We start from the raw sequence: 144,179 nt of genomic DNA on the forward strand, positions 1-144,179 counted from the left end.
TTTAATGTGGCTGAAATGAATTAACTATCCAATCAAGTCGGCCCTGAAGTACCACTGAAGCCGGTCTGCTTTTCAAGGCACATGCAACCGGTCTGGGGGGGAATGGAAGAGAGACCCGGGGGGAGTATTCAGGGACCGGCTTGAGAAACATTGGTCTAACAAGATACAATGAGCGAGAAATTACACCCAGCTTTTCTCTTAATTTTGGGCAGTGCTCAAGCGTAGGTTTTGTAGGTATGAAAAGAATACTTCTGCTTGTAGTAATATAAAAGTAGTCCTGGGCAACTCCTGGTCACTGAAGGCCCCTGACCGCTCAGGTTTGCAGGATACCCCTGGTGAATATGGGGGCACGCAAGGGCGAGTAGGACGATCCCATGATCAAACAAGGACCACCACTGCGGGGGTTTTAAGCAAAGACTGAAGTCAGACGTTTTCACCCCATTAGGAGGGGATTTAGATCATAAACCCCAGAGGAAAGATAAGCAAAGGCCTCCCAACTCCTGCTTTGGCCGGTGCTGCTAAACAACGCAAAGGTCTGGTGGCAACACGCAGGACTAACCTCCGGCAGGTACAGGGCCCAGGGCAAATCAATAGAAGGGGGGCTTGGAACACTAAAATTAAGGAGCATTTTATAAGCTGCACATATGATATACGCGTGTTTTATACGCGTATCTCTACCCCGCAGTATACGCGAGCATGCAGGCTAACGCGCGAATACGTGCAATACATTGAAACCGTGTATATAAAATGCATCGAACACACGTGCTTTTCCTATTTAAAAAATATCTGCATGAAAGTACAGTAGGACTTATTTGGGTAAGTCTCGATTTACGCCACATGGGTCCTGGAGAGAACTGGAGTCTCCGTGGGCTGTGATTCCTTTCGTTGCACAGAATAAAGAGAATTGTCTCCTTGCTTGGGTCAGCCTTAGTAGTATAATGGGCAGGCTGATCCACTTCTGGCTTTTGCTCCAGTTGCATCTATGCATGGCCCTTGTAGCAGTGGCGTAGCCACGGGTGGGCCTGGGTGGGCAGGTGCCCACCCAACTTAGACCCAGGCCCACCCAACTGGCACCGGAACTGCAAGGCTGTCGCGGGATCCCATCCCCGCGACAGCGAACAAGAGAACCCACGCCTCGCGCGCCATCACGGCACACGTGGGGAAGCGCTGCTGCGGCCGTATGGCCAACCGGTCTTCCTGTTCGGGGGGGGGGGGGGGGGAGCAGAAGCGCCGCGCGCAGCTTCCGCTTCCTCCCCCCAATGCAAAAAGATCAGCTGCCTCTCCTGCTGCCACCCGTTCTCCTGCTATCTTCGGGCCAAACGGCCGCCGAACTTCCTGTCGGGGGGGGGGGGGGGGAGGGAGGAAGCGGACGTTCCCCCCCCCCCCCCCGACAGGAAGTTCGGCGGCCGTTTGGCCCGAAGATAGCAGGAGAACGGGTGGCAGCAGGAGAGGCAGCTGATCTTCCTGCTCTGGGGGAGAAAGCGGAAGCTGTGCACGTGCTTGAATGTGTATGTGTGGATGAGAATGGGAGTGTGTGTGGGTGAAAACTGGAGCCTGGGTGTGTATGTGGGTGAGAATGGAAGCTTGAATATGTGGGTGAATGGGAGCTCGAATATGTGTATGTGTGGTTGAGAATGGGAGCCTGGGTTTGTGGGTGGGTGAGAATGGGAGCTTGAATGTGTGTATATATGGGTGAGAATGAGAGCCTGGGTTTGTGTGGGTGGGTGAGAATGGAAGCTTGAATATGTGGATAAGAATGGGTGCTTGAATGTGTGTATGTGTGGGTGAGAATAGTACCTTAAATGTGTATATGTATGGATGAGAATGGGAGCTTGAATATGTGTGGGTGAGACTGGGAGCATGGGTTTGTGGGTGAGAATGGGAGTCTGGGTTTATGTGTGTGGGTGAGAATGGGTGCCTGGATGTGCGTCTGTGTGTGCATAAGAATATAAGCCTGGGGAGGGGTGAGAAAGTGAGAACTTGAATGTGAGCTTGGGGGGGGGGGGGGGAGAGCATATGAGAGTGACAGCTTGAGTGTGTGAGAGGGAGTCTGTGAGAGAAAGCGTGTATGTGTGTGTGTGTGTGTGTAAGGGAAGAAGACAGTAATAGAAGAAAGACACTGAAAAGGAATTAGGAAATGAGCTATAAGGGAAAAAAATGGGAAAAAGAGACCAGGACCAACTGATTAGAAAAATACAAAGATCAGACAACAAAGGTAAAAATATATATCTATATTTTGAGATGTTAGCAATTTAAATATAAGCAACACAACCGCTCTCTCAAAATTTATGGACAGGTAGGAGCCGTGTATAAAATCGTAATAATAAGAAGGCTAAAGTACCACAAATCACCGTGAATTATGTTTGTATCATTAAGTAAACCTCATACTTAGGCGTAGATGTGAATGCTATGCTGCATAATTTGGCATTATTTATCAGTAAAAAAACAACTAGTAGACCTGCATGCCTACAGCCCACCCATGTTAACCTTGTGCCCACCCAAAAAATCAATTCTGGCTACGCCACTGCCTTGTAGTTGCACGTTTTTTTTTTTCAAGTCAAGGCGCTGCTAGGAGGCAATGGGTGTGATGAGGCAAAAAAAAAAAAAAGGATGAATCTCACAGGGTTGACCTAAGTCAGATGGGCCGATACAGAAAAAAGTGCAGGAGAGCCGGCAGGCGCCCGCTCTCCCGACGCACGCACAGGCCACTCTCCCGTGCGTGCGATTTAGTATCGGCCCGCATGCAAATGAGGGCCCACGGTAAAAAGAGGCGCTAGGGGCACTAGCGCGTCCCTAGCACCTCCTTTTTGACAGGAGCGGTGGCTGTCAGTGGGTTTGACAGCCGATGCTCAATTTTGCCGGTGTCGGTTCTCGAGCCCACTGACAGCTACGGGTCCGGAAAACGGACGCTGGCATAACTGAGCATCCGTCTTCCAACCTGCGGGCTGCCGGCTGATTTAAATTTTTTTTTTAAATTTTTGATTTTTTTTTAAATTTTGGGACCTCCGACTTAATATCGCTATGATATTAAGTCGGAGGGTGTACAGAAAAGCAGTTTTTTTCTGCTTTTCTGTACACTTCCCCAGTGCTGGCCGAAATTAACACCAGCCTTTGGCAGGCGTTAATTTCTGAAAGTAAAATGTGCGGCTTGGCTGCGTATGTGCTGATTTGTGCAGACTATTAAAATGATCCTCCTTGTGCTGAAGGGAATTATTGCCTCAAGAAATGCATTGCTATTCCAATTTTTTAAAAAAAGCATTTCTTATATATTTTGTGTTCTTTATTTGTTAACCTTTGGTTCTGTCTGCTCACCCAAGTCAATCAGGACATGCTCACCTTTGTTGGTTTTGCATGAATGGAGAAGGTGGTCCAGATAAATTATGGCAGTCTTACGCATTAGGCAGGGGTAGGGAACGCTAGCCCTCGACTGCCACAAGCTGGTCAGGTTTTCGGGATATCCACCATCGAGGCAAATGCATCTCATGGATATTCAGTGTGGATATCTTGAACACCATCCTGGCTTGCGGCACTCAAGGATTGGCGTTACCTACCCCTGGCCCAGGATGCCAGGTTCTGGGATAGGGATAACCTCAAACTGGTCACAAACTGGTCCGGTTTTCAGGATATCCCTAATGAATATGCACGAGATAGATTTGCATACAGTTGAGGACATGAGCATGCAAATTTATCTCATGCATTTTCATTAGCATTGCCCAGAAAACCTGACTGGTATTTGGCCCTCCACAACTGGAGCTGGACCCCCTTGGAAGAAGCAAAGAACAACAGCAGGAACCACAGCAAAAGCATAGGCCTTGACAGCAATACAAACTCACAGAGTCATCAGCTCTTTTAATCGCTTTGTCTTCAAATCTTTTGGGTGCGCAAATAAACAACCACACCAAGTACGGTGTTGTTTATGTTTGCATTTTTAGGTTTAAAGATCTTTTTTTTTTTTTTTAAGTGGTTGTGTCTACACCTTTGACAGGACCTGAGCTTTCAGCTTTGTTCCCAGGGTTTAGCCTGTGGTGCAGGGAGCAGGTGGGGAGGAGGTGAGGCTGGAGCAGATGGCAAAGTGAAATGCCTCCCTGCTCTCTAATCCAGCCCTTCCACTTCTGTGGTTTCCCTCCTCTCCTGTCCTCCCCTGCCAGGCAGCTGCAGGGAAGAGGGGGAGGCTGGAATTGATTGGCAGAGCAAAGAAGAATCCAGTTTTTTGTTTGCAGGTTTCTACTGCTAATTTGTGGCCCGTTAGACTGTATTTGATGAGGATCTCTCTGTACTCTGCGTGTGCACCGAGGTGAGGGAATCCCGCTAACGTGTAGCTTTTGTGTAGGGATCTGTAGTAGTCCAGCTTGTTCTTTATTCCCAATAGGAGGTGCGCTACATATGCACCGAGTGTGTTTTTGCAGGGTTTTGCGTTACGTCACAGAGCGACCGTAATGAAATAAAATGGTACATGTCTTGTCTGTCTTGCCTTGACTAGACTGTAAGCCCCTTTGACCGGTACTGTCTCATGGGTGCATCTAGGCAACGTTGTGTACAGCCTGTAGAGCTATATAAATTTATAATAGCAGCAGTGTTCTAAGATTTTGGGGTAATATTTGCAGTGTTGCCTTCTCATGGTAGGGTTGTTGCTGTTTGAGTTCTGGGAGTTAGTGGTGTTTTGGTATGGCAGGTTTGCTTTGGCTGGCACGACTTGGGCTCCCTGCCAACCTGCTCCTCCCCTGGCCTCTTTTCTTGAAGTCCTGCTGTGATGATGACGTTCGTCCACTGAGCTCATACCTTAACTTGCTGCGGCCGGATGATGTCATCGGAGCTCCGCAAGGTAGGCCTATGTTGGGGGGGGGGAGGGGGAGTGTTCATTTAGAACCCAAAAAAGAAATTTCCCCATCGGGGGTGTTTTATTGGATTCTTTTTTCGGTTTTAACCAAGAATTAGAACCTCTGGTTATAAAACTGCCCACTCGATATGGAGGTAAAGTTTATTTGGACTGATCAGAGGCATTCCCCGGGGGGGGGGGGGGGGGGAGAGTTTTAGGGGTTTAGGGTGGGACAGGAATTTGCACTTGCATGTATTTTATGTCAGCTTTTTGGCGACGTCCTGACCCTAGAAAGACTTCCAAACATATGCACGTAAATCTCCTCAAAAACCTTCCATGCACACAATTAACAGGTAAATCTGGTGGGATCCTTTTCAAAGCAGGAAAAGTGTTGGCTTTGAAAACTTGGTGTGACTTTTGCATGGGTTTGCCAGCAAATGTATGCGGGCTGGAACAAAATGACCCCCTGAATAGAACGTTGATAATGTTTAACCTGGGTTTCGAGTTGGATCATTCTCAGGGGTAACGCTGGGCTGTGTTTATCAACTTACCTACACACTATGGCTCGGAAAATACTCAGGGAGAGGGAGGGAGGGGGGGTCATTTATTAAAGCTTTGCACCGTTGACCAATGAAAACATCCCTGTCACTTTTAAGGGCGAGAACACCCAGTGCAAATAACGTTTGATACAGGAGCCCCCTCCTCCCTGAGTTTTGCCCCAATGCAATCCGAGGGGAGCAATTCTTTGATTTATCCACTAGATGGCGCAATAATATCACGCAATACTTTGCTTTTCAGCTGTGGGGAGAGAGAAATGGCTTTAACTCTGATCGGACCGCTTTTTCTTTTTACGTTGCCACTAGGGTGTAGTATGATCCCTACAAACAGTGCTCACGTTTTTTACATGATGATCCATGCATCTATTAAAAAGCACACTGGGCTGAAAGATCGTAATTGTAGGGAATTTTAATTTTTTCCCTTTGGTCAAACAGCAAAAGACGAGACTTCGGACAATCTGCAGGCAATCAGGCTAATCTGCTTGTTCATGTGGTGCCACCAGTATGGAAGAGACTCCACCAGAGGGCCGTCCCAGCGACTCGGTGAAGGCAGAGGGCCTGTTGGTCAGGTCTGATCTTCCACTCCCCAGGTTGACTGGCGCTAGGGATGTTGCGGACGCAGTGACTTACAGCTGCCCCCCCCCCCCCCCCCCCACTGAGGACTCGCTGCAATCACTGGGCTAAGTGTGCGCTGTGTATGTGGGGGGAGATTATAAAATAGGCAGCACCTGCCCCCCCCCCCCCCGAGCTGTGAATGAAGGCTCATGGCACATTAGAAGCTGTTTCCAATTGAGCCGATAGACCAAGGAAGCAGGAAGAAATTGCTGGGCCAGAAAGAGACAGGAAGATAGTGCATTCATGCTGCCCTTCATCTGCGGAGCTTTCAGTCTGAGTCTGAGGGCAGGAGAGGTTAAGTGGCTTCAAGGTTGAGAGGAAGTGGCGGATAAAGCTACAGGTTGGCAGTCCTGTAATTGTTTGAATGCACTGCCGGATGGCAGAATCCCAAACCCATGAAATCCTCATCTTACTGGAGCAAGCAGTGGTATTGAATCATCACTCCCAAGGACAAGGTAGACGCTTTCGTGTGCAGTTAGCCCGCTCTTGTACTTCTGCAGCAAGTGGTCATTTTTTGGAAAATAAATCAAGGTACCAGGTTGGGGGGCCAGCGGCCACCCCCACGGGTCGCTTTTTCCCAACGGGGAAATGGAATCGAGTTCAAAGACGTTCCGGGCCGGTGACCGGTGCCAAAGCAAAATGTGTAGGCAACAGAGGGCAGAGCTGTCACAGCTCTCGGGGCCCAGTGTAATCAGACGTGAGTTAAAAAAATAAAATGTGTGCTGGATTTCAGCTCTCTGTCTTTCACTGAAAAGAGAGTTAAGTCCCGATGCAGTCAGCTAAGGGTATGCTAATGCAGCAGAGTTTTAAAAAGCACACTGTCCCGAAAATGTGGCACAGACAAATGCTTGGCACGCACAAAACATGGTTTGTGCGCAGTGTTGCGTAAGGAAACCACGGTTTGCACGCATAAAAGTTATGCACTTAAAAAGTTAGGGGCACAAAGGTGAGTGTGCCAATCCAGGACCTCTGAACAGCGCTGGGGCACAGAACCACAGACTAACACCAGTCCCAGAAAGGGAGTTAGCTTTACTGCACCTCTGTCCAGAAGTTAAATTTCCAGCATTAAAGAAAACCGTGCACTAAGCCTTCAGGGCTTTACTACACTTCCTGCATTAAGGAGTAATAACTACTAATGCCTTCATTAACATGTGAAAATGATCTTTCAGGCCTACGGACAGAAGAACTACACGGTGGGAATTCCCACCCCCACTACATCCTGTAGCTATAAATCCTTCCTTTAGGCTTGCAATCACATCTGAAGGAGAGATTCATGGGGTGCAACATATTTAACTTTGTTCCAGTGAAAGGTATCACAGCCCACAAAGACTCCAGTTTCAAGCTGAACTGGTTTTCCCATTCCCAATGGTGCCACCTTTATTAGCCTTTTCCTGAGGAAATGTTAAGGATGGCCTTGAATTGGGGGCCTGCTGAGTAGGAGAGCAGAGTCCTGTCTGTCCCCCCCCCCCCCCCCCCCAAGCCACTGACTGATGCTAATCTGCAGCTTGATACAAGTGAAGAGATCTGGTGTTGACCGTAAAGTAGAGTCAGCGAGCCCTACTGCAGGATCTGCCTGCTGCAATCCGTAGTACTTGATGCTGAAGCGAATTGCGTAAGAATCTGATCTGTGCGCTGAAGCGAATTGCATGAGAATCTGATCTGTGTGCAAGTACTTGAGTACTCCGTTCTGGACTGCTTAAACCATTTGTGAGTAATTGTCTGCTTAACCCCTGCACTATTTAATACTGGCACTGGGGCTGCCTCTGCATTAAAGAGATTGAGAATTACCCTGGCTCCATGTCCTGAGGGTACTTGCATTTCTATTTGGAATCCCTGTGATAAAAGAGCCCTGCATGTTGCAGCCCGCTGATGGACAGAAGTGTTCTAGATCTCCCCCAGTGGTAGGTCAACCTCGGGACCCCGCCAGTCAGTCTGATTTTCAGGATATCACTAATTAATATGCATGAGATTCATTTATACACATCAACCCTCTTTCTGGAGCCCAATGTATGCAAATATATCTCACGCATATTCATTGGCGCTATCCAGGATGGCCCTGAGGACTGGTTTGTGAATCACTGATCTAGCTCACTTTGAGTACAGTTCCCTGCCACTTCTAACTTCCATTTTTTGGTGGCAGCAGAGCAGTCACTGATGATACCATACCTTACCCCTCCTTCTTCCCCCCTTCCTTCTTTCCAAAGAGGGACAGATGTTAACATTGCAACTCAAAATGGCTGTGCCCAGCCACATCAGGCAGGAATGTTTTTCAATATGCCCTGAATCGCAGTCATCTTGTCTAGAAAGTTTATAGTAAGGAGCATTCACTTGGCTAGGCAGTAAGCACTTTGGAAGTTTGAGAATGAGACGTTCCCCTGGAGTCCTTGCTAAGAGGAACTTCACAGGTTCGGGAATGGGCAGAGTGGTGAAGGCCAAACTGTACCCATTTGGTGTTGAAACGGGAGATTGCAGTTCTCTCCCTGCCAATCTGGCACTCTTCATGAGCACCAAATCAGTAGGAGCTTCTGGCATCCTTTTTTTCATGCCTATCATTGCACTGGTGCCTTCAACCATGGAGACATATGACCCAATACAATGAAACATATAGAAACCTAGAAATGATGGCAGAAGAAGACTAAATGGCCCATCCAGTCTGCCCAGCAAGTTTCGCACTTTTTTTTTTCTCATACTTATCTGTTTCTCTTGGCTCTTAGTAACCTTTTGGTTCTATTTCCCTTCCACCCCCACCATTAATGAGAGAGCAGTGTTGGAACTGCATCTAAGTGAAATATCTAGCTTAATTAGTTAGGGGTAGTAACCGCCGCAATAAGCAAGCTACACCCATGCTTATTTGTTTACCCAGACTAAATAATTCAGTCCTTGTTGTCTGTATATAGATCCACTTTTCTTCATTCCCCCTGCCGTTGAAGCAGAGAGTTATGCTGAATATGCATTGAAAGTGAAGTTTCAGACTTTCTCCCCTGCCGTTGAAGCAGAGAGCTATGCTGGATATGCATGAAGTATCAGTCTTTCTCCCCTGCCATTGAAGCAGAGAGCTATGCTGGATATGCATGAAGTATCAGTCCTTCTCCCCTGCCGTTGAAGCAGAGAGCTATGCTGGGAAAAAGATAATGATCAGAAGTCCAAAATGGGTAGCCAAAAGGAATCTCTGTATCCGCAGTAGATTAATTCTTAAAAAAAAAAAAATAGAGCTTCCCTATGCTTTAGTCCAAAGCCGACATCAGTAGCTATGGGTTTGGCGGTTTTCTGAAGCTTGGCTATGAGAAAGCAAAAGATGGAGCTACTATGCAAAAGAATCATTTATCAGCAAGACCTGCACTCCAGTGGTTTTGTTCATTCAGCATCTCTAGCCTCCCCAATCAACAAAGAATGATTTCATGTCAGCAAAGCAGGCCTCAAGGACAGAGGTTAAGTCTTGCAAACAGAAACTGGCAAACTCACCGCATTAACTCGTGGGTATTTGTACTTGTGAGCCACAAAAAAAGAAGGTGGGGGGAGGGGGGAGGATTCCCTCCAGTGTATTGGACAATGCAAATAACTGCAGAACATCAATCACTTTCATTTCTGGCCCCTGCCTGGAAGAGAGCAAGATCTGTTGGGTGATGGATTACGTAAAGGTCTCAGTGAAGATGTAACACAGTGGCCATCGCACAACTGGAGGCTCTAGAAACAGAGCCGAACATTAGGGCTCAGGTTTAGTGTCTGGCAAGCAACGCTGAGGCCCTTGAGAAAACGCTTTCTGTCAGTATTCGGGAGTCATTTATTAAATATTGAGGGCAATCTTCAAAGCCCTTTACATGGATAAAAAGCGAAATTTGCCCTCGTTCAAAATCCAGTGGGGGGTGCATGCCATGACTATGGGAACCCGTGGTGACTCGCCATGTTTTGCTGCCGGAAAGTCAGGGTGTGGTCTATTTTGTAGGCCTGGGTTGGGGTGGCTGCCCCACCCCTTAAAGGGAAAGAACATTCTGTTCTCCGGTGCCCCCTGGTGGCACCGGAGGAAGGAAGGGAGGGAGGGGCCTAGAACGTTGCTTTAATGAATGCTATTTTACAAGAGAGTGCACTAAAATATTAACAGCAAAACCTTCAAATAAAAAAAGAAAGCCTCCCAGGATTTCTCCCAGCAACCTCACCCCGAGCCTCCACAGATCCTTCCCCCGCCCCCCAGCTTCTCCATGATGCTCGGGTTCGAAAGGAGCAGGAACGATCCCCAGTCACGCCTGCCCTGCCAGTACCATGTTCCTGCCATTTCTGTTGTTTTCTTTCATTTTCAAAACATAAAGACACAAAACAGAAAATTTCACTGAGGCTTTCCTATTTCACTTCAAACGAAAGCACAATCCCTGGTCTACTGAAGGGCAGGATGAGGTTTGACTTGATAACCATTTTCATATTCGTAAAATGGGGGTGGAGGGCGAGGATACGGTGAGGTTTGAGTTACTTGGGAAGGACTTTCTATCCGGAAGGGTCGCTAAGCACTGGAACAAGTTACCAAGCACTACTGGGGATCTTTTAATCATGGGGGGGGGGGAGGGGGACGGCTTTTCAGAACGGGTTACATAAACGCCTGGGTAGGACGGTGGAGCTACCTTGAGATGGGATGGACTAGGAATGCCAACTTGCTTCTCTCTACCCCCCCAACCACCCAAAAATTGAAAGAAACCAGCCAAATCCTCCCTCTCTGCTCCTGCAGGTCTCCAACCACTTGTCTCCGCCTCGCCTGGTTTTGGCTCCTTAAATAAAACCATCTAGGCCAGTCACATCCCGGCTGGTTGGCCCCCAGGATAGACTAGGGGACCTTTTGAGGTCCCTTCCAGCTACGATTGACAAATCTAGGACAAGAAGACTCTGCTTACAGTAAGCTATGATATTAAAAAAAAAATTAATCTTTCAGGCACGATATAAAAGAACAAGAACAGGATGGGTTAGCTGACGTAGTCATTACTCATCACTGATTCATTGACTGTGAAAACAAAATTCCCAATACACTTTTGCTTTCAGCTTTTTTTTTTTTTTTGGCTGCTAGTCACAATATATTTGCCATGAAATAATATTAAAACACGCCTCATTTGATTTCCAAAGCATGAATGTCTAACTTTCCCCCACATGCACTATTTCGTCGAGCCGTTGATAAGTATTAACATGTTCTCGGCTTTTCCTCCTGCATCTCAGGGCAAACAGTCTAATTACGAGAAAGATGATGTGGTTGAAACCGAAGCTTCGCCTACGAAAGCGACCGCGACAAATGAAGAGACGGACTCTTAATCTGATTCACGCCAAGCCAACGGACCCAGCACAGAACCCGAGGTTGAAATGCCGCAGCAGTGCTCAAGTCAAGGAGCAATATGTGTGGCTCGTTAGCAATGTCTGCAAAGGCAGCTCCAGCCGAGGGCCGTGATGAGGAGCCCTATAAGCTTGCAACGCTCTGTGGTTGCTGGAGCTATAGTGCCTGGAGACCCATAGTTTGCAGCCAGAAGAGAAAAGGCACGGTAGCCATCAAAGATTCTTCTCTGGCACCTTGGTCTTGAGTCACCCACTTAGGCCTGTGCTGCCAGGGTAAGGAAGCGAATGTCAAAGAGAACTGAGAGCAGACACCAGAGAACCCTCGAGGTGTCCTGATTACATAGCAGGGGCTGAAGACTGGAAGTGAACTGGACACTCCAGCACTATTTAAACTTTCCTTGAAGTATTTTAATGTGTAACAAACAGCCCTTGAATAAATAATCCCACTTTGCAATTCTCTTGTAATTTCTCACTAAAGAGAAGATAAAGATCACTAGCTGGGACTTTTATTCTTTTTCTTGGTCGGCACAATAGACTGAAGACAGGCTCTATATTAATTAAGTTCCTTTCCCTGGCATCTGGCAGCACTCAACGCCTTTCCTTATTTACAGCCCCAGTTCCGCTCAACAACAGATAAACCCTTTCATTTTCTGCCTTCATGTTTCTTTCTCAGAAACCTTTCTAAGCAGCTCAGTAATCCTTTCTTGGGGGAAAAGATTTGCTAGCACTCGGCGACACGGCCTGGGTAGTTCTCCTCCTTGCCTGGGGGATGAGGGGTGGGGGGAAGGGAAACGAGGCCTTTCACTTTATCCAAGACGCCTTCAGATGAGATGCAGAGAATCGGAGCCCCTCCATGTGCAGGCCCATCTGGCTAAGAGCCGGCTTCTCTCTTAAAACCTAATTAGACTTTGTCCCCAGAGCCTGTCCCTTGATGCCAGCCAAGTCAACGAAGAGAACAGGTCTGCCCTTTGCTGTCAGGCTGGACATCCATAAAGTTGCATGTATATTGGTCACATATGGTACCATAGTCGTAAAACCGGTGCCCCCCGCTGACAAGTTTCAAAGCTGTGCTGAGTTATAACCTTTACGTGACGCACAGTGACTCCGTGGCAGTGCCGTGCGCTCCCGTGGCGGGCCTGTGTTTGATTCCCAGCTCTGATCCGTCCACCTCTCCCTCCCTGCCCAGGGCAGCCGGGAATGGGGATGCTCTGGCGGCAGCACCCACAGCCCCCCCCCCCCCCCCGGGGGTGGGGGTGGGGAGGGGGAAGAGGCGTCCTGGTCCATCATGCAACAGCGGCACGTGGGAGGGGGGGGCCCCAGATTTAGGGCCCATGACTGCAGGGTTCTAGAGGGAGCCTTAGCGTGTGGCCCCTGGCCGAGTAAGCTAGGGAGAGAGAGAGAAGAGAGGAAATAACCACCGGGTAGTTGCACGTGAAGGCTCATGGCGTGAGATCTCTGCCCCGGTTCCGTGAGCTGAAAGCCCCAACAAGCAGGAGGACATTGCTGCTCCCCGCCCCCTTCGATAAAATAATGCACAATGTGCCTTGTTCAAAATTAACGTTTTCATACGTCATGCCAATGGAAATAACATTCATTGAATAAGACCCGCTATCTCTATTTGCTTTTGGTGATAAAGCTCCTTAAACCTCAGACCGCTTTTGTGACAGGGTGGGAGGTATTGCTGACAAACTTCATGAAATAATTCCTTTAAAATCCCCCTGTTACTAAAGGGATTTTTTTTTTCTTCCCACATGAAGCACAACTGAGCAGAGTACTATGTGAGTCGGAAAACTAATCTACACAGGTTTAGCCAGCAGAGTTATTCTTGAACCTCTGGTCTTCCCTGGGAAATCTGCCTAGTGGTGAATCCAAGCCAGCTTGTCCCCGTAATATTCCCTGGCTGGAGAGAGATGGTGTGCGTCCCACTGGAAAAGCACGGAATGACTCAGAGTCCCAGAAAGCCAGTCAAAAAGGATTTACAAGAACCGTCGGCCATGACTGCAAAACTCACGTCAGTCCGAAGTAAAGACTTTCACCAGAATGTATCATTGGAACAAAATGCTCTTGTTACATGGATCATGCTAATGGTCTCTACAGTAGAATGGTTTCCTTTACTCCATACCCGAAAGATGTCCAAATATGCATCACTGTTCTGCAAAGAAAGAGAATTGAGTAAATGCTCGAGACAAAAATCTCTAGGGGCTTATTCGACTTCGCTTAGTAAAAAGCTATTTAAAGTAGCAAGAAATGTCTCAGAAAGCAGTATGCGCCGTAACGATAGCAATGCCTGCTTTTATATGGCATCCTGCCCGGGCACGCTACAGTAAAATAGGCAATATAAAACAAACAGTCCATAAATCAATGGAAAATGAACCAGAAGTTAATTAAATTAAACAGAAAACCAACATAGCTAACCCCAAAACTACGAGGGTAAGGGCAAACAACAAGGAGACAAACCCACAAACAGAAGTAAAAGAGCCAAGCCAGCGAGGCTGAGGTGCACTAAGGACGGCGTCCCCGCGTCACCCTTTGCCCGCAGCCTGTGTACGTCACATAGCGCAGCTCAGGTTAACTCTCTCCTTATGGCTTTGCTAGATGGCTTGAGTCAGGATAATTCTTAACTTTGCTCTAAACTCGGGTTTGAAAGAAGACGTTTCCAACTGAACTCCATAACCAACTTGAGGGTTATTCGAGCCCTGCCCCAGCCTCTTGTTGGATGTGAGGGCTCCTGTGAGAGCGCTGGGCCCAAGCTGTGATTCATGTTCCTGGGTTATTTGGAAAGTTACAGTCTTTCAAGGCCCTTAGGCTGTAAGGAAGTCTTTTTATACCTTCCAGTAAAAATGACACACAGCACACAGGCCAGCTGTCGTCCAAAAAAATCAACATTTACTGGAGAAATTTGATGCAGACAAATTATCTTGCAGTGAAAATACTTAGATCTGGTGGCAGCCATACAGAAAAGACAGTTCAGAAATCCGGAAACAAAATCAGTCGTGCACTATGGGGGGTTTCTTCACCAAGTACTCCCTAGCATGTAGGCACTCTTTGGAGCTGAGACCCTTTCTGGGCTCTCCTTTCGGGTTACCTGTTTTTTTGGTGTGCAGCTCTTTATCATGCGAGGGATTGATTGTAGCAAAATGCTGTTAGATATGTTTGTTGGTTTGTTCTTGTTGTTGTATGTGCGATTATTGTGATCCACTCCCAGGTTTTGACAAAGGGTGGGAAATCCGATGTAACAAATAAACAAACAAGTGGAACACTTTCCTAAACAGATGAGCTTCTGTTGACTTCTTCCAAGCAGCAACCCTAAAAGTAGATCTCACAGTCTGGCAAGCTTCTTAATCTGACTCCAATCAGAAATCTACTCTGCACACATTAAGGCAAATCTTCAGTGAAATGCAAAGACCAACTTCCCTTTCACTATTCTTCACCTTTTTCGGTTCTCTACATCTGAGGATCCTCCTTGGACCCCAGAAAAATCTCCCTACTGTCTGAAAAGCTTGAGGTTGCATCCTTGAGCCTTGGCCACTATCCAAAGATGGAAGACTGGATGGAAGAATATGAGCCAAAGCTGGCTCACAAGTTGTGTTAAAGCTCGCTCCCTGCAAGACACCCCACAGTAAGGAGTGTCAGAGAACATTACACACTCCTACTCTCTCTCTGACATCACTCATTCAGCATCTGTGAGCACTCTGATGCATCTAGTAAGGGACATGTTGGTGACACCCTTATATGTTCTTTTGCATGGACAATTTCATGGTAAGTTTGTATTACTAATATGTATCAGCTCTATCTTGTTGATAGGTGTCAGAGTTTGCATTCCTCTTTGTTGGGATTGCCAAATAAGATGGCAAACTGTTGAGATGGAGGACTTAGAGATATGAATAAACTCATTTCTATCCCTGTGCCCACCCATTAAGCCCAGCACTCTTCTAATGACAAGATTACATAGCGGCACCGATTGATCGTGGACGTTTTTAGCTATTGCTGCTGAGATTCCCTAAACTCTGGAACTTCTGGCCCTGATTTTCTTACGCAAAAGCAGGACTATAAATCCATTGGGATTTGCATTGGGGTTTTCTGGCTCATGAGTCATAATCTATGAAAAATGGCTGTTGTGCAGTCATGGTTAGTCCATGGTATTAAGTTAAAATCAAACTTATTTAGTCAAAGTGTCTGGATATTGAGAGCCATTGGGGCAAAGATCTGGTCTGCAGAAAGTGTCCAATAAAACTTTGGTCATAGATCCAGCCACCAAATTAATGGACTTTCACCTGCAATATAAATATTGGGCCATACTGAAATGCACATGTATGGGACATGGATGATGTGCCTATTTAATTACTAATGAATGGGGCATGGAAAGGACTTGATGCATTGTAAACTCTTGCCTCAAACTTGTATCTCATGGAGGAAATGAAGCAATCCACAGTAGCCATCCACATATGTTGGCTATTGAACCTCAACATACAATCCACAGTAGCCATCCACATATGTTGGCTATTGAACCTCAACATACAATCCACGGAAGCCATCCACATATGTTGGCTATTGAACCTCAACATACAACTTTAATTAATTGGTACCTTTTCTGCCAACACTTATCGTAGCCATACAAAGAAAGACCTACTTCATTTACTTACCTTTTTAATAATTAATAGCCAAGGATGTAATATTCCATAAAACATGAATTGGAGATGGGTTCAGTTATATAGATTACAACTTGCCCAGAACTCAGCAGCTCGCTTGATTACCAAAACTAAACTCTAGGGGGCAGATATTAAAAAAAAGCTAAGCTCCTAAATTTAGGCCGCTAGATTAGGTGCCTAAGTTAGGTTCAGCCAAACTTAGGTGCCTAATTTTTCAGCTGAAAATTCACATAAATTTAGGAGCCTAAAAGGGTCTTAAATGTAGGCCTGCTATTTATTTGTCTAGATTTAGGATCCTAAATTAGGTGCTCAATTCTGAAAATCAGTGCTAAGCCCCTAACTTTGTTTCCCCACTCTAAGTCCACCCCCACCCCCATATCCACCCACATTTTTTTGCTTCTAAATTTAGGAGACTAATGCAACTAGGATCCTAAATTTAGGCACTCAGCCCTAGTAAAATTTCAATAGGGTCAATTTAGGAGCTTACCTCCAAACGTTAAGTGCCTAAACTCTTTGAAAATTGGCCCTGATGAGTATATGCAGCCACTGCTCAAGGCCTTCCATTGATTCTTGGTTGCCCAAAAATTGAATTCTCCATAACCATGCTCATTTATACTTATCCAATACTGTTAGCCTTTATCAACCAGTACAGACCCCATGGTCTTCACAGGTCTTTTTTTAAAGTTGGCATTTTATTAGTAACAATTAAGAAAAGAGACTTCTCTTGCATAGCCCCCTACCCTCTGGAATTTGTTAGCTCAAGCCTTTTGGTTTGGTTCATTATAGATTATTGCACCTTTTGAAAAACGTGTAAATCCTTGTTGCTTATTAAGGCCTTTTCACATAGAGCTTCTTGCTACTTGACAATTTGGTTTGTAATTAATATTGTTTATGTTCATTTACTATACATCATATTTATTAAGTGCCTTGTAGCCTCTTCCGAGAGGCAGTTAATAAATATGATGATAAATAAACACGAGCAGGAAGAAATGGTGAAGCTGAATGGGCGTTAAGAAGGGAGGGAAAATGTAGAGACTGATGCTGCACGTTAAACGAATGGTGGCACTGACTAATTGGAGTTACCTGTACCCAGGATGACCAGGATGACCCAGTTACTTTACAGGTCAATCAGGTCTGCCTATATGGCCTTGCCTGTCTTTCATTTCAACTCTCAGTATTAACGAGTTAAACCTTATCGCCCACTGCTGCTTTGCTTACAACATTTGGTCTTGAATAGCTCCTCGACTGATCCATGTTGTGCCAGAGAAAAGTCGTCCACAAAAGTAAGCGGCTCCCTCTTCATACTGTGCACGATTCCTGCCACGGAGCTGGCAGGAATCTCCAACCTGCATCAATCAACAGTTTTGTTGTCATTATGTTTTTTTAAACGTATTCTCTGCTGAACTTCTGGAAGTCTTTGGACTAGTACAACAAATGAACGGAAGGGGAAACAGGAACTATAGACAAATCAGAAAGCAACCCCCAAAAAAACCACAACTAAACCAAAAAACAAATGCAATTGTTAAGTGAAATTAAATTTAAATTCAGTTTGCAGGGAATCGATATTGTTCTACATTTAATGTCGAAACAGCTCTATTTTATATGGTGGAAAAGAGCTGCATTGACAGCTGGCTTAAATGCTTTAAACATTACTGGAAAAAACCATCCTTCCTCCACCCATGTGTTTAAAAAGTGTTCACAGCTCATTCAAGAAACGTGAAATTTCACTGGTCCTAATATAACTCTTTTTGGAAGATGATACAGCAATGTTAAGAGGCTGCAACACGTTACATGCCCTTTAATTTTAATGTAAAAGCCCTTTTCGATGTTTCTTTCACTTTAGCTACATCTCTTCTGCCTTTTTTATAGGTTAGGGAATAGGAACGGACGGCAGGATTCATGCAGCACGTGTGCTGTAGTTTGTAACATTAGAGTTAAAGCTTGCAGTAAAAAGGGTTTAGCATGTAACTCGGTAAAATTTGTAGAAGCGCGTTAAAATGGAGCTCAGCATACTATGCAATAAATTCTAATAAGGGCACACTAAAATTTACCTTCAATAGCGTATTCTTGGTATCAACATGGGCCTGCTAAAGCCTTATTTGCGTATAATGCTTTGCCATTTAAATTTTGGGCATCCCCTGACTTTAGCACATACGTACACATTAACTTGTTGGAAGACCGTCTTAGTATGCACATTAAAGCCATATTGCATAGCACGCTAAATTTTTTAACACATGAAAAACAACGTTAACATGTACATTGCATTGCACGGGCCTCGGCATGAACCGATTCAAGCACTTCTTGTCTCACACTTTTTTTTAACAGGCTCTTCGGCTCTTTTTTTTTTTTTTTTTTTACAGTCTCTTCAATGCCTCAAACTCTGCCCCAAGCCTCTAATCCCCCACCATCCTCCTCTTGGTGTCCCTTCGTTAGCTGCCAGTTCAATACCAACCTAATATTCAAGAGAGCGAGGCTCACCTTCAAGAGCATTCCGGCCAGGTACCCATCCACCGTTCTGCCCCTGTGACCTGCTATTATTCCCTTCAGCGTCCTCTATTCTGCCAGTCTCCTACCCGCCTTACCGCACCCCACGCCAAGCAAGCATGTTGTGTCATACTTCCCGCTGCCTGTTTTCTAACCTGGAGAATAAATTCCCCCCTTCACCGTCCACGTTCTGCAGCTGCCTAAAGACTCTTTTTTTTTTAACATACTGAGCTCCCTTATTCTCCTCAGCTGCCTTCCCACCTTTGCTCTTACCAATTCTATGTTGTCTTGCTCACACCCACTTACTGTGAATTTTTTTTTTTTAAGGTGTCATAAAAATAATATGAGCCTTAAGAGGTTTGCAACTCTTTTTTTTAATACGGCTGTCCTGAGAGATGCTGGTAAGGCCTCCCCAAAGAAATAAAAGAAAAACACCCCAGCAATGTTTTAAATGGGTTCAGTACCTTGCTATTTGTCATGCGTATTTAAAAAAAAAAAATAATTCTGGGCAGTACAATGAGGGTAGAGTACCTTTCTTTTTAAGGCATCATCTGGTTAAGATTAAACCAGGAGAAGCCAACGGTTTGATCTGCAGCCACCTGGTCCCAAACAGAAATCTGAAAAGGTCTGAAAGGAATCAGACATGTGACTGTGTGTGAATTAGTGAAGGGTCTCATGACTGAGGAGGTCACACCGTGTACTCCCCTCTCTCAAGGTCTCCCATCTCCCTTGTTCTCATAACGCTTTCCTAAGGATGGGAATTAAAAGCATCAAAAATCGGTTCCTTGTTAAATGCATTTTTACCACAGTCACTGTTTCTTTTCAACAAGTTGGGCTAATTGATTTTTTTTTTTTTTTTAAGATCAAATCTGTATTTTTTCCTATTACTATTTTTGTTAAAACATGCTCTTTGGATACATGTGGTTCATTAACCTCTAAAGAGCTGTTAATTATTACTGAGAGCATTCCACTTCTCCAGGGCAATAGGAAACCACATGAAAAAATAAAGCTTCTTTTCAAGGTCAAAGATGTTTATAAGAGCAAAGGTAGGTGTTGCAATAACTGGCGTTATACGTGCAGAACTGCAAACTTACAGGAGTGTGAGTAATTGTCACCCATGTTCCATTATCTGTTTAGTTATGATTTCTCTTTTTTTTTTTTTTTTTTCAGGCCAACAAGTTCAATATTTTCCAGACACCATTTTCCTTGTCCCGGAGGGCATCCAAAACCGCTGTATAATTTTGGCAGGATATGGTGCTGAAGTTGATCAGAGGGATAAGAAAAGGCCACTCTCTCTATACCTAAAACAGGCCACCGGTGCTAAATGCCACTTGATTAACAAAGGCAGGGTTGCCTACGCGAGGCGTGTTCCAGCTCTTCCAGTTGACTGCTCAGAGAGCATCTTTTCCCCCCAAGTTACATTCTTGCATAGTAAAAATCCCTTGGCTGCGAAGAGAATATTTTTTGCAGAAGCTGACATCATTAAACAGTCTACTGTCGTCATGACTTAATATATTTAATCGATATGTAATATTTTGACCAATGAATAAAAGTTTTAAAAAAAAAAGGAAACAAGGTCGTCGTGGCTGGTCAGCCTACAGCAGGCTCATTTAAAAGTACCTCCTGTCCTCAGCAAAATTTGATTGAACTGGACAGAGGGGATGCTCGTCAGCTCGTGTTTATCTGCCGTCATTCTCACCCCCTATTGTACAGTCACTGATGTCTGTCCATTTCCCCATCTCCTGCGATACGTTCTCAGTATTCCAGAGCCGCTCTCGTTTCCAAGGATTCCTTACAAATACCGCGACAACAATCCAGGAGCCCATCTGTCACCTTAGTTCTTTTTAATGCTCGGGGGGGGGTGATCTCCAGCTGCACCTTATGAATGTTTATCGCTTTCTCACCTAACCACAAAATAGCCCCCCTCCCCCCCGCCGTCCAGGGCGAAGCAGGCGGTAAACGAGCGCTATCACGGGCACAGCCGGTTTGTTCTAACTCTTGGGCAAAGTGAAAACAACTGCGGTCTCTTCAGAAGCACGGGGCCACGCCGGGCACATTAACTCACGAGTTTCCCATCCAGGGAGGCCTCTTGCTTTTTTTTTTTTTTTCCAAAAAATATCCTCGATCCCACCGCCTCCACCATCCTTCCGTCCTCTGAAAGGTAACAGGTTATAGGGCTGGGACTGGTTCGCCGCAGTCTTTTACCACAGAGCTGCAGAACCAGGGGGAAGGCCTCCGCCAGCCAGGCCCGGTGTGTGCGTGGCCAGCTGTGATGTGGGGAGGAGAGGACTTTGCGGGTGACACAGGGGGTCCCGCCGCACGGAACAATCGTACACGGAGCTGCGGGTTTCAGGCGATTTTAGGTTTTCGTGCCACTCCAGCTGTATTGCTCTTCCACACTCCTGACTTTTTTCTTCTTTCACCTCTTCATCGAAGGGTTTTGCTATGGAGGAACCAATGCATCTGCCCCCTGGAAACAAAAGGAAGATTCTTACTGCTTCATTTTACAGTGATTAGCAGAGATCTGTAAAACATTTGTGGTCCAATTAGTGCTCCCCAGTCTGTTCCCACCATTTTCTGCCTCCCCCCCCCCCCCCCCCCCCCAAACCCATCCCCTGCACTCTCGCCCCTTGTCCTCAGCACTCTGTCTGCTCTCCCCACCCCCATGACCCATTCCCACCAATCTCTCACATCTCTTCCCCAAAAGACCAGTCCCAATGACTTCCTCCCCAGCCCAGCGCTCTCTCTTCGTTCGGGTCCCGCTGCTCTACGACATCTCTTAACCCCGTCAACTCTGCAATTGACAAAAGGGCTACAGGAGGCCTAACACAGGCCAGGTCACCTTAATGAGATTTTAGATTTTTCCAGGCCATAACTAACGATCTTCTTTATGTGTAAGGCGAATTTCAGCCCTTAATCTCACCTAGCTGTGCCCCCAAAAAAGCATGATGGACAGAGAGATGGCTGAAAATCCATGAATTTTATAGATTTATAGATTCTTTTCTATTCTATGGAAAACCAGGAGCCTTCACTGTGCCCCGCAAAGCTTTAAACCAAAACTTTTCTGAAACCCCCCCCCCCCAAATAATTAGTTAAATGTTGTAAATGTCTCATTTGAATGCTTCCATTGTGTTGTAAAATGCAGGTTTTTGGATGTTGTTCAGTGGATCCTCCGTTCAAACCGTTCTGAACACTATTTGGGTGGGTTGGTCCGGTAGCTGAGGCTGGAGCAGTGTGGAGAATCTGGGTTTAGATATCCGGTCTGTGGTACCAGTCGAACCTGCCTGTAGCTCAGAGAGAGAGAGAGAGAGAGAGGGAGGGGGCAGCTACTGCTAATAGGGTGGAGCTGACTGTGCCCCTTGGAGGAGGAATCCCGCCCTCTCCCGGGGCTGGCGAAAGTACCCCTCAGCTGCCTGGACATGCCACCTGGAGGGGGGGAAGGTAAATGGCTAAAATAAATATTTGGGTACTGGGGCAAAGCCAAGTTGGCTTGGGGAAACCAGCATATGCAAATCTATCTCATGCATATTCACTGTGGATATCTTGAAAACTCAACTGGCTCCGGAGTCCTAAGTATGGGTTTGGAAACCTGTGAGCGGTGATGTCAACTAACACCGACCCGCCAATGAACTCTGACCTACCAACCCAGCTAGGATTGCCACTCTGTATCGGGTCATCCGAACAAACTAATCCAATCCTGGTTTTAGAAATCTGCCCCTTTGAAGGTGTGGATTTATAGTTTGCATTTTCTTCGGGGCAGCAACGGGAATAAAATCAAAGCCATAACTCCTTGCGTTCAAGGCAGAGGAGGAGGAGGTGGTTGGTGGTGGTGTGGGGGGACCCCGGACTGGATCAGCCTGTTCGGTTGACCTGGAATGAGGTGACCACCCTAGCTAGATCCAGACCTTGCTTTATTGCTTCCCTGTTTTGGGTTATTAGAGAAAGACTGAGGCGCGCAACGTGCTGGCAGGTAAGGACCACCGGGCCCATGCAGCCTACAGATTCTCCTTGGTTACCACAGTAAAAAAAAAAAAAGGACTACAAATCCCAGCATGCTCAGTGATAAAAGTAAAAAAAATAAATAAAAATGACAAGACAAGACAAAGGAAGAAAACTATGAAGGATTATTACAGGAAAATAACCCCAGAAAAACATATCAGACAAAGTAAGAATACGAATGACAGCCAGAGAGACAGGGAAGATTATACTGTTTCTTTACAGTAAACAAAAGACAGCAATTTTCCTATTGCCTCATGCTACCTTCATTTTCCATAATTACGTTCCATAGCTACCAAGCCCTAAAGCAGAAGTATCTTTTTTGACATGGGTGGCAAACCCTCAGGAGGTTTATAATCCTATTACAGAAGGATTCAGGTGCTTGCCTTCCTCCTGTGTCAGTGGGAGGGCACGGCAGGGCGGGGGCCGGGCCTGCAGCTCCCTCAGCTGCTCTGCTCCACCACGCCTGCCACGTCCCCGCAGAGTGTCCTGATTTCCCGTTAAAATATTACTTCATCGTTTGAGCAGCCTCTGTCCCGGGCCACTCTAGGTACTTCCAGCACAGGATGGGAACAAAAGAAGCAAGCCGGGTTTAGTAGCTTCGTTAGGCCTTTGTTGGGCGTGTGACCTGTTACCCAAGGAAATCCCATCTACAGTTCCCTCCGTGCACGGGGACTGAATCGGCCTGCTCTAAAAACTGGAGCCCGTTGGCCCCCTAAGTGGTACGGAAGTAAAGGCGGTGAGGACAGAGTCTCGCTCGGTAGGCACAGGCAGCCAAGCAAAGCAAGGAGAGAGTTGTAGGCCCGCTCTGCCAAGCATTACTGTACAGAAATTTAAAACAATAGTCATTTTTTGTGTTTAACACAGAATATCACAACAGAACAAATTTAAAACGACAAGGCCCGTCTCATCTACTTGTTCTTTCTTCCTCCCGCAGACCCAAGTGAATCTCCAGCTTTGTACTTGCTTCTCCGTAGCTAAGGATCATCCGGGCAGTTCTCAGGGCTTTACCCTTTACTCTTTACTCACTGGCACCCACTGCCCCCAGCTAAGTATCCTCTGTGCTTATCGCAGGCTTTACCCCTCACTCCCTCACAGCCAAGGATCCTCTGTGCAGTTCTCAGGCTTTACCCCTCACTCCCCCACAGCTAAGGGTCCTCTGTGCTTATTCCAGGCTTTACCCCTCACTCCCCCACAGCTAAGGATCCTCTGTGCTTATCCCAGGCTTTACCTCTCACTCCCCCACAGCTAAGGATCCTGTGTGCTTATCCCAGGCTTTACCCCTCACTCCCCCACAGCTTAGGATCCTCTGTGCTTATCCCAGGCTTTACCTCTCACTCCCCCACAGCTAAGGATCCTGTGTGCTTATCCCAGGCTTTACCCCTCACTCCCCCACAGCTAAGGGTCCTCTGTGCTTATTCCAGGCTTTACCCCTCACTCCCCCACAGCTAAGGATCCTCTGTGCTTATCCCAGGCTTTACCCCTCACCCTCCCACAGCTAAGGATCCTCTGTGCAATTCTCAGGCTTTATCCTCTCATTCCCCGCAGATTGTCCCAAGGTTTCTTGAATTCTGCTTCCACTTTTGCTCCACTACGTCCTCTGGGCAGGCATCCCATATCTCCCCTGCTCTTTCCGTGAAGAAATATTTCCTCCTATCTCCTTTCGGCCACACTTTGATCTAGAGCTTCTTTTCCACCAAGACTGTCATTCGTTTTGTGGCTGCTCTGTCCTATCCTTTAGGACCGCAGGGCTTCCCAAACGATGGTATGCAAATGCAACTCATGCATATTCATTGCGGATATCCTGAAAACCCTACTGGTTATGGGGTCCCCAGGACAGGTTTGGGAAGCCTTGCTTTAAGGAAATGTAAGCTCTTTGGGGCAGGGATGTGATAAGTAATAGCCTCTTGTTTTCTTAAGCAGTGGACTGAAATGTGAAAGTGCATCTCGGAAAAGGAATCCCAAACTAATCTCATAGCAAGATTTATATATCCCCAGGCAGGGAATTAAAGAGCAACGTGCTAGACAGACAGACTGCAGTCTGTTAAGGCTTTTTTTTTTTAAACTAAAGAATTTTTAGGTTCACAGCATTCGTAGTAGAGAAGTGCTCAGAGTTGCAATTTTCAGCTATTTTATTTTGTCATGGCTGGCGGTGTGGGTCCCAGGCAGAAAGAGTCTGTGATCCGCTGGGCTTGGCCTGTACGAATGTGCTGGTGGATAAACAGAGCAGTCGTGTTTTCATAATCGCAGAATTCATAGTGGAAATCTTTCCTGAATAGTTTTAGTTAACATCTTTGTTTTCAAGATCCATCCCCCCCCCCCCCCCCCCCCCCTTTCCCACTTCGTACCCCCCCCCCCCGTGAAATCTGGGAGACTTTCCAAGGAAAGCAGTCGGCATGCCGACGAATCCGGTCTGTGCGTGCCAGGCGGTGCTGGTATCTCAGCCTGCCTCTCCCCTGAACACGTCCCGGTCCTGGACTCTGTCAGCAAGAACACGGCCCTTTGTGATTCACTTCCCCAAATCCCAGAGAGGAACTGGACAGAGGATGAACTGCGCCAGCTCCTCAGCGCACTCAGGAGTTTTCTGTGTCGGAAGGCTAATGCTGCTGCTCTGTGGGAAACACAGGCTGAGCGGCCAAGCCCTATCCACATGCATAGCAAAAAAAAAAAAAATTATTACCAGAAACGAGAGGCGGAAAGGGGCAAAAATTGAGTAAACCTCCCCCTTTACTTTCAATGTCTTCAATTCCTCCTCCCCCTACCAGCCTTTGCTTCACCCTGATCCCTCTCCCTTCCCTTCTCCTCTCCTCCCTTCTTTCTCTCAGGCTTCCCTCCCTCAGCTCAACCGGCTTCTCCCTTCCCAGTCCCCCATGCCTCCACTGTGGGGGGGACCCGCTGGCACCCTGCAGCTCAAAAGCGATTTGGTCTGCGCCGTGGTGGTGGGGGAGGGGGGAGTGAGGGGAGGAAGCACCAAAACGGTGGTGGTGGTAGTGGTGGCAACAAGGAGTGGCCGTATGGGGAGTGCCGCTGCATGGCATTCTCCCTGAACCTCAAGGCTGCTCATTCAGAAATGTAACATCAAAGTACCCCACATGCATCCTTTACAGCTGCAAGCCAGCCACCATCTAACCAGAGGAGCTCTGACCCAAGCAATTCAAATTTAAGAACATTTTTTGTGACTGTTCTGTGGGTTAACTTTTGAAGCAGCAAAGTACAAAGCTGTCTGCGCAGTATTGTGGTAGAATATAAAGGCAAACGTCTGGTTCATGGTATGTTGACTTTTTTGAAGTATGCCTAGATGCTGACATTGTTTCGTGAGGGTATTGATGATATCTGCTTTGTCACCTACACGAGCAGTTATTGAAGACTATTGTAGAATCAGGGAACAGGTTTTCATTAGAAATGTGAGTTTAATAAGAAAGCAACAACAGGCAGACTGTACACTGCCAGGACCAGAAATCACATCTAATAAAGAGGTATCTGTTCCTTAATACATAAAATCTAGGTTTGATAAATTCCTCTAGAAGTGTATTGAAACACCTGTACAAAGAGCATTAACTTCCTGACTACTCCAGGAGGAACTATTTTTTATAACCAGTTATTTATTTATATACAGCCCTTATGTAGAAATCAGAGCTGCTTATTTAGGTAAGAAACTTACCTAAATATAAAGATGGCTACCTAACTGATCTTAATTACTTAATAAAGTAATGAAATCTACAGCCTCCGAATCCATCTTCCTCAGTAATGCCTCAAACCATAAACACGCATGTCACCCAACAGAGGCTCTGTTGATTTAATCTCCTCTTCCAGAGATGAGGAACCAGCAAGGGATAAACCTGGTGGGCACATCTCACTGAATGCGTCTTCTTCAGGGACAGAACTTCCCAAAGACTGGCATGACATATAAAACATCAGTTTATCTCTCAACTTTAAGTGTCTGTGCTTAAAGCTTGAAAAAGAGTCGTCTTCTCAACTGGTAACCAGTGTAAATCAGATAAAACCTGTGAGAAATGTTCTCTCCAACCAATACCTGCCAATAGCCTACATTCTGAATAAGCTGCAACTTTCTGATCACCCTTATCCGCACCTCTAAATATAACAAATTGAAAAATCCAAGTGAAAAGGCAGAACTGCAGAGAGCTTTTCTTATCAAATGCTGGTTGCAGCAGCCTTAACTATCTCAAAGGGAAAAAGCGATTTTAACTATCACACACTGTGGCTCTAAAATGAGCTTGCTATCCAACTTAACGCTGATGCTTGGTCGCTCAGAACCAGCTGATGGATCCCCATGAACAAGAAAGGCTCCGCGAATTGCATACCACGTTTGCAAATTCGCAAACCTCTGTCTTCACTAGTTTCCTCTTCAGTTTATGAGGAAACATGCATGATGAAATTGCCCAAAGACAACCATTCATCTTCTCAGTCCACTTAACCCAATGCTTCCACAGCCCACAGACACAATTATGAAATATCGTTGATATAAAAAGAAAAATGGACACCAACCTGCTGAATTATTCTCGTCATGGTCTGCAAATAAACACTAAACATTTCACGGAGAATGAAGGGAGCCCTGCGGCAACCCTACACAAGATCTCCTATATCGCTGACTCCTTCCCTCTTTCAAAATATATTGTGCTCTCCCAGATAAAAAAAGATATAAACAATTGTAAGATCTTCCACCTGTTTTTCCAACTCTCCTTAAGGATTCCAACAAGCACATGTGGTCACATGTGTCAAACATGGCATTAAAATCCAATAGAAGATCTTTAGAAGCACGTACATTTCCGTGTACACATATTTTAAGCTGCTATACACTTTAGTATTATTTATTTCCATCCAAGATTAACTAAAGTCATACCTGCAAGGACATATATAAATATGCAGTTGGCAAGCCATGGGAAGTGGGAACTGGAGAGCACGGGACACTAGAAGCACCGAGGCAACTGCATGGCAAACGTACAGCTTGTGCCCTCTTCTGAAAGGTTACGTGGAACATGATGGCAGATCAAGACCGCAGGGCTCATTAAAATCTGCCTGACTTGCTTCTTTTTTTTGAATGCCTTAGAGTTGCTTTATCCCTGGCCTTCTTCAGTCTCGATACTGTTTTTGCCTTCACCGTGCATCCCCCACTCTTTCTGTGAGGAAATGTTTTCGGCTCTTATGTCACAAGTATGAGCTTTTGGTCCGGAACTTCCTTTCCAGTGACAAATATTTGTTTCTTATGTATTATTTATACCTTTAATGCCTTGGAATGGCTCTCATACATTCTCTCTCTTCTCTCCTCAGTATTCTTTTTTAGTATTTAAACTTTATGTGAGTGAAAATGTGCAAGTCCTGGTGGCTGGAAAGTCTTTCTTCCCCAGAATGTTGTTAATGCATTTATTGTTGAAAACTTTTCCCCAAACTGTCACAAAATGAATGAAATAAAGAATATTGTGTCTGTATGTGTGCAGCTCAACTCCCACTCCTACAAATTATTAGCCTCTGGAAAAAAAAAAAAAAGCATTTTAAGGATTTGATGAATGCTTAAGAGGATACAAAAGATAATTTCAGAATCAACTTGAAGTGAGCCAAGTCTGTCAGTTTAATGATCAAGAACTGCCAAAGCTTTCTGTCAAGACGACTCTCCCAGGGCATTGCCGAGAGATGCGCTACAGCTGATGCATGCCCTGAAGTCATCTGAATTCCTGAATGTTATTTCTTTATGGCTCTCACGGTTAAAAAGGGCCTGTAATATTGAGATAACATTGAGTTTTTGGCAAAGGGAAAGCCAACTTCAGAAGCTCTTCAGCCAGGGGTTAGTGGAAGCTGACTGACTCCATAACATTGCCGAGTGGCTTCATTTCTCTCAGGACCAGGCTGATCCAGGACTGTTGCATGCTTGGGGAAATGAAGTGCCATATACGGATGGGCATGCATACAGTGACATCAGTACAGTGCCATGCAGGGAAGTGCATTCCTACAGTGACATCACAGTGCCATATGTAGTTCTACATTCCTACAGTGACATCACAGTGCCATATGTAGTTCTACATTCCTACGGTGACATCTGCAACCTTTCTCTTTTCTGCAGCACCATATTTTAAAAGTCCATAAGAAAGAAGGTCCTGTTTTTAAATGAGATATGGAGGACAATTTTTAAAGAAATTTGCCCAGGTAATTAAGCAGTTATCTGGGTAAATTCCCTGGACTGAAAATTGCCGCCTGTTCAACACATAAAAGTGCAATTTGTCCACAGGAAAATGGGACAGGGGAGGATGAAGGAGAAAAGTACACGCGGAGCTCATACTTTGAAATCCCTGTGTGTATTGGAGGGAGGGCACTAAAGAAATCTACTGTGACAGCATTTAACTTTCAAAAAGGTGATTATAATAAAAAGAGGAAAATGGTTAGGAAAAAACTGAAAGGAGCAACTGCAAAGATTAAGAGTTTAGCTCCATCTTAGAAGCCCAGACCAGATGTATTCCACACTCTAGAAAAGGTGGATGGAAGGCTAAACAGCTACCAGCATTGTTAAAAGGTGAGGCTATATCTTATTTATTTATTTATTTATTTAAACATTTTATAGACCGACATTCGTTGGGAACATCACATCGGTTTACACAGAACATGAATGTAGCATAAAAGACTTTACAGGGAACTAGATTTAAAACAGTAACTGTGGGAAAGAGTGACTAAATATTTTCAGTATATACAGAGTCCAAATATTTACAGTAAACAAAGTATAGCAATGGAGGGGAAGGCATTTCTGAGGTAGTAGTTAGGTTTGGAGGAGAAGTGTGCTGTAGTGGGTCAGGGGAGGTCGAAGTGTGATATGTGTTTATGTTAATGTTATTTCCCCCTTGTTCCATGTAAACCGATATGATATGATCTGTATTATGAATGTCGGTATAAAAAAAGCACTAAAATAAATAACTATGAAGAGGCATTTCTTCAAAACGATTAACATAGTGAAAGGCATGGGATGTTACGAAGGGTGGGGATAGGTGGAAGGAAGGAGGGGATAGTTTAGGATGTATTGCGAGAAGGAGGGTGAGAGAGAGAAATGCCGCTCCTCCTGCAGACTCCTTTAGGTGTGCGTGCATTTGGTGCGATGTCATTTAAAGGCCCTGCAGCGGGAAACTGTTCCATTGGCGCTCAGCAATGATGTCATGCAGCTGGGTATTTAAACCCTTGCCACGCTCCATACCTTGCCCCAGCAAATGGTCACACCCTTCAGGAGGAAGGAATTTGGGCACTGATTCACATCAGAGGGAGAAGAATTAATACGAGGAACACTCAGGATAGAGACTGCAGCTTTGAAAGTGATTATTTTACTATTCATGTTGATGACGTTTTTTTCATTTTAGCATGGGTTCTTTTCTTTAAGTTGAAGTAAACTATTTTTTGTTGAAACCCCTTTCTCATGTGAGAACCTTCTGGTGCTGAACTTTTGAGGAGTGATTGAGAGTGATTGAGGAGTGATTGAGAGTGACTTCCATTGAACCAAGGGTCCCAGAGGTCATACCTCCTTCCCGCTGGTAGAACTCCAACATCCCAGGAGCTGTGAATTGTGAGGAATGGCAGAAAAGTGAAGAGATCCAGGACATTAATGACATAACCCTGAGAACTGTTGTGGTCCCTTTATTCAGTCCACTTAACAAAGACGGGGTTTACATCAGAAAGTGCCTTAATCTTAATTAACCATATTAATTTGCTAGGTTACACGGAACAAAAAGAGATCAGCCTGGTGATTCACTGGGAATGAGACTTGGCTTTGATTTCTTAAATAGGACTCTGCTTCCAGGGCCATTCAAGGCTGTGTTTGCTGCAGAGGTAGTGGCCAGACTCAAAATACACCCATAGCGGGTTCTGGAAGGTGCTGCACATGGAGCTGTGATGGTTCGGCTAGTTGAGATGGGGGCTATAAACAGGGGGGGAAAAGTTTCAGGTAGTTGCAAATAAAGATTCATGGTGCTGTCATTCAGCTGACGCTGGTTCTGATTCCAGTGGATGCCCATGACGAGCAGGAGGAAAACCGCTGAGCCAAAAACACAAAACAAAACAAGAAAAACACATGCAAAATAAAAAAAAAAAAGATCCCTAAGCCACACATGGGGAAGAGATGCAAGCACACTGCTCCCAACATGTCATGCACAAAGAGTTTATTTGGAGCTTCTTTGGGATTTTATGGAGAGCTAGGCTTGCGCGCCTCCCTGAACCAGAGATTTTTTTGCAGTTGGCTGAGGCAGGCAAGGAGTAGAGGACCTGCAAAATCCTAGTTAACTACTCAGAGCCCTGCTAAGGAGGCCCACCATTGACATCCTTCGGATCTCTATCCCTCTGTGACTGTGCTACTGCGCTGAGGATTATCCCTGCTGTCGCTGTCTGGCACCATTGCAGATTTCATCAGCTCGTGCTCCTCAGCTGCGGTTCTTACAGAGACACCGGAACCAGACTGGCTGTTTCCTTTGTAATGCTTCCTTCTGACGTTCCCGATGCCAAGTTATGATGATGGAGAATAAACATGTGCAAAACTCTGGACGGGTGGGAGGATGGGCCTCTCATCATCAATGTAAACGAGGCCCTGCACCATTGGGAACCCTTTGTACTAACTTTAGTAAATCCAAATGCTCTGTTTGCACTGAATCATCTCAGCAAATTGATTGAACCATTTTTACAATTTCCATCACTTACAGTAAAACTAGAACCAACAGTGATGCAATGCATTTACTGTTCCATTTAATTAACTTTCACTCCCCATCAGCACATTTAACTTACTTTACGGCTGCGCCTGCCTCAATTCCAAACTCGCTCTAGCTTTTTAAGATATTTCTCAGCAAATTCCTCAGTTATGCCTTGCGTGGAATGGATAGGTCCAGTTCTGCCTCACCTTTCGAGACCAGATTAGTCAATAACCCTACCAAAAGCAAACATCAGTAACTCTCCCATTAGCTATTGCTCTTAGACAAAAATGATAACTTTATCAAACTATTTCGATGGATTCCTGAAAGAAGCTATCTTGAAACATTCATTGGCGCCTGTCCTAGAGTGTGTTTAGTTCTTGATTTATATGAGATCGTTCAATAAAAGAAATTCATAATTTATCTAACGGTTGTAGTGATAGGGAAAGCATCTGGTTCTTTAGGATGACTCCCACACTCTGTCGTGAACCCCTTTGGGGGAAGCAATCTGAAAAGTTAGTCAACCCAACAACAGCCAAAATAGTAAAGGAAGCTAGGTGTAAATCAAGGCGATGTGTGAACATTTCATGATGCCGAGTTTCTATTTTTGTAAAGAAACGTATCTATTTTAATTTATTTATTTAAGAGTTTTTATATACCGTCATTAAGTTATTCACCATCACAACCTAGTGCCACTACTAGCTTTATGGCTTTTCACGTGAAAAGCCATAAAGCTAGTAGTGGCACTATATGAAGGTCACTTGAAACTAGATAAGTTTCTTTACATAGCAAGTTTGATTTATACTGTGGTTTAAACTTTCTAGTACATGCTATTTATTGGATATTTTTATAGAGTTTCTATTTTTGGTATACAATTTTCCATATTGTTATGACGACATTAGATACATGATTTACTATTTACAGAAGTCTTACACTATCTAGATTAAAAATGATATTCATCTTACAGGCCAATGATAGCTTGAAGTCTCCCATGTTTATAATGACTACTAGTTGGGTTTCGAGTAGAAAAACCTCTGAATTGGGGAGTGCATCAAAAAACATTTGGTTTGAGCCATTTCGTTTTTGGCCCGTTTCCGGATGAATTTTGTTTCAAGAGGTGGAGTTTCAGATTTTGTGGATCATTTATTTCAGCAGATAGTACACATTATTTGCCAATAGGAATGATCAGAAAATTTGGGGAAATTACTTGGTCATAGAACAATTTAACTGGCTGGCCTGGAGATGGGTGCCATTTTTAAAGTGGAAGAGGTGAGGCAGGAGTGACTGAGGACCACTCCTTCCTCATTTACTCCTGGATGAGAGTCACAGAAGGGGTAAAAGTCAAAGGAGTAAGGGAAATCTGCAGAGGCACGTGGGGGAGGGTGGGTTCTTTTTGTTTTTGCAGGACTTTTTTTTTTATTTACTGGCAAACGAACTGAACTACATTAAACATTAAAGGAAACAAATCCTGAAACCTCTAAAACCAATAATAATAATAATAATAATAATAAAGTGAAACAAAAAAATTTGCCCCCGCACATCCTTATTTGCTGGTAGTTGGTCTCTTAAAAAAATGTTTACAAGCAGGTTTGACAAACTAGTCGTGGTTTTACCCCATTGCATGCGTGGAGATGCAGTGGGAAAATCATAACTACATTTCCCTGCATGCAATGGGGCAAAATCACAACTGGCTCCCCTTGACGCATGGTTATATAGTTACCCTACTTATAAGCCTTACTATGCATGAGCCAGGACTGTATCATGAGCATCTAACCAAGAACTTCAGCAAAAATTGTATTTTAACAGGTCCTGGCATTGCTCAGATCACTTGTTTGCACTGTCTCATACCAGCAAATTGGATTATTTCACCTCCTTTACGGGAAAACTCTAACCTACTTCCATGATGCAATATATTTACTTTTACTATTTAATTAACTTACTCCTAGTAAACATATTTACTATGCTGAAATACTGACTCACTGTCAGCTGAATATTGACTTTAGAGGATAGTGTGCAAAACAGCCTATACTAAACTCTAAATATAACAGCTATAGGCTAAAGAATGAGGTCTGCGTGGATCAGCGCTAAAGCAAGCCTTTCCCCTCCTAAGTCACCAGTTCAAATCCAACTCAGGGTGGTTGGAACCTTGATCTCTATGAAATGAGTTGATGATCTCAGCCCAGTTCCCAGAGGACAGAAAGCCACCAGCACCAATTTGGCAACCACTATTGGTTCTTTCAGCAGAGAAGTTGGAGGATTCATTACATTATCTCATTCCTAGGGGTGGTCCCTCTGGAGCAAGGTTGGCAGGGCCAGTGGGGGAGTCTGTACTGCTGCTGACGGTGTTGTACCTTTTCTGTGGCTGACTGATATCTGGTGCCTTTCTTGAGCAGTAGATTCACTAGAAAAATATTGAGCGATATAGCCACCTCTCCCCGAAAATGTGGAAATCTACAAAATAATTGTAACTGCATTGATTAGCAGTTGTATGCATTCACTATATAAATTGTATGCGAGATTATTATATTTTAATAATGTTGGTTTTAATTATTAATAGATTACATGCAGCTGACTGAAGATACAGTTCGAAATTAAATTTTCTAAAAACTGTAAACCATTGACGGTATAGACTTACAGGCCGATGCTCTATCGTGCGCTAAGCCTAGTGTACAGGCTAACGAGCTCTTGGATGCGAGTTTTGGACGCACTGGGCTAACACTTGATGCAATAAGGGGATTAGCACGTCCGAAACGCGCGTCCAAACCAGCATGTAGCTAACAGCGCTCATCACATGTAAATGCATGCAGATGAGGGCTGGAGTTCAGTCTTACACTCTCTGAGCCATCTAAAAAAGCACCCCCCCCCCACACCCACAAATCCACAAGAGAGCCCAAAATACTGCTTTTCAGGAAGCAACATGAAAAAGTAAATGTTGCCGGCGGTCGTGTTAGGGAAACGGACGCCCATTAATTGAGCCTCCGTTTCCCTGCCACGTCTCCTGGGCGCCCGATGCTAGGGACGCACAATTCATCCCTAGCTTGTCGATTTTCGCGCAACCCCCTCATTTAAATAATGCATCGCGTGCCCAGGAGAGGTGACTGGGCGCGCGTTAGGAGAGCGTTAGGGTGCCCATTGTACACGAACTGATATTGCATCGGCCTGTGTAGACTTTATCGTTGTTAATAAAAGACAACTCACCAGACGGACTTAATTGTCTATGGATAACATTGAGAGAGGCTGGGCAAACGAAGTGGGGGGGGGCTTGGGTGTTGGTTTAGATGTGCAAATGGGGTATATCTGCTTACGATAAAGGGCCAGAAAGGGAGAGATGGGGAAAAACGTGATCGGCTAAGGCACGATCTTCTGCAGGGGGGGGGGGGGGTGAAGACTGTGCAGTCTGGTTACAGCTGTGCAGGCGCAAGCAATGGGGCGGGATGAGGAAGGCCAACATCTCTTACATTACTCTGCTGGTTTTAAACCCGGGTTAGGTTAGTTACAGAAATTGTGATCGATCTGGCACCCCGGGTGCTCTCCACTGGCCTGCGTAACGTAAACCAATGTGCCTTGCATTGGAACTTAGTAAACAGAGTTCAATAAATTGAGAAGGGCACTTAGAGGGATTTCCCCTGTTTAGTAAAGCAGTCCTGACTCTTACATTATCATGCGCCTTTTATGATATGAAAAGAGCAGATTTCCTAAGCAAACACTCTTGGGTTTGATCAGAGCATCCAGTTTGATTTGTGGTGCTGGAGCCAGATTTATAAAAGAGAAGATCATATAAGCAATCCCCGGGGGAAGAAAGTTTATTTTCTTCCTTAGTTCATGCACCTTGACAATAATTTACATTCCAGTCGTGTATAAAGTAGAGATAATACCCAGGCACATGAACCAGGGAGTCAGACCGAATAGGAACTTGAAGCAAACACAAAACCAAACTGAACTTTTTATATACTTTTTTTTTCTGAATTGGAACAGAACCTAAACCATTACTTGAAAACCTCTGCCGGACCTGAACCAGAACGAACCTGCAAAAAAAAAAACGGTTCCGAATAAGGGTTCAACTAAAAAAAAAAAAGATACGGGACACTGACTGTCAAAGCCAAAATGTAAATCTGCCCAGGTATTGGCTTTATGTGCAATGGTTTCTGCTACTTTTTTAAAATTATTTTTGCTGAATTGGGCAGACAAAAGAGAGCGAGGAGAGTGGTGTTGGTAAGAAACTGGGACATCTCGTACAATGTCCACATTTTAACATTGATTTTTCCTGCAGAATGGCTCCCTCTCTTTCCTATTAGAGTAAATTAGGCTCTTTTGTGAGCACAAGCTTGTAGCTACAGCTTTGAAGATGAAAGATTTTCTCATCCGAAGAAGGGAGCCATGTGATTTCAAAAGCTCCTAACAGCATCTTTGGTTATTTCTGGAGGCTGATCCAATCAAAGGTATCAAAACCTACAAAACGAATCCAGTTTTCACTATACGGCCACCAGGAACTCTGCATTGCAATTTTTCAGCCTAAAGGAAGGAAATGTATGCCGACTCCATTTTTTAATCTAGGTTTCTTTCTCAGTCTGTTTGAGTGGGTGCAAGATAAAAGCCCGAGACTGCTTTATCTGCAAGACCATGGGACATTTTCAGAGTTGTAATGTACCTGGTGGAGTAACCTGAACTTTCTGTGCTGGCGGAATTTTGACAAGGATTGGGCTCAGCTGAGGGAAAATGCCTTTGCCTGCATACCTGTCTGTCAGCCACTCTAAAGACAACAACCCGGGCCTCGTGCAGACACCCACCTGGAGCCAGCAGCTTATTACAAAGCTGTAATTTTCAGGGCTTACCAATGCACACACAATAGGATTTAAACTTCTGCCCTTCACTCTCTGCCAGCAATGTGCTGCGTCTAATGAAATACGCAATATTTTTGTCCAGCCCAACCATGGATAAAGAAGCACAGAAGCAGAATGTACAATTACTTTCAATTTTCCAGTGGTCATTTTTTTGTGATTCATGTCTGGAGATGATGCTCACAGTTCGTAATGCAGTGGGGCAAAAAGGGTCAACTTTTTACATTTATTTGTAAAAAAAATGTTTATATTTATTGAGATTTTAAATTTACATTCAAGAAATCCTTGTTCAGAATAACAGCGAAAAGCCATAAAACAGAAGAACTAAAAAATATCAACAATAAATATCTCCTTTTTAGCAATCTGCAGTCTACCATTAAGAGGAGGGGCCAAGTCACAATGCAAAAGGAGGAAGCATATGCAAAATACATAACGCCAAAAAATTAAATAAATAATGTAAGTGGATATTCTTAATGCATGTATTCACTCTCCTGTTGATAATGAAAGTATCAGAGAAGAAGAGGTAGAAGGGGAACCCTGAACATTACTATCACTTAGGTACTTAGCAAGATGGGACGGCTCATAAAAAACAACAGATCCTTAATACCTCTAAATTTAACAACACATTTACATGGAAATTTTAACAAATTCTCCCAACTGTAAGACTCCTGGTCTCATCAATGGAAAATCTTTTTCCTCTTGCTCTGGGTTGCCTTGGTTGAGTCAGGGAAACATCTGCACCTTCAAACTGAAGAAAGTTCCTTCTGTATTATGAAAAGCGAGTCTCTATCAGCATCCAGGAGCAGGTTAACTGTAAGAGTGGATGGAAAAACCTCTTCATCCATTGCTGTTCCCAAGAAATCCATCAAAGGAGGCTTGGGATGGAGAATGCTGTAATCTAGCCTCTTCCCTTTTCCTTGGAAAGGAGGGTAAATATCGCACTCCTGATATGGGAGGCAAAGCATCTTCGGGCATCTTAAGCACTTCCAGAATGTGGTTTTTCAATGTGTTCGGGGCGGTACCATTTTGGGTCTAGGAAATCTTATAAGTCTAATGCTCCTCTTCTGAACCACATTCTCCAACATTTCTACCTTATTTTGAAGAAACAAATGTCCCTTTGTAAGGGAACCCACAGCCTCCTGCAAACACTCAAGTTTGATTCCACGTTGTCCAACCTCTGTTTAAAAAAGGAAGTTTCCATTTCATGCATCTGAGTAATTTGAAGGAAAATACTATTATTGCATCAGAAGTAATTACTTCAGGTTCAGGCAAAAAAAAAAGCAGGAAGAGTCCTGTTGGTACTGTTGATCCTGAAAGGGATATTTCACTTGATGCAATTTCACTCCTCAGGACTATCAGTAGCTTCTTGGGCCCTCTGACCGAACAAACTCCATCTTCAACTGCTCACTGACTGTCTGCATGGTGATGATGAGAGACAGGCCCGGCGTGACTGGGTGTGCATACTGTGCATTTGCACAGGGCGGCACACCCAGGGGAGGTGTTGAGTCAGCGGCAGCAGGAGAGGCTGTGGGGCCACCGGCAGCCGAAGAAGGAGAGAGGCTGCAAGCCACCGGTGCTCTAGTTATTATTAAGTTTATAATTTTAAAATTCATCACTCTCCCTACCGGTGGCCATCGGAGAGGCCTGCATTCCGTGTGCATGTGTGCACACTCCCGCACACACACAGTTTCCGCTCTCCCACCCCCAATCAGGAAGGACAGTGGGCCGACATGGAGCTCAGTGTGAGTGCCTGAGAGCATGTGTGTGTCTGAGAGCCTGTGTGTTTGTGCATGTGTCTGTGTGAGTGCCTGTGTGTATGTTTGTGTGCCTTTGAGAGCCCATGTGTCACATATAAGCTCTCACAGGCACACACATACACATGTGTTATTGTGTATGTGTGTGAGAGAGAAGATAAAATGTGGGCATCCCTACCTCTCTCAATCCATGACAATCTCAGGGTGACTGGAAATCCGAAAATCACAGTTATGAAGAGCAGTTTTAATTATTGGGTGTAATTTGTTAATTCTGCTCTTTTGAGATATTTAATTTGGGGGGGGGGGGAATAGAACATTTTTTAATTATTAGATTTTGTATTCATCAGATGTTTTGAATTATTTTACTGGTGTTTGGGAAATTTTGGATGCTCTTATTCATTAACTTGTTTGAAATATTTATTCCTTTTACGAATATGATTTTACTATTATGATTGTTTTATATTTGATGTTATTATTTATTACATGTTATTTATTACATATATTTGATGTTATTATTTATTACATGTTATTTACTATATAGATTCTCGTCATTTGATGAGTCACTGTTGTTTATTTAATATTTATTCTCATGTTCTGAAACTCCGTTTATTGTAACGCCTCACCGCAATTGTTTTGTTTTATGTAAACCGACCTGATTTGATATTTGTATCGAGAACGTCGGTATATAAAAATGCTAAATAAATAAATAAATAAATAAATAAATAAATAATTTAATGTTTTATGAAGGATAGTAATGTTTCTATTTTTCCATTGTTGCTCTGCATACAGAGGCTGGCTTGTTGTGGGTTCAGTTCAGTTCTTCTCAGCATAGAAACATAGAAATGACGGCAGAAGAAGACCAAACGGCCCATCCAGTCTGCCCAGCAAGCTTTCGCTCTTGATTTTTTTCTCATACTTATCTGTTACTCTTGGCCCTTGTTTCTGTTTATACTTTCTGATCTCTTTATTCTGTATTTGGACAGGGTCTGTCTGCGTTCTGCATGTGTGACTGAGGTGAGGTATTTTGCTGGCATGTAATTTCTGTGTAGGGATCTATAGCAGCCTGGTTTCCTAATAAGAGCTTTTATTGGTGTTCTAGGGCCTGGTGTAATATGTGCAGTGTTGCATTTTCATAGATAAGGTTGTTAGGGTTGTTTATGTATGGGAGGTTTACTATATTGTAATGATAATTCTGTTTATTCATGGCTTTCTGAGGGCCAAGCTCACACCCAATGCGCATTACAAAAAGTCTAATTCCATAGCAGCTCCAAGTGTCTTTTTGCAGAGTTTTCTGGTTGGCACCACAGGAGTGCATGTAAATATAATATGCATGTTGTAAGTGATATTATTGCCTCAGAAGACTGTGCTCTTGAATGTTCTTTTTCATGCTAAATTTATTATAAATGCATAATTTAATTGTGTGTCTGTAAAGGATGTGGGGGTGTGTGGAGCTGCGTGTGTGCAAGGTTGTAAGGTTTGCCTAGGGTACTTCATACCCTTCCTATCCATTGGTTCTGAGGGGTGTGTATGTCCGTTTTTAAAAATATAGATTGCAGGACAGAGCTGGGTTTTATTTGATGGGCCCGGGACAAGCACTGAATGAATCGGGGGGGGGGGGCAGCACAGTACTTTTTCACACAGGGAGCAGCAAAAAAAGCCAGTGCCGGCCCTGGTGAGGGGTGGGGAAGAAAACAGTTGTTAGTTTGCTTCTCTGTCTCCTTCTTTTAATATTTGTAGAGAAGAGAATCCATGTGCATATATTGGACATGTGGTAATGGAAAAGGGGGTCGCCTGAGTGCACAGGCCTGAAGCCTGTGACCAGTAGAGCTAGTTGTCAAGGCTACAACTATAGCATCGAAGCTTTGTCGCGTGGCGTGTTGGCGTTCACAAGTTTGCAACTTGTGCTCATTCAGCCCCCTTTTTTTGTGTTTCCTACCGATGCTGCAGGCCATTGATCGCTGGGGCCATTGATCTTATCTGGTATTAACATACGGTTTCACTTACTGCAATTTGAAGCCGAGCTTCTTAGTAATATACTGCAACAGAGCATCTGAACTTCAGCCTTGCTCAATTCAAAAACCAAAACTTCAAATTCAGATAAGATTTATCATAAATGAGTTTATAGTGAATTTAGTTGCTTAATTTTACATGACAACTATTTTAAGGCAACCTTTCTTGAAGCTGGAACTTTGAACCTGAATTATAGCACTGAGAAGGAGAAAATGACAGCAATAAATGCATTTATTATTTAAATTGGCACATGTTGTATCTTCTTGCCCATGAAAAGAGGTTGGGCCTTCCACCATCACAGGCTAGGGCAGAACTTCCCAAATCCACAGTCAGTCAGGTTTTCAGGCTATCCGTAATGAGAATGTAGGAGATAAATTAGCATGCAGGCAGGTTTATCTTTTGTGTACTCATTGTGGGTGTCCAGAAAAGCCTTCTGGCTGTAGGGGCCACAGGATAGGTTTGGGCATTGATGGTGACCCTCAGTCCTGACGTGCCATAAACAGGCCAGATTTAGAGCATAGTTAATATATGCAAATATATCTTAGGAATATCAGCTCTGGAAACACTGAACAACAGTCCTGCTTATGGTATTTGTTATTCTTTCTGTTTCCTGGTTCAGAAAGCAAGACAACATAGGCAAGAATGCGTTGCAAAATGAGTCAAAAAGGCCAAGTCTGGATCCCGAACTCTTTTGAGGAACTGATAGGTTGAAGGCTTGAAGACCCAGTCAGTAGATATCTGAATGCAAGGGCAGTTATCAAATTCTTGTCTTTAATAGAAGTTAACATCATTGAATTTGTGATTTGTCCTTAAAAGACCCTGGGAAAAGTTATAAAATAGATCTTGCTTGGGTGTTAAAAATCTTACACACACATATATACACACACAAGCCACACTCATGTGGATCAAGCAAACTGTGGAAGACTTTGATGAAAATTCAAAATTTATAAATAATTCGCTTTGAAAATTCATAAGAACATAAGACGTCCATGTTGGGTCAACCCAATCGTCCATTGAGCCTAGCATCTTGTTTCCAGGGGTGGCCAATTCATGTCACTTGGAAATACCTAGTAGAGCCCAACTAGGAAAGCCCATTCCATGCTGTTCACTCCCAGAGGTGGGAGGTGAAGACCGTAAGGCTATCCAGCTAAATAATAGTTAATGGACTGGACCTTCAGAACCCTATCCTAACCTTTTTTAAACTCAGTTAGATTATTAGCCTTGATCACATTGTCTGGCAGCAAATTCCATAGAATAATTATGCAATGACTGAAAAAATACTTTCTGGAATTTGTTTTAAATCTGCTACTAGGTAGTTCCAGGGAGTGTACCCTAGTCCTAAATCCATTGGAAAGAGTGCATAACCATTTCCTATCAACGTTTTCGAAACCACTCATAATTTTATAAAACTCTACCATGTCTCTTCTGTTCTCCAAGCTAAAGAGCTCTGAAGAACCTTAACCTTCAAACTATTCTTCATAAGTTCTATTAGGGTTGCCAACTGGCTCTGGATTTTCAGAATAGGTTATTCCAGTCCTGGTTTTATCCCATTGCATGCGGGATCTTGTTCTCATTTCTCTAGTGCATTCCCTAAGAAAAAGCAAGCCTACAAGACTGCATGCAGGGGAGTAAAACCAGGACTGGAACCAGTTGGCAAGTCTAAATTCTATCCCTTAATTTAATTTAATAATTTGATTTATATTCTATCTTTCATGACACTTCAAAGCAGATTACATTCAGGGTCTGTAGGTATTAACCAACAAAGTAAAGGCCTTGTTAATCAATATGCACTAGCAAGATGACATTTTTTCCAGATTCCAAAGCATGCTGAAAAGATGGTGGTCCATGCATTTTAGAATATTGGTTATGACTTTAGAATAGTAATATGCACTTAATCAAATGATTTAATCAGCTCTGATTGTATCTCAGATCACACCCAAAGAAGTTTTGTAGGAAAGAGGATCATGGAAGTTAGGCAAATGAGTACTTTGTAGCGATTCTCTGTTCTTTGAGCAGGCCAACCTACCCTTCAATAGTAAGGGGTGATCTGATTTTAAGTTTATTTTTGATGGGATATATAAAGGTGGCTTGTCACAGTTATTAGAGGAGAAAATACTGATGAGCCGAGTGATACTGTCCATTTGAAACAAGAAGCATATCTTTCTTGGGATTGACTGCAGAAGAAGAGATGAAACGTGAGCAATGGTTGATGTTCACCACAAGAAGGTAACATAGGTAGCAGGAAGAAATGCTATGCAGGGCCAAGAGACTTTAGTGTTCGTGGGTCTGAAGCCTTCCACTGCAGCTTTGTTCTGGTAAAGGCAGTACAATAATGGCAAAAGCCCTGACAGTACGTCCCTTCCCTGGTTCGCAGCCCACTGCTCTACCTACTAGGCTAGTCCGCCAGTCCTAGCTGGAGAGAGGGAAGCTGTGCATAATCCTGCAAGTAAGACAACGAACCAGAATGTGCCCAAACATTTTGAGGTGATTCTTGAGAAAAGCCAAGGGAGATGAAATCCACCATCAGGAGATGAAGAGAAAGCTACAATCTACATGTGTCGTCCTCGGGCACTTGCCTGTCCTACGTGACACGTTGTCCTGTCTGCCACACCCTTGTGGATGGATGGAAAGCTTTTCAGGCAATGTCAGTCATACTTTGGGGGACGAAGCTGGTCATGGTATAAGTAACAGCTGCTGGATAACTTGGTGGAATTAAAAGCAAACTCTCCTAGGGGTATTGCAGCCAGAAAATATTCGTTACACTTTTTGTTTTCATTTAAACGTTCCTCATTCATTTCCATTTAGTGCTCACACTTTTTCAGTTTAGTGGCACTATTTCAGTATAGTATACACTAACAAAATTTAGTGTACACACCAAAATCGAAAAATGAATCTAATAAAAGCATACCCATAAAATCTCCTCAGCAGAGGAAACATGCAATTTCATTTTAGACATTCACGCAATACATAAGCTTGGGTTTTTGTTGAGTCACCATGGACAAGTGATGTACTCATAAATCCTCATATTCTTTATTGCAACAAAGTCATGAAATTTACTACAAAATCTAAAAGAAGTGCACTCCTGTAGTCAACATGAAAAATGGCAGGTCCTCGAATCATAAAGAATATAGAACTCTAAAACTCAAATGAGCTATGAGCACGTTCGCCTCAGGCAACACTGTCTCTTATCTTCCTGATATTACAGCTTTGTGCATTAGCTATATACTTTACAAGAAACCTCTAAGGTTTTACATAGAAAATAATTGCTATTACAGGTTAATAGAATGCTCAGTTTGCAAGCTGTCTCATCGATCTAGATGGAAATTTTATGTCGTCATCATAAATCCCCCACATCACTAAAATATTTTGTACTGTTCAAAGCTTTGATTTTGCAAAGTGTCCCATGAACAAACAAGAAAGAAATATTTTTTTAACCAGGTACAGTTTTTCCAGCAGGAAGATGATGTCATGGGCATTGGTAATGAACTCACAAGAAGAGTCTGGAAGAGATTTAGCAAAACAGGTACTGCTAACACCAGTATTACAACTTCTGTCAACTTCTCCCATTCACCCTTCTCTTTACTTCCAGGTTGAGTCCCACAGTGCCACTTAGTGGTAACCTACTGTCTAGCACTACATCCACTTACATATTAATTCTATCATGACAGATGTAATTAAGGCACTTGACAATGCACTCAGAGGAAGCCACATTACATTTAAGACTACCTACAATCCTAACTGTGGATGAGTTTTTCTGCATCTTGGAGTTGCTAGTTATGACATTCGAGCAGTCTGTAGGGTTATTGGTTGAAAAATACATAGTTAGCAGCAGTTACCCTGCAGCACTAATAATTTACATATTTAGAACAAAGCAAAATAACATAAGTAACAACTGACTAATACTGCAAACAGATGGGATATTAAGAGTGTGTTTTGTACCGATGACACTATTTTTTTTTTACCATTACAATGTGTTTGCCATGTCAATTCACTAGCATATATACAAATAAGGCTCCAAAAATAAGTTGTAGGAGATACTCTGTAATTGGGCTAGCTTAGTATAAGAACATAAAAATACAAGAATTTGCCAAAATGGGTCAGACCTAGGATCCATCAAGCCTAGTAACTTGTTTCCAATAGTGGCCAATCCAGGTCACATGTATCTGGCAAGATCCTAAACAGTAAATAGATCCTGTGCTGTTATCATGCAGGGCTAAGTAGTGGTTATTTCTTATCTACTTGGTTAATAACCGTTTATTGGTTTCTCCTCCAGGAGCTTGTCCAACCCTTTTTTAAAACCAGCTATGCTAACTACCTTAACCACATCCTCCAGCAGTGAATTGCAGAGCTTAATTGCGCGTTGAATGGAAAAGAATTTTCTCCGATTTATTTTGAATGTGCTACTTACTACCTTCACTGAGAGTCCCCTAGTCTTTGTATTTTTTGAAAGAGTAAATAATCTATTTATATTTCCCCATACTATTCCACTCATGATTTTAAAGACCTCTACCATATCCCCCCTCAGCCGTCTCTTCTCCAAGCTGAAAAGTCCTAACCTCTTCAGCCTTTCCTCATAGGGGAGCTGTTCCATCCCCTTTATCATTTTGGTTGCCCTTCTCTGTACCTTTTCCAATGCAACTATATCTTCTTTGAGATGTGGCGACCAGAACTGCACACGGTGCTCTAGGTGCAGCTATGTTCATTGAATTGATGATGCGAGCATAGCTCTTGAAAGCCAGTTTAAAACACATTGGGGCCGACACAATAATTGTAATCAGAAAACGGGCGCTCAGTGTTGAGCGCCCCATTTTACCAACGCGCGCCCAGCCACCTCTCCTGGGCACGTGATCCAATATTTAAATGAGGGGGTCACGCTAAAAAGGAGGCGCTAGGGACAAATGTGCATCTCTAGGGCCTCCTCGCCTTCGGGTGCACAGGAGAGGTGGCTGTCAAGCAGGTTGGGAAAACGGACGCTCAATCTACAAGCATCCATTTTCTCCTGCTACCGGCATAGACACGCACAGGATACACGGCCTGGACTATGTATCTTGTATGTATGTTAGGTGTCCTTTTTTTTTTCAAAAACTTTTCTTTCTTTTTTTTTTTTAACTAAATACTGCTTTATTTGGTTCCTCCTACTTAGTATTGCAATGGATTTGTAGTTTTGCTTTTCCCCCGGGGAAATGGGAAGTAGAAACTCCTAGGCACAAGAGGACACAACCAGGACTGTCCTTTGGCTGGCCATCTGCTAGCACTAAGCTAAGACAACAAGCAAGGAGAGTCAGGGATCAGCGACTGTGATAGCTCCAACCCAGTTCGGCTGTTTTGTTGGCATGGTCAAATTTATAACAATAGTTTATGCTTATTTATTGATTGATTGATTAGTACCAGTTATCTGGTTAAATTAAAGGATTATCTGTCAATAGTTTTAGAAAAACAAAGTAAGTATTTGTTTCTTCTACAACCTAAAATGCTTTTAAAAGAAAGGATCTACCCAAGTGAATCTAAAAAAAAAAAAAAAGGATTATTTTATAAGCTATGTGGCTGTCTAAGATTTTATTTTTCAGTGCTGATGCGGAGTCGGAAGAACAGAGAAATCCCTAGAATTACATGCGATTTCTTCTTTCCTATTCAGAAGAACTGAGTGGACAGAACACCCTCGGGGAGAATGAAATGGAAGAGAAGTAAGCGTAAGTAGACCTAAGTGCGCAATAAAACGTAGGTGCGTTTAAGGAAAGCTCTTCAGTTCGAACCTTGTTCCAGCCATACAAAGAGAGAAAACCAAACACATAGGTCAAAGAATATTCAGAAGGTTCCTCAGGTCGGGAAGTCAGGGGTCCATGCGTTTCCTCTCGCTGAGAGGGTAGAACAAAGACTGCCTCGTTTGTTTAATGAAAAGCCACTCCAAATTCGTGGAATACGTGGGATGCCACAACGACTTGAAGAATGCTCCAAGTGTGAGCAATGACTGTTAACCCAGCCTATGTCTCGTTTTTGTGGATCTGCTTATAATTATTCAGCAATAAAGTTATCCAAAGAATGCCATTGTGTTTGATGCGTTGGGGGGGAGAGGGGATTAGTCAAACTATAACAAGGATACGCTTTAGTGACTGCGGCAACGTGATTTACTGTGCTGCCCACAACACATCACCTCAGGGACTACTGCATACATGCCAGAATTTGAAACTCTTAGGGAGATTTCATAACAGAAAGAGAGCTCTATCTTAATCTCCCATTGGAAGAAGGGAAATATTAGGAGAAACAGAAGGAAAAAAAAAATTAATTTTTGGAACCAGAAAACAGGATAATTCCGTTTAAGCATGGATAGTTGTGACTTTCAGACTTTGATAACTGTCCTCCTCATTATGCCAACTAAATGATTGAAAAGACGGCGCACAAATATTCAGCGAGAATTGCCTTGCTTTGCCCCCAGATAGGGCTCGGGTGGGAGCTATAGGAGTAGGCAGCGTGATTGACTCCGAACTCCGGTCTTTGTTAGTTTCTTATCTCCGTGTAAGGGCTCATCTCAAGTTTGAATTTCATGAGCTCTGCTATAGTTTGGGTTCATTCCAGGCAAGATAAAGTAACTGTGCTATCCAATATCCATCCCCTATTCATGGCAATAAGCTACTCAATACTGGAAACGCAAGAGGCGTCTTTGAAAGAAAACAATGACTCACATAGACAAAAACACTGTAGCTGTCACTCTCCTTGGTAGATTAAAATGTTTCATCCCCCCCCCTGGTTTGAAATATTTCCTGGAAAAATGCCCAGGTTCTATCACGAGTCTTCCCTGAATCTGTGAATCACTTTCTTATCCAAAACGGTGATATAATCAGTGGCATTAAAAATATTTGTGGTTACTTTTAAATGGATAAAGTGCCCACTATGTGCAATGGATTGCCTTTAAGGCACACATAGCAACAGATTTATCCTAGGTTTGTGTTCAGGAGAGCGTGTGATGAATACAAGGAAGATGCTGAAGAACCATTATCAGAGTTTCTCAAATTACCTTAATTTATTTAAATAAAAAACTAGCAAAAATATTCTTCACTAGTTAAACTCACATCTCAAGACTCAATATGAATGGCTTGTAGCAGCTAGGCTCAGCCAAGGTTGGTAACTCACCCCCGGTCAACCTAACAAGCTGCCCCAGTCCATTGAATCCCAGCTGCCAAATCTTCAACCACTCTTCAGGCTTTCTTAAATCACTTTTTATTCTCTCTACTTCTTCAGGGGTGTCCACTTTGTTGCAGATCTTAGTATCATCCACAACTAGACACACTTTACCTTCTATCCCTTCCGCAATGTTGCTCAACAACTGAGCCGCTCTCAATACCCATCCTTGAGGCACTCCATTTAACACCATTCTCTCTTCAGAGTAGGTTCCATTTACCATTACCTGCTGTCTCCTATCAGTCAACCAGTTTGTAATCCACTCCACCACATTGGCGCCAACTCCCAAGCTTCTCATTTTATTCATAAGCCTTCTATGCAGGACTGCATCAAAAGTTTTGCTATAATCCAAGTAGATCACATCGCTCTTTCTTGATCCGATTCTCTAGTCACCCAAACAAAAAAGTTAATTCTATTTGGCTTTCCCCTGGTGAATCCATGCTGCCATGGATCCAGCAACTTACTGGATTGTAGATAGTTCACTATTCTTTTTTTCAGCAGCGTCTCCATTAATTTTCCCACCACCGAGGTGAGGCTAACCGGTCTGTAGTTTCCAGCCTCCTCTCTGCTACCACTCTTGTGAAGCAGGATACACAACCGCTCTTCTCCAATCTTGCAGTACAACTCCTGTTTCCAGGGATCTATTGAACAGGTCTGTCAGCGGACCCACCAGGACATCTCTGAGTTTCTGTAGTATCCTGGCATGTACCTTATTTGACCCCATGGCCTTGTCCATTTTTAGTTTTCATAGATGTTCCCATACATTCTCTTCTGTAAACAGAGTTGTATCTACTCCATTCCCATCTACGGTCTTGTCATCCAGCAATACAATAGTCCTTCTCCAGGGTCTTCAGTAAACACAGAATTGAAGTGTTTGTTTAATATTTAAAGGACAGCTTACTGTACTTGAAACTACTTAGAATTCGGAGAAACTGTACCACTTTAAATTAATTTAAGAAACGTTCTCAACAAAAATTTACTGAACTTTTAGAACGTGATTATCCATATAAATTATTGAAGAGATGCTACAAGAGAGCACACTTTTCTAATAGAGATCAATTGTTGAACAGTTCTAAATCTCAGGTGCAGAATAATCCCAATCTTAATTTTGTTACAAGGTAAACCAATTTGACTCCTGGTTTGGCTAAAATTGTGAAATCATACTTCAATATTTTGCAACTACTTTCTTGTTTCAAAGATTGCAGGATACGCACTTCATATGAAAGATCCAAAAATATCAAGGAGATTGTTAGTCCTTCCTTCCTAACCGATAAGAGGGATGACTCACTGAATGTACTATGGGGCAACAAGCCTGGAGGACACCATCGTTGTGGACATTGCTCCTTTTGTCAAATAATGCTTCAGGGAGATACCTTTATTAACCCCCAAGATGCCAAGATTTTTTATTTTTTTTTAATGATTTCACTACTTGTAACTCTGATTATGTTATATATGTCTTGATTTGTCCGTGCAGTTTGGCATATGTGGGAAAAACTATTAGACCTTTATGTATGAGGCTAGCTGAACACAAAAGCTGTTTAAAAACTGCTAAAATTGAAGTACCATGAGTGGTTCATTGCACTGAATTCAGTCATTTTTGTGATCTAAGATGCAGTGTTTTGGAGAGAGTCAAATCGAATATGAGGGGAGGTGATAGAGGCAAGAGGCTTTTACAGCAAGAGTCAAGATGGATATACAACCTTCCTTCTCTTTTTTCTAATACCTACATAATTAAGTCACTCTTCAAGTGGTTTTTTTCAAAAAAATGTTTTTTGGAGTAACTTCATCAATAGTTATTTTTGACTAAAACTTTGTTTCCAGCAAGAGAGGTCAGACCCATAATTGGTGTGGGTCTGTGAGGTCAGTTTATACCTCTGGGCAAAACCTTTATAAGATAGGCTCCTATTAGAATCCATTCAGGTGGGTGCTTTCATTTGACTGAGCAGTAAAGCTCCACTGCCTGGGAGTTTCCTGACCTTGCACGTTGAGTCAGTGCCAGTGGTAAGATTGGAACTTGGGCTTTAGAAAGGTTAAGGTAATGGGATTCATTTCCCTGGATTCCTTTTTATGACCCGAGGGCAGATTTCTCCTGCTCTTTTAGGCTTCAAGTTTAATTGGAATCTGCCCAAACCAGGGCTATAGGGCCATGAGTCTTCCTTTGCAGCTACCTGGGGGATTTCCCTTATTCCTCCCTGTGTAATGAAATCACAATGATACTGCTTGGGGGGCAGGGGAGAGGGGAAAGGGGAGAAGGCCACAGATCATGGCTCCCTTCAGAATTGAGCATGCCTGCACCCTGGATCCCACATGTAGGTAGGTATTGCTGTTGTATGATGGCCATTCCTCCCCCTAGGGGTTTTAATGTTCACTGGTGTCCAATAAGCAGAAACCTTTTAAAACATGCCAGAAATATAATCAATGCCTTTTCAGTGTTTGTAAAAACCTAGAAACAAAGAATATAGCAGCAAACAAACCACCGCAAGGCTTATCAAGTCTACCACAGTCCCTACTTGATCTTTGACGTTACCCTCGCTCCCCCACCAGTAAGGATCCTCTGGGTTTTTCCCCTGCTCTGCACTTTGACACTAACTTATCGGCGTTGCTAATGCAGTGTCATGTCCAGGATAACCCATAACGATATGTAAATTAGAAGTGGCAAACCAGTAGAGACTGCAATAACAATAGATGGTTGATGGTGTCCAGTGCACTCCCAATTCGCTACTACCCATTGCCCCTTTTCACTGTTACAAATCATGCGTGCATGGTTTCACTCTGGTCAAGCAGGTTAAAAATGGCCCCTGAATTTCAAGGTGAGTAATAAAAGGTTTAAAAGCTTCTCCTCGATTCATCTCCCAAAGAAGGTATCATTTATCCAGAAACCAACTGCAGCTTTGCCAGGCTGCAAATGTTTTCTTCCTGAGCTGTTATGATGTATTTGTCATTAAACCACATCCTGTTACTATTCTGAAATACTGAAAGCAACAAGATAACTTACTGCATTTGGAATGGATAAAAGAATGGGGATGGTAGGTGTTCAGTAAAGCTTCTGTGGTAATCATGAGGTGAATGACTACAGAAGGTGATTGAATTATGAATGCTTATGAAAGGTGAACAAATGGGCAGCAGCTCAGGTTGTAGCTTTGATGATTGGCAGTATTGCTCCTAAGTTTCAAACCTGTGCTAATTCGACCCCTTTTTTTTTTTTCTTTCATATGAAATCGTGGCCTCTTGGAAGCATTGATGGGTGAGAGAGGTCAAAGAGTGTGAAAGCCTTTAATATCCCAGAGGTAGTAATCTGGCCTCGCCCTCAGGGTTGGGCAGTGGGCAGGGAGGAAGTGAATGAGAAGGCGATAGGCCATAAGATCCCCCCCACCACCAACTACAGCTGGATGCAGACAAATGGACAGGGCACTGCGATGTGTTTGGGTGAAGTGGACAAGCTAAGGATTGTTCATTAAGTGAAGCCTTTCAGAAGGTAACACATAAAGAATCCTTTGTTGTGCTGTTTTAGTGAATGGAATTTGTTGTTCAGGAAAACTCTTATTAATTAGAGAAAAAAAAAAAGGTACAGGAGTTAGATTAATGAAGGCGTTTGGAATATACCAAATGCCTCCCCTACCCTTCCGCTCTAACACTTGGCCATTGTTGAGGAAAGGGTTTCGAGCAACGCCAACTCTTGTTTCAGGGATTTGATGGCCTATTAGACTCTTGTGAACTTCAAAGATACATAACAGCAGACTTGCTATTCTCACCAAGTACTTAATATATTTATTTACTTAATAGGTTTATTCCATGCCCTATGCCAAGAAGCTTTGCCATGGGGCACATAACAACTGGGCAACAAAAAAAAACAAAACATTACATAACCTTGGACAACTTCAGGGGAGAAAGCTCAAGAAGAACATCCGGCCAGAAGAAAAAGAAAAAACGTGGCGCAAGATAACTAACAATTAATTATATTTCATCCCTGCCCTGGAGGATCGAGATATTACATACTTCAAAGCAACTTGAACGGCAAACAAGGGACCGTGTACAGGGAGATTTTGACCTGTCTAGATCAAGAGTCCCCAAACTTTTCAAGGGAAGAGCCACAGAGGGAATTTCAAATCAGGAGGTGGAGTGGGGGGAAGATTCCCCCCTGCACATTTCCTGAGCAGCAGGGGTAGGGGTTGTCTACTTCAGAGTTTGCTAAGGAGTCGGGGGGGGGAGGGGTAAGAGGGTATATTTAGAACTTAGGATGTTTGGAAATGCTGGAAAAGGGACAGAGCAGTACATTGGAAATGGCAGACCGGAAATGCTTTTAAATAAAATAAATAAATAAACAGGGTTCCCAGGGGTGTGGCAGATTATTTATTTATTTATTTATTTATTTATTTAATTTTTTTTAGTTCACTAGTAATAAAATTTCTCTAAAGTTGGCAACTGCCACAGCCCCAAGAACCCCGCTCACTGCCTACTCCTTTCCCTGCATGTGGCCCCCTGAGGTGTAGGTGTGTGCACATGTGTGCAGGTGGTGCAACCCTTCTCCTCCTTTCCCCATCTCTCCCCTCCTCTCCCCATCCCTCCCCTCCTCCTCACTCTTACCTTCTCCCTTCCCTTTCCTCGCCCTTTTCATTCACTCCTTTTCCTTCCCTCCCCTCTCTTACTGAATCCAGCTCAAAGTACGGTGTTTTGGGCTGAGTCAGAAAATAATGCATGTAGATCGCATTTTCAGATCTGCACAGGTTACTTTCCAGGTGCACAAAGCAGGTGGAAAAGTGCACGGACCTTTTATTCTCATGGCGATTTTCAGAGGAAATGAAAGCAGGAAAACCTCTTTCCAAGCTGCCCTGAGCTCTTGGTCTTATAAAACAGATGGACTTTGCTCCCGTTTCTTCTCCAGGCTTTGCACCCCCAAAATAATGCTTTCAGCCTCAATTGTGTAGTTTGCTGCATTTCTAGTGGGTTATCATCGGGTAATGTGATTGCCACGTTATCCCACTCCAACCCATGGAAATATGGTCAATAAACTTAAAAAATATCTATAAGTTAAATTTTTTTAATGAGACCATGGTCAAGACCTGTTCATTTAGGAACTAACACTCCCATGTCAGGGGCAGCAGGGATTGAACTGGGGCCTCTAGGGAGGCACAGTCAGTAGATCATGCAGCAGAGCCACAAGAGCTCTGAAGTATCAGGTCCCCTGCATGAAATACTAAGCCCAGCAAAGTTACAGAGCCCCGCCTCTGGAGGCTCCCTATTGGACCAGCATTAGGTGTGTCCCAAATAGAGGGCTGTATGTAAGGACTTCTAGCCAGACACCTTTGTTGGTCCAATAGCCTATGCAGAGTTTGCTCTATGGAGTCCTGTTGCATGCCTGGATTCCCCCTGTGCTTCCTGGTTTTTGCTCTGGTCCTGGTAATTGGCCACGTTTCTGTTTCCTTCTCTGGTTCTGGTCTTCAGGTCCGTCATGGCTCCTGCTTCAATCTGGTAAGTCCTGATGGCTGCCTGCATCCAAGGGACTTAACCTGCGGGGAATGGCAACAGCCTCAGGCGGAAGATAGCGGGTCCAGACAACCTGACCTCTCCAAGGTACACCCCGGCCTAGACTCTGTATCTCCTCTCTGTCCCCAGAGGAGTGCGCAGTGACATCACGTCAAAACAAGGAATCTATGGAGAGGGCAATACCTGCAGTTTTCCTCTCTACCAATCAAATCCTTTCAAAGTTGCCCTCTCCAGGTAAAAATAAACAATGACAACAAAATAAATTTTATTTGGAATCTCAGCCAGTGCTGCCAATTCTCCTCTCATAGCAGTGGACACCCATGAACGGCAAGGCAGACCACCCAAAGCTGTGGCGTTTGCGTGAGTGAGTGATGCTTTTTCTGATGTGGGGAAAAACGCGTGGGAACATCCACTTGTTTCAAATTGACTTATCAAGTCTGGTCAGACTCATCAGGAGGAGGAAGTCACGTTTCTTGCGAATACGCAGGTTGTTTCACCTCGCAGAAGGAGGGAAGTGTTGACAGTGCAACCTTCATCGGTTGGTGGTAAGTTTGATTTGCTAGGGAGAAGCACTTAAATCTTGAGATAAAATTTAAAAATATATATAATTCTTGGAGTGTTAAACTATTTCTGGCTGTTTATATTTTGTCTGCTAGCTTTAAGGTTAGTATTTCTTTGCCAGTGTTAGAATTGTGTAGTGGGAAAATAGATGTTGATTCTGTGAGCTAGTAAAAAATAGTATTTCTTTGGCAGTGGTTGAATTGTGAGTTTGCCAAGATCACTCACTTGATCTGCAAGGTAAGAGTACTGGTTCCTGGGCAACTCGTTACTAGTTTGATTCCCAGTCTCCCACCCATCCCTGTCTTATTTTTTGATATATACTCACCCCCATTTGGAGGAAAAATCTTCAGAATAAGTCAATTAGTCACTCAGATTTTCTTCACAAATATCTGCATTAAACCTTTCCTAGATGGGGTGACTTAAAGACTCTTGTGTACTGCCTTGTCCTAAATCAACTGGATTAATGCAATGTTATATTCCATGGTCTCCCCTCATCTTTGACTAATAGACTTCATTTAGTTTAAAATATTGCAAGCAGATTCACATATGGAAAAAACAAGTTTGACCACATTACCCCTCTCCTTATTCAACTTCATTCATTACCCATTACATATCACATGCAATTCGAAATTGGTTGCCATGCATTTAAGGCTCTCTGTGGAGGCTCTCCTCCAGATTTTGCAAACATATTCATTCCTGGATGTGCACTGAGATCTTCTCAGCAAGAACTATTAAACAATATCCTCACTGAAGGAAATTGGATTAGAGGGTACGAGGGGGATGACTTTTTTTCCTACCTGGCCCCCCAGCCTCTGGAAGTCCCTTCCCCTATCCCTGCATCTTGAAAACTGCTTTACCGCACACTAAGATGACACAAATGACAAATGCTGTTTTGCTAATTCTTTGTCTTACGTCAGGTGGGAAATGACACAAAATGATATAAACCCCAGGTCAGAAGGGGCTTAGCCGGGTCAGTGCCCTGCTGCTTAAGGGCGACCCCTAGTGACAGGATTGCCGGGTTCCGGAAGGATCCTTTCACATGGCTCCCTGACTGGGTAGGTTGTGGGTGTGGAGATATTAAAAGGGGGGGGAAAAAAAAAGATCCTGGATAGTGGCAAACGAAGGCCTCACGCTGTCAGGTCCCAGCCCTGGCTGGGAGTGCAAAGAAGCCACCAGGAAACTGCCAGGTGAAAACAAAAAACTCTTTTGAGTGAAGGCAGATAGAGAGCGGAAAAATGGTGAAATTCGGGGGACATCTTTACACCTCAACTATCTTCAGTCAGGGAGACCATTTCATGCACCAGGGGAGATGATTTGCTTCGTTCCCTGGCAGTCTGTTCTTTCTTCAAGCTGCTGCCAGACTTCACAGCAGGGGGGACACACCCTGTATCCCCAATCTCAGTTCCACCAGGGACATTTAAAGGCACTTCAGATGCCACTTTCATTTCTTAATAGCGGGTGTTTGAAAGACTCTGGTATTCTGCACTACTGGGCAATGTATGCAAAGCGCACACAGCAGGGAGCTGAACTGACTGACAGGCAGAATATATACATCAAATAAAGAAACACTGGCATCTGTCTCATCAGAGCCCAAATGGACCAAAAGGATCCGCTGGAACCTGTGGATTCATTAGTCAGTCTCTCTGCTAGCTCGGCAGCTCGGGTGGGTGGGTGGGATGGGGGAGGCACAAATCACCCACGTTATGGAAGCCCGTGCATACTGTTGGATGGTCAGAGGAAGGCATTTCTCAGCCACTTTTGTTTCACCTGGCTAAATTGCTATTTACTTGGATAAGTGGTTTTGAAGCTCATCCACTAACAGCTAGAAAATCTAGTCGCTGTACCCTGTGTCAGGCTGGTGAAATCAAAATGACCCCCATTTGAAGCTTCGGGCGGCATTCCGACTCCTTAAAATACATTGAGGGAAACACAAAATAGTATCAAAGCGTGACAGCATGCTTACTGTATTACAGGATAATCCACAGACATATTATTCTAATTACTCTTATTAACTTGAGCACACAACAATTTTCAGTAACTTCTCATTAGAAGTGAATTCCACCGCCAGCAAATGCCTATAAGCCAGATCACCACGTCTCCAGTTTGGGAAAGATCACCCACTTCACCCAGTTACATCACACGGTGAGTTTAAGAGGTAATCAGACCCATAAGAGAACAGGGCATGTGGCTGCAACGATCACGGTGAGCTCATGTTTCAAAAATGATCGCCCTCCAGGATACACACGGGCGGCTGCTTCCTGCCTGACGCTTTCCACAGAGATGTGGGTCAGGCCACGGAGACGGCCACCGAAGAAAGTGATATTTTATGGATGGCGTAAGCTCACTGTTGGCAAGAGAGAGAGAGACAGAGAACCATGCACTGCCGACTACGCGGGCTGGACCATGGGAAAACCTGATCCAAGCCACTGTTTTTGGCAAAAACGCACGCTAAGGGTCCTGATTTTAAAAAGTGGGCTTTTGAAAATTGCTGCAAATACGTGCCATTGAATTGTCCATAGGATTCACTCGCGGGAGTGCATCTTACTCGAGTGCATGGCTTTTGAAAATTGCTACGATAGTGTGTCGCATTTCCGCGCGTAACTCCTTTTGAAAATTACCTCCTTGGATTTCTTTTGTTGTGTGACTGCGCCGTGGGGGAACGCTGCCGCCTACGCCCGGTAGTTGCCCAACAGAAAATTAGCAGCCAGTAGCGCAGGACGGCAGGAGCAGCTGCTGGTATTGGCAGATGTGCGTAGCTATTCAGTGCAGCTGATTTCAACCAAGTTTATATATAGACCGGGAAGTGTTTTTATTAATGCACGATCTTTGGCGTTAATCTGAACGTGCATGGTTTTTCGGAAGAGGGCGTAGAAACAAAGGTGAACAAACGAGTGGTAAACGAGACATTTTTTATTGGAGCAACTTTAATACATTGACTATCTTTTCAGAGCAGCTCCTCCATTGGGTCAGTGCAGAATGAGTTTGGGATGATATTACCTGAACCTGCAACTAATTTGCAGGATGCATTACAGTGCTGGTGTGGTGATGTCTGTTTTCAAAGCTATAAAGAGCTGAAAGGGTAAGAGGATGGTTGGGGTGGGAGTGGAGAGTAAGGGGGAGTGGCTGAGGAAGTTGACAGAGATAAAAAGCAGAGTTTGCAGGTACGGGGGGGGGGGGGGGGGAGGATTATGTCCAGTATCCTTATTAATCCCCTTTGTATTTGCTTCCAAGTGTTTGATCATGTCGATTTCAGACATCTTAGATAGTTAGATACTTCCCTTTTAGGTCATTGACGCAGTGGTCGGGCCCGGGAAACGTTTTTGCCTCCGGGAGTGTCGCCTTGCTTTTCTCTGTGTTGCGTTATCTTGCTCCTGTGAAGGTTTATTCTTATCTTTTTCTCCTGTTCTGCTTAACCATTGTAACAGACCTCTTATATTTTCTGCATTGGATGGTGCTGCATCAACAGGGGAGTATGAAGGTAATTCGCATAGGTTGAATTTCTTTTCCATCGGGCCAATACAGTAAAAATTGCGGGAGAGCACGTGCATATTATAAAATTGGGCGTACATGTGCGCGTGCCGGGTAGCACGCTCACATGTACGCCCGCGCGCAACCTTTTAAAATCTACCCCTATGCATTTAGGATGCAAAAATCCAAGGGCCAAGTTCCATATTAACTTAGTAACTGAGTAAACAATGGCAGATAAAGACCAAAATGACCTTTCCAGCCTGCCCAGTTGAGATTCAGTTTCTTGGTAGATGGAAATATAAAATTCTCAGGTAGCAACTCGACACCAATTTCCATTTTGGGTCTTCCATCCAATCTCTCAGCCTCCTTTTCTGTGCGTCTAAAGCATGGCCAAAATCCATCACAGTATTGCCCACTGCTGTTTTGGGTTGTAACGACCAAATTAGCACTTAAACCCTTTGAAATTCACCGCTAATGTTTTCTCTCATTTTGCGTCTTTGGGGAAAATAGTTAATAAACAGGGCCCTTAGAGCGCTATCTAACTCAGTAACATATTGTTATATAAACAATTTGGAGTCTCTTTAGTAACCATGTACTGGGCTGGTGAGGTACTATAGATGAATCTGGAAAGCAATTAATAAAGACAACTAGAGATAGTGTTGACACATATTCAGATAGACAATGTACAGTAAATGGGCAGATAGAAGCAGTGATGGCTGGGTAAGCAAATTAAATTGTTAGAATTCAGCCCCCTTCCCAGACTCCTCGGCCCTGGATTTTCACCGTGTGGCAGGGAGCTCCCATTGGACGTTTTGATGTGTGTGATACTAGGACCCGGCGAACAGATGCTTAGGGTGTACGTGTGCATCAGTGTGCACGATTCGGCGCACGCTGGCGGGAGAGTCTGGTACCCACCCGATGACGATGTCACACACTCAAGACTATTTAGACTGCCTGGACTTGGATTTTTTTGCCTTAGCAAGCAGGGTCTCCTGGTTCCTGCTTCTAGGCTTCAGTCTTGCTCAAGCCCTCCGGCCTGGTTCCTGCCTTCAGCTTCTGCCTGGTTCTGTCTTCTCTGCCTTCAGCTTTGCTTCAGTCTTTGCCGGTGACTCCGCTGCAGTGCTAAGCTCCGCTTCAGTCCTCAGCCTTGTTGCAAGCCATAAGCCTTGCCTCACGCTATCAGCCTGGCTTCAGCTGTAGCCTGGTCTTTGTATAACCTTTTGGACTCGGTCATAGTCTGGCCCGTGCCAAGACTCACTCACCCGCTGCAGGCGTGGGTCTCAGGACTCTACTTATGTGGCTGCATCACGGCAAGAGGGACTCACACATACACAGTTCCTTACAAAACTAATGGTATACATTACTTTTGTAATCTTCTTTCTTCAGCAGGAATCAGCATCCCCATCCATCACTGGTAGTCTCGCATTGTGGAGGCAGAAAGGTGAATTCTGATAGGCTCCTGAGGAGGCATTACCAGGACACATGTAGCGGTCGTGAGGCAGGCTAGAGCCTACCGCCCAGCCGTTTAAATAACTGAATTACTCTAACATAATTCTGTGACTGGAAGCAAAGCTCAGACTCCCTTGAAGAACAATTTTCAAAGTACAAGGCTTTTAGATGGTCCATTTTGAGTAGTCCGGCTTATATGCAGTGCACATTTGGCATTTTTAGCCAGTGTGCTCTCAAGGTCAATATTCAAAGGAAAACAACACTCGTTGCTTTTCTTTGAAAATTAGGAGCTGCACTTCTTCTTTGTGCAGGTGGCAAAGCATGGTAAAAAAAATATGGTGTGATATTTTCAAAAAAACACTTACTATTTTAGTCCCCTGACCTAAGCACGCCCACAGGAATGACTCTTTCTAACGTGCTCAAAATTGCATGTACTATGAAAGCCAGCACATACTTTTAGCTGGGCAAAGAGAGTCAAGTTTCATGCAAGCCATTTTACCCTAGCGTTTGACTTTGAAAACCATCCTCCGTAAAGATTCATGGCTTCAGAAGTGAATAGGTTAAAACGGTACATCATATGGTAGGGGTAGCCAAATCATGTCCTCGAGAGCCACAAATGAATATGCATGAGAGAGGTCTACATGCACTGCCTCCATTGTATGCAAATCTATCTCATGCATATTCATTCTGGCTATCCTGAAAACCTGGCCTATTTGTGGGTCTTGAGGTCCACAGTGGGCCACCTCTGCCATATGGGAACTAGATAGGGCGTTGACTCTGCCTATCCTGACCAGCCACCAGTGTTTAGGTGACAGAGCTGGCAGATGTATGGAGGATTTCTGCTTTCAGAAAATTAGTGGTTTTTTTTAGCATATTTATAAAGTGCCAAGCCTGAAGAACATGTAGACTTTCACCAGCTGACTGCGAAGCAATCTAAGTGATGTCACGGTTGTCATGAACTGTCATGATTTCATGATATGCCTACTTAGGATTAATTGTACTGTAAGTTGTTATAAAATATACTTTAGTTAATTGTAACCTATTTTGGATTTTGAGTGATGGAGCAGGTAATCAAGTCTTAAATAAATAAATAAATATAGACAAAGTACGTCTGCATTTGTTGTGTAAGATCTTCTGCACATTTTTTTGCTCAACGTGTTAATTTGCTCTATGTGTTTTTCAGTTTGCTTGAGATTTATATATATATATATATTTTTTTTTTTTAATGGTATGGTATAAAGCATCTCTCCTATATAATTAAGTTGCGTGCTAATTACGCTAAGCAAATAAGAATGGGGAGAATAAAATAACAGATTAAGCAAAAGATTAATATGACTTGACAGGCATGCAAAGCTGATTGTATTGTAATGTGCGTGGCTTGTTTAGCTGCATGCAGTTTCATTCTTGGAAATAAGACCAGGTTATTCTGATTTTAGCACACATCTTGGGAAAGAATCTGAATTTGACATCAGAGGAATAATAAGCAATATATTTTCATTTATGTTCATCTTATTTGGTTAGCTCTCGCAAAACCTTTAAGGACAGAGCATCAAATCAATCTTGGAACATAGCAACTTAGTAAATGACAGCAGATAAAGGCCAAAAATGACCCATCTAGTCTGTCCAGTAGCAATTTGTTCATACAAATTCTCATAGGGAATCCAACACCCTCTTCCCCTTCCCCTATGTCTCTCACCCACTGTCTTTTAGGGTCATAACTGCTGATCCATGCAGGTTACCCCAATGCTTTCTCGTAGATCTGTGGTAATCATACTGCTGCTGTTTAGGGTTGTAATAACCATCATTCTGTGCAGGTTACCCTGTGCCTTCTTGGAGAAAGTATGTTTTCATTCAGCACAAAATTAAGCTGTGGAATTTGTGGCTGGAGGTTGTGGTCAAGGCATCTAGCATAGCTGAGTTTAAAACCAGGTTTGGAGAAGTTTCTAATTCCATAAACAATTATTAGCCAGGTGGACTTGTGGAATGCCCCTGCTTATTCCTGAGAGTGAGCTACAAGGAATTGGATCTTCTTGTTGGGGCCAGCCTAACGATTCAGCTTGACCGCTGTCAGAGACAGGACGCTGGGCTCAGTGTACCTTAGGTCTGGTCCAGCATCAGGCCCAGATTTAATCGAGGGCAACATATTAATTTTGAAGGCTCCAAGGAGGAGCCTACTCCAGCAATCCACTTCAAAGGGGCAGGGAATGGAGTTACGGGGACTTCGCCCACTATCTGATCTCCCCCCCCCCCCCCCCCCCCCCCCCCCCCCCCCACACACACACACTCTCTAATCCTGCCTATGGGGGCCTAAATCCAGCCCTGCCCGGCATGGCATATCGTATGTTCTTATGATGTAGTGGTCTCACCTGGAAAAGGGTTGTCTCATAGGAGTGTTATCTTGCTCTTCTCTGTGACGCATTGTCTTGTCACAAACTACCCAGGAAGGCAAGACATTTGAGATTAAAATGAACAAATACAAGAGGGGCTTAATAGGAGCATTGGTTTCCTCATCAAGAGCCAGCAGGCTAGTCCTTGGGTAGCCATAAATTCTACTGTGTGACTCCCTCAGCTTTCTCAGATCTCCCCAAACATATCCCCCGCCATCCTTTTACTTTTGAGCGCTTTACAGCTTTGAAAGCAAATTACCACAACACCACCATTGTAATGCAGCCGTTTATTTGCTTCTATATTGGGTGACATTGCCTAGTTCGTTTTGCTTTGACCTGGCGAAGGGAGCGTAGCTCTTGAACACCAGTCACAAATGTATTATGTTAGTCCAATAAAAGGGCATCGCCTACAGCTTGCTTGCTGACCTTTATTTCTACTTATCCAAGTGGGCTAACGTGGCAACCAAACTTCTTTATTCAAGAAAATGAAACAAAACATGGTTTTGGTGAAAGCAAACATCTGAAACAAATGTTTTTAGCATGGTAATATGATGACAGGGATGACACAAAACGGATATATTTAATATAAAGTATCACTGATGAAAAATTGGATATACAAAAGTGAGACCTTGGATTATCTTATGACTTCCAGGTTGCATCTACTTATTGCAGATTGTATATAGATGCATAAAATCAAAGGGCCTGATTTTAAGAGGCATTCACACACTTAAAACTGGGTTTTACATGTGTAAATTCACTGTACTGGAGTAAGTGGGCTTTTGCAAATTGCTACAATACATGCCTTTGAATTTTCTGTAGGACTCACTCACGTAAGTGCACTTTACTCAAGTAAATGGCTTTTGAAAATTGCATGTAACTCCTTTGAAAATTACCTCCATATTGAAATGGATTTCCTGATTCAATTTATTTTAAGTGTAAGTGCTCAGGTCTGGATTTGGAATTGTCCCTATCCAGCAAAGAGGCTTTATTTTATTTTCTGCATAGTGCTCCTGTAGCCAAGCAATAGAGACATGCTAAAGGCCTAGATGAGCACGCCGTTCTTGGCAGGTGTTGAACATGGAGTACATGAAAGATTTAGGACTTTAAGCCTTTGACGTCCTCATTTTTATGACTCAATAGAAGTCTTGCCCACCGGCTGCACGCAAACACAAAGGAGATGGGGAAGGCATTGAGACAAGGTGAAAAGATATGCGCCATATAATACAGCGAAAGCCACAGGCCTCATCTGAGATTATATAAATAATTTATCTTGGCTCACCTCAAGCCAAAACTTGGAATGATAAAGATCTACGGCACGCCTCATTTCAAGTTATACAAAGTACGGTAGAGATCAATCAACCATCATTCGCTAAGGTCCTCAAGAGTACTGTGTAGTGTAAATGAAGAGGGAGATTAATTGGATCTGACGTCAACCTGCATCATCTGTCTTTCAAAGACCAAGGAAATTAGAAAAAAAAAAAAAAAAGAAATCCTTTAAGACAAACACAAAGAAACTGATGTAGAACATTGTTTCTGACAGATGAAACCAGAGGTTGTGCCGGAACCCAGTCTGTGACAGTACGCTAATGAAGGGATGTGAAACTTGAGATCTATCAGGCTCAAAGGATTAAAAACTGTTTCCATCACCAAATTCTGGCATGACCTGGAGCAAACTCAGTCTTAATAGTACAGATGATTCAGTACCCATATTATTTTACTGTCGTCGACTATATCAGTTAAAAACATTTGAAAAATCCTTAAGAATTCTTTTTCAGTTTGAAGCGCAATATTCATGAAGGGGAAAAAAAAAAACCTAAAGCCGGCTAAAAGGATGGTTATAGGAGCTATTTCCTGTTTATACGTAGGTACATCCACCTTTGCTCTTTGGTTATCCAGCTGTCGTCATTCCGCCTTCCTCTGGGGTGCAGGGGCCGTTGGCACGAGCGGCGAGGCTGCCCTGGCCCCTGTGGCTGCAGGGTTGCACCGGCACGGACTTCTATGGACAGGCCGGGGAAGCTGGAGGAGAAGGCATTAGAACCAGTTGGCATGGGGGGGTTGGGGGATCTGCTTGGGGAGTTCATGTAACACTGCTCCCCCCACCTCCCCCCAAGCTGAGCTGCCTTTCTCTGATTCCTCCTCTGTAAGAGTGATTGCTACTGAAAAGGTTTGCTGTAGACTATTCTACACTTTTTTTTTTTTATCTTCAGCGCTAAAAAGTGTAAATGTCTGCATTTGGGATGCAAAATCCATTAGCCATGTATGGCTTAGAAGGTCAAGAACTGGAAATTGTTAAACAGGAAAGAGAGGCAGGTATTATCCTCTCAGATGACCTCCAAGTAGCCAGAGAAACCAAGCAACTGGGAAAGAAAGCTAAGGGTATGTGGAATCATTTATTTATTTGATTTATATTCTGATTTTCAGTCACTTCAAAGCGGATTACATTCAGGTACTATAGGTATTTCCCTGTCCCCAGAAAGCTCACAATCTAACCCCTAGATTTATCAAAATGCTATAAATGTAGCGGAAATAGTGCCCGTGATAAAAAAGAAATAAGGGGGCGTGGTTAGATGCAGACGCATAACCTGGAAAAGGTTTTTATCACACATGAGAGAGAGAGCACCTTTACAGAGTCATCACTATGTCACTCTATTTATACCACTGTAAAAGGGGGCACTTATCACTTGGGATGGGGTAGTTTTGGGGATGTTTTACATACACAGTAGGAGGTACGAACAGGAAAGTACACATCACTGAAGATTTTTTGCCATTTCAATTGGTGCAAGAGGAGGTGATTTGTACAATGCACTCTCTACCTAGTTTCAAACAAGCTAGGTAGAGAGTGCAACAATTCCCCCCCCCCCCCAAAACGAGTGACATATTGATGCCTGTGTAAAGGTCCTCTCTCTCTCTCTCTCACCCTCCCCCCTCATATCCATGAACTCTGCCCAAATTCCTCCCACTTGCATTCTAACACATGTTGTGCTATTTACTGCACACCTTCTGGCATTATCTCTAGCATTAATGATAAATGACCCTGTAAGTTTGTACCTGGGGATTTGCTAGTCTGGAACACTATTCCCTAAAAACCCTGAAAATGGAAAAAGAACGTGTGTAGTGTACCCCAATGTAGAATCCTGTGTCTCAGTAACAAGAGTTGTTTCCTTCAGTTTTTGCATTGCTTGGGCTACATCTGGAGAGGAATGAATTTTGGAGTTTAGGGACTCATTCTTCCTGTGCCTAAAAGAGAAGTAGAGGGCCCAGTTTCAGATTAACTATTCGAGTAGCAGCCGGCTTCACAGCCTCATTGTCATCCTTTTCCAGAACTTGTATTACCTTTAGAAAATCAAGGGATAATTTGGCCTCCAGAGACTGGGTCAAACCCTCCTTTGTTATTTTTTCCAAATGGCAAATAACAAGCCCTTTATATAGGGGGCGAGGACTGTTCTGGAATCTCTAAGATTTCCAACATATAGCACGCCTCTGAAAAACAGTAATATACTTTATGTAGTAGTGGGTTAGGGTGTTGAAAACTGAGTTGCCTGACACCGCAGCGTTCACATTGCCAAGCTGTCTCTTTTTAAAGTTTTTCTTTGTTTTGCTTTTAAAAGAAATCAGAACAAACAGAAATTAAACAAAAGAAAAAAAGTCCTTCTCTCCCATACGTCAGGGTCTTGTTGGCAACGTACAAATTCAACATCAGTCGAGTTTTGCCATTCGTATTTGCCGACGCACCAGTATCGACAGCGTTACACATCAAGCTTTAAGTATTTCGACTAACTAATCCATATTTTCTTTTGTATTTGCCCCACACATCCTTTTGAAATTCAAATTTGTTTTCCCACAAGAAATCTATGCCTGTAATATATCTGCCGCCTTTGCTAGGGGGGACGAAGCTTTTCTCATTTAAGGGCTATTCCTTTGGCCGGAGTTAATGCAGCCCAGTCCCTGCTGCACCTTAATCCAGTGAAGGGCTGGCAGACATTGTTGTCCTTGCTCCATGTTAAATTGTTTCAGTCACATCTTCCCAAAAAGAGTCTGCCACCTCACCTTGCCTGTTGGTTGCCTATGCTCCCAACCATTCCTGACAACAGGTGAGATTAGTATCATTGTGTTCCCAGCCCTTCGGTTTGTCACTAGACGGTCCCAGGACCCTTACCATCTGCACTAGTAACAGCAATGGGATTTTCTATTCTCTTTCGGGCTCTCCACTGAGCTGACTGTGATTGGCTCTCCCAGGGGCATAAGGCAGAGTTAGAGAAGTGTAGAGCGTGGGGTCATTTTGAGTTAGAGGTTGAGGAGTAAGGAGCTGTTTTGTTTTTCTCCCTGCTGAGTTGGGCCCATTAACCCAGCTTGGTATTTTTCTTGCGTTTAGAGGAGATCCTTTCTCAGTACACTCCCTGTCTGAGAGGCCCTGCCTCCCTTTTATAGAGAGTAAGGTTTTTGAAGCTTTTGATAAGTTTTCTTATTCTGGGGAACATCCTGTGCCTTGGGAAAGGAACAACACCCTCCAATCCTGAGAGCAGGGGTTGGAGACCTGTGAATAACTCCCTCTACTCCCATAGAGGAAGTAAGACCGGTGATAGCACTACCCAGTGGGAGATATTTTGGATAGAAACTTTTGGATTTTTCCCCTTTTTGTTCATGTGGAAGTTTTGGTCCCACTCCTCTGCACAACCTGGTGAAGGAGATGGAGAGCTGTGAGCTGAACTGAAACATCTGGCCGAGAAGTCCTTCAGGGTTGTACCATCAAACCTTGGGAGACTCCCAATCGGATCTCTACCCCAAAGGGATCAGGACACAGGCTGGGGCTTCAGACTGAACTTTGGACTTAGGTTTTGTTCAAAGTTACATCTGCACGACACCTCACATGACCACGATGCCTTCAAGGCGGCCACAGTAGCATCATTGCGTTCTGCATCTCATTACGTTTAAACATTGGGCATTAAAACCGGCATGGTGACTCACATTACCATGCTGGTTTTAATGCAGCTTAGTACACAGATCCCTTTATCTCCATCCACGAGGACCGGATTAGTCTTTTGGGGAAAGAAATAGAGCCAGCTGACAGCTTTGGACTGAAGTTCTGCCCTCATTAATTCACCATCTCTGGGTAACGTCTCAGATTTTTCAAAGTCACTGAACGCTGCACCGTGTGCATTGGATTTACAGAACAATATAACAGAGGCAGGAAATTGGCATGCATGATGAATCAGAGTATTATTACAGAACCACTGTAGATTCATCCAGGGATCCTGGACACTGTAATAGATCTCTTAGGTTCATTGTCACCTGCCACATAATTGTTTCATAAAATTAAAAAACCTCTGCTTTGACTTCAAATGTGAATAGACAAGCTCCAGAGTATCTCTTCCTGCTTGTTACCTCTTCTACTCCCACCAGAAATCTCCGATCTTCCCAAAAAGACGATCTATCCACTCCCCCTCAGTCATCCGAAAACTGAACTGCACGAGATTGTGGCCTTTCAGCTGCTATTCACCCAAAAATCTGGAATGAGGAACCACAACCACGCTACCTCCACTTAAGAGCTTGGCTGCTCAACCAAGCCTTTTCCCAGTGTGATTACATTTTTTTTATCAGTTCTTACATTTTGCTACTTCCAAATAGTTTGGCACAGATCATATGGATAAACATTCATAATGGTAGGCATACATATAACAAATATAAAACAGGGCTACAAGAGAAACCACAAATAACCAATTATTAATATCCACCAGGCCAGGACATTATGCACATGACACTGTAATATATGTTACTGCTAATGTGTCTATTAGTCTAATATAAACTCATTATAATCCACTATGAGACTTTTCGTGGAAAAAATTGGAATATGAAATGTTTGCAAATAAATAAGGCATGAGTAACAGGAATCGGATCTACTTTATGAGATCTGCTTGCAACCTGGATTGACCACTGTCAGAGACAGGATGCTGGGCTCGATGGACCCTGGTCTGACCCAGCATGGCAATTCTTATGTTCTTATGAAATAAAGATCAGTGAGCAGGAGGCAGGTCAGACTAACCTAATGCATCAGTGGCTACTAGTGCGCTCCACGATTATCAAAATCAATGTATAGGTTTGTGCACTAGGAAGGTATCACTTGCCACTTGTTTGCTGACCAATATTTTGACATCATTAAGAGGACTCACTGCAGCAATACGTTGAAATCTTCTGCTCAGTGTGCAGCAGCAGCCAAGAAAACAAATAGAATGCGAGGAATTATTAGGAAAGGAATGGAAAATAAAACAGAGAATATCATAATGCCTGTATCACTCCTTGGTGCAATCTCATCTTGAGAATTGTTTGCAGTTCTGATCGCCGCATCTCAAAAAAGATAGAGCAGAATTAGAAAAGGTATAGAGAAGGGCAACCAAAATTGATAAAGGGGATAGAACAATTCCCCTATAAAGAAAACTAAAGAGGTTACGGCTCTTCAGCTTGGAGAAGAAACTGCTAAGGGGAAATATGATAGAGATCTATAAAGTAATGAGTGGCGTGGAACAGGTAAATGCAAATCGGTTGTTTACTCCTTCAAAAAGTACAAAGACTAGGGGACATGCAATGAAGTTACTAGGTAATAATAACTAAGACAAATGAGCAAAAAAATATTTTCCCCAACGCATAATTAAACTCTGGAATTCTTTGCCGGATGATGTGGTGAAAGCTGCTAGTGTAGCTGCATTTAAAAAGGGTTTGGACAAGTTCCTGGAGGAAAAGTTCATTAACAATTATTAAGGTGGAGTTGCAGAAATCCATTGCTTACTCATGGGATAAGGAGCTTGGGATCTACCTCTTGAGTTTCTGCCAGGTACTGTTGGAACCAGAATACTGGGCTTGATGGACCTTTGGTCTGACCCAGTATTGGAAGTTTTATGTTCTTATGTAAGATTCAATCAGAGACCAAGGAAATGTGGCAGAAAGATACAGAAATTGTCCTAATTGTATTGGGTGCCACCGGCCTGATTAACAAGAACTTCCAAGCACACCTTGATGTGTTGCCTGCACATATTCCGTCCCGTGAACTCCAAAAAGAAGTTCTCTTTGGCACAATGAAGGATAAAGAAGGGCTTTAGCTGTAAATTTGAGAGACTGAGATCATATCTAACTTGCCCTGTCATGGTATGTTAAAAAAGCAAATAAACTCATTTGGAGACATTGACCCCCATGAGAAATGGACATGTGGGAAGAGGACGAGGCAGCATGGCAGTATGGGCAATCTTTTAAGGGGTACAGATTTAGGGTTCGCATTGGGACCCACAGATTTAGCATCACTTTTCAAAGTCGAAGTACGTGGGTGCTTTCTCTTTGCTGTGTGCCACAGGGGTACAAAGCATCCACGGATATGTTCACCTGCTTTGTCTGCGGGTGCTTTTTTTTTTTTAATTATTATTATTAAAAAAGCATGCAGGAACTTCGAGAGAAACTGGGTTTCCCATCCTGCTTTTTACCAGAAGCATCTCGGATGCTTTTCCTTAAATACTAATGTGATCAAACTCTTAGGAAGACCTCTGAGGTTTTTTAAGTGATCGAGGACTCACTCCTGCTAATTAAAGTTTGTGCACCTGCTGTCAGTGACACAAGCGAGGCGTGGTTGCGATATTCTGAAATATGTGGACACTCTTCAACCCCTACTCGAAATGCCGCTGGTTTACCGGGGGCTGTCTTCAGCCTAGACATGGAATTCGGGGAAAATCTGTGGCGTTCTCACCATCTGAGAATGCAAATGTTGATAAATGTCACCTCTTACAGGGCTTCAGTGAAATGTCCCAATATTGTGGCCCATGTCAGATGGCTACAGAAATGGTCCTGAAATGAACAGGAAAAGGAGAGAATGTATAGAATACAGCAATTTCTGAAGAATTCATGGATGGAATGGAACTCAGGAAATGCAGATGCATTAGCCAAGGTCCACCTAAGCTTATGAGGTTATCCCAGCCCATTTCAGTGACATCTCTGGTCCAGTTGGTGCTGAGGGCAGCTATCTACATGATTGGTAGCCCAATCATGTAGATAGCTTCCTCTTTCCGAGGAATGATCAACACTATTTAACTTGCCACTTTTACCCCACGGAATAAGCCATTAAGGCGTATCTCAAAACTAGCATGTCAACAACAACATCTTTACCCTGCAAAAGGTCAGTGCTATTAGATTTCCCTTCTGCAGCAAACTCACACAAGCCTTCTGTTTCCAGTTAGCCAGACGAAGAAAACAAAGCGGACCATTGTCCAATGCGTGCATCCGTAGCGCCTGAGTGAGGCATTGCGAAAACAACTGGGCATGTTCAGACAATTAAGACCACTTGGTTAATTTTCCAGAGCTGCACTAGCTGTATTTGTTATCGGAGACATATGGTACTTGTCTAGACCATGAAATCAATTCCAAGGCTAAAAGAATGCAGTCTGAAGGACTGGAAGGAATGGAAGGCGATGGCTAATCCTCTGCACAGGTACGGCATAGACAGGGGGAGGATGGATTTTTGTCCGTTCACCCACCGTCCATCTCAACCTTGGTCCAGGGAAAGGACTGTTTTAAAATTTGAAAGAAAACCTATTCTAACTGGATCAATTTATTTTGGCTGCTGTTAGGAGTAGTAGAGTGGTTTTGGTGACATTTTAAAGATTAAAGGGATTGCGCAGGAAACCCCCCCCCAAAATAATGCCATTGTCGTCTAAACTGGTTCCTTAATTTAGAGTCACCGAATTCTCGCCATAGATTGTACCCAATGCACCACACTGCATCACAGCTTATCAGGCTGAAATAATAAAAGTCTTGCTAGTTTTCCTGAGAAACAGGATTACTGCGCCATCGTTGTCACAGGAGCGAAAGTGATAATCTGGTATTTTTATTTTAGCCATGCAGCACAGAGGTCCGGATTCAGTAAGCCGGCAAGCAATCTGCCGCTGAATACCCGGGATAAAGTGAGCCAGCTAATTTTAGGAGAGGCGGTCAGCGCTGACTGGATAAAGTTTTTTTCCCGAACCTCCAGGAAAGACTCCAGATCCGCCTCTTTTATTTTACGCAGGTGCATTTTGTGCAGGCAACAATTTGCCTTGATAAAATGTACTCATTAAGTGGGGTGAAACATTTTAACCCCAAAGATTCGTCTGGCTAAATCCCAAAGTTGGCTAGATACATCTTTTCAATATAGACCTCTCAGTAGATGTTGGCAGATAAAAGGTCTGTTTGGGCCACTCAGTCTGTAAGGTTGTACCCACCTGCACTGATCTAAATAAGGGGTTCTCCCGGCTGTCTGCCCTACAAGCTTGACCACCTTCTGCATATTGCTTCTTTTCCAAGGCAGTTTTGTTGTCCCCATTCCCTGGTCCTCTACCATTCTGCGTCGATGGACGTACAGGCTTCCATATATAAACCAACACCCAGCCACCATCACGCTTAAACTCTTCTCTTACGGGTAAGAGTCCTTATCTGTTTCTGTACCAAGCATTTTAAATGATATCCTTTAAGGAAAAATATTGGCAATGCAATGCATAATTCAAGTATCCACACAAGGCCTGATTTTCCAAAGCATTTGCATGCACAATAATGGCGGTTGTGTGCATGGACGTATATTCTGCCACCCCCCCGGCATGTTGCTTGCTAATGTGGGAAATCAAGTTACCTAGGTACCTTTTACAGGCACTGGCCCCGGCTGATATTCAGAAGGTGATTTGCAGGCATAAACTGGGGTTTGCGAAGGTAAATCCTTTTGAAAATTATTCCCATAGGGCCGGATTTTAAGAGGTACGCACGGGTGTACGTTTGTGCGCGCTACCCGGCGTGCACAAACGTACGCCCGATTTTATAACATGCGCGCGCAGCCATGCGAATGTTATAAAATCCGGGGTCGACACGCACAAGGGGGGTGCCCGTGCCCCGCCCCTTTTTTCAAGCCCCGGGACATTTGCGCGTCCTGGGGCTTGTGCGCGTCGCCGGGCCTATGCAAAATAGGCTTGGCGCGCGTAAATCCAGCTGGATTTACGCGCGTAGGTCTCTAAAAAATCTGCCCCACAGTGTTCATCGTGGCGGGAGCCCAATTTCCAATAGACTGCGTAAATCACCAGATGTGCGCATTCGGCGGGCCCGCGGAGATTCATACCAGTGTGGCACAAACCGTGCGTTGGGAGCCGCGAGTATGTTTCAATACGTGTGGATATTTGTAATACAGAAAAACGCATACTTTCTCTACGTGCATGCGTTTTCCATGCGTAATAATTGCAACGTGCGTGCAATTAACAGCGTGAAATGCGGAGGCAGCTTTGTTATAAAATATGTGCATGCTCTGCTTGTGAAACTGCTTGTGCACATCCTTAGAGCCACCAGGTCACCCTGACCCACACCCACCCCCCCCCCCCCCCGCCACCACTTAGCTGAAACCTCCCATCCAAAACCTGCAGACAAAAGACGAGTCCAATTTCACTTCCGTGACTTAATTAGCAGAGGTTTAAAGTGAATGGACAGGTCTGGTAACGTATGCGTGAATATACTGCGTGCAAAATAGTAACTTACGCCAGGAATGCCCCCTTTTATTTCCCTCTTAACACTTACGTGTGACACCGCTAGTGCGCACAGAGAGGTGATGTTTAAAAGCCCGGCACGCGCATTAATTAGGGGATGCGCTAAGAAGTCAGGCTCACGTGCGCCGAGCGGATCTTGAAAGCCGCCGAGAAATGCGCGTGACTCCCACAGCGCGCATGTCTCGAACGTTTTTCAAAAAGGGGCGTGGGCGATTTGGGGCGCGAACCTGAGTTTGGTACTTAAATACCGACGCGACCTGGCGCGCGCCGAGGGCCCTTTTCTTCTGCTGTGGATGGCCGGGTAAGTTAAAATCTAAAGGAAACTGGGCGGATCTGCGGGGTTTTAAAGGTCGGGGTTAACTGGGGGGAATGAAGGCTACCAAACCGGGGAGGGGCTGGATGACCTCTCTCTTTAACTGGGTAAACTGGGGACAAGCTGGTAAAACTGGGAGTGCCGTCGGCGCGCACCCCATTCAAAGTCCCCCGATTTTACACGGTAGAAGTCGGATTTGCGCGCACATGTGCACGCCCACACGGCCAGGCAGGTGCGCATGTCTGTTATAAAATGACCGCGTGCCTGGACGCAGGCGGATATGTGCGCACACATTCTTCAGGTTTATAAAACAGTACAGCATGGAGAGTCACACGTGTACATGCCCTGCGGAAATCTTTTGAAAACTTGACCTTTATATATATTAAGGCTCAGTTAAAGACCTGGGGAAAAAAAAAGAGCAAATGAGAATTGGGGGAAGGGAGGGTGGATAAAAAGCGAGATGGATTTTCTTGCGAGTCTCTTTCCCGTTAATCAGGCGAATTTTGTGCTTCTCTTTCAAGTTCTTGGGATTTTGCCAGTCCTTGGCTGCTGGTGAATTGGTAAACCTCTTCTTTAAAATAAACGAAAAGCTTAGGACAGTCACATACATAATGTAGCTCATTTCAGGGAGTTTATTCAAGGATACTCTTTGGCTTGTTCATTAAACAGACGTGTATGCATCTAACCATCAAAATGCATTTATCTCCGTGTGTGTGGGAGGGGATGTAAGCAGTAAGCACTTGGTTAGAACTGCCTGAAGGGGACCCATGTGCCCTTAATATGTGAGTGTTTGCTAAAATACAAGAGGGCCTAATATAGTAACAAGCTCCAGACTTAGTTTCTTCAAACAGCTGTTGGAGCTCGCCTCCTCCATTTTTTGCCAGATACATTAAACTGGGTGCCCAGCTCCAGCTGACCTTAGACCTGAACTCAGTGCGAAGCAATGCCACTGGGACACCAGGCTGGCCAGAGTGGCTCATCTCCAACATAATGCTTTAGATTAAATGTCTGTATGATGACTCTTGGTAACGTCGCCTTTAAAATACAATCTGTGCTCTTCTACAGCAAGCCACGTTCTCCTGATGGAGGTTCACGCATTCCCTTCTCACCAGCTTCTGTGGGCATTAGCAGAGGTGCGACTGCATACTAATTCTATTCATGATCGCCTCGGTGATGATCGTCTCCTGGACTTCACGTGTAGTTGTGTAAAGATTTTCTGCTATGTGAGACAGAGATCGGTGACCTCCTGGCCTAGCTCTACACATCAGCTGAGAGGCAGTCCTTCTCCGGGCCTGCCTATATTTACTCTCATCAAGGGAGATCAGGCTGGAAAGTCCTAGAAAAACTTCTCTCTCATACTTAGCTCCTAGCCTGTGGAACTCCTTCCCATTGACTTTATGCTTGGAAAGAGATTATTTTAAATTTAGGAAAGCTTTAAAGACCTATTTGTTCAAACAAAATTTCCCACCAAATTAGGGCAATGATTTTTTTACCTTCCTGCTCTGTCGTGAGTTTCCTCTTTATTGTTATGTTTATTTTTAATATACTATTTTATTACTGTTTTAAGTTATTTATATTTTATATACTGTTTTATTTGCTGGTTTTTATTGTTTATCATTTAGTGTTTATTATTGTTTTGTTTTACACTATTTAGTTTATTATGTTAGCCTCATTTACCTTTATTGTATATTGCATTGGTTTGCCTTGGTAAAGATTTGCGATTAATCAAGTTGAGCTAACCTAAGCTGGTTTTCTGCCCTCCTTTCCGGAGAGGAGGCTCCTTATACATTCATCCCTCCCTATCAAGAGTGCAGCTCCGAGCACACACAGATGGTCATGATACCGTTTTCCCTTCCTCAGACATTTTTAGCACATGCTAGATATGTGTGCTGCTGAGGCTATGGGGATTACTCCCGGGCTCCCCACACTAAGCTCTGATGGTTAACTATTCTACCAATCTGCCCAAAGAGGTCTTTTTGATGGCCACATGCCAGTGGTTATCTATCTTCGGTTACACTGGGGCTTATTATAGGTTGTTTTTCCTTAGATTCATTAATTCAATTAATACAGTAAAGAGAAAATGAAATCCAGCATACAAGGAATCCAAAATATCAGAGAAAGAAGGGGTAGGCACCATTAGTTCTTTATGGAGATTTCCATTTGGTTTTGCGTACAGGCAGAATTTTAAAAATCTGTAGGACTAAAGCCCAGCCTGATGTATGAGTGACAAAGCGCTGGGTGAGTGCTTGACTGTTTAGATTCGGTGCAAAAAAAGGTGCAAAATATAGCATCTGTAATACAGAAATCCAAGGAAACATGGAAATGACGGCAGAAAAGGACCAAATGGTCCATCCAGACTGTAAAAGTCAGGGCCTTCATTGTTTGCTGTCTGAATCCAATTCTCCTTTTTCCCCTGCCGTTGAAGCAGAGAGCAATGATGGAGTTGCATCAACAGTATGAAGACTCGTTGGTTAAGGGTAGTAACTGCCACACCAGCAAGTTACCCCCATGCACTCTTTTTTTTTCTTTTTCATCCTCTAGGGCCTACACATTGCTCCTTGTCACATTTCAGTTTCACTACACCACTTCTGTCCTCCCTTCTTTCACGGATATATCTGAAAAATGTTTTGTCTCCTCGCTTTATCTCTTTGGCCATCCTTTCTTCCGCTTATCCTTTTGCTTTCCTTATTTCTTTCTTAGTCTCCCTCCGTTTTAACAGATATTCTTCCTTTGTGTTCCTTTTTTTGGGATCCTTTATTCTTCTTGAGCGTTATTCTTTTTGCCTTTATTTTTGCAGCCGACTTCTTAGAGAACTAAATTGGTTTCTTTTGTTTAATTTTCTAACAAATAGATGTGCACTAACTGGGAGAGAGACCCCAAGGTGATAATGTCTGATGATTTCAAGGTGGCGAAACAGTGTGAAAAGGCGGTGGCCAGAGCCAGGGAATATTAGGGTACACAGGGAGCACTATAATCAGCAGAGAAAGAGGAAGTGATAATGCTTCTGTATCGGGTGTTGATGAGACCTTGCCTAAAATATTGCAACTGCACCTCCAAATGGAAATAGGAAGGTAGAATAGGTTCAGAAAAAAGCTATTAAACTGATGCAGGGTCCCAATTATGCATAAATTAGAGGAGAGGAGAAATTCAAATACCTCAAAGATATCAATTAAACTTAGAGAGAGCAGGGGAGCAGACAGGCAGGGTAGGACATTGCCAGGGAGGTAGAGAACTGCTAGAGAAGCAGAGGAAGTCTGGGCCAGGCTTTAGGGTCAAGAGATGGTAAGTGGGGATATCGTTTAGGGGCAGCAGTGGAACAGAAGGGTGTTTGGTTGCTGCAGAGGGTTTATGCCATCCTCTGTTTTAATGCCTGTGGCACACATCTCGAGTGACCCCTGGTACCCCAGAGGCATGGAACTGAAGGAAAATAAAGCCTGTGGTTTCCTGCAAGCACTTAGCCAGATTGTTTTGGGATGATCCAGCAGGTATTCATTCAGAGCAAGTCACAAGCAGCGACTTATCCCACTAGCCCAATAAACACTAGCGAGCATATCCTGGAAACATGATGACTGTTAAGGACCGTAACACCCATCTCCTCTCCCCAATGTTGTTCCTGGTGCAGTGCCCTCCTCCCCAGGTGGTCTCTGGCTTTCCCTTGAGTCCTAGTTTGATGACTTCTAATTAATTTATCTTGAAAATGGGACCTGAGGATAAGAGACGTAACCCACTCACCTTAAGGATTTTGTCCTGTGCCTGTTGCCATCATCGTGACCCAGAGTTACATCATCATGCTCGCTAATGAATTCTTACAGTAAGGGCAGAGACAGCCTTCCAAGTTAAACTCAGGTGAACTGCTCTGTTTGCTCACCGTATGTTAATCTCAGACTGGTATATTCTATTCTGTTGTCTGTAACCACATCCCCTATGGGCTGATTCCACAAAAGAAAAACCTATTAACCTACAGCTGTACCTCAGGGAAGAAAAAACATTCAGCCTGTTTAATTTTCCCTATCTAACTTGTCAAAACAATCCTGTTTGATTACACACACCCCGAGAGTGTGTTTCACAGAACTGCTTAATCTTCTCCCCCCACCCCCGAGCCCGTATGTGGTCCAGAGAGGTGAGAAAAACAAAAGTTTTTGTAGCAGTTTGAGGGATTCCCCCCCCCCCCCCCCCCCCCCCCCCCCCATGGAGCAAAAAACCAAAACTAGAACAGCACTGGCACAAATGTTTTGTCATAAGTGGGAGAACTGCCTCTTTTACCCTCTGACCTGTTTCACTGCAGAATCACCGATAACACCCAATACTTTGGTGGCAAAAAGAAGGCAACGCAGCTTTATCATGGACAACAAATAGCCTTTACCTGCCACAATCAAGCTGTGGAATTTGTTGCCAGAGGATGTGGTTAAGGCTGGAAGAATAGCTGGGTTTAAAAAGTGTTTGGACAAATTGCTGGAGAAAAGGTCGATAGGCATTATTTAGCCAGATAGACTTCTGAGAGTGAGCAAGACGGAAGGGATCTCCCCATTAGGCTCTGCCAGGTACTTCCAAATGTCCCAGATTGTCCACTGTCAGAGACAGGATGCTGGGCTCGATTGACCATTGGTCTGAGCCTACAAGGTACTCAATGTTCTTATGTATAAATGTAGATGTGTCTGTAACCCCACCTTATGGCACTTAAAACCATGGGAGGTTTTTTTTCCTATTAAGGGGAGCATCCATCTCCCAAATTTATTCAGTGGGTTCCAGTTTATGGGCTATGCAGATGGTAATGTGGACCCGGATGGAGACAGGAGGGGTAGCTTACAAATCTCTAGACTGGTCAGAGAGAAGCACCATTATCCTCCCCCTTCCCCTCCCCTCCATGAAACATGGCCCCTAAAGCTACCCCACAATAAAGCATTAAGTGGAATCATACCACTTTTAGAAAAACATAGCTCTTTCTGGTTTTAATCCAGCCACTCTATATAGGAATAGAACGGGATACACTTATAGTATTTGTATTGCCAAAGTAATACAATATAGTCACTGTCTTTGAGTAATAATTGATAATACAAAGCCGAAAAAAAGTTATTTCTGTAAGATGAAGAATTTTAAAATGTTTTGCCACAGAATTCCCCCTACCCCCTAGGGTACTGTTATAGTCATCCCCACCATTCTCCCCCCTAGCCTCTCATCCCCCCAGTTCATTCCCTATCTCCCTCCATCATCTTATCTCTCCCTCTCTCTCCCCCTAGCTGGTCTCTCCCATGCCACCACCACCACCAAGCTCTCCTCCTCTCTTTCATTTCCTACCAGCCTCTTCCACTCTTTCCCTACCCCAGTTCTAGCTCTTTAGCCTACTTGCCAACTTCTCTCACCCTCTAGACTCTTTCTCTCCCTCCCCAGGCTCCATCTTTCTATTCTCCCCCCACCTTCTCTCTCTGAATTCCCAACCTGCCTCTAGTTTCTGTCTCTCTCTTCCCCCCTCCCACCACTGAAGGACAAGGCGAACCTCCTCGGGTACAAAGAACTTGCAGACTTTGGACACCAATTTTTTTTTTGGGAGGGGTGGCTGGGATAAAATTTCTATGGAAAATAATATACATAGCTTTGCCAATACAAGAGATTAAAAAACTGTGAATTAAAAGAAAAAAGGAAGAAAATATGATTATACACACGTTATTTTCCAATTCCGCCTAAAAACCTGTCCCTGGGACTGCCTTTCTTCAAACTGGCTCGAAGCACGCAAGTTGAGAAAGCCCACGCGTACTTTTATTTAGCCAGCGAGCAATGTTCAGCCAGGCCAATTTACTCCGGGGATAAATCACGAATTAAGCAGCATCGGAAAAAATTGCCCTTGCTCATCTCTAGAAATACCACGGATTACAGAAATATCTTCAGAAGGCAAACGCGTTATTGGAATTTGGAGGAGCCTTGGTGAGGAGGAAATGGGGATGAAGCAGGAGCTGGGGGGGAGGATCTGCGGTAGTGCAGGTTAGACAGGTCTTGGGGTCTATATCTGCCGTCAAATTCTCTGGTTCTAAATCTAAAAAATGGAAAAAACTCATATGTTTACTTGTTTATTCTTACAACTGGATTTAAGATGTAGCAAATATTACAACGCAAAGCAGAAGGTCTGGGGGGTAACCTGCACAGAGCGGCAGTTACTATCCTAAATGCCTTGCTGGGCAGACAGATGGACGATGTGGGCCTTTATCTACCATCATGTTACTATATTTCTATCTTTTCAAAGTGAGTCATGGTGATGTGCAATCAATAGTCAAAATACAATTATGAATATCATAAACATAATAGACAAAAAACCCCAAACGCTACTACTAACAGCACCCGTAACAAGCAATAAGACATGCAATAATACATGCATAATAAAATCACAATAATACAATTAAGACCGGCCTTCTCCCAATAAATATTTAAACCATAAAAAGCTTAAAATGGCAAAGACATATGCCTCAATCTGGATAATCACTTGACTCCTAAACCCGCATCCTAAGAAATTCATTAAACAGCAATAAAAAATAAATAAAAGCTTAGAACGGAACCAAGAAGAGATCATTTCAAAATAGTGGCAAACAAGTGAGCTTTTCAATAATGATCTGAACCTAAGATAAACCTTTTTGCTGCTGTTGCCAGTAGGAACAGCCGTCCCCTTTGGTCAGGATAGTAAACTGTTTGTGAGTTGAAGGTTTTGCCTTAGGCCTTCTTCGCCTCCATGGGAGTAACCCTACTCATCGGTGCCCTGTCCGGTCTTAAATGAACGAGGGGGGGGGGGGGGGAAGGAGTTTCCACAGGGCTTAATTAATGAAACAATGAGAGATTTATAGCAAACTGGAGAGGGAGCCTGGAAAATGAGAAGCCTGTTGCACAACGTCCTCGCAGAGCCGCATAATTTTCTTTAAGCAGGTGTGTCGAATTTAAAGTGTGATGCATGCTTGCAAAAAAAAACAAAACCCCAAAAGCCCAGTGCTAGCCAAATGGTTTTCTTCACTGCTGGGTTCGGAAGGTCGAATGTTCTTCTCAAATTAAGGAGAGGAGAAGTAAATGGAGTTTTGAAAGTAATGCCATTACTTGAGCTCTGTTTCACCGCAATGAAACTGAAAACAAGAAAGACTTTGTGATGACCAGAAATACAGACACGAGATCACTTGGTTCAGCTGGACTGGAATCTGTTTCTTCCTTGAACCTTTTCAAGGCTTGGTAAAAGTGTTTGCTGAAAGCTAAAATGTCAATCTACACCCTTAATGCTTGCAGCTATAGGTGGTTACACTTACTATTGATTCAGTAGAGATAAGGTTTGCTCAGTTGTAACTTGAATATGCTTATTAGCCTGCAGAGGCTGGCGATGAAATCATTCAGAGAATGCAAAGGCAGCAGGATGGGATTACGACAAGAGAATAAATAATATGCATGCTTCCTTTGCCACTGCCCACAGGGATGATTTTCAGCTTGCAAGGGCCTTGAGTTAGAGAGCGAGGCTTCAGGCAGCAATCGTGTTTTGCCGACGGACTCCTTCTGCTGGTCAGGATGATGTAGTCTAGGTTTTACCCCCATTGCAGGCATGGAATTAAGGAAATCACAACTGGGGCAAAACCAGGATCTGAGCAGCCTGACCAGAAGTAATGGACCCAGTTGGCAAACTTGTAGTTGTTGGATGAAGACTCCTGTCTAAAAGCCAGGGAAGCCCCCAGATTCCTGTCTAATCTAGGACAATCCCCAGCTTCTCGACTGTTCATGTGAAAAGCATGAACCTAATTAACATCTATGGGGGGTGTCAGTGTGGTTAAACTTTGATCCCCCCCCCCCCCCCACACACACACAGCTTAGTAAATTCAAGAAATGGCTATTATTTTTCATCTTATTCTGATATGGTCTGGTTGGTTGAGTTGTCTGTTATTGGGAGAGACTTGATGTGGCATATGAACTGGTCAACGTTAAGGCAGCCTATGGCTTAAATAACCAAGAGGAAATTAAAGATCAGTCACTTAGCACAGGAAGGGCCTATGCTGAGCCCACTTCCTCGCTCCCGCAGACACACCATTTTATACTGCATCTTGGAAATTTAACATCTGTGTTTTGATTAGGCCTGACCTTGTATTACTTCTGAGTTCTGAGATTGCTCAAGACGAGAGATGATAATGATGAATACTATGAATTACAGGCAGATCAGGAAGACTATACATAGCCATTGCAAGCTTAATTCTTTTTTTTTTTTGCTTGTTTTAAAATATCCTACTTGTGGTGCAGGCTCAAAAGTCATCAAGTGCAAATTGCTAGGTAAGGGTAACTTCTGAGATCGGCAATCTGTGGCACAGAAGGTTTTGTATTTAGTCAGGGTGAACATCTGGGTGGTGAAAGTGTGCGTGTGTGTTCGGGGTGGGGAACGGAGTGAGCAGCTGCAACCATCCCATGATGGAATGGAAAAGGGAAACTGTGAATGGAACTTGGGACAAGCATCTGCAGAGTCTGATAGCAAGAGAAGTAGAGCGTGGGTGAACTTTACAACCGTTTGCCGCCAACACTAATGCCTCAAGCTTTTGCTGGGTATTGGTTTCCACGGGCAGGGAATTCTAACGGCTGGGTCAATGGCTGGGCTGCAGAACGCGGACCACTAAGCACGTCTTAAGCACAGCAGAAGAGCTATTTCCTGACCTGGGAAACCCTTCCAAGAGAAGGGATTAAGGTTTCCATAACATCTGAATTATTCCCCATCATGAGGTACCTTTTGGGCTCAGAGCAGACAGAGAGAGCAATCGGATTGGCCAGTGGCCATGCCAAAAGTGCCTGGTAAAATGTATCCAATTAAAATCTGCCCCGCTCCATTCGAGTCCTTAGTAACGACAGCAAGACAGTAAATTAATGAGGATTTATTATGTGACCTTTAGCCTTGTGTCTTACAGTTCCACCCAAGATAGGCAGTAATCCTCAAATATATGATTCCTGGAGTATCTTACAGTACTGGCTGGTCATAAATCCTATGGAATGTTTAAATGAGAATTGCATAATCTGTTAAATGCATTTGCAAGCTGTAGTTCTACTGCATGAAAGGGTTTTTGTTTTTTTTTTAATTTTAGCATACATTGAGCGGTATTTTTGTAAGATAGATGGGAAATGATACAAAAGAAGTAACAAAAATTGCTGATTTTTCAAGATCATTTTTAAACAGCACATCCCTACCAGATTTTGCTATGTTATAAGAAAAAAATATATAGTTAATTTTCCAAATATTTCCACTTCTTCTAAACTTGAGCGCTGGTTTGCTGTCTAAGGTTTTGAATGTTAACCAGGCTTTATTTGTCGCAAAGATACTTGTGGTTTTGATGTAGGTTTCCATGGGCTTGCCAGGGAAGGAGGATGAAGAGGAAGACATCTGAAAAAGAAACCCGTGCACGCCTAAGAATGCACATTCTACAACTTCTTTCTGCTGGTCTTTTAAAAAGTATGAGCACTTTGGCAGAATAGAGATCAATAGAGATGTGGTACAAAAACGTTTCAGTTTGGTTCATTCATTCATTTTGACTTTTTTTTCCTGGTGTGTTTTTTGGTTTGTTTTAATTTGTTTTGGTAGTTTAGGCATGTAAATACGGTTTTAAGCGCATAACATTGAATTTTATGTGCTCAAAAAATGTACATGCATAAACTACTGAGCTGAATGAAAACAAAAGCACAGCCCTAGCGATCAATAAAGGTAGCAGGCATAAGCCTCTGCCAATTTGATTAAAAGTGACATAGATGAACTATTTACTAACATCCGTACTCAATCGCCCCTGGAGAGTTTTGACCAGTCTTTGAAGGATCTTCAAACCCCGATGGTCAAATTTACCTAAGATGTTAAAGATCAAACACGACAAGTTTTTGAGAGATGAAATAGATTATAGATGAGGTACTGTCTATCCTTGAATGTCCTTAAGTGGGCAGCAGAAATGATTGTCTAAGATTACTTTTGATTCTTCTTCATCGTCATCCATCATCATCATCTGACACCTCCAGTGATGAGCGTGATACCTTGCCTGGCCAACAAACTTTTTTAGGCCCATGATGGGTCCAGAGGGTCCACTTTCAAACCAAAGACAGTTCCCGTGGTGGATTTCAGAAGAACAAGGTGGGGGAGAAGTCATATCGTCATTATAACCAGCTATACAATCGTTCTCAACAACACGTGAATCGGCGATGATTAATTTATCAATGAAAATACTACCTGCCCTTCATACCCAGCTTTTGGAAAGGGATTTATCTTTTGTACCCACAAATAAACTTGATTGGTTTGAGGTTGAGTTATATGTATATAGGTTTGTAAACAATTTAGGACTTCAGGTATACGTTTCCACATCACTTTCTAAGTCTGTTGATATTTAACTTGATTGTTAATCCTCCCTTGAGATGGGTACTTTCGGGAACAAAAGACTCTGTCATACACACCTTCCACAAATTAATGTGCCAAGATATTAAAAATGTATCTGGTAAGCAGTTACATACTTCTAGGAATTTATCAAGAGAAGAACATCAAGCCCTTTTGGATATACAACATAATACCATAGTTATTAAATCTGCAGACAAAGGTGGCGTGATAGTTGTTTTGCATAGCCTCACAAATGAACAAGAAGTACATCAGCAGTTAGCGGATACCCAGTTTTATTGTCTTCTTTCTGAAGATCTGACTGTTCCACTGAAGTCATGCTTTGATTCGGTTTTGGACATGGCTTACTGCATGAGAGTTATGTTTTCTTAAAATACAGTTTCCTAAGATACCAGTTAGGTACGTCTTACCCAAGATCCATGAGATGCTTGTTAATCTACCTGGAAGATCTATCATTTCTGCTCATGGTTCATTATTGGAACCTCTGTCTATTTTTGTTGATAGATTTTTCCACTCATTTGTTCCTGCTTTGTCCTCCTACATCAGAGATTCTGCTGATTTCATCAATGTATTGCAATAGTATTTGGATTCCTTTCAAAATTTGTACATGGCAATGATTGAAGTTTCTTTATATACCAACGCTGCTACAGGAGGCAGCGTTAGATATCATTCATAATACCTTATGAGATCGAGAATTCTGTCAATGGGTGTCCACAGCAATTATTTGTGAGTTGACTGCTTTTGCCCTTCAAGAAAACTTGTTTTCATTTGACTGCTCCTTCTACAAACAAATTAAAGGGTTGGCCATAGGGGCCACTATGGACCCCATTGTTGCCAACCTGTATGTTGGCCATTTTGAAGACAAGTGGCTTAGTAAATGTCCTTATTGTATTTTGAAAAAACTTTGGTGTTGATTCCTCAATGACATTTTTGTGTTATGGACTGGGGATGAAGAACATTCATGGGTTGCTTAAAAATATGTGACCCAAATTAACAATTCACCCACTCTTTCAGTTACACAGGATTATCAATTTTGGACATTTTTGTGTCGGTAAGGTCAAAGTCTTTTGAATTCTCAATCTATAAAAAGCCCACTGACCACAACACATTGTTAGAATACTATAGTTGTCACCCACAGAGGTTGTGGGTAATCTGCCATTAATCAGGTCTAGCAGTTGAGACGTCTCTGTTCAACAGTGCATGAATTTAAGATGAGAGCAATGGAATTGCACTTTAATTTTGCTGTACATTGGTATCCAAGGTCAGTAATATGTAAGGCATATAAATGTGCTCGTTGGGCCAACCAAGATTTGCTTTTGTCACCAAGTCAGCATAAGATTACGTCAACACTGGTATATGTTCTACCCTATACACCACATACACATAAGATTCAATAAAATATTCACAAACATTGGAGGGTGCTGCAATTGCATTCAGCTTTTACTACTAACTACTACTACCTACTTCTATAGCACTACACGACATACACAGCACTGTACAAACATATATAAAGATAGTCCCTGCTCGATAGAGCTTACAATCTAATAAGACAAACATACAGGACAAGAGACTTGGGGTATTTCATAAAGCAAGACAATAGTTAAAAAGAAAAGCAAGACAATGGTTAAAAAGAAAAATAAAGTTAGTTAACAAAACTAAAAGCAATTGGGCATAAGATTTAAAAGCGGTTTCAAAAAGGTGGGTCTTTAGATGGGATTTAAACATGGCAAGAGAGGGAGCATGACGCACCAGTTCAGGAAAACTATTCCAAGCACATGGCACAGACAGGTGGAAAGCAAGGAGTAGGAAATTGGCAGTAGAGGAGAAGGGCACAGACCGAGTGAATTATCCGACGAGTAGAGTGCATGAGGAGGGGTGTCAAGAGAGATAAGAAAGGAGAGGTACTGAAGTGCTGCAGAGTGAAGGAATTTGTAGGTGAGAGAGGAGCTTGAACTGTATGCGGGAGCAGATAGGGAGCCAATGCAGTGACTTCAGAAGAGGGGTTATGTGAGCGTAGCGACTTTAGTGAAAGATAAGTCACTCAGCTGAATTTAGGACAAATTGCAGTGGAGAGAGATGGCTTGCCAGGAGACTGTGAGAAGCGGGAGGAGATGAGAGAGTGGATGAGGGTTCTGGTAGTGTATTCAGAAAGGGAGGGACAGATTTTGGCAATGTTATAAAGAAAGAAATGACACGTTTTAGCAGTGTTTTGGGTATGTGTAGAGAAGGAGAGAAAGGAGTCGAAGAGGACTCCAAGGTTACGGGATGATGGGTTTGGGATGATGGCCGTGTTATCCACAGATAAGCTTTTAGGGAACAGCCTATGTTTGCTGTAATGCTTAGCCATAATTTAAAAGACATGATTGTGCATTCAGGAGGTGGTGGAGGAGGGTAGGCCCTCTTCCTTGGCCTACCCTCCTCCACCACCAAGCCCTTACAAATGCTCCAGAATGCCATCGCCAGGGTCATCACCAACTCAAGGAAAGCTGATCACATTACCCCAATACTCAAAGAACTCCACTGGCTCCCCATCGCATCCCGAATTCTCTTCAAAATTCTAACCATAGTGCACAAGTCCATCCACTCGCACAATTCCAATTGGTTGGATGAACCCTTTCGTCCTATACGCACTGAACGACCCACTCGCACTGTCAACAAAGGCACCCTCTCCATTCCCCCTTTGAAAAAAGCCCACCTCTCCTCTACTAGGGACCGTGCACTATCCATTGCAGGCCCTAAACAATGGAACGCCCTCCCTACCACTCTCAGGCTAGAGCCATGTTACGCCAAGTTCAGAAAAAAACTTAAAACATGGCTCTTCCGACAAGCCTACCCTGATTAAGTACACCGACTTCTGCAAGTATCTTGCCTACGCCTTGTATATTCCTGTAAATAGTCCGTTGCAGTTTTTATTTATTGCTTTAATTCCTCCACCTCCTGCTCTTTGTATACTCCTCCTTGTTCGCCCTCCCTGTTCATTGTAATTTCTACCTTTAAAGTTACATTGTAAACCGGTATGATGTATGCATACTAATACCGGTATATAAAAGTTTTTAAATAAAATAAATAAGAAAAAATGAGGTTGCTATTGTACCACAATCTAATTGTGGTCATCACCCTTGAGTTAACTGTTCGGTGTGTGAAAGATTGTTTGACAGAAATATTTTATCATTACCAATTTTGGGCTCTTTTACTTTATGATCACATATGACTTGTGCTTCTAAGAGAGTACATTATGTGTTGTACTTGCAATTTTATGTTGGAAAAACCATGCAACCATTTCGAGTGCACATGGTTGAGCACCATAGCTCTATAGAATGCCTTTGGTAAAGCATTCACTTGCTGCTCAGCATTAATTTAATCATTTTACATATCACTAGTGGTCTCATGGAACAGTTTTTCACAGCAGGAACAGTCACTGTTTTATTTATATTGTGCATCACTGATTAAGATAAGTATTGCCCAATTTTTAACACTTTTATATATATTAGATATCTCATATGGGTTTGATGTAAGGAAAATGTTTTTTTCTCATTAGCATAGAGAATTTTCATTAGAGTTATGGACTCAGTAGATGAATGAACTTCAGTGTGTTGGCTGATACTGCTTGCGGCTAATTGCGAAGCAAGAAGCACATTATCTGATGCTGTGTCCACTAGTGCAATAAGGATTTCTATCTGTTTGTCCATTAATGCGTATGTGAATGAGTATTTTAAAATAATTGATGATAATTGTTTACAAGTATATTTGATAGTAATCAACTTTAGTTACCTCTTTTTTGTGTCTTTTTGTGTCCTAAAATGAAGTATCACAGCCTGCAGTGACTCTAATTTTCTCCAAGATGCACTCGGCTACTAGAGCTCTACGCTAGAGATAGCACAGCTTATTCATAGTATTTTGGAAATTTCAGGGCTCATTTTCAATAACCCATGTATTCTGTATGTAAAGTACACATGCACTTTTAATGCATGTACCTTGGAACTAATTTTCAAGGTGAGACTATCCAAGTAGTTTCACCTTGAAAATTGATTAGCACAAAGTATGCATGCCAATAGTGCTCACCTACTTTGCACCTGCCATTTATGTGGTCAGCCAATGTACGCATGCCAATAGTGCTCACCTACTTTGCACCTGCCATTTATGTGGTCAGCCAATGTATGCATGCCAATAGTGCTCACCTACTTTGCACCTGCCATTTATGTGGTCAGCCAATCGGGGGGGGGGGGGTGTATAATAGCATGTGTGCAGTTGAAAATGGAATGTACGCATTCTGGTCTCCTCCCCTAACCTAAACACTCTCCCCACCCCATCCCCCTTTTTAACCCAACTAAAAGTAAGTGTGCTATGGAAGTCTGGATGTATAATTAGTTGGATGGCAATTTTTCAATAAGGTCAACTTACTTGGGTATATTTCATGTAAATGACTTTGAAAATGGTTTTCTAGATGTCTGGTCCAAAGCTGTGAAAAAGAATGGGACAGTTCTGTGCTATACAGTCTTGTGTCATACTGTTAAGTGCACTTATTTGCGTTACTTTAGTGCCGAATACAATAGAATGCGGCATAAAATGGTTCAGAAGCCCTAGGTGTGCTATAAGAGCAACAAATGGCTTGGGAGCTGCAGATATACTCATTGTTGCTTGCAATGTATGTTACAGGCCCCATGGATTGCTGTACAGGTTTGTAGCCTGAAACAGTCAGATTGGTCTACACAGGTCTTCTGCACACAAAAGCAGCCCAACATTTCTGTACAGATCAGGTCCAAAGAAAGCCAAACAATACTTTATTAGAATTTTTTTAATCACCTAAGAATAAATACTAGGCAATATACATAATATGAAACATTCATAATTAAATGCAGACCAACATAAAACAACATAAATTCATCAAAATTAAACTATATAAAACAAATTAAATATTGAACAATTCAAAACCAACCTGCTTGACAGAATTAAAAGCCTCAAAATATATTGCAACCATACTTGTTATACAGCATTTCAAAGATTTAAAATTGAGACATTAACAGCTAGATGACTGCTTGAAGAAAAAAGTTTTGAGCACAGCTTTAAATGTTTTTAAACAGTCCACTTGCCTGACCTCTTCAGGTAAAGAATTGCACAAGGTCGGAGGAGAGACAGACAGAGCCCAATCTCTGCTGCCGAACGAGCCTGATGTGCTGAAGGAAGGTATATCCAATCGTCCTCTTTGTCGTGATACAGCAAGATTATAATAATACTTTGTGTGGCTTCCTAGACTACACGGAAGTATATGCATAAAAACTTAGGTGCTGTCAGCAGAAAAGGACCACTGGGCTCACGAGTATTGTTCTGTTTGTAGTATTACCCAGCTCTCTTCCCCACCACCAAAGTCCCTTCCCGTCTGCCCACAGCAGGTTGGAATTCCGCCACTGTTTTTGGCAGTCCCCACCTCTGCTTGAAGAGTATTCCAGGTGTTCGCCACCCGCTCAGGATGGTCCGGGGAAATCCCATGCCATCTCCGGGTCAAGCGGTCAAACTGCGGTGACCGGTCGGCAACGGTGTAATCAGGAGCTGCGGATTAGTCAGGCCTGATTTTGCCCCGTTGCTTCTAGAGCTTTGTAGTCCTGCGTCCATTAGTGTAATGCCCATCTGGAAATCTTAGCCAATGACTCGGCTGTTAGAGAGGTCTTACAAACCTGGCCGTAAAGAACACAAAACAAAACAGAACTTCTCCTAGCTCAACCTAAGCAGCCAATATATTTTTTACTGCAAAATTATTGTGCAATTTTCCAAACGTACGCCTAGCAAGCGGCGATTCCCGCCAATGGTTAAATATTCCACGTAGTCATTCGTTTTTTTAAAAATTCATTCGGCTGTTTCCCCATCTGGCGCCAGCGTTTGGAGCAGAGTCACAGCCGGCCTCACGGGAACGGGCTCCAGTGGGCCATTTGTGACATCATCGTGAGCTTAGGCCAATGGGATTCAGGGTTTGTGGGTGGTAAATCCTCCACAACTCTCCTGCAGGCTCAAGGGAGCTGTGGAGGGCGGGAGAAGGGGGGGAACAATCTGACAGAATTCCAAAATCATTTGGCAGTACAGTTCTTAATAGATAAAGGGGGAGGGGATAATTGCTACTTGTCATTCACATAGTACAAAGAGAGAAAGCTGCCTTGTCAGGCAAATTGGCATTGCTTTGCCTGAGCTGAAGTTAGCAAGAGAGACTGTTTAACCTGTGCCCCCTCCCCCCCCCCCACAAACAGGGGTGGGGGGTCGGCTCATCACAAGTCCATTACTCAGTCCTGGGGCTCTGTTTCCATAACCTGCCCCTTGGCATTTCATCAGCACTCCAGAAGGATCCTAATCTGCAAGGATCTCACTTTTCACGATGCTGCAAGACGTTTCTAATATCATCGCTGGCTATGAATTGTGCAACTTGAGCAACTTAATTACATGCACACACACACACACACACACACACACAAAGCATGCACTAAATTTGCTCCCTCTCCCTCCCCTCCACCAACAGGAGGAAGCATCCATATTGAAAGACTGACAAATGACCTTTTGTGGCATTGTTCTGGTAAAGAATGCACTCAGTCACAGAGCAGCTTTTCTGACAAACTTATTTTTATCAAAGAAGCCTCAGGCCACAAGCGTGGGATATTATATTACCTGTTTGCTTAGTGCTTTGGGCAGGGAATGGATGACACCCACACAGTGTAATCACCATAAGACTATATGGGCACGGACAGCCAAACGAGCTCTCATTAAACTGCTCCGGCAGCAGCAGCAGCAGGCTCACAGGCAGCGTTATTGTGGGGTGAAATCCGTGGCCTCGGTGACACAGCTCTCTCCATCAGGAGGCTTAACCTCGGGGGCCACCCGGTGCCCCTTTCTCAAGCACCAGGACCACAAACCCAGGAGGTGGATTAGGGAACGCACAAAGGGCCTTATCCCAAAAAGAGCTTCTCCCAATTCTGCACCTAAGGCAAAACCTTGAGAGCCATGGATCACCAGGAGGCAGCCAGACTGGTAGCTGACATGTGCCAATATCTGCACAGCGAATAATGTCAAAGTTAATCGTATTTGTCTTAGCAGTACACACAACGTGCATGATGTGATGCAAAATAAATAATCTACTCTGTCATTCCAATGTACTCAGACCCCCTAAATGTTCACCCAAAATCTGATAAGATGTAGTCAGTGGACTATCAGAACTAAGGAAGCTCTTGTATTTAGAAACCTCCCAACATGGTTCACCTGGGAGTCTGCAGAAAGGGCTGACTCAGCAGTTTCCTTCTGCTTCTGTGGCCTTCCAGCTCAATTGGAAGCAGGACTAGGATCCGGCACCAAGGACCTTCATTTGCTCTGACCCAGAGGATTTCCCCCTTATTATATACCCCCTCCCAACTCACTCAGTCCAGTCACTGCAGCCACCGTCCTTAGCCTGGGGCCATGCACCAGGGCTCCTTCCAGAACACTAAAATCATGCGTCCTAAGTCCGACCCCCTAGGTGTGGCCATGGGACGATGACTGTGATTCCCTCCCCAGCCAGGGTCCGTGGCATCCCATCACCAAGCCGACACAGGGACTGGGAATTTAACTTGGGTCCGTCCGCATGCCAGTGTGCAGCCTTTGCCACTCGTCCGCCAGGCAGGCTGAGTCTGCTTATGGTAAATGCTACTTGACCCTTAATCGTCCAAGCAAAGCAGGCATGACATAGAGAAAAGCGGCAAAATAATTAGAGAAGGTCTTCCAGAGACGGACCCAGTGGATCCGCAGGTGGTGCAGTGCTTTATCTACAAAGCAAGATTGAGCTCTTGGGTTGGTGGGGTCTAGGAAACTCCAGGCCACTAGAGGGTGCTAGTCACAGTGGTGCATAGGACTGCCTCAGAGGTGGTGAGCTTTTTCTTTTTTTTTGACTTGGCAGTCTCCTCCTTCTCCTTTTTTTAGGCTCTCAGCTGAATTGGAAGTGGCCTCCTGTGTCACCATGAGCCTTCATTTGCAACTACACCAGATGTTCCCCCTCACTCCTCCTATTTCTTTCCCTGCCCAGCCGTCGTAAGGATAGCCCTTGGCCAGGGGGCCAGGAGCCATGTTCACCGTGGAGCGATGGCCTAGACTCTTCCCCCCACCCGCAACCTAGGGGCTGTGAGCACCGCCTCTGCTGCATCCCTAGCCCCAGCTGGCCCGGAAAGTAGGAATCAAACCCAGGGTCCTCTTTTTGGCAATGCGCGGCACTTTTTGAGCCACAGGACTGCCAGTGAACTTATTATTTCTTTAATCTTCTGGCCTGATTCAAGTTTGGAAGTATTTCTACTACTACTGCTGCTATTACTTAAATATTTAAGGCCGGATTTTAAAAGGCCTGCGTGCGCCTATACCGGGAGATGTGTGCGCGACTGGGCTGCGTGCCGCGTGTGTTTTTTTAAAGGCCACAGCCACGTGGGTATGTCCCGGTATGCACAGAAGTAAGACCTGCCGAAAAGGGGGCGGGCCTGGCCAGCGCCAATAAGGCACCGTCCTGCTGCCGCGCATACACGCGCGCGTCGGGAATGCTGCTCCGGGGAGCTGGTAAGTTGCACAACAACAACAACAAGGTAGTTAGCAGGGTTTTAGGGGTCAGGGCGGATAGGGGAAAAGGGAGGCAGGTTAGCTAGGGGGTTTAGGAAGCTAATGAAGGAGCTGACTGGGAGGGAACGGGGGAAAGGGCTTATCGCCTCACTGCACTCGTGTTGTAAAATTCCCCCACCCCCTCCCCCTTACGCACATGATGCGCCAACGAGCGCATGTTATAAAATCGCAGGGTCCGTGTGCGTGCGCCGGGAACCGCGTGCACATGGACTCCCGCGTGCAAGTACACCGTTTACGTAGCCAGCACTGCACAGACACCTGGAAGAGAGGGTCCCTGCCCAGCAGAGCTTACAGCCTAGTGGAAAGACACTGAGATGGACATAAAGGAGCAGGCACGGCTCCTGACGTGTAGTCGGAACATTAGGCCAGCCTTCCCCCATTAACAGATGACTGTGGCGCAATGGAATCTGTAGTAAACTCAGTAACTGAAATACTAGAAATCCTAACATTTTAGTCTGTGCTTGTCACAGGATTGGGAAACTTTCTTTCCAGCAGCTGTTCCCAGCATGTTGACACTTTTTTTTTTCCCAGTCCGTGGCATCGCTGGTTGTACGGCTACCTCTCTTATTCAGCAGACCACCGGTGTGCGATGAGTTCTCGCTCACAACTTCCAGCGGTTGTTGAGGGCTTAGGGTCAGATTAAAGTTTCTGGCAAACGTAAGGCAAAAATAAGAAAGAAGCGGGCAGCCAGCTTGCTCGCAGTTCTGAAACAGCTGCCTCTCTTGCCCGAGGATTTCATTTCTGGCAACTTCTGGAAGGGAAAAGATTCCACGGGGGGGGGGGATATAACCAATGTAAGCAAAATCTGCTGCGAAAAGCTTTTGCCTGAAGGTGCTAAATTTAGAAAAACTGATAAAAGTCCCGCAGTGCTTTCTGCAGAAGTGTCCGCTGCAGATTTATTACAATGGAGACGGGCCTTCCTGCCAAAGTGAAGCAATTTTACAGGGTAAAACTTAATAACTCAGTGTGGGAGCACACAGGCAGCGGTGGTGCAGTCATCTTGGCCGATGATTTTAAAAGACAGGAAAAACACCATGACACTTATTGGTTAGTTTTGTGACTCTTCCCATCCCAAAATGGCATTAAAAAAAAAAACAAACCTCTCAAAATATTGGTTTGTTTTGTTTCTGCGTTTTAACATGTGCTAAAACGCAGAAACGAAATGGAAAAATTGTAAACGAAATTAACTTTACTCCATGCATGCCTCCAATGACTTGTCATAGGGTTGTTCAGTTTATGCATATTACTTAGACTATAACTCTGGGACATTTTGGATGGCATTCTAGATGGTGGACTATTGCTACCTTCTATTGCGAAGATGATGTTGTCTTCAGGGAAGAAATACTATATGTTTATAGGGCTTAATGATGATCTCCCGCGTGCAGGGATTTTCACTTGTTCTGTTCTATTCATGCGGCCATCAGCGCTCACAGTATTACTCCGTGGTTAATAGTAACATAGGAAAGGACAGCAGGAAAAGACCAAATCGAGCCATCCAGCCTGCCCAGTTGGGATTCTTCCAGTTTGGTTACATAAACATACAGCACCCATCTGCAACCCAACACCAGGTCCTTCCCACTTCCCCCACACCCCATGTCTTCTACCTGATCCTTCAACCAGAAGATTGCATAGGGTGCATGGGAAGAGGCATCACTAGAAGGAAAAAGAAGGGGGTAATGCATCTGCACAGATCATCGCTGAGACCCCCATCCTGGAGTACTGTGCCCAGTTTTTTGAGGGTCAGATTTCCGAAAAGAAAGAAGCAGTCCAAAGAAGTGATAGCAAACTGTAGCAGAAGTCCAGTGAAATGACCTTAAGAACCTAGAGGCGAAGGGGGAGAGAGGCTGTGACCGAGGCATTCAAATACCTCCGAGGTATTAATAATAATGCAGAGGGAGCACATTTCTTTCAGTGGAAAGGAAGTTTGAGATAAGAGATCACGATATACAGCTCAGAGGAGGAAGACCAAGGAATAGCATCATCAGGAGATTATTCTGTTTGAAAGGGATAGTAGATGGATGGAACAGCCTCCTAGTGGAGGTGGCAGAGATTAAAAAAAACCCCAGTAACAGAATTCAAGAAAACCTGGGTTACGCGCAGACCATTGCCAGACGTGAGGGGTAAAGCGTGAGATTGGATAGGAGCTGCAGTATTGCATTAGTAGTGAGCGGACCAGCTAGGCCTGTCAGGTTTTTCTTTCTGTTTCTATCCTGCATGGAAGTGACTATTCCTTTAATATTTCCAAACTCTGATTTCTGTAGCATTTAGCAAAAAAAAAAAAAAAAAAAAATCCTGTTCTGGCATTCTTTTTGCACAATCAGCTCTTTGCCTTGAGGGGCTGTAAAAATGAGGTTAAATGTAATAGCACGCTCGTAAGGCGGCACCACAGTTGGAGCTGGCGTAATGCTCAGGGCAGCACGGCATTTGAACCGGGAATGAAAAAGCGAGGCAGCCTAATGGCTATAGCATAAGACCTCAGTTGGGAGCAGAGCCCAGCAGGCATTTAACAGTGAAAAATTAAGCATCCGCGATCAAGCGCCGAAGCCCAGGAAAATAAATACTTCCACAGACGCCCTGCCTCCTATCTCACTCCTTGGTTTCCTTCACTTCCTTACTTCAAATGACACTTTGTCATCCAGCAACCTATTATTGCAGGTCATTGCCAGGTCTTCTTTAAAAGACGTGAGGGAACTGTAACGATTTCTTTGCCCTTGGGAGTTCCTGCCCGCTGTTTTGCAACCATTCCGCTATGAAATTCACACTGAAACATAGAAACATGGATATGATGGCAGAAAAGGACCAAACGGTCCATCCAGTCTGCCCAGCAAGCTTATAGTAGTATCTGCTGCGCTGTACAGGTCACCCCCATACTTATCAGCCTCCCAGGGCCTTGTTGGTTGCTGTTTGAGTCCAATTCCCCGTCACCTCTTGCTGTTGAAGCAGAGAGAATGATGGAGTTGCATCAACAGTATGAAGGCTTATTACTTAAGGGTAGTAACCGCCGCCCCAGCAAGTTACTCCCATGCACCCTTTTCTTCATTTCCATCCTCTAGCCTTTAGGGATCCACAGTGTTTATCCAATGCCCCTGTTTTCGTCTTCACTACCTTTTCCGGAAGGGCATTCCAAGCATCCACCACCCTCTCCATGAAGAAATATTTCCTGACATTGGTTCTGAGTCATCCTCCCTGGAGTTTCATTTCGTGACCCTTAGTGCCACGGATTTCTTTCCAGTGGAAAAGGTTTGTCGTTGATTGTACATCATTAAAACCTTTCAGGCCTGTATCCTATCTCCCCTACACCTCCTCTCCTCCAGGGTATACATATTTAGGTCCCTCATCCTCTCCTCATTAGTCATTTGCTGGAGACCCCCTTCTCTGGACCGCCTCCATCCTGTCTCTGTCCCTTTTGAGATACGGTCTCCAGAACTGAACACTGGACATTCCGCCTATCAGCAAAGAGGAATCAGAGTAGCAGAAGGGTGGCCTGCCTAGTCGCTGGTATATTGTAGCTTCTGGAATCTTCTGCAGGCCTCTCCCCCACCCCTTGCAGCTTTCTATGTTTACAAAGCCTGAATCTATCTGAAGTAGCTGAGCCTCCTGCAAAATCAGTCTATCTCCGGTGAAAATTTCTGAAAGATCTTGGAAGACATGAAGATGGCGTTGCCTGTGAATATAATCGTTGTTTATTACCTGATCTACCAAGGATTGAGTGCGCGTATGTATATATATATATATATAAGCAATAACTTACAATTATAATATTTTATTTTTCACAGACCTTTTTGGTGGTGTGAAGGACAAAGCCAAATGATAATGGATATGTCTACTTGATAGCCTTCCGACACAATCCCAACACAGAAACCACCTTAAGAGCTCTTACAAGAGGAGCCAGTTTATTTTAGATGTATTCTATGCGTCCTATCTTTCCAGCTGTATGTATAGTGTATTCTCTAATAATGGGGCAAATTTCTCACACGTAACTGTGCCACCTCCAGTTTAAGGTATCAGTCATACCCTTTCGGGTAGGGGGTCCTCCTAATTTAAAAGCTTCCTCCCATTCTGTGGTTTTACTGTAGAACTGCCAAATCCACTTTGGTGTCAGTCTCAAAAAGCACTGCACCAAAATCCAGCAATGGCAGTTCATGGGATTTTTACCTGCATCAGCTGATCTCCTAATGGCTCAGTTAGCTACACTCGACTGACTTGACTTTGAAGGAAAAACGTTCTCAGGTAATGCCCAATTAGAAAACACGCCGGACAGGTGAAAAATGGGAAGACACAGTTCCCTGGCTGCGTTGTTTTTAATTAACACCATTTCCTCCTTTGTTGAAGAGTTTTTCTTTCTCCATCCGGTTTTCTCAGAAGAGGTTAAGCAGTTGTTGAAGTGGGGGGGATATGACCTTGCAAATTTCACCGCCCTCCTTTCCAGCCTCAGGTGGCAAAGATCTGCCGGTCTGCGTGACCTCCGGGTGGGCGGCTGGAATGCACTGAGCCGGTCGCTTGGCACTGCCGTTTTATCCGGCCTGGCTCATGAGTCAACAGCTACAGTTACGTAAGAGCCTGAAGCCTGGCGTAGGAGAGAAGGGGCCGAATCGAGTAGTGTGACCAGAGTCTGTGTTACAGTGAACTCCAGCCTGCTTCAACTTAGATCCGTACCTCTCAAATCAAAGGGAAGAGGTGAAAAATTCATAATTTCATAATAATAGCGTAAGATCTAACATCATAAACAAGGCCTGATTTCTACTTTTCTTAACATATAGCAAGATCCTGGTGCTTCCATACTTTTGATGTATCTGACGGGTTGACATTGAGAGCAGCAATGTTCTCTGACCCTGGAGCTTCTATCTGTTTCTAAATGATATAAATCCTTCTTTTATCTTTGCTGCCTAGCCATATATATAATTTTACGTAGCTCATGGCCAATCATCGGTAGCTCAAGGCGAGTTTAATTTAGGTACAGAAGATAGTTCCTTGAGTCCAGAGGGATTGCAATGGGAGGGGAGAATTTTCAGAGGGGTTCTATATGTAAAAATAGCACCCACGTATATGCAATTTTATGAACATTGAGAGTGTGCTCGTAATCTTGGTTTCAAGAGTACATTTCACCAGGCGGATTAGGGGCGTCCTGGGGCAGGGTTCAGAAGTACACACGATAATTGCTGTTTTTACAAGAGAGAGACGCGTATACATCACCAAACTCATTCGAACACTTTTGACACCTGCTAATTCGCTCAAGCAAGTGAAGTCAGACTTGTCTGTTGTCTGCAATTTTGGGGTCAAAGGCCTGGATAAACTGGTGGGGTTCCAGGGTGACGTGCCAGAGGGAAAAAGACTGGGTAAACTGGTGAGTCCCAGTATGCGCACAAGTTAGCATTTACAAAACGGTATTCACACATGCTTTATAAGATATACCTGCCTCCGTGTTTAATTCATGTCACAAGTATTTCATGTGGATGTTTATAAAATGGGTAGAGAAAGTATGCAGTTTTTTGCCTTAGAAATATATGCACATACTGAAATAAATATGTACTTTTGGAGCAGAAAAGCACACTATTTTATAAACTGTGCAACTCTGCATACCTACCACGGATTCCTATTTAATATTATTGTTGATTTATTTATAATCTGTAAAATAAGCTTACCTGTCAGCTTTGAGCCCGCAGCACCCCGCGCAGCACAGATATCTCTGGCCACGCGCCTACTGTGCCTAATGGGAAACCTGGCTCCTGTGGAAGTGCTGCTGCTGTCATTAGAAACCACAGCACTTGTGATTTATTCTGATTTTAAAGTAGACGCTGACCTCTAAATATCCTTCATTACAGTCATTGTCCATGAACCAGTACAGTGGTTCTCATCCCAGTCCAATGAATATGTATGAGATAGATTTGCATGCACTGCTTCCATTGTATGCAAATCTGTCTTGTTAAAAAAAAAAAAAAGTCTTCTCTTTTATCCTATGCTAAAGCTGGTTGTGTAGGCAGCTCTTTTGGACTGGGTGCCTTGAGCTTTACTGGATTGCATGATGGACGTTCTCAATCTTGTTCTGATCCAGAAAGTTCAGCCTCATCTAACAAATTTGGATGATTCCCTCTATGCCATGAAAGGTTCATGTATTTTGGTGACATGAGAGTGAATTGCACTGTTCATTTGGAGGTGCCTAGATTTCTGAAATCACTCTTCATCGTCATGGCCTCAACGTGTGTGAGCCAAAAGATCCCCCCCCCCCGAGAGAGTTCTTACCTTGATCCTCGGTCCACTCCTGGGGCAGGCTAATGGCACTGCCACCCGCTTGGGTTTCGAAACACGGCACGAAACAGCTACACCTCAGCTGTCATCCGAACCTGGCACAGTTGGTACAAATACACTTTTGTTGGCTATTACATCTTTTTTTCTTTAAGGAGGAAAATTCCAAAAAAAAGAACAAACAAGTGCCAAGAATTAATTTATGTGCATTTTAACCCACCCACATATTCCATCCATGATGATATCTTTTTCATCTCTCTTCTCTTGTGTAGATTTTTGGGTGCAGTCTAAGAATGCAGAGAAGAAACACGGACATGAGAACCGTCTCCATGGAACAAAAGTGCAGGGTATTTATGCTTAATGTACTGCGCATGTTCTTAAGAGTTACTGTTGAGCACAAGCGACATCCTTTACACTGCTTTATGATCTCTGGGTGTACGGTGACGATTTTATCAGTGCTAGTGCAGAGGGTCAGCACTCTGGGTGTGCGTGTGGGTGGGGAGCGGAATATCCAGGTCGTTTTGAGTGCAAGTTGATGGTGAGGTAGCTCGAGCAGAGGTCAGTTATGATTGAGTTGGAAGCCCAACTTTGCAGGAGGGAAGGTGCTGATGAAGGGTTAGGGTGAGGCAAGGGGCATGGGTATGGGTGACGGTCACACACCACAGTAAATAATTGTCATCCTAGAAAATACACTTACTGAAATAAGTAATCTGGATCTTTCCCGGCCTGTTTGCCTAGGATTGATTTTCCTCTTATCTTTTGACATTGAAATATTCACCTTTAGTCATGACAGGAAATATTTTGCTGCAATTCCTAGTTAGTTCATAGCAGAGTACGGAACATAATATTCTACCCGTGGACTATGAGGCAAGAGCTGCCGTCATCTGCTTTTACAAAAAAATATTAAAAAAAAAAATACTTAGCAAGTTAATCAAACAACAGTAAGTGCATTTTCTATGTTTAATGGCATTCAGGTGAATCGTCCAATGTTTTAAAAAAAAAAGAATCACAGAACATTAGGGATGTGCAGTTACAATTTTCTCCTTTTGGCAATGGTAATTTCTATTTAATAAATTGATTTTTTATAAAAATCAGTACAGTACATTAAACCGATAAATAATATCTCCAAAATACAACTAAAAGAAAGCAGTATAATATATAAAAGAAATAAAATAATAAAAACAATGCTAAAACCCAATAAATGCAATAAAAGAGTTTGCAATCAGATTTAGGTTCCAATAGGGCATATTAATCATCAAACACTTGACCAGATAACCAGGCCTTAGTGAGTTTCCTAAATTTAAGATAATTCTTTTCCATCAGCAAATTTAATGGAGGCGCATTTCAAAGTAAAGGAGCCTGGTATTGAAAGGCCGTCATCCTGGTGTGCTCTAACCGAATTTCCCGTGCAAAGGGCAGCTTTATTAGCTCTAATTCAGAGATCCGATAGGAACCGGTAAGCAGGAGTCCCCTCTAAACACTGCCCTATACGTTAAACACAGAAACTCGAAAGCTTTTCTGGATCTTACTGGGAGCCATTGCGGCAAGATGTGCTCAAACTTTGAGACCTCAAAAGATGAATCTGGCGGCAGTATTTTGTAAAGATTGTAGCCGCCTCAGGGCCACCGTCGTGATTCCCATATGCAGGAATTTACAGTAATCAAGATGTGAGAGTTAGGGTCCTTAACTCCAACTTTCCCAAGAAAGGTTAAAGTTATGAATGAAACAGAGGACAAAATAGCCCGGTTTTGTTAAATGGGAAATCTGGAATTGGTCAGCCACTAAGTGCCTGGAGAAGTAAATGGCCTCAGACTCCTGGGGACTGACTTTTAATTTGTGTTTAAATAACCAAATAGCTATCGCATCACGACAATCATGAAATCTAAAGATTTCCATTCATAGAGCTAAAAAAGAGGCAATGAACTGAAAGTCATCTGTGTTTTGTGTTTGATTTTGTTTGTGGTTTACTTGTTTATTTGAAACGAAATCACAAAAATACGAACAAAAAAACAAAATGAAATGGGAGTACCCTTCCCCCACTGACAAAAAAAAGAGTCTTAAAAATGTAAAAATTCAAGGCCCATGGGCCTGCCCCTATCCCCAAGACGCCGCCTACCCATCATAGGTCTTTAAAGTCCAACTGGGACAGTAACAATCCTTGGGTTGCCTTTGCCCTGCTGGGTCGGTATTTCAAAATGGTGCCCGCTTGCCCTAAGGCCAGTATCGGGGATGGTAACTTTGATACTGGTGCGCCAAAGGACGCAGCCATATATATAATATATATATCATGTTTTGTGCACGCACCAGGAGATATGTGCATGTATGGGCGTCTTTTAAAATCTGCGCATTGCGCACCGGCCAAATTTCTGCACATATCTCCCGGCTTTGGCGTGTGCTGGACTCTTAAAATTCACCCCATATTGTGTAAAACATTTTGTTGTACATCTGTACAATAAAATAGTGTGAGCCTCAGGGCCGGCCAGTGCCATTTCAAAATACCAACCCAGCAGGACAGGAAAAACCGAGGAGCTCTCCCGCCCCATTTGGACTTATTCAAGTCATCTAAGGGGAGGAGAGTGGGAGCTACAGGGCAGGCTCGGTGGTGAGGCAAAGAGTGACAGGGGTCCTGCTCAGTAAGGAGAACAAAACAAAATGGTATTCAGTTTTCTTTTGTTGTATTTTCCAAACAAAATGAAACAAAACAGGAAATTTCATTACAATTTCCTGTTTCGTTTCAATGGCATATTCTTACAAAACATATTTAATAATTAATATAGAACAATGCAAAGATGTAAGCTAACCAGATGCTTTCATCAATATATGGAAGTCAATCTTATTTGTATAAGAGATCTCACGTGCGAGTATATGATGTCACAAAGGATTACAGGAGCAGGAAGATTAAATCCAGCAATTGTTGAACTATATTTGACCATTGCTATGTCCATGCATAAAATATAAAACCATGTGAAATAAGACATTGTTATGCAAATATGTTCTCGTTTTTCAGTACTATTTAGGTAGGGACCCCTTCAATTCCCCACTAAATAAGCATGTCCCTTTGAAGTGGATGTGATATTGTGTTAGTAGAGGGATGTGGCATGCTTAATTTGTCAGAGCATCCCGTTTGGGAGGTTGCCAGAATGGATTGTTACTGTCGTGCTTCTCAGAGACCTTTCTAGAGCTGGAGGGATGCTCTCTCCTGAGAGCGGCACAGGAGCCCGTCGTTTGTAACGGGAGTGGCTGCAGGCCCAAAGGAAGGAGCTTGTAGGCTCTCTCCCTATTTTTTGGAGAACTAAGAAGGGGAAAAGCAAGTGTGAAGGTTTCCATTTCTAGTTTTCTTCCCTTAAGGTCCTGAGATTGTGGACAGGAGAATTCAAGAGACTTTCCTAGTACAGCAGAAGATAGGGTAGCTCTCACTCATAGGAGACAAAACATTCTTCCACCCTCATGGTGAGATCCAAAAGGGGATGGGCAAACACGCATCCATCCTCCCCTGCCATTGAATGCATCCTCCTCCCCCCACTATTAGTCCAATCACTTCTGGACCTCAGTCCACCTCACTGCGCTAGTTTTCAGGTTTAACTAAAATGTGGCAATTAATCTGACTCACAGATTGAACACATGCAAATATATCTCTCTCAAAACAGCACACCTCTCGTCCACAAGGGAGCGGGCCCTCACCATCGCAGGCCCCTCACGTTGGAACTCCCTGCCCTCTAACCTCCCTCTCGAACCTTGTTACCTTAAATTTAGAAAGAAACTAAAAACATGGTTGTTTAAACAGGCCTTTCCCGATTTAACAGTTTCTCCCCCTCTGTAACCAACCATTTGACTCTCTTACCTATTTATTCTGTTGTACTTATGTATGTATATGATTCCAAGCAATTATGATATTACCCATATCGATATTATTGATGATAGTTACTTAGGTTAAGAAGTTTCTCTTCAGTTGCTCTATCTTTCCATGCTGACTTCTGCGTGCTCCCTGCCCTCACCGTTTTTTTCCCTTGTTGCATGTACTTTCAAACATTTCGTTATAATGTAAACCGGTGTGATGTACCCACTAATACCGGTATAAAAAAAAAAAAAAGGTTTCAATAAATAAATAAAATAAATATCTCAGGAATAATCAATCATTGGCGATCAGTGCCTAACCTTGGGAGTTAGGTTTCTAAATTGGCACTTTTGAAAACTCACCGTGGCTGACTTGCTAAATTTAGGTGCTCACACCCCTAAATTGGTGACTATAAAGCGGGTAGGGCCAGGGTCTGGGGAGGTAAGTTAGGTCCCTAAATGTAGGTGAAGGCTCCCAAATTTAGGGGAAAAATATTCAACCTAAAACTTAGGCTCCCAAGTTTGACTAAAAATTTGCCACCTTGCTCAGGTGCGTGGCTTTCTTCAAATACTTGCCTCGCTGTAAATCTGGTGAGGTGTGGTGGGAGGTGGAGGACATCCTCATCGCCCTGAAACCTCAGTCAGGTTGGGGGCACAGGGGGTGGAGGTTATTGCAGGGCAGATTTGAGAATCATCGCTGACATACTGCATACAATAGCTGGGTTTTGGTTTTTTTTAATCTCTTATAAGGATGCCCATTTACATCTTTAGAGACTCCACTGGTTTTACCAATCGATTGTATTTGTAAGGATGGCATTTAAATATATTGGCCTCAATATTCAAAACTGAACGGCTATGTAAGTTAGCCGGATTAAGAGTTATCCGGCTAAGTTTAGACTTGCTATTGAGGCAGATCAATCTTATCCGGCTATCAGCGGTTGCCACTTGGCCTTGATAAGTTGCTTCTTATCCAGCTAAGTAGTGCTGAATATGGGCCTCATCATTTCTGGTCCCTTTAAATGGAATTGAAATACTTAATATGCACTGCCCTGGCACAGTTCTTCTCGTTAAGGCGAGAAAAGGTGGAGGTTGGAAATAAACCCCCTCCGTTACCAGAGACAATACAACCCCGATCCTTCCTCCCCCCACTATAAAGCTACTGAGCTTTGCATTCTGAGGGCTGCCTTTTGCTGACTCTGCCCTACACAGGAAGCCAAACCTTCGGGAGCCCGGGTTAAAAATAAACAAAAGGATCTGCTTAATCTTTGCCAGCCCACTCCCTCTGAAGCGCCAGGCAGCCAGGAGGGAAGCACTCCAGCAAGACAAGTGCTCACTTGAGGAGGGAGGGGAAGAAAATCCTAAATGCAGAAAAGAAAAAAACCAAACAAAACCCCAGACTTGATAAGGGCAGCGCGGAACTCCGGTCAGCGGAAAGGAATGAAAATAGCAGTCTCGGGAACAGGCAGTGCCACGGCCCCCTCAGCGTCTGCTCTGGGGGAGGACGTTTCCAGTGACTCATGCCCTGGCTACCCGCTTCCGGCCGCCCTCTCCCTCCCCATGCCTGCCACCTGCTTCTCCGTGCCACGTCCTCCACCTTCCTGCAGCGGAGTCCTGAAAGGGACATGACCTGCCTCGGACACACTGGATTTCAGATTCAGGAGGGCTTATTGGCAGGACCCTTTCTGTTCCTGCGTGGCCGACCAGGAAACGGATAATAATAGAACTCATTTTGCACGGGCAATGCCGGGATTCTGGCGTCGTTTAGAAGCGGCTCCAGATGTGTTTCCGGTTGCATGGCAGGAGACAGCTGATAGTGCTGCGTCCCCCCAGGATGAAACAGATATCCGCCTGCTCATTCCTGCCTGCTGTTTATCGCTTCATGCACTTTAACACCTTGCACGTTTTCAGCATCATCATGCATATTTAGGGAAACCTTTACCTTTTTTTTTTTCGCTTGTTAATAATTTTAATTAGAAATGTTCTTTGTATTAGACTATGGAAATGTATTTCCTGCTATTCTGTTTAATGTAAACCGGTATGATTTACATCGGATGTAAGAACGTCGGTATATAAAAATTAAAAATAAATAAATAAATAAACCATAAACACTATTAAGCTACATACATGTACAAGGGGGGGCGGGGCATTTCTCCCCCAGATTTTTACAAGCATTCTTTCCCTTTGGAAAGAATGCTTGTAAAAATCTTGTAAGTGATTTCTCTGAGAATACTCCCCCCCCCCCCCCCCCCCCCCCCCCCCCCCCCCGGACAAGCAATGCGCGTAGTTATGAACAATGCAAAACCTTTGCACACTTTCGTCGTCGCTGGCCTAACCCCGCCCTCCAGGAAGGCCTCCACAAACTTGCAGGTAGAAGGACCCACATGGTGGCGCAACACTCGAGCTTTTACCTGCACGCCTCCAGGGTGGGTGATTTTCAAATCGCCCTGTGTGAGTAGCCATTCACCGCACGGGGGTAAATGACATTTCAAAGTTGTCCTCTGAGTGTTATCATAAGCCCTGTGGTAGGTGAGGTCCCTGGCTCGAGCATCAGAGTTCCCAAACTGACCAGGGCTGGAAAATGCTGCAGCAACGGCACTCGTACCTGCAAGAGACAAAACGAAGCTTTCCACAATGGCTCCAGTGTTTTACTGTGCGTGCTGGGTGATTTTAGCTGGAGCAGAGGGGTAGCCGAGAGCTTAGAGCAGCAGACAGTGAGCCAGGGCAACTGACACTCCATGTCACCTTGGGCAAGTCACTTCAGCCTCCCTCACCACCAGTACAAATTTCTAGGGAGATTTATCAAGCCGAGCTGGGGCCATAACACGTGAGAAACGCTGTATGTCGCGCGAAATAGCCCTATCGTGGCAATGTTCGGGCCAGAAACCAGCTCCCTTTGCAGTGAGCTGCTTTGCGTGGCATTTGCATGCATGCGTTTTGCAAATCCATGCAAAGCAGCTCATGCATACCTAATCCTATGTAAATATTGAGCTACAACCATGAATGTCACTTTGTGTAAACCGTTGTGATCTATACATGGAACGACGGTACATAAAAATGTCTAAATACATAAATAAAATAGCGCGGCTGACTTTGAAAATTTTCAGCCAGGTTATTTTAGCTACACCTTTTCCATAAATGTTATTCCGCCGCACGGGTCCCCATGTTCCCACGGTAGAATAGAAGGGCCCTGCTGCCCAACACGCCTACCCGCCCCCAGGAAGTAAAAAGAAAGTCACCGGGGTTCTCACTAGGTCCCCACCCCGGGGCTACCAATCGAGGCAGCCCTGCATAAAAAAAGTTAAAAATTAGATTAAAGTTGCTGCGCCATCCTATAAATAATAGGGTGGTAGAGGTCCCCCATCCTCTCTCCACTCCCCAGCTCTTCAAAGATAATGTTGGTGGCCCCTCCCCCCCCCCCCCCCCCCCCCCCCCGCGGACCCTCTCACACCCCCCCATCCCTTTAAAATCCTCATTGGTGTTCAGTGGGAGGGCTAAGTAATCCACTTTGAAAAGTGGAATATAAAAACGACATACACAGAGAAATGTAAATGCTAGAAATGTCATAAATCAAAGTTACTTTTGCATTCACGCCTCTAGTGTGTGTGTTTGAGAGTACGCAGAAAGGGGCCAGGGCTGGCGGGAGCATTAGGCAGACTAGGCAGCCGCCTAGAGCGCCAGAAGTGGGCAGGGCGGCGTATCTGACGCGAGGGCGCCATTTTTTGAAAGCAGCGAACGAGAGTGGAGAGGCCATCGAGCTGGGAAAGGTCGTGGTGTGTGAGCGGAGCTTTGGAGGTTCGTAGTGAGCGATCTGCGGGGTTCGGGTTAGTGTGGGAATGTGGGAGGAGAGAGGGAGATTGAGAGATCACGTGGTGCTGTTACATCATCGCCGCCTTTGCACTGGGGAGGTACTGGGGAGGGTTAGGAGCGTGTTGTAAGAATTCTGCTCAGTCCTTCAACCTGGATTCCGAAATGATTATTGAATGATAAACATTTCAACATAGGATGGTCAAAATCATAGAGCACAATGTCTCAAAATATATGAACCACATAAATATGTGGTGGGTGTTTGCAGCAGACGTAAAAAATATGAGGCTGACTTTCAGTGAATTAAACAGCAGATAAATTTACAGTGCACCCCTCCCAGTATGCTATGGTATTTCAAAAATTCAGCTGATGCCCTGTTAGCCTTTGCATGGATTAAAAATGGCATTTTTTTTTTTCACTTTTTAAATTTTTTTTATTACCTCCAAAAAAAAAATCATACAGGAAACCATTGAGTAACAGTATTACAAAAAATGTGGTTAACAGATATAAGCATTGAACTGTATGCCATGCTGAACATGACTGCCTAATGTAAGAAAGCGTATTAAAAAGAATCCATTATTACGTCATCTAGTCTTAATTTTATTTAAGTGGTATAACTTGATCTGACTAAATAACAGCGTCTTCAAAGACTTTGAGCATAGGATGATATAAAAACCACTATAAAGACTAGAGGACACTCCCACACACTTCCCATTACAATACAACCATAATCATTGATGGATATCTGAGAGGTGGGGACATGGAAACCAGAAAAAAAACAACCCACGTTTAAGTTACTGTTATTCAAATTCATTTTGGTTAATGCAAATGCTCTGGATCTGATTGGCTCACACCTGCAGTGATGTCAGAAAGAGATCAGAGACCCTGCAAGGGCAGCACGTGTGATGTAATCTGTGACAATCCACCCACTATGATTGTGGCCCCTCCCTCCCTCGGCTGGGGAGGGTACTTACAGTGTTTCGAAACAAAATCATTTACAATTCAAATCCTGAAGTTTCATGCTGGAGAATCTGAGTCGCACAAATTTTCCACGGTTCCAAAGTGAGCTTTTTTTTTTGTTGTTGTCATCGTTTTTCACAAAAAAAGAACAAATCTCACTTTCAACCAAAAATTTCGCATTTTGTCCCCTTTGGGACACCTTAGCTTAACTTTGTCATCCTTATTGCCAGCTTGAAACAGTTCACAAGGCACACACTAATGTAATTATAAGGAAGTTCAGGGACCCTTATTAACATAAAGGCAATGTCTGCATAAAGCAATGTGTTATAACTGTTAAAATCAATCCTATATATACATTATATATATTCAATATCTTAAACAGAATATGTCATTGAACAGAATACCATCAAGTACCATCTCACCCTAGCAAGCAAAATTATCTGCTATTCCCTTAAATAATGTTGAACTGTGAATTCAGTTTGATTGCGCAATATTATTATACCTGCTGAGTAATGCATTCATGAGCTGCTTGTAAATGATTCCCTTCCTGATTATAATCAACTGTTTATGTGGTCACTGTTGAAAATGACTTCTTCTTCACAGCCTACCAAACAGGTTTGGATGTAGTTGACCTGCTTGACTGACCGAGTAGATTCTGACCAGTAGCCTATGGTGCCACTAGGTCATGCTTGCTCACAGCCTTCACCAGACGCTCATTGCTGCCACCAGCGGTGCTGCTTCAGAGAAAGAGGGTATTTGGTTCACTGACCCAGACCTTCACTTACTTGTTCGTATCTTCATCACTTTGTGTCCTACATCGGTTTCTTCCCTGCATCTATTATATCACCATCCCTTCACCCTTTCTACTCTTTCACTTCTGGATGCCATCCCTCCTTTTCCCTCACTTCTCTTCAGTCCTTTACCATCTCTCTGTCCAAACACTTCTCTCTTATCCCCCCTTATAGGGTTATTCCCCAACCCAACATGCTATCTTGCTTCCTTCTTCCCCAACAGCCACCCCATCCCCATCATCCCCACACTGAGTCCCTCTCCCTCAACCACCCCTATTACTTTTACTCCATCCTGATCTCTCATTTCACTTATTCCCTTTCACAGTGCTCCTACTCCACTGATTCTCCAACTCCAATCATCTCCTCTTGAGATCACCCACCACCCTCTGACTCTTTCTCACCTCCAGTCAATCCCTCACATACTGTCCCCTTCCTCACCAGTACTCTCTCTGGCGCTCTCTCTCTCCCCTTCTCCCTCTCAAACCTTCTTCCCCATCACCACCTCTGGCACTCTCTCATCCCCACTATCCTCCATCATCACCTCCCAAGGAACAGGAGTAGACGTCAGTAAAGCGACTGTTTGCAAGCCTCTTGTGTGGGTGGTTTCCAGCTAGTAGAGGATTGTTTGACGAGGTCTGTGGGCAGCGGCCCTGTCACACTGTGAAGAAAGAATGAAAACTGTTGTTCATGTGTGCTCCGTTGTGTCCAGGCAACTAAGTCACCATTGTGGGAAATTATTGTTTAATCAAACCCCAAAGACAAATTAATCCAGCGCTGTCATAGGGAAACCATCGAGAGCATGTGCATAGCTTTTGTATTTAAGGCACATTTTATGAAAGACAATAAAGCAACAGAAGTAGCAGCACTTAACAGATGCCTCTGTTCTGATAAACTGATGATTTGATGATAGCGATGGCAGGTTGAATGCATGCTACCGTAAAGTCAATCTTGTGCTCGTTCGTCATGCTCCTCCACCATGAATCTTGACTCACCTTTAGAGGAAGCCAATCACCCTTCGATGGATTGTTATTCATCTTCACAAGCTTCAGTGGCCTCAATCGCCCTCTCGAAAATGTTTTCCCTTGTTGCACACCTCTGTTTCCTTCAGTGGTTTGACCCTTTGAAATATCAAACGTCACAAATATGACTCATTTGCAGCTCTGTGGTGGAGATGTGCGGAGAATTGGAGATTGAACTTGATCCAGGTTCACTGGGAAGATATTTGTTTCAATTATTCCCATTGAATCTGGGATGCTGAAGGGGGGAAGGGAGGAAGTCAAGAGATTCTACACCGATTCTTGGAAATTCGCATTGAATCTGACAGCTGCGGACCCTGCGAATAGGGTGAATCTGCTCAAACGTTGATGTGGACTCACTAATTCAAGTAATCCGCATTGGATATTTTGGAAAACTAGTTTGAACAAACCCCGAATTTTCTTTTGGGTTTTTGTCTAGCTAATGTGGCTAATATTTCTTTAAGATCATTCTGCTATTTCAGTACTTCATTTTGACATGGAGACTATGTTTAGGCTTTAGGCGTTATTCTATCTACCTCAGATGGAACATTTCTGCTTTGATCATTGTATTTATTTTATGTTTGATTTTTATTATGAATGTTTTTAATGTAACCTGCTGTGAACAGTAAAGCATGTAGACAATACATTATCAATAATAATAATAGTTCACAAGGTTTATTGGAAAAAGATGAGGAGCCGGGGCCTTTCTGCAAGTACTTATATCTTGTTCTGCTTTCATGGGGACAAATTCATTCATCCTAAATGCCTTCACTCAGTGGCACACCTTTACCTTCCTCTTTTACTTGTCTTATCTCCCCAACAGGGAAACATTCTCTATTCAGAACATATTTTACGATGTTTTATTTTACATTTAGTGATCAAATCTTGGACTGGGCTTGCAAAAACAAATTCTATTTACATTTCTAAAACAAGGCGAGAAATGAAAAATCCAATAGTAAATATTTGTGCGGAATTGGTTGGCGCTTCAGCATTCCGACTACCGTGGAAAACAGCTGCCCACACATCTGGGTAAAATAAGAACAAGGCCTGACTGTTGAAGAGTTATGTAAATAAATACATTTAAATTCTCGGACTCCAACCTACTGAGCCGCCCTTGTATACTTTTTGAAAGGGAGAGCCGGGCTGTTTCAGCTGGGGGCTTATGCCGTATATCTGGCGATATGTAGGTGTTTGAAAAACAGGAACTGGTGGAAAGAGTTTGCTATGGAAACAAGGGGTCTACTTATTTTATGTGCAGCCTGACAAACAGAGCCAAACTGTTAGAGCAGTGAAGGACGTGCTCTACATGGGGGCTGTATGAGACTTCTCCCATACAGAACATGCGTAATGATGCAAAGTTTGGTGCATCTAGCAGGCGGAGCATGCTAGAAATGTGCAGCAGTGTTTGCCTGAGGACCAAAAAGTGTGAGATAAGAAAGCATTTGCTTCTTGTGAATGCGTACAAGAAATATGCACATCTATTGGACAGATAATTGTGTACACGTGAAGAGGTTGAACCGACACAGGGCTGGAACACTTCATGTTCGTAGATGCCTACAATATTGGCAATAAGGGTGTGCATTTTCATTTTGTATTTATTACGGGGTTTTCGTGATTTTGTGTCTGACATTTCAGTCAGTTTAGTACAGGCTAAAATGACTGAAGCAAAAGGAAATGACATTTACTTGTTTTTATGGTGTCATTTAGGATGAGAAACCACAAATAATAACATTATTTTCCTGTTGTCTTTCAAACGACAGCACATCCCTAATCAGTTTTGCCTAAAAAATAAGTTTGTCAATCATTGTCATCATCATCTTTTATTGATGTCACACTTTTGCAGCTGAGAGTTGAAAGTGTGTTACAAGAAATATTTGGGCATTCCAGTTCAATCAGAATGTATTACCGTTACGGAAGCTAAAGTCAGGAATTGGAAAAGGATAGACTCTGCTAGAAATATTTAGATACAAAGTGCAAAGCGTGTTTAGTATAGTTTCAGTGGACTATTAAGTTAGGAAGTTGGAGTCCTTGAGAGCCGGGGAGACTGAGATTAGGGCTCTGCTTCGGGATTCAGAGCCTGGCTTGTGAAAGTGAGGATGATGTTCATAATATTGCAGTGTGTTTCACTCCCTATATATAACTTTAGGGCAGTTTTTCCCAACCCTCTCCTGGAGGCACACTTAACCAATTGGGTTTTCAGCATATCCATAATGAATATGCATGAGATAGATTTGCATATATTCGAGACCCAAGATAAGTGTGCTTTCAGGCGAGCATAGGGTCAGCCCTCCTTTTCACTCATAACGAGATGAAAGCATAAAGCCATAATCATGTTTATGAATAACTAATCACTGCTTCATTATTCGTCCAATCCTAATTACATAGGGCAGGGCGTCCCAAGCCAGTCAGGTTTCCAGGGTATCCACAATGAATATGCGTGAGATCAATATGCATACAGTGCTTCTCCAATATATGCAAACTTATCTCATGCGTACTTATTGTGAATACCTTGAAACCCAACTAGCTGTGAGGTCACCAGGACAGGTGTGGAAAGTCCTGACATAGGAAGGGGCTAAGGGCTTCCTGTACAGACTGAGATACAGCAAGAGCAGCATGAGAGCCTGATTAAGCTGGACGTGGACGAGGAACCTGACTCTGCTGATTTACTGGGCCCATCGGCAGAAGGAAGTCAGCACTTCTGGTTCTCAGCATTGCCCTAAAACAGTAATCCCTGATTTTCCTAACCCCTGTTGTCACGTAGGTTTTGCCTTAGAACGGTTTAAATAAAATAAATATAAATCTTCGGGTCAGCTTTGGTTGATCGGGGGCAGCTTATCATTATCTCGTCAGTAATTGCGCATTCGTTCATGGCAGCTTGTTGGCTGATTAGTCAGAAACTTTGAGGGCCAGCCTGGCGGTAGGGATGGGCATTTGTTTGAAACAAACGCTGCTTTCATAACTAAAAAGCTAACCGAAAATGAACAATAATTAAAGGGATCGCTCAGAAATGTATATGGAGAGGTCCACAGCTCCCCAGTCAAATGGACCGAAAATAGACATACCCGAAAAAAAGTCTGAAAAATGTTGGATATTTTCGGTTAGTTACCAAAACACACAAAAGGGGCTTCCACGGACCTCCCTGCCCCCAGTTACTGCTTCCACGGGGCCTTCCTCCATGTAGAACGGGGAAGTCGCAGTCCCCAGTAGCTCCTGCCCTACTGGCTCCCAGTGCAGAATGGCGTCAGCAGGCCCTCAGACTGGCATTGCCCCGTTTGACGGCCCGTTTGCTCTATGGCTGTAAAACATTGGCGCTGGCCTCTGGACTGGCTGGCACCGCTCTTTATGGCGAGCCAGCAGGGGCGGGAGTGACTTGAGATTGCTCGGGCAGCTTTCAGCGTGAAGGGCAGGGGCCTGCCTCTCTTGTGAGTGGTGGGGGGCAGAGGGGAGCGGAGAGGCACAGGTTCATTCAGACGGTGACATCAGCAGTTGGGGGGGGGAGGGTGGAGGGGCCAGGAAAGCCCCAATTTGATTCTTACATGCAAACCGAACTGAAATAAACATGGAGAAGTGAATCTTAAAAGGAGTTACAGATGTAAATGTAACAATGTTCAAAAGTCATTTCTGCGCGTAAAATGCACTTCCCCGTGAATATCTTACGGACAATTCAGTGGCAAATATTGGAGCAGTTTTCTAAAGCTGCTTTCAAGGGTAAAGTGCATTTACACGTGTAAAATCCAATTTCAAAAGTATGTAAATGCTTTTCAAATTCAGGCCCTTAATGAACCAAAACACAAAATCAAAAAGTGAACCAAAATTCACTTTTAGGTCCTTGAACCCAAGCCGCTGAGCCATTGGGCCAGCCTCAGAGCGATCAATATTTTAATATATGAATTTAACACTAAATGTAATCGATAACAGCTGTAAAGATCAAGCGTTACATCAGTTTTTATCAGAGAATCTTCCTTGATTTTAATCAACCAAAATACCATTGACAGCTTGATTTTATAAGGGTTTTTTCCACCACTGTGTGTTTAGAAGGATAGAAAGTATAGAGAACAATATTAGATAATATAGGCCAGATGCAATAGAAACAAACAGGTTTTGGTTTAGATTACGTACATTAACCCGGATTTACGTGCGCAAAAGCGGCTTTTGAGAATTGCTCCGCCATGCTGCAGGCTACAGTAGCATAGAAACATAGAAACATAGAAACATAGAAATGACGGCAGAAGAAGACCAAATGGCCCATCCAGTCTGCCCAGCAAGCTTCCCTCATTTCTTCTCCCATACTTATCTGTTTCTCTTAGCTCTTGGTTCTAATTCCCTTCCACCCCCGCCATTAATGTAGAGAGCGGTGGAGGAGCTGCATCCAAGTGAAATATCTAGCTTGATTAGTTAGAGGTAGTAGGAGTAGTAACCGCCGCAATAAGCAAGCTACACCCATGCTTATTTGTTTTTACCCAGATTATGTTATACAGCCCTTATTGGTTGTTTATCTTCTCCCCTGCTGTTGAAGCAGAGAGCTATGCTGGATATGCATCGAAAGTGAAGTATCAGGCACATTTGGTTTGGGGTAGTAACCGCCGTGACAAGCCAGCTACTCCCCGCTTTGTGAGTGTGAAGCCTTTTTTCTTCTCCCCTGCCGTTGAAGTTATGCTGGATATGCGTGAAGTATCAGTTTTTCTTTTCCCCTGCCGTTGAAGCAGAGAGCTATGCTGGAAATTCGTGATGTATCAGTCTTTCTCCGATGCCGTTGAAGTAGAGAGCCATGCTGGATATGCGTCGAGAGTGAAGTATCAGGTACATTTGGTTTGGGGTAGTAACCGCCGTAACAAGCCAGCTACTCCCCGCTTTGTGAGTGCGAACCCTTTTTTCTTCTCCCCTGCCGTTTAAGCAGAGAGCTCTGCTGGATGTGTGAAGTAACAGTTTTTCTTTTCCCCTGCTGTTGAAGCAGAGAACTATGCTGGATATGCATTGAAAGTGAAGTATAAGAATGGAGTGATCAAGCTAGTTGAAAGGCATCAGGAATAGAGGAAGGTGGAGGTAGTAATCTGGATATTTGGTTTGGGGTAGTAACCGCCGTAACAAGCCAGCTACTCCCGTCATTGTGAGTGCAAATTCTTTTTTCCACATTTCCTCATGCTGTTGAATCTTAGAGTGATGTTGGAGTCACAGTAACCATGTGTATGTTTATTGACTAAGGGTATTGTCTCCAGGCAGTAGCCATCATTCTGGCGAGTCACCCACTCTTCATTGGCGGCCTCTTGACTTTATGGATCCACAGTGTTTATCCCACGCCCCTTTGAAGTCCTTCACAGTTCTGGTCTTCACCACTTCCTCCGGAAGGGCATTCCAGGCATCCACCACCCTCTCCGTGAAGAAATACTTCCTGACATTGGTTCTGAATCTTCCTCCCTGGAGCTTCAAATCGTGACCCCTGGTTCTGCTGATTTTTTTCTTATGGTAAAGGTTTGTCGTTGCCTTTGGATCATTAAAACCTTTCAAGTATCTGAAAGTCTGTATCATATCACCTCTGCTCCTCCTTTCCTCCAGGGTGTACATATTTAGATTCTTCAATCTCTCCTCGTACGTCATGCGATGAAGATCCTCCACCTTCCTGGTCGCCCTTCTCTGTACCGCTTCCATCTTGTCTTTGTCTTTTTGTAGATACGGTCTCCAGAACTGAACACAGTACTCCAGGTGAGGCCTCACCAAGGACCTGTACAAGGGAATAATCACTTCCCTTTTCTTACTCGATATTCCTCTCTCTATGCAGCCCAGCATTCTTCTGGCTTTTGCTATCGCCTTGTCGCATTGTTTCGCAGACTTCATATCATTAGACACTATCACCCCAAGGTCCCTCTCCTGCTCCTTTACCCCCTGGGGACAAGGAGCGTTCCTGGGGGCAGGAGGGATGTCGAGGACGTATCCGCGGGGATGTCTGATTTTCAGATTTCAGCGGGTGCTGTTCCCTGTCGCCCCCGACCCTCGCAATTAGCAGGTGCAACGTCAAAAGTACCCCCTGCACGTTGCAAATGCAATCTTCAAAGGGAAATTCCGTGGTGAGCTTCCCTTTGAAAATGAGCTTGCAGGCTGCAAGTTCTGTGGGAATTTTGAAAATTGCTCTCCGAAATGGGGGGGTGGGAGGGGAAATTCCTTTAGTACATCTGGCCTGTCTCACAAAAAAAGAAACTTGAGAAAAGAGGAACCTAAAAACCCCTCACATCGGTCTCAACGCGTGAGTATGATCCTCCCTTTTCAAGAAAAGAACTTATTAGGCAGCCGGGAGATAGCAGTGGATCGGGACAATTTCACACCCTGGGTTTTCGCCACCTTTGTCTGGGAGCTGGGATTTCCCCTCATCCAGGTGTTTGGAGGGATAAACGTACGCCGGCCCCCTCCCCCATGCCTTTAATCGACCTTTTCCAGTCACCTGCCCTGCATCGATATCTGCTCTACGAGCGCCTGAACTGCTCCCACCTCTGGTCGATTTTTCCAGGCAGGAAAGAAGGAACTCCTCGGATTTCCCCCGAGCCTCTCTTTCTCCCTCCAGCTTCATATCTTTATCTTTTTTTTTTTTCCTTTAAAAATGCTGCCTCCTTGTCCTTTACTAGACCATTTTATTTTAAATTTACACGCTGCACATCTCAAACAGACTGTGAGCAGCTTACAAAAATCTGAATAACGCCGTAACAAAATAACAAAGAGCAATAACATACTATCGGCATGCAATAAAATTACAAAATATCAACCTCTGAAAATACATTACAATGGCTGTTTGACAGTTTCTACCATATCCCCCCCTTCTCCTTTCCTTCCTCCAGCCAGCAATGCCTTCGGATCCAGATCAGAGCAGTAAAATATTCGGTGCATGCCGCAAGCAAGCAGTAAAATGCATGGAAGATGAAGCACGAGCCGTTAATATTCTGTGTCAACATAATTTACAGTTCTAATGAAGTCTGAGGTACGATGCACTTCCTGGCTGCAAAATTAGCACCATGAATCTTCCCCTAACGTCAGCAGTCAAAAAAAAAACAACCCCAACAAACTGTTCAGGAATCCGTTGCTCAATGGACTAATTCAGTTCCAAAGACTCAACTTAATTGCATCCTAAGATATTCAAAATGTGGGTGAACAGGAAGATGGGGCCTCGCAAAATGAGTGATAATGCCCAGATTTCTTTGTGTTTATTCATCATTTCCTGGCACAGTACTTATGAAAGTTAAGTGCTTTAAATTATGAGCAATTGCTGAGCAATAACTAAGATGACCCATACCTGAGGTGACTTCACAGCAGCAACCATCTTATCTCTGGCTTGTGGTTATTGGTGTTTAAGCAGGCATACTCAGTTAGCCATTATCCGTAATGGGGGGGGGGACGACCATGGTATACCTGTTATATTAGGAATTAGCTGAAGCTGCCTGGGTCCTCATTGAGTGCATTTTGATGGTCAAGGCTGAGTTGGTCAAGGAAAACAACTGAAGAAAAATGTGATGAGCCTTGTCCATCTGAAGAGCAGGTTTCAAAGCTATTTTCGAGGGTAAAAAAGTGTTTGCTCACAGATATTGGCAGCTGGAAATCGCCCACCCTGAACAGGGCTAAAAATACACGAGCGGTCCCATGCCCGTGCATGCTTACCTGCCTGCCGCTGTGCCGGAGCACTTGACCCCGCCCCCAGTCTGCTGCCATGCCCCCCAGCCATGTCCCCGGACTGCCCCTACGCCCCCGAACTGCCTCTTTTTCGAAGCCCCGGGACGCACGTATGTTACACGTGTAACCTTTGAAAATCTGCCCCTTAGTGTGCATGAAATATGATTTATATGCAGAAAACACAAAGGACATGCAGGAACAGTTTCAAAAATAGCATCGCCGTGCGAAAGCAGCCTCTACTCACATATTTTATAAAAGTAAAAATACGTGTGCACGTTCACGTTCGCGTGTAAAACAGAGGCATTCTGGGGCGGGGTTAACAGTTACGCACGCAAGTTACGTTTTTAAAAGACACGTAGATTTTCCAGCTTATTCGCATATTTGTACATCTGCCAATTATCTGGCGTAAGTGATATTAAACGTGTTTATTGTGTAGCACTGACTGGGTGGGAGCTCAGGCTGAAGAGCCAAGAGGGTCTCAATGACCTGGAGAAGGGCCGGGCGAACTGGTGGACTTAATTGGTAAACTGGTTCATTTCCTCGACTTGCACATGTTTTAGAATCGGCCGACGCAGGCAAATAACTCCCCAGTTTACTTTCACGTGGTGATATATATGTGCTCATCTGTATGTAAAATAGGTGGGTAAAGTGCACCCCTTCAATCCATTGATCTGCGTGGTTTCAAGGCATTGCATAGATGCGTGAATAAGCCTACGTTGTGAGCTAGAATTCCGTGTACTTCATAAACCATGCACATAGCATATGCACGTCGCATAAAATACTATAGCAAATATGCCCACAGTCACATGCAAATATGCTGCCACGTGCAGTTTTTGGAACCCGTTTTATATGCAGAAATCACGGCTTGTGCACAAATCGTGTTTTGTGGTGCAGAAACCCCATCCCGCGTACAGGAGTCCCACGCCATGAACTCTCCATAGACTAACCATAGGCCCAGAAACTTTGCTCCATTTCTGACCATGAGCAAAGCTTTCTCTCCTCTCTGCTTCCGGGGGGGGGGGGGGGGGGGGGGGGGGGGGGGGGGGTAATGACTAATGGCCTGATTAACATGGGATTTGCATGAAGGAACATTTATGTGTGTGCACAGGCAGGCGCTGGGTTGTGTGCACGTTTTCCTTCTTAAATCGAGAGTAAAGTCACCTCTAACGTGTGCACGCATCAGCCCTCCTTAGTACATCGGGGCTCAGGTTTGGCTCTGTTTAATAATGGGGAAAGGCCACTGGCCCGGCACTAACCCCCAGCTTTCGCCCAAGCTCCCCGGAAAGCTGCAGGGATTGCTGCCACATTGTGGTCTTCACCAGCTGGGTGGCGCCGTGGTTGCATCAGGCTCTATTTTGTAGAGAGCGCGCCAGGCTGCTCGGTTTGATTCCCGTCTGTATAATTCTCCGGCTCACCTCCTTGTCAAACAACGACAGAAAATCAGGCAACAGAAAAATGGTGCTGAATAGAAAAAGGAAAGCTTTTGAAAGAGCCTGAGACCGTTGAAAGACATTGAAGGCTGAATACAGTACATACTGTATATTTCATGCCGGCAGTGGCAGGTGAGGAATGCACAGGGAGGGCTGTTAGTGATTCACACCCACACACACCTTTTAACTTCAGACAATGCTATTGAACAGGAAGATGCTAATGGCTCTTACCTTACATACACATAATGACAGAAATATTCTCTCTCATATTCCAGATAACAATAGGACTCTGTGAAAAGCACTGACACAGGAAATGCCTCGCTGGAGAGTAGATGCAAGAAGCTTGAATTTTAGAGCTATTTTCGAGCCTTCTTGTGATTTTGAAATGATTTTTTTTAAAGAATATGAGCCTTGAGGGGGGGGAGGGGGAAATTCCCCAGGGTCAGAAGAGGACTTAGCTGGCTTCACCATGACCCAGGGACAATCCATGGTGGGGAGGCGACTGCCCCGGTCCCTGGGTTCCGGGGGGCCCCCCCCCCCCCCCCCACGCTTCCTTGGTAGCTCCGTCCCCCGCCGCTGTAAGTTCCTGTCAGCCGAGGAGTGGGGCCGTGCGCACATCAGATCGGGAGGCTCCACTGTGGCTGATCTGGCCCGGGCCCTGCACCGTGCGCGCTTTTACGCACCCGTAGGGCGGGCAGCTCGGGTAAAGCTTTTGAAAATGGCGCTCCCTCTGTGCTCAGAGGGTGCTTAGGGCGGCTCTAGGGAGCCGTGGGTTTCTGCTGGAGGGGCATAGGTGGGGCCATTCACCTTTTATATCACCACATGAAGAGCTGTACACAGAGGGAGAAAATGATCCCTTGCTTACTTATCCATGACCCAGATTCAGAAGAGTGACCTGAGGCACAAGGAAGTAAAGTCTTGACTACCCTACCAAGACCACATACAAACCAGGAGTCGTGATTATTAGTCCCAGGTTCCACTGGTTTTAGGGACTCCGGGCCAAGCCTCGGAATAAAGTGTTTAGAATTAAAGTAACATGTTTCTAAAAACAGGACAGGGTGACACGCTGTACAGTGCCTTGTCCTTGATACCGTGAGCAAGATTTCTAGCCAGGATTAAACAAGGCATCCTGTTCAACACTGCTGGGGTCAAAACCCCATGTTGGTTATGTAATAAAACAAACAATCCTTGTGTGCATTCTGCAGTATTTCAAAAGGTCTCAATGCAAACAGGAACGTTCATGCTTTATCAATTGAAAACTTTGCAGGCGCACTGCAATGCATGTTAGCAGCAGCCTCCTGGTTGTCATCCATGCTGGCTGAAGCAATCAGATAATGACCATGTGGATGAGGCGGTCTGGGCCTCTCTGCCAAAGATGGCTGCTCCCGCTCAGGCCTACAGGGGAATGCCTAAGAATTAGATGAAAGAAATAGAGAGCTAACGGCATATGTTTACTTGATTACAGGGTAAGTTACTGCCTTTCAGGTGTACATTTGAAACGCTGCACAATAAGGAACGAGGAGGTTCAGTGTAACCCTGTGCATTTTGGATAGTCCGGTGCAGAGGCACTGTCCCCAGCTCTTCTGTAAGATGCTTTAGGAGATGATATTTTCATGGTGAAGGCTCAGGTTTCACAAAACTTCTCAATCTGCCTGTGACTTCAGCTCCAGTATTGACCAAAACATGGGAAGTTATATGAAGAAAGTAATTAGCTAGTAAGCAATTAGTTGCCCCTGAAAATGCTGTCTTCATAAACGTCATTGCCTGTAGACTTTCTCAAGGGATTAGTCTTCTAGATGAGGTGAACATTGGTTAAGCAGCTCCTAGGAAGGATTTTCTGACCATGATTTTTTAAATCATTTTGGAATATTCAGTCTTGCTTTATGATGGTTTTATGGTTTATATAACTCTTGTCAGACACCAGAGCTTCACTTTCCTTTGTTGAGGAGGCACGTTTTTTCTTCCCTAACTTGCAAAAAGACTTCTCAACATCACATTTTTTCTTTAAAATTGGGTTTTCTTGTGGTTTTGACTTCTGAAATAAAACTAGAAAAAAGGTTTTAACTCTGTTAACTACTGCGGTAGGTGGTCCATGTTGAATGAGCCGGCAAGCGGGCAAGTTATCCGGATAAAGTTATATCTTTATCTGGATATTTAACGGAACCCACCCGGATAAGTTTCCCTGAATATCCTGGTAAAGCTATTTGTCCACTCAATTTTTTTGCAAAGTTACCTGGGCAAAGGGCAGTATATTTTTAAGGATTTTTAAAGTCAACTTTTATCTACATAAAACTTTTGAATAGAGACCTCACCATGAATTTGGACAAGATGAAAATTATAGATTTGCTAACGATGTCCTGCTTTCACCACAGCAACAAGGACCTTTTGATGTGGGGTGCGCATTCTGAAATGGGTGGCAAACTGGGCCACTTTAAGCATAGGAATGGGTGTGTGACGTATGAAACCAAATAAATTATGAGCAATTGAAAAGGCGTTTTGTGCCCAGCTCTCTAAATCAGCTCACTAGAAGCATGCAAAAATATTTACAGCAAAAGAGAAAGCAAGCTTTTTATGCCTTTGCATAAAATCACAGCAAATCTCTACTGCTGGAAATGTTTTCAACATGGAAGTTAGTGGAATTTGTCTTATGAAACATTCAAAAAAAGAAAAACACTGCTATGTACCCATTTTGCTAAATTTGAAAATCCTTCCTCACATTATATTTATTTATTTCTTCGATTTATTTCCTGCCTTCTTGAATACGGAATTCACTCAAAGTGGATTACAACATATTAGATATTTTAAATCCTGGCACATCACACTGGAATCAACAAACTTCATCAGTGTAACCCTTGTCCCTTGGAATATTCCGGTAAACCCTCTGCAGGGACCATTCCAAAGATGCTGTGGTTATGCTTGGATTTGAATCTGGAAAAAAAAAAAGAGGTGATGATCCAGGAGTCAGCATGGAGCTACCTACCTGCTTAATTGAGCAGAGTCGCACTCCTATAGAGATTATTATCAAAGGTAGTGGGGATTGAACCCATAACCATGAGTATTCAAGCCTGAAGGTTCTTGCAGTGAAGCTACAGTGGTTCTGACTCACCAAGCCTCCTGTAGAAAATACTAAACGAAGCAAAATTTGGGAGACCCATCGCTGGAAGCTTCCTATTGGACCACCATTAGGTGTGTCCCAAATTGAAGGCTATATAAAAGGAGATTGAGCCTGACACACCTTTGCTGGTCCAACAGCCCACAAGGAGTTTGCTCTCTGACATCCTGTTGCCTGGCCTATTTCTTGTGCGTTTTGGTTCCTGGTCTTCAGCTCCGCTCCTGCTCCATTCCTGGTCCTTGGCTCCTTCCTACTTCTGCCTAGGGAGTCCCGGTGGCTGCCTGCACCCAAGAGCCAAACCCTTGAGGAGCGGTGGCTGCTTCAGGCAGAGGTTCAGGACCACCCCGCCTCTCTTGGGTATTCCGCTGCCCAGACACCATACTTTTACTTTGCTCTCAGCAGAGCGGACGGTGACGGTTGTGAGAAGAACTGCCCTGGTGTAATCTCCGCCTTGGGGAACCAGACGAGTCAAATCCCACAGGTTTCTTCCTGCTGAGTTGGAGTATGTGGAATAAGATGTCGCCAAAGGTTGAGAGTTCTGGGTACGAAGGACCCAGTTGAGACGTCAAGCAGGGATCTGCTTTGCTGAATGAACCCGCCCTACTTTCCTCAGAGGGCATTGGATGCCGACATAGTTCTCCTATTCCCCTGTTGATTTTCAATTCTCGATAATGTAAGACTGTTCTGGACTTGAAAACTGTAAAGCCTCATTGGACATGTGTGAAGACTGTTATTACTTCAACTAAGCTAAAGCTAAGACAAGTTGAAGCCATACTGTCTGCATATTATGACTGAAACTAGAGCTACACCTTTTCAGTTATGGAGTCATTTGAGGTCCACCCCAGCTCCTGCCTGACTAAAATCCTCAAGCAATTTTCAACTGTTTGGTCATCCTCAGGAGCACCACCTATACCAGGTTTTATAATTTTTAGATTATTTTGATTTTGGAACTTGCAAATATTGCAGAATGTTTCTGAAAATAATAGAGTTTTGCACATTCTTGGCATCCATCCACGTTTCATTTTGTCTATACACTACCACATGGAGCTGATGTGACATTCAGCAGTAGTAGTTACACATTCGCTAGAATTCGGTACAGGATAATTGAAATATGGGTCAACAGGAAAATAGGGTGCTATCAAAAAGATTAATCACTGAAAAATACTCAGATTTCTTTGTGTTTGTTAATCATTTCCTGGCATAGTATTTATAATTGTAACAGTTTTAAATTATGAGCAACTGCTGAGCAATGTCCAAGATGAACCATACTTGAGAAAGCCTTTGGCATGACTGTATCAACCACCCTTCTTATCTTTGACTTATGATTGATGGTGCTTAAGCACTAAGCAGGCTACACAATTAGCCATGATCAGTAATGGGGCCTCTGCAGCATTAATCTTATTGGGAAAACTAATTAGTTGAAGGCATAAGCAAGTTATAGGTGTAAGAAGCAAAGGCCTTTCATTACAGATCATTAATAGTAGGTCTGCAATTTCATCCTCAGTGCTCTGGGATGTATACCATCCAGCCCAGGTGATATGATGCTTCCTAGCCTGTCAATTTGCCCCACTATATCTTCCACTGAGACCTTCCTCAGCTCCTCCAAATCATCACCCTCAAATATCACTTCTGGCATGGGTATCTGCCCTACATTCTCCTAAGCAAAGAATTTATTTATTTATTTAAAGTTTTTAGATTATACTTATATTGATAGCTATCATGCTAAGCGGATTCAATCTCTTCACTATGGCCTTGTTCCCCCTTCCTGCTGATGCTCCTCCTACTCCTCGACCATCCAGTGGTTTCAACTGACTCCTTCACAGGCTATCTGCCTCAAATTTACCCCAAAAATGTTTTCACCATGAGCTTCTGCCCCCACTGCAAGCTTCCCCTCAAACTGTGTCCCTGCCTTCCCTATCAGGGTTCTGCATCCAACATGCCAGTGCCCATTCAGATCCCCTTCCACCCATTGAAAGATGTTCTTATGGCCAGAATAGCCTCTCTTAACTATTCCAGCAGCCACTTGGCCTTCCTTCTACCTTTTTTAATACATGAAATACAGACAGTCTGGGCTTTTAAACAATGTCCACACCTGATGCAAACTCCCAACCCCTGCAGCTGCTCCCCTCAGCCCCTTACCAACCATTTTTCTCATTCTATCAAGGTCTCCTCTTTGAAAGCCAAATGCTATCACAGTAGACCTCCCCAGTGTCCTCCCTCCATTTATCAAGTCAAACTGTCAAGATTACTATTGTTAAGTTGCCCCAACGCCATTACCTCACACCAAATCATGTGCTCCATTAAGGATTAGGTCCACAATAGCTCCCCCTCTCAACCGTTCTTTTACCAGCTGTTCCATAAAGCAGCTACCTACCTCATCCAGAAAGTCTACCTCCCTAGCATGTCCTGATGGGCCATCCACCCAGTCAATACTGGGACAATTGAAATCACCCACCATCGCTATGCTGCCAGCCTTGTCAGCCTCTCCAGTCCCTACCAGCACCCCATCGTCCATCTGTTCACCCTGGCCAGATAGACGGCAGGACACCCCCCTCTACCATTCTGTTCTCTCTCTCACAGGAAAGTTCCATTCACAAAAGACTCTGCAGTGCATTTTGTCTCTGAAGAACCTTCATCCTGTTTGACTCTATGCCCTCGCCAATACACCACAGCACTTCTCCACTAATTCGATCCATCCCATCATTGCGATACAATCTGCACCCTGGAATCATGGTATCCCATTGATTATCCTCCTTCCAACAGGGCCCTGACATCACCTCCTCATTCCCACCGCTTCGGCTTCTAGCACTTGTACCGTCTTTGCCGCTTGTCACATGATTAGGCTGTATTCCAGCATTTCCAATATTACTAATTACATACTGAGCTTTTGTGCAGTAACAAGAGTTTATTAATTAAATTAATTACATTTTAACACATAAACTGAACAACAAATGATATGCTCTAAGCCACTAGGCAGTAATGCACAGGTATCACAAGTGTATCCTCCTTACTAACAAAGCAAGATATTATCAGAGAACCAGAATAGGATTAGGTTAGCTCTGTGCTAAACTCACAAAAGTCTTGAAACCAGGGTGATTATCAATCAACAACTTGGAACAATGGATCCCATTGTGACAAACCCTTTAACTCTGAATTTCTAGATTATTGCAATGTACCAAGATGTATACATGGTAAAGCATTTTGAACTGAATGTGCCCCACTGTAAGAATGCCAAAAGGCGAACAGCGATTGAAGGCAATACTGTGTTTAAGTGAAAGACATGTTGGGTGGTGATGGGGGAGGGAGGGGGGGCTGATGACCATTGGATAAAGTATGGGAGCATGTTTTCTCATCATTCAAGAGACAGAGAACCAAAGAGGAAAATGAGGAGCAATATCCTAAAGGTGGTCAGGCTGCTAGGCCCTGCAGTTGGGATATATCCTTAGCAATATAGACAGTAATAAATGGGCAGACCGGATGGGCTAATTGGTCTTTATCTGCCGTCATCTCCTGTGCTAGTTAAAAAGTTTTGAGTGTTTTATGTGTGAAATTTCTGTTCTCAGAAACTACAATTTAGAAACGTCCGCTCCTACCTGTGATACCTTGCTGTAAAGCAGATATTGACTTTGAGGCGACAACTGGTCTTCAGTTTAATAGCATAAAAATAGCTTTATCCTTTGGATGGTCTTGTAGGCCCCTTTCCTCTGTCCTGTCTAGGACAGGACCTTTTAACTAGCGGTATCATTGCTGGTATTTTGCTGGCCACTGGCCTCCACAGCTGCAAAGGCTGCCCAAGCCAGGAATGATTCAGCCTGTCAATTGATGACTTCTACATGAAACGGAGCAAGAGCAACCAGCACAGGAGAATTAAAGGTACAGAAAAGCCCAACAACACAGCTGAACCTAAGAAAAACAAAACAAAACCAGGAAATTACTTCCTACATTCAAGTGGACCAATATGGCAACCATGCTACTTTAACAGGTTACTGTCATCAATGATTACATCTTAGTGACGAGCATAGCCAGGGAGCATTGGCACTTAGCCTTTGCTGTTGCAGTGACGTAATCGCCAAGGGGATGGTTTAAACTGAGACTTTAGGCCTGACTCATGGCACATCTCACATGTGTTCTTTAGTTTATTTGCAATTACGGCAGCTTGCAGAGGCAAAAAGACATGAGCCATGTCTATAAAATAGTTGTTTATAGACTCCCAACTCAGGATGGACTAGAAATAAAACAGTGATAGGAAAACCTGATTCCAGAATTACAGATAAGGTTCAGCTCTGGCCACTGGAGATGCATAGGGAAATTTTGAGGCTGAACACCAACCAGGCGCATTTTATCCTGGGCTCCAGCTCAGTGCAGTTTTCAGATTTTTGTGACCTTATCTGGGGGCAGTTCGTCTGAAAATGTTCCCACTAAATCTGGGAAAAGGCAGGGGGAAGGAGGGGAATACGATGGTAGATTTGTGGTGGGAATCCGCGTTGAATCTGTCCGTCACAGATCCCCCACCCCTTCGATGTAGCTAAAACTGGGTAAATCTACCTGTTAAAAAAAATTTGGCACCTTTAAACTATCTAAATGTATGCGGTTAAAATCAGAGGCTGCACCGATTTAGCCTGGTAAAAAACCAGAATGGGCAAAGTCCGAGGCTCTCCTGGGGCAGGCTTTCGAAGTTAGCTGGTTAGCTCAATAATTAAGCACTCACCTGCTAAATTTAGCCTGGCTGCATGATGGTAGATCTAATCCTATCCACTCAGATTTTGTGCGGAACTCAGCGAGTACGTGCAGCTGAATATCCGCACAAAGGGTCATTTTCACAGGAATGTCCGCAGGTGCAGCAGTGACTCATCCTAAAATTGCCCGCTTGATATCCCGGTGAAACTTGCGTCCGTATTTACTCCGTGCGCGTTGTTTATCCGCAGGGAGCAGAGGGCTGGGGATGGGTTTGCACTTACGTGCGTACTTTTGCATTTTCAAAGCGATGCGTATACATTTTCTCTGAAACGTTTTGCATACATATTAGCAGATATAAATGTGTGTGGGCAGTTTTGATGTCATAATTTTCAAAGGGAAATTATGCGCATTCTTTCCATTTTAGAATTGGTGACGTACTATATATGTGCATTTGGTGTAAAATGTATGCAGGCTCACAGCAAATCGCCCTCCTCCCTTAAAGATAACCAAGTATATTTAGCCACTCAGCGGGTTTTTTGGATATCGACCCCAAGGTGACCAAAGTTGCTTTCCGTTTTCAAATGCGATGAACGGATAGGGACCAGAATAGCAAACGTTCTGAGATACAATTGAATCACACTTCTTGAAAAATACGTTTTTAAAATAAAAAAAAATCTGAGCAATTACATTTTATGTTGATCAAGAACATGTCAATTAATTTCTGAGTTTCTGAGGATGTGGGCAGTGGGGTGGAGGGGGAGGGCTGACACATCTCCCTGATGAATAGGAAACCCTCCTCAAGGCGAGTAGCCTCCCCGTCCTCTCTCCCCACAAACAGCGGAGGGACTTAAATCCCGTTATGAAAATCTAGGCGCCACGTCCGCCATCTGGAATCTGGAACCCTGTTTCTGGACTTGCCATTCTTTACAAGCCTTCTAACGATTTAAGCTGGCTCATGCTCCACATGCATGAGTAGGATGAGCAAATCTTATTCCAGAATCGAAATTCACCATTACACAAACACATGCCCTGCGCAAATATTTGCACTAACTGCTATGCTAATATTATGTTCACAATGTAGTCAGCTATGCAATCCTAAAACCAATGTACCCTGCCTTTGTTTGGTTCTTATGCAACGATGAGGAGGACGGTTATGCAGGCAGCAGCTCCCAGCTTTTTGGGCTGTTGTAGATCTGGAGCAAAGAGAGGCCAACCTCGATTGTGGCTACGCCAAGAAGGCAACGTATTCTATGGACGTTTTATTGTATTTATTGTATTTATGACATGGTTGAACACTGCTTTGGCAGTCTTGAAAAAAGGCCAGGAAGGCGTCCTGTAAAAGCTTTGAATTAAATAAATACAATTCCTGGATGACCATACAGAGAAAAACAACATGTATGATGTAACGCAAGTCAGAGAAGCAGTATGAGCTTACTGCTAACTTTCTACAGCTACATACATAGCTCTCATTTTCCTGTGGCAGCAGCTGGAGGGTAGAACCTGCGGCAAAGATTCTGAAATCTGCAGCATTTCTGTGGTGCATTTGCGTACAGTAAATTTGCATATGTTTGCCAACGAAGGGGGGAACCTTTTTTTTTGAGTACCACCCGCAAGAGAATTTTGAAAGGGAAAACCCCTTTAATCGCACTGCGGTGGGTGGTAGGAGGAGGCGGATGTTCAGGTAAAATTCTCTGAAATCGTGGGTTCCAGGTAGAAGGGAGAGAGATGGTCTTGTTTTGTAAGGCTAACAAATGTTTAAGAAGGCAAGCTTTCAGAATCATTAATGTCACATTTCTCAAGAGTGACCTTCAAAAGGAATTATTTTTAGCATGGATTTAAAAAAAAAGGGGGGGTTTCGAACCTATTTAGTAAATAAATAGCTACAATCTCATGAGCCTGTGATCTTCATGCCCCCCTCCCCTACCTCTCCCCCAGGTGATGCCTTCCTGAAGAACGGCTGCTTCTCTTGTGCAACTTCAGTTCAGGCTCCTCTTTTACACTTCATTGCTTCTGGAGAACTCCAGGCGGGCCATAAGCGTCTTTTTTCCCTTGGCACAGATGGGCCGAGCTAGCCATTTTTCTTTTCCAGAGCGAGATTCATTGTGTTTCTCCATGTGCCGTACAGCCGAAGGAACAAAGGTGCCACTCAGAGGTAGGGAAGGTTATGGAACGCCTGCCTCACATTGCATCACCGGCCCTTTGCTTCCATTATTTCCTTGGTTTATGTAAACTACTCTCCAGAGTACGCACTCTTTGGTGAACAGAGGCAGCCTAACTTTCTGGCTGCTGTCAATTAGAAACTGCTGTGCAAGGCTTCTGTGTTTCGCTATGTTATGTATCCTTAGGGCTGTTGCCTGTTCAGTAGTCGTTTTTTATTTTAAGGCCATTTACAATAAATATCAAGGGACTGCAGACCGTAATCATGTGATGCGTGCAGTACTGTTGTCGTTTGATTTTATCAAGAATGGGTTTTTGATGCATTCAATTGCTCTTGAAACACATTTAGGAGCCTGCTCTGCACTAAAGATTAGCCCGTACCCTATGGCATTTTAGCATGCACAAAAGATTGCGTGCTATGTATGCTAAGCCCTATTGTGCGCACTAAAAGTATCCTCAAGGATGTTAGTGGGAACATCCTAATATTAGCTCATACCTGCATGTAAATGAGGGCACATCACATGCAAATTAGGCTTTAGTAGGCACACTGGAAATATTGAGGAATGTGCTCTTTTTTGCGCCATTTAGCATGCTAAGACTTAAAATTTAACACTTGCCTTGGACCATGCATAATAACCCTCCAATGCAGCTAACAAGATGATGGAGGAGATAGGGCTGATAGAGCAGGAGCTGTTGTGGGAGGTGGGGAGTAGAGCACAGGGATCAGAGGGAGGAGTTGGAAAGAGTGAGTAAGAGGAGGAGGAGGAGGCCAAAGAGGAGAGAAAGAGACACCAACACACGCTTCAGCACTTACAAAAAAAAAAGTACTTTCAAACCAAAGACTCACCAATGACGACTGTGCTTCAAACATTGTTGTACATGACACAGTGTAGAAGGCACAACGTTGAGACTATTGCAAGTCAAGGCTCAGCCCACAAGTTCTAATCTAATATCTTGCTTCTGCCTTAGCTGGCTAAGTTATGGGCCTTCAGGGGGTGCAAACGAGAGGAGTTTAGTTAGCCAGCTAACGATGATATTCAGAGTTAGGTGGTTAGCATAGCCAGCCAAGTCCGCTTGGGCTAAAGACCCTTGCTATAGTTAGCCTGTTAAAGCTAGCCGGTGAGCTTTAAGATAGCCGGCTACATTCATTAGCGCGGCTGCACCATTGACTATGCCTCTAAAGTCAGCCGGAGAAGTTTATCCGGCTAACTGGGTCTGAATATGGACCTCATGTTTACTCCCCTCCTTGGTATCTTCAGCTCATCCCTTCTCTGGCCACCATCATCCCATACAGTCCTGTGACGCTGGTGACCGTGCTGCCGTGCATTAGGCATCAGTATTGCAAAGAGTGATGTTCTATATCTTCGCAGACTAACACCCAGGAGGAAGGCGGGCCGGAGCAGTGCTCCCCAGGGGAGGTTTTGCTGGCATTCAGAAATCGCTCCATCTGAAAGGCGGCCGCGCTGCAGCTGCTGATCTATACACCAGGTGGGGAAAAAAATCGAAAAAGAAAAAGACTTCATAATCCTCTGGGGTTTTGTCTTGAACAGCAGACAATGCAATTAGATTTATTTCCTCGACATTCCCCGCTTGATCCGGGCTGTAGGCGATAAGCCAGACTTTAGGGCACGGGTTTTGGAGCTTACACAAGAAGAAGAAAAAAAAAAAAAAGGTCCGTGGGCTGCGGCACTGCAGGTCAGGACAAAGGGACAAATCGAACAGACAAGGGGGCATCTGCCGTGGAAGGCATCTCCTTTCACAGATAACACTGTTTTTTTCTCCTGCTGTCCTATTATTCAAGCTTCTGGGTTCTACCGACCTTAATTGGCAATTAAGCTACTCAGTTTGGTTCGGATTTCCAAAAGAATTTGATGTGCATGAAAGCTTGTTTTATGCTTGTAAGTGGTGCTTTTGAAATCAATTGGGGGTTGAGCGTTTAAAAGTAGGCACGAAACGCCATTTCCCACATAACTTTGCACAAGCTAGTGGCATTCTGGGGGGGGGGGGGAGGGGAAAGCATTTATGTGCAATACTTTCCGAAAGTACGCAGCCTAAATGTACACGCGCGGAAAAAGTACGAGCAGGTGTGACTTTCTGCTCGGGCGTGTGTGCGTGTACGCGCGATTTGGGACGAGCCGGGAATTTTCGAAGGGGTCTTGCGTGCACAATTCAGTTTGGAAAGTTCAGGCTAAAGTCTGCAGGGGTCTGTCTACCTTAGCCCCTAGCAAACTGCTATAAAATTACCTCCCCCGAGGTCGGCTATGAGAGAGCGCGGGGAGGTTGTTGCAATCCTGGGCCTGAGTGTCAGTTTTTAAAGGGAAAATCTCTGTGGAGTTTACCGATTAAAAAATCTGCTAACTAGCCAGTGCCGTGAGGCTACCCTCTGGAATTCTTTGCTTCTGGATTGTTGAGAACAATTATTGCAAATTTAGAAATCTATTAAAATCATGGATAATTTTTTTTTTTTAAGGAAGGCCTTTAAATGGTTGTTATTAAAACCATAAATTCTGCAAAAAATGACATACATGGTGGCTATGTAGTCAATAGGAAGTGGAGATGATGAGCGGTATACGCTAGTGGTGAATAACCATAAACAGAGATGGCACATGGCTAGGAATTCACAGATCCTTGTGGTGAATGAATCAAGAAAGTGAAGACGTAAAGCAAGCGTTTCCACCTTTTATCATGGAGTCTTAGAGAGAGGTTTCGGACCCCCGACACGGACCGTGTTTCGCCACATGGGCTGCGTCGGGAGAGACAGAGGCCCGGAAAAACTTTACCGCACGCATGTTATAAAATCCAGGGTCAGCGCGCGCAGGGGGGGTGCGCAATTGTGCAACCTGTGCGCGCCGAGCTGAGCAGCCTGCCTCCGTTCCCTCCAAGGCCGCTCCGAAATCGGAGCGGCCTCGGAGGGAACTTTCCTTCCGCCCCCTGCACCTTCCCCTATCTAACCCACCCCCCAGCCCTAACTAAACACCCCCCCGACCTTTATTGAAGAAGTTACACCTGCCTCCGGGCTGGTGTAACTTGCGTGCGCCGGCTCTCCATCCCCCGGCCCAGTGGCTGTTCCGGAGGCCTCGTTCATGCCCCCGGAACCCGCCCGGGCTGGCGCCCCACCCCCAGAACACCCATTTTTTCAAGCCCTGGGACCTACTTGTGTCCCGGGGCTTGCTCGCGCTGCCGAGCCTATGCAAGATAGCCTTGGCACACGCAGGGGGAGGCAGGGGTAGGTTACGCGCGCAACCCTTTGAAAATCTACCCCTTAGTGGATAAGGGTAATAACTGCCGCATCAGCAAGTTAGCCCCATGCTTATTTGTTTCCAGAGACCATTAATAGGGCGACCACATAACTCTGTCTTATCTGTAGAGAAATCAATTAGGACATTGGAACTACATCTCCATGCATGCATTGAGTCAAAACCAGGATTGGCTTATCCTGTCTCCCTTGACATGGAGTTATATGGTCACCCTAGTAATAGTGTGTTAATGATGGTGGTTCTCAACCATATCCTGGAAGCACCTCTAACCAGACGGGTTTAGTTTTCAGGATATCAATAAGCTATGTGCACGAGAGAGATTAGCATATTGAACCTATGAAAATTTCTCTTGTGCATGTTCCTTTTGGAATTCTGGTTAGGCGAGCTTCCAGTACAAGGTTAAGAACCACGGTATTGTGAGATAGACCAAAATATTTTTGCTGCCTTGTGTGGAGAGAATTTCCTGCTGAATCACTGTCCTTTGTGGCTTAGGTCTTCTTGCTTTTAAGATGATTGATCACTCCTGAGAGCAAAGGCTCTTAACGTTCTTCCCAGATTTTGTGAGGCCTCAAATGTTAATTTGATGAACCGCATCTGGTGCATTTTCATTTTCCAAAGAAAAAAATACTATAGGAAATATCAAAGCAAATTCTCAAGATTGTGTTTGAGAGCCCCAGTAGGTAGGACACATGTGGTTAGCCATCATATCATGTTACTATGGTTGAAAACAGTAGCTATGTTTAATTACCCCAAATTCTTGATCCTCTTCGTCATTTATACTGTTGAATCGGATTTCCTTTTAACATGATTTCTACTAAATATTTCTCCAGTTTATGAATGCAATACTTTGTGCAAGCGAGATAGGGAACAGCACAGGTTTGGCTTTGCCAGGGGCACTTTCTTCTGCCTATTTGACAGGTTCCAGGTCAAGGGTCATTGTCTTTTCAAGGTATTTCAGTTTCACAAGGAGAAAATGTGCATGCAGTTTCCGTTTTAGCTCAGTGGAATATGCATTTTACGATGTCAGTCCAGAAATATCATGAAGCCTTGGACACCTAACAATGGTGAAATTTCATTGCATTAAAATAAAAAATACATGGGGAAAAAGCTTCTCTACCAAAACAATTTGATAGTGCTTCTTGGAATGCCAAACAACAGTTGATTTCATAACCTGGTGGAGTTATCTTAAAATAATGACTGCACCAGTACTGTTCTGTTAAAGTAGCAGTTACCACCTACTCACAGTCCAGCAGATGCTTGACTGCCCCTCACCTAGGAGCCCTTTTTAAGCTTCAGGACCTCCAAACCTTGCCATACTGCCGTTTCCAAACTCAGGTCTTGGATGAAGACGGCCAGCGCCGGAGGACCCATACTCCAACTCATATTGGGATCCATGAGCCACTAATCCATCGCTTGTGTGCAATGTCCTTTGGGTGTGTCCTGTTGCTTTAAAATGATGTTTGTTCTGTTTTGTGTCGTTTCCCTCTGAAACGACACAAGAAAAAACCATTTCATGTAATTTCTGTTGTTGTAAAGCCCGCTAAGATGGTAACTTTCACAGCGGGCACACAGATGTGAGCATTCGTCGTCCCGCGCCCAGGGATGTGGTAATTTTATAACATACACGCATATATGCACGCATGTTATAAAATAGCCTGACCGCATGCACACGTGCGTACAATTTTAAGTGGACGCGCACCTGTGCATGCAAATGCTGCTTCTACCAAAAGCTCCCCCCCTCCAAATCTCCCTGAAACAAAATAAAATGAACCAAAACGAAAATCTTAGACCTGCACATCCCTAATATCAACGACTTAATGCAAAAAAAAAATATCAATCTGCAGTTTACAGCAAAAATATTGACAGAGCAAATATTTTGTACTCTACTGAGTGTATATGTACATAGTATAGACAGAGAAGATAAAACATCAGTCTTCTCTCAGTTCTGACTTGGCGGAATATCAACCATTGCCCCGTATGTTTTGAGGAATTCTAAATGGGATAACATCAGGTCTCCTCCTTTTGATGCAGCTGAACGTGCACGGTTTGTGAGCCTCGCATTTACTTTTTGCTGTTCAGAGGAGTTCACTTTTCAGACAAGTCAATTTCCCTATGTAAATGGCTTTGAAATTGTCCCCAATTCGGGCCCTATTTACCAAGCAGTTTTCCCATAGACACAAAATGGGAGGCAGTCTCTGGCATATCGGTCCCATAGTAAGAAATGCACACGCTGCTCAGTAGGGTTTTTATTTTTGAGACCTGCGTTCTCTTTGCTTGCTTTGACCATTTTCTTCGTTTTGATTTTTACATTGCATTATGGTTTTCTGGTGGGGATGTTGTGGCAGAACTTTCTCCTGTTCAGCTTAAACATATGATGGAGTCTCCCATCGTGTACGAGTTTTCATCGGTTTCTTTTGGGCCAAGTTTATTTATGCATCTGTTGATGTGATTTAAGAGCAATTCTTGACCCGCAGACAAGACCACGTACAATGGTGCAGTTAATGACGTTGTGGTGTTGGCCTTTCTTCTCTCGTTCTTTTCCTTTCGTGCTTGTATTCGCTTGATTTCCATGCTTTGGCCTCTATCTGGCCCTGTACAAGGCCAACTGTTGAGGTCTACTTTGCAGATTTTAAGGACAGCATCCTTTTGATGGTAGGAGGAATAGAACAAACAGGATTTTTTTCTTCAGGAATAATGAGAGATGACGTTTAATGCACTTAGTTGTGATGAATTGTCATTAGGATTCTATTTACCGTATTTTGCAGCGTTAACTTATGTTTTTGACTTGAAATCATTTCTTTTTGTATGTATTTGCTTTGTAAGGTTTGTGGTTTATTTCTGGTCGGCGTTGTGAATGGGTTGAAGTACATTTGTCCTTTTTATGATAGTACCCATCTGTCCATGTTGTGTGATTTCTAAATTGGAAAAAGAGATTTCTCTTTTTAAAAGGAATTGTGATGATTGTTACATAAAATTACATTTCGAGAGAATACTTTTCAAAGGTATTTCTGTGGGGGAGGGGGCATGTTTTGGACAGGATTAGTAGATAGTGCACGTACATTGCATTTTTTCAAATTTTCTGCACTATTATTTCCCAGCCAAATGTAGCCCACGCAAAAAGCAGGTGCCGAGCTTGTAGGCCGGTTGTATCAGTGGGGCACATCGGAGGAACACTCTGTAACTGGTACATTTCTCCTGTTTCACATATCTTGTGCCAAGATTTTCACACTGAGGTCTACATCAAATTGCTTTCAAAATATGCAAATTCTGAAAGCCAGCTCCCCCATTTACAGCTTTTTTTTTTTCTGAAGATGCAGATCACGTTCTCTCCTTCTGTGAATCCCTGCAGTGGGCTAATAGATGGGCGGCACGCTGTATCATTTGGCAGGCAAACCCTCACAAATATGAAAGCAAAAGGATCCAGGAAGCAGAGATGCCAATAATTACCAGAAAAATAGCACCAAACTGCATGCCAGCACATCAACTTAAAAATCAGAAGCCAGAGAAAAATGATCCTAAGTATTACCATGCATACCTTGTTAGCGTCTCTGGCTGGAATATCACAAATCATTGCTCTGAGCTAATGGTGCCAATTAATTTGCTGTTGGCAGGTGACCCGAAAAGTAACAATATGATAGACTCAGTGTAGTACTCAGGAGGATGTGACCACCCTTGCCTCAGAAAGCGGCATCTGCTGAGAGACGATAATGCATGCACATTTTCTAGTGAAAATAGTGCAGATCACTTAACTAAAATGGACACATTTGTTTGGTAAAGAAAAAACTGAAGGTATTTTAACAATGGTGCCAAACGTCGTGAGGGCCAGGGATGGGTATACGAACCAGGGATATTGTCCTTCTCTTCTTGTAATAAATTATTACCCCTGGCTTGCTGGCCAGGACCCTGCCAAAGTCTCCATCCAAAAGATTACTCGCATGCTGTTCTGCAATGGTTTTAAGATTTTACTGGAGGATTTACCGCTGATGGGAGTTTACAGTGTCTGGCCAGGAGCATGGGCTAGGTTACACGACATGGACCCTTTATTATCAGGAGTAACAAGGAGGTTGGTGCCGACGCACGGTCCACAGCACCTCCTCCCTTCCAGCCCGTTCCGGGAAGACAGAGCTCCTCACCGGGTGATAGCAAGAAGGCATCATCCCTCCTCAGCGCTGCCTGAAGAAAGGATGCCTCCTCAGCGCCAGAAGATAAACACACAGTTTATACATTATGCAAGTGCACGTAATGAGAGGATCTGTCACCGGGCTTGATATATTTCATTTTCATACCTAATGCATTCCTACCCACACTGGGAGTCACAGAGTCAGGGTGAAAGATCTGTCATGTTCAAACCTCTTAACGTAACTCCAAGAGCCTTGGCTAATTAACCCAACTTTTTTTTTTTTTTCTGTCTCCAGGTCTCACCGTCCCTCTGAGCAGTCAGCCAAATCTGCCCCACCTCGCTTGTCAAATGAGACGCCTGCCCCCCCCCCCCCCCCCCCCCATGTGCGAGAGAGGCAGGACAGGATTTCCACTTCGGTTGTTGGTTCTAGGGGAGGAATGTGCACAATGTCAAAAGAGGTTTTGTAATCCCTGAGCTTTGGCACGGCTGCTTCCCCAATTATAAGGTGTCAGATCTAAGCAGAGAGAATCCATAAATGAAGGCCCCCAGTGCCGCCAGTTCAGACAGGATTTCAAGGAGGCCTGTTCAGGCGGGAACATTCCTAACCTCCAGTGATTGATCTGCGTGCACGCAGCCGGCGCTCTAGAAATAATGCAAAGTATGCAGCCTGGACTTTGGAGGTGTCTTCCATCTAATAAACGGAGGGCGGCGAGTAGAGAGAGAGAGAGGGTTGCTGACAAGCTCCAACAACCTGTATTCATGTAGCCTAACACAGCAACTGCACTCCTTTACCCCTACAAGCTCCAAGTCATTAAGGAAATTCTGAGCCAGTCCTGTTTTTCTTCAAGGAATCGCAACCACGCATCTATAGAATCAAAGGGGAAAACCGGGACGGGTTTAGTCTGCCCTTGATAACGTGGACCTGGGTTCTTCCGAGGCCTTGCTATGGAGGCTGGCCAAGCAGCAGAACAAAGGCAGCTGAAACTCCGTAGGCTGCTGATCCTCCACCCGGTCCCCGGGAGTCCCCCAGCCAGTCCGGTTTTCAGGATACACGCAGTGAATATGCGTGATGTATTGGCATGCACTGTCTGTATCATATGCACGTATATCGCATGCAGATATCCTGAAGACCTGATTAGTCAGGGGATCTCTGCAGACCGGGTTGAGAACCGTTGCCTTCGGAGGTGCTGGGTTACTCTCTGAGTCCTGCACTTCTGTTTTAGGTGGTAGGCACTGAATATGATGCATTTAAACAGAGCTACCATTTGACTTGCTTTAGCAACCAGAAGAAAAATAGCACCAAGCACATCCAATTACAGAAGAAAGTACAATTATTTGAAAAGGGAAAACACATTCATTCTTACCAATAATAATTTTTAAAAAAAAAGACAAAATATAGTTGAGGGTTTGTGACTCAAGAGATGTCCTACACCCACATCCAATGTTACTTTGCTATGGTTGAAAGTAACCGATTTCCAAGACCTGTTCTTTTATTGTCTTTAAAAATCAGGATTATTATCATTGTAAAGTCCCAAAGTAGCATGAAATTTATAGGTGTGGACATATGGAAGTCCGGAACATTTTGACTTCCAAAATGCACACCTGAGGGTCCCTGCAAGCAGCTAGGTGGGCATTCCAGCCATCACTGCAAGGGATCACAGTGAACGCCAGGCGAGCAAAGCAACAACGGTGGCTGATTAAACACCACAGCTTAAAAGAGGCAAGCAGAGCAAGCCACATAGCGTGCTTTGTACCCTCGTACCTTTGGGCAACTTTCAAAGAGAAAACAAACTGTCCAGGTAGTTTCTTTTGGGAAGCTGGTGTGTTCATAGCTTGCCGCTGCCGTTTCTGCGTGTGGGGGTGCAGGCCGGCACAATACCATGCACCGAGGCTAGCGCACCACTCAACCCGCGACCGGACGCACGTCCATACCCCCCCAATGCAAAACGTGGATTAGCGCATGCAAAATGCGTGTTCAATCGAGCGCATAGCTACTAGTGCCCATCGCATGTAACATACACGTAGATGAGGCTTTTAGCTAATCCCTGCCATGCAAAAAATTTCCCACACGGCCAACGCTCCCTTGCAGTGCTGCAAATTTTATGCCAGCCATGCTCTAGGGCTCATTGTAAAAACCCCCGAAATTCCCGCTTTCTGTGATCCCTCCTATTGGTGTCGTCACGATTCTAAGTACGAGGGACCACAGGAAACGGAATCATTTAATACGAAATATTTTACAGAACAAAAACATTTCTGGGCGCCCCAATGTCCACGATCCAGGCCTTGCATATTGTGGGTGTGTATTGTGCCAGTAGCGGGAGAGAACCAATGCTCGCATTGAGCGCCCGTTTCCTACCCCGCACTAACAGCCACCTTTCCTGGGCGCCCCATGCTGAGGAGGCACTAGGGACGCATAAATTCCCCTAGCGCCTCCTTTTTACCGCGGCAGCCCATTTAAATATTAAAGCGGGCGCCCGGGAGAGGTGGATCGGCGCGCATTGGGAGGGTGGGCGCTCACAATTGAGAAAGACGTGAAGAAGAGTAATTGCTGAAACATAGTCGTGTCAGGGTTGCTGAGAGATCGTTTTTATTGGCATTTCTATATTACTGAGCAGGTTTTATTTTTGTTTTGCATGGACTTGTGGTGGGGGTGCCATGTGATGCAGACTCAACACACAAGTACAGAAGGATGTGCTGTTTGGAAAAGACAAAAGAGAGAATGAATGTAGACTGTGTGGTATGTAACGCACATTGTAATAGGAGCCACATTCTTTTGTCGTCCTGCATTTGTGCAGTCCAGACAGTGCAGATTATCATCCAGGCACCTCTTAGCCATGTGAGCATCTCAGTTAATCAGTTCCTGTCCCTCCAGGAGAAAGGAGAAGGAATATATGTAAACTCGGGCGAAACCCCCCAGGTTTATACGCACTCCTGTCTGTTGGCTAGCGGGCTATGGAGAGAGCTCTCTGGGCTCCGACACGCTCCTTTCCCCCTTGGCCTCTGCATCCTCCTAGATTTTGGAGGGTGGTATGCTAGTGAGTCACACAGGTCCATTTTCTGGCCCTTATGGCTGGGGTCTGCAGTTTATTCCTCTGATACGACTCGGTTTATATATATATATATATATATATATATATATATATATATATATATTCCGAAAAGATTGAAGGAATGTGAGAAATTAGGGCTCATCAGGTATGCAAGCGTGCAGGGAAAATAAATTCTTGTGGGTGTTAAATATTAAGGAGGCAAAGCCTTTTATATTACAGCAAACAGCGGTGCCATCTTGATTCCACACATAGCACAACTTTCCACCGAGGACTGCAAAGGGGTAGGAGTGTGCGTGCGAGCGCGTGTGTGTGTGTGTGGGTGTGTGCGTGTGTGTGTGTGTAGGTGGGGTTCCCTTTCTACTTGTCCTTCCAAAATTATCACCAATGTAAAATAGGCATTGTCCCTGCTGCCTCTCCGTTGATGGTACAATGGTAACCTGGTGCCTATGTAACATGCCTGGAATTTATGGCACAAGGAGCACGTGTAGGGAAGGGTTGCTGTCCATAGCCTGTGCATTTTAATCTCCTCGTTCCCTTGGAAGAGGCAGCCCGGCTCATTCGCAACACTCCTGAACCACCTGGCTTCTGGGGATGCTAAAACGGGTGGCCGGAGTTAAGTTGCCCGCTGTTTTAATTCCAGCAGTGCTAGCCTGCTCCCCTTTGCCCGCTCTCGTATCCCACTCCCAGGTGAGCGTGTGGCAGATATTCACAGATTCTTGAAGGGATCTGCCACCTATCCTGCGGTGCCCTAGGGTGAGAAAAAAAAAAAAGAGAGTGTGGATTTCTGACTGGACAGCTTTGTCTCACTCAGGACAGCCAATGAAATTCTCAACAGTCTGGCAGTCCATTATAATTATTATGGTTTTTTTTTTTTGTTTTTTTTTTTTAAGAAAGAGAAGAGCGAAGCACACGGGTGAATGAGCACTTGGAAGGTTATGAAACGCAGCCTTGCATTTTGTTAATGATACACAGAGTGTTTGTTCACTCTGTTTAATCACATGATCCTCAGATGGAACATCCTGTCTCTCTGGCCTAAACCAGTTTATAGGTGAAGTGCATTGGATTCCATCCAGCTGTGGGATGGTTTTTTGTTTTGTTTTTTTTGTTGTTGTTGTTATATTTGTACCCTACATACTTGGGAGTTTGGCAGTCCTCTCCCAGTTAGTCAAATTTCTATTAACTGTCCGGCCACCCAACTTACCCGCAGGGCGGCCGGAGAGTTAAGTCTGCCGCTGGCGAGGTGGTGTGAGTAAGGTGCCATTCAAAAGAAAATAAATCGATTTATTTTACCTCGGAGAAGTCGTTATTTATTCATGCTTTAGACATTTCTTGGGTTCCCTCTTTTGCCGATCAGATGAGACTGCGGTGATTCTCCTGTTCACCCCCGAGCAGGTTTATTGCAACATGAGTTTGGTTTTTTTTAATTCGCAGTGTCGCATTCTGTTTTTCTTTGCAAGTGGATTCTTGAAATACGTTTTTGAAAATTATAAATGAAAAGTAAAAGAAAAATTCTGACATTTCTTTTTATTCTTCGGAGAGTTGGGCCAATAATGAATTATTCCATTCCTTTGGCATTTTAAGGAACAGAAATGCATTCTCATCTTTTCCAAAATTCTCATGACCTGTACGGCTTAGCATTAGGTTTACGTTTTGGTGATTATGTGGTGTCAGTGATTATGCATGTTACTTTTGTCCCTGCCCTGAACTTTGGAGGGTGCAGGTTACAAATAATTTAAATGCAATAAATAAATAGCAAGCATAACATTTTTTAATTTTTTTTTTGCGAGCGAAAAAACATTCCAGGGAGGAGGGATTAACCTTTCACAGTTGGAGCTAGCTTTTTAAAATGGGGGAAATGTGTTAAAACTAGCATTGTTTGAGGAAAGGGTCACTTTGCTACTGCTTATTATTTTTATGATCTGTTGACCTCTCCACTACCCCTTCCTGCCACCGGCACGGCAGACAGCATTGCCTGGGTGACACGCTCGTAAAAACATAAGAGGTACCGTGCCGAGGCAGACCAAAGGTCCGTCAAGCCCAGCAATACTGCCTCCGAGAGTGGCCAGCCCCGGTCACCTGGGAATTCCCAGCAGATCCTCCATAAACTTCTTTAAACCTTATTTGACCTCAGCCATGCCTACTATCCTCGGCCACATCCTCCAGCAACAAATTCCACAGCTCCACTCGTTCCTTGACTGCTTCTAGTTTGTTTCATAGGATGCCCTCTAGTCCTTGTATCGTTTTGTTCCCTATTAACTTGCGCCACTACCACTCAGGATGTTGTAATCCTCTGTAATTTCCTTTCATGGTCTTCTCTTCTCCAAGCTGAAGAGCCCTAATCTGCTTAAGCCTTTTCACTGTAAGGGAGCTGCTCCATCGCCTTTACCAGGAAGGGACATCTACTCCATGACTAATTTTCAGCATCACTCCTTTGGCTAACGTGGGGATCACACAGCAGCGGCAGCCCGTTGTGGCCCGTTCCTCTCTCCCCAAGATCAAATGCATCCCGCAACCCTCAGGCTGAAGACCCCTGCGCAGTGTTTTCCTTTCCTTTTGTCTGCCTTACTGATATTTTATCACCTCGGTTTTTCTCAGTCAAGCTTCTTGTTTTAGCCCGGTCCCCCTGCGCCTGATGTCCCCATGCGACGTTCGTGCCAGCTAATCCACCGGTCAGGCCAAAGTCTGTGCTAGTGCTCTGAGCACCGCTGTAGGGACCTTACAAGGAAGCAAATGTAAAGAGCTTAAGCGCTAAGAAAGCTGAAATTTGGAATGGGGCGAGGGGAAGCGGAGCTGACGTAAGGCCGTGCGGAGTAGCAGCAGCACTTTCCCCTCCGCGGGGCAGTTTTCGAAATGACGGGGGTGTTTGCAAAGCCCGCGGTTATACTGACAATTGCCTGGGGGGGGGGGAGGAGGAGCATCCGCAGAGATTTGCACCGACTCTTTCCGCGGATACCTTTCCCCCTTCTCTGCAGCGTGCGCGGTTTTAAAAATGCAAAAAAACTCAACCCCCAACCCCCAAAACCCTGCGCGCGTCGTAGCGTTCCCCGCCCGAGCCCCGGAGCACCCCCCCCTGACTGCGGGTGAAAGAACGCGCATGAGCGTGCTCGTACAGCGAGGAGAGTGGGCATTGGCCAGACTGCTGATTTAAGAGGGTGGACGCCCGCTTTCCAGCTTAAATGGCTTTTGAAAATTGCCCTACTCTCTTAAAAAAAGAAAACTGGACACAATGCACGCGTCTTGCGCTACTGAACACAGACGTCACTTCATGCCTCTCCTCGCCGCTGCTGGTTTCGCATTAATGTGGATTAATATGTTCTGGCGGGTGACAACCGGGCTTCCAAGCTCGCTGGGTTGCACATTCACTGCCGGTTAATGATCTGTCTGACGGAGATGGTTTCAGGCCCTCCAATCAGGCAAGGCATTAACTGACTGTGAAGGACCTGTCGAGGAAGCGCTCTTGTTGTTGTAAATTTAAAATTAATATTCTAATCCATTGTTTAGGAGTCAAAGGCAAGGATTATTACTGCACACCCTTGAGATACCTGCCAGGGACCTGCTGGTTTCATATTCTGAGCACACGGAAGATTAAACGTAGGAGCAGGCTGGGTTTCAGATTCCCAGACACACTGGTTCCCTGGGGCTGGCCCGATGGCGCAGGACTGCACGCTGCTATGTAGGAGACCCGCGTTCGATTCTTAAGCCCTGCTTCTGTTTCCCCAGCTAGTTAGGTCTGGTTGGGAGTCTCCGCCACTCCACAGTGGGCAACGTCCGCTGCTGCTATTCGGAGCAGACAGGTACCGGGTCCAGAGAGAGCCTCGGCGTGATGTTGCTGTGATGGCTGGGCTAAATGAAAGAGTGAAACAACCCCCCCCCCCCCCCACAGGAGGGGCCTGCTGCAGAAGCAGAATTCACAGCCGCTAGGGGGGGGGGGGAGTACTGGCCATCATACAACAGTGACACCTTGTGGCCAGGCTGATGGTATTCACATATTGGCTTTCTGAAGGAGCTGCAATCTGTGGCCCCCGGGCAGGGACTTGTTACTGCCATGGCTGGGATAGATAAAAGCAGGGTGGGGGAGGTGCTAGGGGCTGGAAGCCCGGAAGAACAGCAGGAAAATTGAAGAGAGAGAAAAAGAAGGTTGATTGCCCCGGTGGCCCACTGGCGGAGCTTGGGTTTTTATTCCCAGTCCAGAACTTTCCCTCCCCAGGGTCAGCCAGGGCTAGGGATGCTGCGGAGGTGGCCCTCACATCCCCCCCACCCCTGGAAGGGACAGCATCGTAGTCGTTGTTCAGTGGTGACACCTAGTGGTGGCTGGATTTAGGGACCATGATTGCAGAGTTCAGGAAAGAGTCCCGGTGCGTGCCCCCCCCCCCATGACGGTCACTGCAATGAGCAGACCGGATAAGCTGCGGGTGCTGGGATAAAAAAAATCCCCAAGTTGTTGCGAAGGAAGGCTCGAGGCCGCAGATCCCAGCCTTGCTTCTGAATGAGCTGAAAAACGTGAAGGAGCGGGTGGAAGTGGCCCAGTCGAAACGGGGGGGGGGGGGAGGGGAAACGCGGCGCTTCCCTCACATTCGGTTTTATTAAAGCAGCAGGGCTCCGTTTGACTTTTCATCAGAAACGCATAACCGGTTTCATCCCTGGGAGGATCCCCGAAATCTCAGGCAAGGCGAGGGGCGAGCAGTTCGGCCGATGTAATTTGCGATAAGCGCAGAGATAGGGGAGCGATTTATTTATTTATAATCTTTTATATACCGACGAACGTTGGGAACATCTCATCGGTATTTAAAAGTACCGAATGCTCCGATTACATATTTACATAACACCATTCATAACCGTACGTACAAACATAAAAAAAGCATAGCAATGTGCACAAAACATAAGACACCCCTAAAAAGCCCATGAGTTGAAAGCTTCTCTAAAATAAAAAGCTTCCACCCCTTTTCTGAAAGAAATCTTCTTTTAGATTGCAATTATCTAAATTGTGAAATGGACAGAAAACGATTCCGACAATGCCCTGCGTTCATTTTTTTAAAACTCTCTCTTTATTGATTATTTAATACTCAGACACAGATTTGAACATAAACAGCAGGCAGAGGCTGAAGAACAAAGAAATAGACACTTAAAAAAAATAATAAGAAGGTCAAAGGGGGAGGGAAAGGGTATCCAGGGTCGTCCCGGGGCGCCCCAGGGTCGTTACACGAGAGCTGAGCATCAAGGGATGCGCATCCACTTGAAACGGCATAAAACAAATCTCAACCACATCACCGGGTGAAGAGAAGGCAGCAGCCTGAGCCCTCTCCAGGCGATCCAAGGGGAAAGGGGGAGAAACTGGCAGAGATCCCCCAACAGGGTCTCAAGGGAGCCGGGGTAAAGCATCTGGGACAGGATTTAAGAGTTAAAGGGACTGAAAGGGACCTGCTGGGGCAAGAAAGAAACGCCTGTGCCGGGCGGGAGACGGGGTGGAGGGTCTCCCGTTTCCTCTTACTGCAAGGGAGGAGAGCAGCTGGAAGCCACCCCGGAGATAAAGTCACTGCGTGAGGATCCACAGAAGGAGGAGGAGACATCTTTACATTGCGGGCTCTTCAGGTCTACATGGACTGTAATAGAGAGGGCCCGAGGCCCTCTAGGAAGCACACAGAAGAGTCCGCCTGGCGTTTCTAGGAAGTTGGGAGCTGTACCTTATCTGCAGCGACTGAAGCTGCCTCTCTAAGCTGCCTTTCCTTTTTGGAGCACCAGTCTGGTTGTGGACATTGGTTTTTGTGTCGAGCTTGTGGGCCTGCGTCCTGCGCTCAGTCTGGCCTCGCAGCTCAGCTGCCCCTCGCCTACGACCCCCACAGAGACTTAATCCCTCGCTTTGGGAGAGTTACCCCAGGCTTCCCCAAGGCAGAGAAGGTGACCCCTCCCCCCCCCCCCCCAATGGACAGGGGGTTAATACACATAAGGACATGAACCAAAACCGATACAAGCAAGAATGAAACGAAAACCGCAAACCAAATGGTAAAAGCTGTTTGGCCCGCACAGCTGCAGCGATGCTCCCGAGTGTATTCCCTCATATTGGGCTGAAGTCCTGAAAGTAAAAGTGAGCAAGCGCAAAGGGATGAAACCCAGAATATAAACAATGATATTCTGAGATGGGATGAAACCCAGAATATAACCAATGATATTCTGAGATGGGATGAAACCCAGAATATAAACAATGATATTCTGAGATGGGATGAAACCCAGAATATAAACAATGATATTCTGAGATGGGATGAAACCCAGAATATAAACAATGATATTCTAAGATGGGATGAAACCCAGAATATAAACAATGATATTCTAAGATGGGATGAAACCCGGAATATAAACAATGATATTCTGAGATGGGATGAAACCCGGAATATAAACAATGATATTCTGAGATGGGATGAAACCCAGAATATAAACAATGATATTCTGAGATGGGATGAAACCCAGAATATAAACAATGATATTCTGAGATGGGATGAAACCCGGAATATAAACAATGATATTCTGAGATGGGATGAAACCCGGAATATAAACAATGATATTCTGAGATGGGATGAAACCCAGAATATAAACAATGATATTCTGAGATGGGATGAAACCCGGAATATAAACAATGATATTCTGAGATGGGATGAAACCCGGAATATAAACAATGATATTCTGAGATGGGATGAAACCCGGAATATAAACAATGATATTCTGAGATGGGATGAAACCCGGAATATAAACAATGATATTCTGAGATGGGATGAAACCCGGAATATAAACAATGATATTCTGAGATGGCGGTGCTCAAGCTGCTCCTTGAGTTCCCATCCAGCCTGCTGTGCTTTTCGGGATATCCCTCATTAAAATGCACAGCATGAATTTGCAAATACGTCTCATGGATATTCATGAGGGGTAACTGCGGGGGGGGGGGGGGGGGGGGGGGGGAATGTCATGAGGACTGGTTGCAGCACCGCTCCCCGACAGTGCCATCAAAGGAAGAAAATCAGAGGAAGAAAATAGACATCGACCCCCCCCCCCGATTTAGGACTCCCCCGAGCTAAGAGTGAGCCCTTCGGGAAGGAAGTATTCAAAGCCATTTACCCAGGCATTTACCCAGGTACAGTGTCTTACCTGTCCTCCCCAAATGCGATTAAAGGGATGGCGCATGTGGTTATAGCCTGTAGGCGTGATTAGGGACGAGAACCGCGTGCAGGCACGGGGATTTCCAAAGCCTCGCATCCTATTTTCCTTCCCCACTTGGTCACCGGCACTAACGGCGCTGGTGCTTTCAATGCTTTTCACTTTGCACTTGCTCTTTTGCAGAAGGAAACCATGCAGGTTGTTTCCCTTTGGCTTTTGTTGCAAATGTGCCTGGGCTAAAACTGCTGCTGAGATGTTTTGTGAAGAAAAATTCTGAAAGTCGCCGCAGGTTCGCAGAAGATATAATCCAATAACCCTTCATACTGAATCTGAGGACGAACACGGCACCAAGTCTAGCAACTTCCCAATGAAGTGCCAGAAACATCCTTTTTTCAGCCTGGGTTAAACGTGAGACATCCGAAAAGATTCTAGCTTTAAACCCCATATAGGGTCTTGTGTTGGGTTACAAAAGAATAAATGTAAAAACACTGTGTAATATTTATTTATTTATTTCAGATTTTTTATTTTTATATACCATCCATGCAGGTACAAACCTATCAGAACAGTGTACAGTCTTAAAATCATACAAATATAAATAAAATACAGTGTTCACATTAACACAATGTACACCATAAAATATAAAATAAATTGTCCAATCATAAAAAGTTTAAAAAACATAAACAAATAAAAATAAAAATAAGCGCTTGAATACAAAACTCCTGTCCATTGCTGGACCAATCTCTAAGGAAATAATCAGGCCTTAACCTTCTTACAGAAAGTAACAAAATTAAATTCCAATCTAATATCTAGAGGGGCAGTATTCCAAGTTTCAGGCCCCACCACAGAATAGACTTGTATTTATTGGTACATAAAAAAATTCAACAGTCTATTGCACTCCTTTTTTTTACA

At 44.1% G+C, this 144,179-nt stretch overlaps 1 long non-coding RNA gene across 1 annotated transcript; it reads right to left on the reverse strand.

The window, feature by feature from the left end:
- Positions 1 to 19,989: 19,989 nt before the first annotated feature.
- Positions 19,990 to 96,580, reverse strand: LOC115076990. Its single transcript, XR_003852927.1, has 3 exons — positions 96,490 to 96,580; positions 96,267 to 96,367; positions 19,990 to 20,895 (listed from the first exon to the last, which is right to left on the reverse strand). It is a non-coding gene; the product is annotated as an uncharacterized LOC115076990 (long non-coding RNA).
- Positions 96,581 to 144,179: the final 47,599 nt, after the last annotated feature.

This window comes from Rhinatrema bivittatum, chromosome 15 (genome assembly GCF_901001135.1).
Source record: "Rhinatrema bivittatum chromosome 15, aRhiBiv1.1, whole genome shotgun sequence".
Classification (NCBI taxonomy): domain Eukaryota; kingdom Metazoa; phylum Chordata; class Amphibia; order Gymnophiona; family Rhinatrematidae; genus Rhinatrema; species Rhinatrema bivittatum.